The sequence below is a fragment of the Cryptotermes secundus genome, unplaced genomic scaffold (genome assembly GCF_002891405.2).
Source record: "Cryptotermes secundus unplaced genomic scaffold, Csec_1.0 scaffold5, whole genome shotgun sequence".
Lineage (NCBI taxonomy): Eukaryota > Metazoa > Arthropoda > Insecta > Blattodea > Kalotermitidae > Cryptotermes > Cryptotermes secundus.
The window spans coordinates 1,881,702-2,010,530 of NW_019724742.1; the positions used below are offsets into that span (position 1 = coordinate 1,881,702).

General features: G+C 40.7%; 3 protein-coding genes and 1 long non-coding RNA gene across 8 annotated transcripts; 2 read left to right on the forward strand and 2 right to left on the reverse strand.

Annotated features, from left to right (window-relative positions):
• Positions 1 to 6,907: 6,907 nt before the first annotated feature.
• Positions 6,908 to 68,976, reverse strand: LOC111862764 (bestrophin-2). Its single transcript, XM_023848422.2, has 9 exons — positions 67,935 to 68,976; positions 23,923 to 24,033; positions 22,647 to 22,818; positions 18,697 to 19,068; positions 16,372 to 16,506; positions 13,697 to 13,804; positions 12,377 to 12,601; positions 9,039 to 9,276; positions 6,908 to 7,869 (listed from the first exon to the last, which is right to left on the reverse strand). Exons 1-9 carry the CDS (start codon positions 68,003 to 68,005, stop codon positions 7,151 to 7,153), a joined length of 2,151 nt encoding a protein of 716 aa, XP_023704190.1. The 5' UTR covers positions 68,006 to 68,976; the 3' UTR covers positions 6,908 to 7,150.
• A 5,374-nt stretch (positions 68,977 to 74,350) lies between these two features.
• Positions 74,351 to 111,893, forward strand: LOC111862689 (cystinosin homolog). Of its 5 annotated transcripts, XM_033750755.1 has the most exons (12): positions 74,351 to 74,433; positions 74,664 to 74,831; positions 80,792 to 80,932; positions 84,021 to 84,111; positions 84,718 to 84,897; positions 86,745 to 86,888; positions 88,239 to 88,338; positions 90,467 to 90,586; positions 92,579 to 92,749; positions 93,953 to 94,070; positions 97,354 to 97,456; positions 109,215 to 111,893. In XM_033750755.1, the coding sequence occupies exons 3-12, from the start codon at positions 80,881 to 80,883 to the stop codon at positions 109,297 to 109,299; spliced, it is 1,164 nt and encodes a 387-aa protein (XP_033606646.1). In that variant the 5' UTR covers positions 74,351 to 74,433; positions 74,664 to 74,831; positions 80,792 to 80,880; the 3' UTR covers positions 109,300 to 111,893. The 5 variants fall into 5 exon arrangements, with proteins under 5 accessions (XP_033606646.1, XP_033606648.1, XP_033606647.1 ...); XM_033750757.1 differs by lacking the exon at positions 74,664 to 74,831 and having other exon boundaries at positions 74,357 to 74,433; XM_033750756.1 differs by lacking the exon at positions 74,351 to 74,433 and having other exon boundaries at positions 74,454 to 74,831.
• On the reverse strand, positions 100,635 to 109,172 carry LOC117282178. The gene is made up of 2 exons (XR_004512824.1): positions 108,576 to 109,172; positions 100,635 to 101,231 (listed from the first exon to the last, which is right to left on the reverse strand). It is a non-coding gene; the product is annotated as an uncharacterized LOC117282178 (long non-coding RNA).
• Positions 111,894 to 114,247: 2,354 nt separating the features above from the next.
• On the forward strand, positions 114,248 to 118,804 carry LOC111862691 (39S ribosomal protein L55, mitochondrial). Its single transcript, XM_023848280.2, has 3 exons — positions 114,248 to 114,365; positions 116,143 to 116,344; positions 118,590 to 118,804. The coding sequence occupies exons 1-3, from the start codon at positions 114,340 to 114,342 to the stop codon at positions 118,731 to 118,733; spliced, it is 372 nt and encodes a 123-aa protein (XP_023704048.1). The 5' UTR covers positions 114,248 to 114,339; the 3' UTR covers positions 118,734 to 118,804.
• Positions 118,805 to 128,829: the final 10,025 nt, after the last annotated feature.

The following is a 128,829-nucleotide window of genomic DNA, read 5'->3' on the forward strand; positions in this document are numbered from 1 at the left end:
ATGCATTTATCTTACACTTTAATTATGTTGTCCATTTTAACGGGGACAATTGCAGTGAACAAATGGTACACTCAATTGCGCGCTTCTCACGACCGAAGATATTAAAACGTACAGCATATTGTCTGAAGAATTTTGTATTTAAAAGAAGACGTGTTACAGAAGAAATGGCAAGAGGACCAACAGCAGAGGTAAGCATGTGTGTTCGTTCTGTTAGTGCAATATCCGTTTCCTGGTGTTCATACTGAAGCATTTTTTTTTTGTTTCTTTTGTTTCAGGTCCCGCTCATATCCTGTGCCTCACCGTGGCGAGCGGGTGAAACAAAGAACGGTGCATCCCCGAAACTGAAAACAGTGTTACAGTTATTCGCAATCTTCCTTGACAATTCCTACATGCTGTTAGTTTCTTCGTGTTTGTCTGTCGGTCTTTTTTATTTCTATTTTTGACAAATTTGGTAACTCAAATCGTTTTTAGGAACACAGCCACCAGTTTATATTCGCTCAGTTCAATTCAGTATGAACGTAAACACATACACGTGCACATAGGGCGTGTCCGTGAATAATGCACATGCGCTTCCCTTGTATGGGCACTAATGGCCGACATTTTGAACATCTCCAATAAGAACGGCCTGATGGCATTTCTGTACTATAATTTCCTCTTGCTATTGTCGTTTCCTGATATTCCTATGGACGAAATAGTCGCTTTGGGGCCGTAGCTTACCTTAAACGATTCTGCCAGATTGCATGCTGTTATTGAGCCTTTGGATTTCGCAAAATATTTTACAAAGCAGTGTCGACAACTGACTGGATAAAAATTTTTATCAGGCCGACCTCAAACATGTTATTTTACGTATGTGTGACGTCAGTCTGCTGTAAACCTACCCCCTCCAAAAGATTTTCCAAGATGAGGGGGCAGGCAAAAAATTTCTCTCAAGCACGTTGAAACCGTTTAAGAATGATTTTGTGAACATAAAAGGCGCCGGTATATTGGCAGTTGTCTTTCTTTCTTCAGTCTCGATTTTTTAAAAAAGTCGCCGGGGTGGAGGCTGCAAATACTTAGTTTTTATTCTCTGCTGCTGGCGTCAATGGCTGTAAATTTTACAGATTATCAAGTTCAGGGCGATAACAGGACTTTGGACAAGAATTTTGATGGTACTAAATTAAATACTGTTTATCGTTTTAATGCTAGTGATTTTCTCGAAATGGCCGTGTGTTTTACAAAAGTTATGCAATATATTGCGCGTATAGTTCCTTCGTCCTTGTGACCTTTATGCAGCAAATCGGTTTCTCATTCGAATATTTGATGTACACATTTCAAAATATTTTCAAGTCTTTCAGTAATGAGGGGCTTAAGATCAACTTAAGTGGACGGAACCGTACACAGTCAGACTCGTTTAATATAAGAACATGGATCAAATCTCGTCAAAATCTGTCAAAAAACGCAGTTGCGCGTAAATGCTAATTTATGCAGTAAGTAACACGGCCCTTAAAATGAAGAAACTGCACTGGAATAAAAAATCTTGATAAAATTTTGTATCAGTCTGTGAAACCCAGTTTCATTAATATAGGCAAGGCAGTGGGAGCTCTGATATGTGCAGACAGACAGACGGACGTGAAGAAACTAATAGGTACGTCTGAACGCACCAAAGCTGTGTGATCATCATTCAGTGCTTATTACACTACATTCTGTGGCAAATGTTAATTTTCATCGGTGTAGAGGCGGAAAATGTTGTGGAGAATGTAAAAAACGTGCCGAAACAAAGAAAACTGTAACAGTGCAGACCACTGACGTGAAATCAGATGCTTCGTTTGAAGCCAGGTTTTTTCAGGCCACATAGCTAATAATTTGAAACTAAGGGGAATGCATCGTCCTTTGGCCAAACAGGATAAATGCTAAATTTAATTGTTTCTTGGTAAATATATTAGTAGCGCTTCGTCATCGCTATTGAGTACTCAGTTGTTCAAGAAACTCTCTCTTTATAGAACCTGAAGAATCCTCATTCATCGCCAAATCCCTCCTCTACATTCTACAAAAAGTCCAGCAATATTAAATTAATTCTTGCATGAAACACGTCACATGTGCAGCGATGGTGACTGAATGACCTTCCATTACATGACAGGCCCACTTTCGTAATATCCCGCGCCATGGTGAAGCCAGATCGTTAAGGTAAACACGGAATTGGCTATAAAAATAAGGTCGCTGTGCCAAAGTAATTAAGCACTAAGCAATTAAGACGTATGGGGGAGTGGATGTGTAGATCCACGTTTCCTTGACCTCGGCACTAGTTGGAGGTGAGTGGTCAGCTCCACGCTCCGGCCGCTTTACCCCCAGGGAAAGAGCCCCCAATAGGATAGGAGGCTGGGTGGACCATAGATCCGGTCTGCACAACACAGAGAAGTTAAAATTCTTGCGCTCATCGGGGCCCAATCTCAAATTCCTTGGTTGTCCAGCCCGTAGCCAGTTGCTATACCGACTGAGCTATCCTGGCTCTATACACAGGATTGGATTCCATTTTCAAATTATAACCCTGCAATATCGCCTGGGAGTTTTAACCACTCCTTTGCATGTGAAATGCTTTTGACTCTGGATGCCTCAGTAGGAAGGTACATGCCATGAATTTGATAAAATTCTGGGAACTGAGCGGCTGAGCAACTGCTGGCTTGTACAGAATGAGCCAGCTCCACAGAGTTAGTTACTTGATCACTTCCATAGCTAAATATTCAAATCACATTGTATCATCATCATCATCATCATCATAATCATTGCCATCATTGTTGCCTATTATTATTAAGAGCCTCTATGCTGTTAAGTTTGCACATAAATAAACATGAATTGAATTATTATTGTTGTTGTTATAATTGTTATAATTAGAGAGCCAGGATGCCTCAGTCACTATAGTGACAGGTTACTGGCTGAACAGCCAGTGCTTAATTCACAGCAGGGGCAACATTATAAATTATGTATTTTTCTCTACTCCAGCGTCCAGGCTGACCCTGGGGTCCACCCAGCCTCCTATCCAGTGGGTACCAGGGACTCTTTCCCAGGAGTAAAGCAGTCAGGGCATGGAGATGACCACTCACTTCCATCAAATGCCAAAGTCAAGAATGGTAGAGCTATACCTCCACTACCCCATATGCCTTCATGGCACAGTGCTTACTCAGTTAAGCACAGGGACAAATTTACCTTTACCTTACACATGATTCTGCTGATTTGAGGACAATCTAAACATTTAATTTCCTTCAAACCACCTTTTGTCTCTTCTGCTGGCATTGATTCCACTGAGGGGTGGGTGTATGGATGAAAAGCCTTCAACTGTGTTTGCCTACCCACAATTTGTAACCTTGCACCTCTGTCCATACTGTTCCTCTGCTTGTAATACTATCAGCCACTTGGGTAAGCCACCTCAGTCTGCTCTCCCGAGACTGTAGTCTAGTTTCCATTAAGCAGCGAGCTGATGCATGAGAAACTTTCAAATATACATGCACTCCCACAGTTTTCCATTTTGAGTCCACAAGTTTCTCCTGCTTGTTTAATCATCCATCACTCATGTGGGTAAGTCATCTTGATTTGTGCTGTCCTTTGGATCTTTTGCCTCTTAACATATAATTCCAAATCCCTACCATGTCATCTGATTACATCCACTGTTTCAGTATGTACCAATCAATGCAACTTTTTCATCCATGAAATCCCAATTTTTATCCTTGTGTTTCCACAGAGCTTTCTCTGTCACTTTTTTGTTTAGAAATTGAATGTATGCCTCTCCCATACTCCTTCCCATGTATTCATGTGGTAGGGAAATTCTGTTGGGTGTTATCTCCAGCCCTACCGAACCAATTTAATTTTGCTGGAGCAATTGCATTTATAAGTCATTTGCCACAGACAAGGATAAAGTGAATCACCAGTCCATGTAAAGCCCATTGATAAGTAACTTTCATTATAAAGATAGATCTTTTATGTGTGTGTTGTTACACGAGTGCAGTGAAATTTGTCAGAGGCTTGTGATATTTTGTCACTGCCTATAACAGAATCGTCTGTATGCCTAGGACTAAAGTCACGTGATTCCTCCCAAAAAATCATGACACAGGACCATCAGACCCATCACAAGGGTTAATAAAATATAAAATAGAATGGCATGATAGATAACTAAATGAGAAAATCGCAAAAAAACGAAATATGAGAACTTCACAATGCTTCCAACCTACAAATTCAACCTTATACAGGGTTTATGACAAGCATGTGCAGTATTCCTCTGTGACAGTGTTGCTAAGCACCAAATTCCCGTCCCCCATTCAGGCCTGTCTTCATTTGCTGCACCCTCCTCTACAAGTTACCACAAAAGAATGAAAATGACCTTTGAGATCAGATGGCAGGTTATTAAAAATGTTGATTCCATCATAATATGCGCTTTTCTGAAAGCATGAGAGGTTAGCAATTGGTCTATGAAGACAGTGTTTGTGAACATGCTGGAACAAAACTTTATGCCCCATTTTGCACATAAAATGAAAAGGTTTATAGCCCAGCAGTTAGCAGTTCAGAACATAACTAAAGACAGTTCTTGTGATTCAGAACTTCTACCTTGCAGATTAAATCCTATTTCAAGTAAGTGCAACTTCACGTCATTGGTCAGATCACCACATAGACAATATGCTTCAGCCACATGGTGATTAAACTAGTGCAGCAAAATTGTAAAATACAATTTCCAATAAGTTTTGACTGTATGAAAACATGTGTCTGATTGCAACAAATTTCTATACCTATATTTGCGTATGTGGACTTTATTTAGGTGTGTTGTAGCCTGTACTGCTAAGAAATGTTAGGCTAATTGTAGTTATGTGTCTGATTGCACTGCATAAACTTGTATATGCTTGCTGTCTCTGAACATACAGAAAATTGCTATACAGTTACTCATAATGTGGCTGTGTGATTGAATCTGTTGTTTTTCCAAATGCTTTATACTCTAACATAGCCCGATATCTTTTTGTGTAGAGCTGGTGGGATACAGATGTGTCTACCTACCCATCTTGCTGGCAAGGATGATTATTAGAAACTTGGCTTTAACTCATTGTGTCTTGTCATGTCTTGTCTGTTCATTGTAAACCTGACCGGCTGTGCGAGGAGGTCTGATGTTTTTGAGGATCCAAACAAAATTCTTTCACAGCAGTCTGTGTTCACTAGCTTTAGCTTCAGAATTGATCACAGACAGCAGAATGTTATGGGAATACAGGAAAAGCATTAGAATTTAAGAGCAGAGGTTTCATGTTGTGGTAAAATAACAAGTATGGGGATATTTTTTAATAGTTATGTGGGGATAATCTGGCCAATATAAGATGTGAAACCAGCAGGCATTTCAGGAATAAAAATAGGGAATATCTGAAAGACAAAATTGATGAGCTTGCATCGAACAGTAACTCTCTCACTCACAGAGCTGAGCCCTTCTTGAGAAGCCACCAATTGTGCAGCTACTCAAGAACTTCCCAGCATTTTATGTCACCTGAAGGTTCAATACGGTGTTCACAAGAGCCCTTCACTGGTCCCTATCCTGAGCCACATCAATCCAATCCATACCATTCCATCCTATTTCTCTAAGATCCATTTTAATATTGTCCATCCACCTATGCCTTGGTCTTCCCAATGGTGTCTTTCCTTCTGGCTGTCTTGCCTTCCTCTTATGTCTTTCAGTGGTAGTGAAAACAATATGAAAGTAGAAATTTTACTTAAAACAAAGAAAATAGTTAAGAAAATATCAAATATTTGGACATCAAGCTGCTGAAACAACATAATACAATTCCATTAAAAGTGGCATCAGAATGCATCTTTGATAATAAATCCAAATGCCACCATTTATTAGCACCTTGGTTACAAGTTCTCTTAATCACACAAGTTACAATTTGCTGCTGCACACGCACTAGGATTCCCAGTCTTCACTAGTCATCGCCTGGCAACAGATCTCAACACAGAAACTGGCACTTTAAATCACTATGAAGTCTTGTTATTTCATCTTCAATCACTCTGTGTGAATTAATCCTGAACAGTCCTTTACAATACTCCCTTGTGCAACCTCAATGTTTATTCAGGAGCAGAGTTCAGAGTGCTAAATAATGACATCCCAACTTCACTGGTTTGCTTCTTTATCACAATGATGAGCAGCAGAGTTAATTGGTCAATATAATTGTCATTTATGCCACCACCAGCAAACAGTGCATTCAACTTGCCTTTTACAATTCTCTGCATGTACAGCAGTGTTGTTGTTATTTCTATTCCTACCCTCATACATGGTTCAGAACCAGGTATGTCCAAGTATGGTAAATCCACCTGATACTAGGTGTGTAATCACAATACATGCTTCTGAGTAGTTAAATTCAGAGACCACAATGTTACATAAATCATCATTGACAATGACAGACAAGATTGCCTGAGACAATGTTTCAAGTCTATGTTTCTTTTAAAAAATTTACTATTCTTATTGAGATAAGCATAAATATATGATAACTGAATTATATGTCTTCAGAAATTATAAATCTTACTCTTATGCACTACCACATGTGATGTGTCGAAGACAAGTGCCTTGTTTTCAAGACTGAGAATCACCTACTTCTGCTCAGCAGTGATTCAAATTAAGTGGACATATTGCCAACATTAGTTGTAAAAATACTGCATTAAGTTAACCCTTGTGAACTACAACAGGATATTTATACTGTTAGACCTAAATCATATACTGCTGTCAACCATAATGTAAATAATACTGATGCAATAACAAGAAAAAGTAAGGTGGGCAAAGTGGCACTGGGGCAGGTTTTCTCTGAACACTTTGGTTTCCCCTGCCAATTCACATTCCACTGACTGCTCCACAGTCATAATCATCTATCATCTGGGGCTGGTACAATAGGCCAAACAGTTGCCAAAGCACCAAGTGGACTCAGTCTCACCCCACAAGAAAAAAAAAAAAGAAGATAAATCTTCAGGAAGAAATAAATGTAATTTCCAAAACAGAAGATTAACTTGGTAAATGACATGTCTGAAATATATGAGCTGTATTGTGCATCTGTTAAATAATATCATTCGCAGAGAAACATGGAATTTACTTAAGTTGTGGACTTACTGTAACTTCTGGAATATTTAAGTATCACATGCCTAGGCTATACCGTTTTGGCTATCAAACTTTTGCATCATTGTAATTACTAGACTTTGGTGATTCAGGTAAAAGTCCAGCCCGTGAGCTTGCTGTCAAGTCCATTAGTAATTGCTCATTGTCTTGATAATCCATTCCTACTGCAGCTTGCTGGGCACTAATTGACCTTACTAACCTCTGTATGAATCTGTCTTTCCTTTCTCTTTGTCTCTCAGACTTCAACCTTGTGAATTCATCCTCTGATGTACTGTCTGTACTTGAACTACCTATACTGACATTATCACCATCAGCATGGGGTGCTACTGTTGTGCTACTTTGACTGTCCTGTGATCCTATTTGGCTTGCACTACCAAGTCCAGAGGCATCATCATTTCTAAAACCAGGCACACTTTTCAGAGAAAGTATTTCTGGATAAGTCACATTTGAATGGGCTGGAGATGTTGGCACTGGAATTGCAGCAGATGCAGGTGCTGATGAAGAGAGAGGTGGGAAGTTCAAATGTCCTGTGTGAAAAGAACCTTTTGGGACAGCTACTGGTGCAGAGGCAGGTGGAGGGCCAATTGGTACAGGGAAGATTGTTCTGACATTTGGTCGCTGATCTGGTGGCTTTACGGATTGCACAGTAGATTGTTCATCCACTTCTTCTATGACCTGATCAGCTATTCTCATGCTTCCACCACCCACAAATTTTGAATGTAGACTGGCTGAGCTGTTACTCGTTGGGAGTTTTGGCAGAAGACCTCCTGAAACAACATATTACACCATACACTGAGTAATGAGGCTTATAGCATAAATAAGCAAATTTACTTCAACAAATTATCACACCACTTTTAAGAAGCACTTGATTTACCAGAACAATAGAACAGATTTTAATGAACACATAATCGATGAAATAAAATAAAATTAATTCCCCTTGATGGGTTACAGAGAGATAAAGCATGAGACAAAATCTCTGATAGGAAGTAATGTGTTATGATTGCCAGGGACGTATTCAGTACTTAGAACTATATCTCACTTATGTGCATTAACAATACAACAAAATCATAAGAGAGCCTCAGAAAAACCAGTCAGAAAAATGAACTGGCAGTCAGCTGGTGTCTTAATGGCATAGAATGCTTGATATTTCAAGAACACACTCGCTCAACATTTTCCATGCAACAGAAAATTGTTACACTTATAGCCCTCCTTTAATAAATCTTCTGTATGGTGTTCTAGAGGCTGTTTGTGAAATACTGCTAAAATGAAAGAAAATAACTACACTTCACCTTAACTTCACTCTTGTTCAAGAAAAGTACATTGGGATTATGAAATTACTCTAATTTCAACAATTTGAATGACATTTTCAATCTTCATACAGTTATTTGATGATATTGTCACACAGTATGTGTGTGATTATAGACAGGGTTTGGATTGATGGCTCGATTTATTGACCACTTATACACCCGACCTGGAACTACAAGCAGTTACAGTACCACTGCTAATTTCCACAAGACCGACTAAGCATTTTTCCAGCCTGCTGTGTCTTCAGCAGCCATTCCCTGGTAATGGCTTCTAACAGTGGACATTCTTCAGCTTCACGTGCTCAGGTCCTCTCTTCGCAGCCTCCCATGTGGAACTGCCTATTCTCACTAAGCTCCAAACCTCTCAGTTACAACATTTCAGCATAGACCACATAGAAAACAACCCATTTCCATTGTTGTAGTCCAACTGTTGCATTATTAAGAATCTGCTGCCTAACAACAGGAACGCGTTAACCAAGCCATTGCCCAGAAATGGTTGCTGTTTACAGAATCACTGCTTAGCAGCCGCTCTATATGTGACAATATAAACAAAAAAACATTACACTTCAAAGCCATCTTAAATATTATAAATATAATATTTTACTCATTTTAACATGTTCTGAACCACCCACCTCCATCTACAGTAACAGACGTCTGAGTCGCAGTTGTGTTAGCTGTGGGCCCTTCTCTGGAGAATAACCGCCGAAGAACTGATGTTACTGAACCCACACGATGCAGTGAGCTGGCCAGACTACCTGTGTTAATACTGGATGAAGAATCGGCAGACGCTATGCGGTCACGTGTGCTCACACGACTTATACTTCTCTTTGGACCAGCTGAGAACTGTATTACACTCTGTGCATCATCAGACTGCAAGACAATAAATGTTGAACTTACCATCTGTCACAAACTTCCTTCATATTAAATAAATGTTCTCTGTGGTTTGTGATTAGTCTAGGTTGTGACAAAATTTCTTATATGGCCTTGTATTCTTTGTATATGTTCAATATTTAGTGCCAGGCATGAACCAAATGAGAAATGTATATGCAGTTTTGATTAGGAAACCTGAATGTAAGAGATCACATGGGAGACCTAGGCATTGACAGAAAATAATTCAAAATTAATCTTTAAAAAATTGGGTATGGAAACATAGATGACTGAACTTGCTCAGAATATGGTCCAATGGTAGACTTCGTGAACATTGTAATAAAATTTTTGGCCCCTTAACCGATTTCTTAAGTGGCTGGATGATTATCAATTTCTGAAGTAAGATCCTTCACTGTGGAAACTAACAAATTATGCAGCTGTGCTTAAATTTATAGGGGATGGTTTTACACATTACAGCTAAAAGTTAATAATATTCCCTTCTCTATTTTCATTGCAAAGAAAATGCCACTACTTATTATAATATTTATATGGACATACTAAGAGTATTGTAAATGTAATTACATGGTAAAAACCTCACTTCATAAGTTCATAAGAAGAAACAAATTCTGATGCTGTATATACTGTCCATTTTACTTGTGACAGAAAAAGCCTTGAATTCTTTTCATATATAAAAACCTGATAAATAATATTCAATGATACTGAAAGATGTCCTTGGCTACAGCATGAAATTTCTCTGAAAACGTGTTAAAACTGCTAACTAAAAATAACTTTCAATCAGTTATCAAATTCCAACACAGCTCCCTATTTTTCTGAAGCAGTGCTTAAGGTTCAGTCAGGAAAAGAATGAACACAGATTATCCATTGCCCATCAGACCAGTAGCTACATCCTTTCTACATGCCTTCCACCACTCATAAATTTCCATTTGTACTGTGGCCTGATGTTACGAATTTCCACTGGCAAATCATGTAAATTTCATTAAGTAAACATCAATAATGCAGTAAACCATTCCATTCTCCTAAGGTAAGAAGACATGCCTGAGCTGTTATAATGGAGAGGAAATGCTCAGTGTAGACAGGGTGCAGTGGGGGGGCAAGGAAACAGCTTGAACTCCCCTGTGTGTGTCCATTCCTTCCCTGAGCAGACTGCAGATACACTATACAGTAAAACTTCTCTAAAGACCACTCCCATCTGAAGACCATATCTGTGTGGTATAGCTTACATTTTAGACCATTTTAGAAAAACAAACACCCTATTTGGAGACCACCTCTGTCCTTGACCAGTGACCATGCCTGGTTTTTACCAAACACTTTCTAAAGAGACATGACAGACACATTAGACAGCATGAAGACTTTAATCAGTTTGTTAAGTAATGATTTAATATCTTAATTTAATGAGTTGTGGGATATAATTAAGAACCTAGATGTATCAACAAATTTTGTACTTTTTAAAGCCAACAGACCAGTAGCGTATTGTACGAGGATCTATCGGAAAGTTCCCAGACTAGGTCAAAGAAGAAATGCTGGATTAATTTACTCAATTTTGGCTGCCATCTCCTTCAAAACAGTCTCCTTGGGAACGTATACAGCGATCACATTGTTTTTCCATGCTTCAGAACCACTGTGGAAGTCATTTTATTTAATGCTGTCAAGTAGCATTTGTAATTCCCTTTGGATGTCAGACACTGTTTCAAAACATCGCCCCTTCAGTTTCATGTTCAATTTGGGAAACAAAGCGAAATCACAGGGGGCTAAATCTGGCGACTAGGGAGGAGGGGAAGTGAAAACCATGCTGTTGTTAGTCACAAACTCTGTGGTTTCCAGAGACATGGGGGCAGGCATGTTGTTATGATGAAGGAGCCAGTTGTGGTTGCACCAAAGTTCTGGTCTTTTTCATTGCACATTTTCTCTCAGGTGCCAAAAAACATCACAGTGAAAGTCAGAGTTCACCCTAGTGTTAGGAGGAATAAATTCACATTGAACAATCCCTTTCACGTCAAAAAGAACAATAAGCATGCTCTCTGTTGAACTCCAGACTTGCCATGCCCTTTTTGCCCTTGGTGACTGTGGGCTCTTCCACTGTGATGATTGTTGCTTTGTTTCTAGATCATAACCATAAATACAACTTTTGTCACCCGTTACGATCCTAGAGATACTCATAAAAGTTAGGTCCTCATTATCCTTCTCTCATAGCTCAAGACACAGGTTTATGTGTAACTGCTTTTGGTTATTTGTCAAGAGTCAGGGAACAAACTTCCTGGCAATGCGGCACATGTTCAAATTTTCTGTTAAGATTTCCTGGCAAACTATATAACTGATCCAACAGTGTCTGAAAACTCATTGATTTTTTGGCTACTGTCTTTGTCGATAAGTTATCAATTTTTTCAACATTTTCTGTTGTTTTGCTGGTGCTTGGTCGCCCTGAACGTTCATCATCTTCAACTGACACTCGACCACCCCTGAAAAATGAATGCCATTTGAAAACCACTGTCCAGCTTAAAGAATGTTCTCCAAAAGCCTCATGAAGCATTTCAAGGGTTTTGGTAGCAGATTTACTGAGCTTCAGGCAAAACTTGATGCAGACACGTTGCTCGATTTTGCCATCCATAACAGACAAAACAAAACACAAAATCGAAAAAGCACTCATATAAAAACAATTGGTGTTCACAATGCAGTGTCACAGGGCAGACTGATGCAAAAGGCTTGTGGTTGCATGACCTTGGCCTCCCCCCTCATCTTCTTTCACCGAGGCAGTTACAGCAATAAAAGTCCAGGAACTTTCTGATACACCTTGTATGTAGTACATGTATATGTATGTTTTTTTTTTTAATTCCTAACACTTGACTGAAGTTACTTATTGCACCTGCTATTCATGTAGGGTAATATTAAAGGCAATAAATTCATGCAGCACAGTTGTTACAGAATATGTATGTATGGTGTTTGCTGCATTATGCTACCCAAATTCTCATCCATCTGACCCTGCCATCCACCCCTATAAAAGACCACTTATGGGCGTTGCAGTCGATGGTCTTATCAATAAGTTTCACTGTGTATGGCTGACTGGCAGATTTTTTTGCAGACTTACAGCATGATCAGCCAAATCATCAGTTTTGACTGATGAAGGCATAACATATTCAGCCGCTGACTTGGACACGTCAATGTTGGCAGTTGATGGCTGAGGATGTTCTTCCCGGAACTGCTCAGTTTCAACTGTGTAAGGCAACTGAACTGGGAACACCTCATCCCAGTACTGGTCCTTGATCAGTTCTGGGTGTTCATGATGCATTTCATCCACAATCAGATAAGACACCTGAAACATGTAACATCAGCTACTTCATATGTTTCTTTATTAATATTATTTAATAATGTGAAGTTTAACAGCCATACGTCATAACGTGTAAACATAGATTTCTCTCTAAATTCAAATTTTGAGATGTCTTAAAAATGGAAATCTAAGGGTTCATTTTCCTATCATTTTATTCTGTTTTTAATTTTTGTTCCTGTCTTTCCAAGTGCTCAAATGTTGACACATCAAACATATTTCCAATATACTGTGACATGGAAATCCATTGCTATGCAGTGCCCACAACACACATGCAGCCAACAATACTGGAGTAGTGTTTTCTCCGTATCCATGCAGCTTGCACATGTGCAATGACATCATACCACAATTGTGCTTAGTGAGCATGTGATGTATTTGCTGTAGCTCTGTGCAGAGAGTTTATAGGGGACAGCAAAGGTCGTAGCTGAGAAGCCATGAATCATACCTAGAAGCAGAATGAAGAGAGGATTGGCAGTTGAGAGAATTGAAGCAAGTCCAGGATAGTTCACTTGAGAGTTCAGATGAGGAGAATTCAATCAAAGAGAATTCAGAAGGCGGCTGAATAGCTGAAGTGTTAACAGACGCTGAAGACGTGATTTCATGTGTAACAGTTACAGTGATCTTGTAAGCATAAGAACTGATTGTAGAGAGGACAGAAATCAAAAACCCATCTTAAGACATTGATACACGTGAAAATATTCTTATAGTTTGTTTCTCTGTATAGTGGTTTCATGTTGCAAACAGATATTTAGTTTCTTCTTTGTTTTATTTTATCCTGTTTTTGTTTTCAGCTAATAAATTAACATTATCAGTCATGTGTTCCATTCAATTCAAGTCTCTCCCATTTCTCTTGAACTTTCCAAACTGCATGTTCTGGGTAATGTAACACATCACACTAATACATAAGGTAGTGGCAGGATTATAAGTATCATGACTTGACACAAAGCATAAAATGTTACAAATTATGATCTTACCAGCATAACTGAGAGATCACTTTTTGAGTCTAGCATAGATACATGTAACATCTGGACTGCTAGTAACATGTAGCTAATCCCATTCTCCCTTTCTTACATCCTCACTTACCTGCAGGTTCCTGTCTACCAGCCAATTCACTTCAAAATCATCATCATCTTCTCCAAATGGATTGATTAAACTCTCTGCCACTTTGAGCCACCCCATGTAGAAGAAGAACTAAACAAAAAACAAAGCAGATTTGTATATATAACTTCACATATTGAAATTTAACAATAACAATGGTGACACTCACTCAAGGGGCTGAGTCCTTCTTGAGAAGCTGCCAATTGTTCAGCTACTCAAGAACTTCCCAGCATTTTATGGAACCTAAAGGCTCATTACCGTGTTCACAAGATCTCTCCATTTGTGTCTATCATCATCCAGACAAATCCTGTCCATACCACCCCACCCAAAAAGATCCATTTTCATATTGTCCACCCACCTACGCCTTGTTCTTCCCAGTGGTCTCTTTCCATCTGGCTTTCCCACCAATATTCTATATGCATTCCTCTTCTCCCCCCATTGGTGCTACATACCCTGCCCATCTCATCATCCTTGACTTATACTTGGAGAAGAGTTCAAGTTATGAAGCTCCTCATTACGCAGTTTTCTCCAACCTCCTTTCACTTCATCTCTCTTTGGTCCAAATATTCTCCTCAACACCCTGTTCTCAAACACCATCAGTCTATGTTACTCCCTTAATGTCAGAGACCAAGTTTTACACCCATACAGAACCATAGGCAAAATTACAGTTTTGTATATTCTAATTTTTATGTTTTTAGGCAACAGATGAGAAGACAACAGGCTCTGGACTGACTGATGGCAAGCATTACCTGAGTTCAATCTCCTCTTAATTTCCTCCTGAATCAGGTTTTAATTTGTTATCATTGTTCCCAAATATCTGAACTGTGCCACATTTTCAAAGCATCTGTTACCTATCTTCATGTCACGATTTTGCCCTGCATTTTGGTGATGAGGCAGCAACATATACTTAGTTTTCTCTGTGTTTACTTCTAGACCAACCTCCTTACTAGTGTTAATTAAAGTTTGTGTGTTTTTCTTTATGGTACCTACGGTATATTATTACTCAGTAGATTCACATCATCAGCATAGACCAACAACTGATGTGTCCCATTTAATTTCAATCCCACCTGGTTTTCCTGGACCTTCCTAATGGTAAATTCTAAAGCAAAGTTGAAAAGTAGTGGCAATAAAGCATATCCTTGTCTTACATCATTCTTGACAGGAAATTTATCAGACAAATGTTTACCCATACAGACTTCACCATAGTTTCCAAACGTATTTTTTGTGGTGTCACATCCTTCATTGATGTTGCAGACATAAGCCTATTTTTGACAAAGCTGATCAACAGTAGAGATGGTACACATTATAGCAATATAAATTGTTCTTTCATTGGTTTTTATTAATACACACCAGCAGTGGGGTATTTGTGTCAACCATATTAACCGAATCATGACACTCAATCATCACTGTAGGAGCTTTGTAAATGCAACTGGATATAAGTTTTTGAAGCCTTCACAAGAAACATAATGGATTATGCTGCTGGACTTGAATGTCATGTTCCAACTTAAGGCCTCCCATTCACTTTGCCCTAAGCCAAAAAGAGATGAAAATCACTGGAAGCCAAGTCTGCACACTGAAAAGGCTGTTACAGTACATCTCAGCCTATTTTCTAGAGATTCATCCATTACAGCATATAAGGTCTGGCATCACAAATATTTGCATCAGTGACAGCAATGTGCAAGGCATCAGTTCTGGATAATTTGTTCAAGCAACACAGAAGATAAAAACACTATTATTAATCACTCCATAGAGCTCTCAAAGAATTACGAAACTGGAAACTCCCTCATTAACAAAAAACTTCATGACACACTGTTGTTCTGCTTCACGCCTCCCTGCTCCATTACCACTTTGAATAGCAATATAAAACAATTGATAGGCTTCTGCCACTAGACATCATTTGAACATGTCTGTGCCAAGTCTTGTCATTTCATTCAGAGTCCAAGAGTACAAATGAAATTCATTCCAAGATGTTCACTGCATTTTACCGAGAATTCTCTCTATGAAATATAATTGAAAAACACCAAATGAGAGCACCGCAAATAGTAAATAACAGATGGAAAGATATAACCTATCCATTAGTCATTCCACTTTTACAGGTCACATGAACAAAATATGGAAAAAAAGTTAATTAAGACAGATTTTAAAGAAAGATATCTTGGAAGACAAACTAATAAAGAACAGAATAAGATAGCATGGGGGCATAGTAAGAATGAAGAAAGAATCCCACAGAAGGTTCTGAACTTGAAACTGAAGGAAAATGCCAAAGAGGAAGACCCAAGATCAGTATGAGAACAAGAAGTTAAGAAAGATGTCACACAGAAGGAAGGAAGAATATGGAAGGAAACTAAGGACCAGAAAAAATTTTAAGAAACAGACAGATGGAGAGGCTTGATTGCTAGATGACCCACATTAAGAAGAAACAAAGAAGGAAGAAGATAAAAATGAAACACAATATAAAAATATGTAAGTTTTGAGGTTTTCACGGCGATGACAATGAATAAAGTCGTCNAAAACTAGTTTACTCATGTTTGACTATCCACTAACTCTTACATAAGTTCTCCTTGACTTCAGGGTACAATATCCTCATCCACAAATACAGATATTGGGAGCTCCCTGCACCCCATTATGTAGTAGGCCTACAGAGTTAGAATAATTTTTACCTGTAATGTTGTAAAGATGGGGAAGTACAGATCAACTGCGTTTCTATATTTCTGCAAATTTTCATCTACGCCCTCTACCCACTGCCGTCCCATGATGCATGTTATGAAATATGAGTACACAGCCAGTGTGACCACCTGGAAAACAAACAATGCAATGCTAGTTCTGTGAATAATCGATGTGCAGGTTTTATGGACCTTCATTACAAATAGTGAACTATGACATTACATCAGAATGTTAATCTATTACACATTCTGTACACATAAAATTAAATCCAGTTTCTATGTGAAATCTGAGGTTCTCACAGCGATGACTATGAACAGTACTATCTTCTGGGTAGTGACAGCATGTAATCTGGTAGATTTACCAACATTTCAGAGGAATATACTGCCTCCATCTTCAGTCTGGTAATGGGCACAGGCAGCCGTGAAGATGGGCACAGTATCTTCCACTAAAACATCAGTAAACTTCCACTAGACTACAAAGGCTCATATCAGGGTACCCTTTCTTTGTATGTGTTATTCCAAAACCTACAAGATGGATTTTATCTAAATTTGATATTAGATAACTCAAGAGACGAAGAATCTTCTTTTTTGCACAGGGATCAATTCAGCAAAAATAAAAACGTTTATGGGTCTCATTTTAAACGATAACAAAAACACTTTTTATTACACTGTTTTATTGACTCCAATAGAAAAAATGTACATTGTTACAACTTGGAATATCCACTTTATTGAGAATGCTTTTTAGCCTTTAACATGTTAATATCTGGCCACATTTGAGAAGCTGCAATACAGAGGCAGCTTTCTTATCTTTCACTGTCAAGCCAGAATCTTGATGTGTTTCTTCAAACACTCACCTTTCAAAATAATTTCTCACAAAAATATGTACTTCAAAAAAAGTTTGTCACTCTCACACATGGTTTCTGAGCACAGGAAACTTATCACCAGGCAAACAAAACTTATAGAAGTCAAAAAGTGTAACGTTGAAGTCCTCATTGCACTGTAAATCTGTGGTTTGGAACAGTTTTGATATTAATATCAAATGAATCTGAAAGCAAACTGAAAGCGGCCTCATGCTCTTGAAAATGTTGAAACTGAGAGCTAAATTCCTGTGGCAGAATCGAATTTCTCCAGCATACACCATAATGTCCGTTGGTTTCTTCACTTTTACAGTTGGGAAATGTGCCTTATCATTTGACTGTGACTGCAGTTCTCACAGCTGAAACTTAGTCTCAAATGCCGTTATTTTGGCAAACATCTCACTGATGAATTGGTTCATTCTTTGCAGAATGCTATTCAGTTCATGTAGGTATTGTGTGATATTAATGCAGAATGACAATCATACATCTAGTCATGTTCGGTAAGCTGTGAGGAAGATTTTCTCTTATATCCAGAAATAGATTTATTGCCAACTTTAAATCGTACACAAGTTTACACATTGTCCTCAACTCAACCAGTATACTTTTGAACAGTGCAGAACCTACCCATTCTCAGAATCCACATCACTCAAAAACTGTTTACATTGGTGATGGTTCAGCCCTTTTGATCTAATATAGTTACTGAGTTCTGTAACAAGTGAACAACAGTAGTCATTTCTATGGATTCGGTGCACAGATTTTCTTGATGTATCAAGCAATGGTTCACAAATAAATTGCAGCCAGTTCTATTTTCACAGCTTTCATAATAAGCAAAGAGAGGCCACTGTTTATTCTCACTATAGACAATATCCCATCTCTTACAACTCCAACTAACTTCTGAATTGGAATATTCAAATTTTGCAGCACATTTCTTGAGTTCATCATACAAATCTTCACTTGTAATAGCCCCTTTCATAGCCATTAGACAAGCTAATTCCTTAGTTGCATAAAATGCATTATCTTTTCTTCAAACAAAAATAGTAAATTGTGCTGTCAATCATATGCATGTTTTTGTTCATCCCCCCCCCCCACAAATGAAAATTTGTGGCGTTCTCTTTTAACTGTGGCATGCAAAATTTCCAAACCAAAGGATTCATATTTGGAAATTTGTATTATATGTTGCCGTACACTCTTCCATGTATTTATAACTAGTTTAATCTATTAGAGCATGCAAGTTCATATATGAAGACACAAAAATCGACTTTAACAAAGAAATTAAGCAACAAATAATTCATGTTACTATAAGTTGTATAATGAAGAAGTAATGAAAAGGAACTCAGTAGTAATTAAGACATATCTCCCAGTTCCTTTCTCTTCAAGTGGATGTGCATAACCAATTTGGGGGTGCATGTTGCTGGAGTATGATCTTGTTATAATGAACTTTGCAAGGAACAGTGGTGAAATTTACCTGTGTATATACCAGAGGCACACTGATGGAATCATAGCTCAGCAAAAGTCCACACTGTCCACGAAACTTGTTCAGTTCATCTATGATGGTCTTGACTGCAAAATCATCTCGTATCCTGCCTTCCTTTCTGGCTCTTGTCACTATACTAGCAGCCCACACAATGGGCAGCCAGTGTTTAGAATGCCCCGGGAACTTGGTGTTTAAGTCATTCATTATAGACTTCTCATTATCTGTAAGGAGGCCCGCTTCAACAAAGTGGTCCAATGTTGGAAAACGTTTTTTAACTTTTGGACTGTTCATGGTGAATATCATGGTTAAGCACAGGCAACAGTAACGCATAATTGTCCGACGCATCACACGCCCACGTTCATCCTGAAATGTAAGCAGAGTTCATGAAATATACTCAGTAGATGCTGAAACACAGACTTCATAGAAATAATAAATATCACATTAAAAATAAATAGTGACGGTAATAATACTTGTACTAAGTATATGTTACTGTCTCGTCACCAAAATGCAGGGCAAAATCATGACATAAAGGTAGGAAACAGATGTTTTGAAAATGTGGCACAGTTCAGATATTTGGGAACAACGATAACAGATTGAAACCTGATTCAGGAGGAAATTAAGAGGCGATTGAACTCAGGTAATGCTTGCTACCATTCATTCCAGAACCTTTTGTCTTCTCGTCTGTTGTCCAAAAACATAAAAATTAGAATATACAAAACTATAATTTACCTGTGGTTCTGTATGTGTGTGAAACTTGATCTCTGACATTAAGGGAGGAACATAGACTGAGGGTGTTTGAGAACAGGATGTTGAGGAGAATATTTGGACCAAAGAGAGATGAAGTGACAGGAGGTTGGAGAAAACTGCATAATGAGGAGCTTCATAATTAGAATGATCAAGTCAAGGAGGATGAGGTGGGCAGGTCATGTAGCACGAATGGGGGAGACGAGGAATGCGTATAGGATATTGTTGGGAAAGCCAGAAGGAAAGAGACCACAGGGAAGACCAAGGCGTAGGTGGGTGGACAATATTAGAATGGATCTTAGAGAGATAGGATAAATCTGGCTCAGGATAGGGACCAGTGGAGGGCTCTTGTGAACACGGTGATGAACCTTCGGGTTCCATAAAATGCTGGGAAATTCCTGAGTAGCTGCAGAATTGGCGACTCCTCCAGAAGGGCTCAGCTCCATGAGTAAGTAAGTAAGTAAGTAATTAACAATACTTGTATTATAAATAAGTTTCTTAGACAAAGCTACCTTTTATTATACGATAGTAAGGTAAGATGAAGTTGCCTGTGTGCTTGAAGAGTTAAGCACTACATTGTATGTGGAAGATAAAGCAAAGTTGTCCCTGTGCTTAATTAGTTAAGCTCTATGCCATGAAGTCATGAGAACACTGTATCTGGAAGATTAGTGTAATGAGACGTTAATAAGAATATTATTACTGAGGAATGAATGATGTTTAGTACCGCAGGTCAGAACAGCTAAGAATTCTAGGATTCCGTTCCAAAGACAGGCAGGGATTTTTTTCTTCAATATGCTATAACTGGAACCCATCTAGTCTCTTGCTAAATGAATACAGATGGTTTTTTCTCCAGGGGCAAAACATATGGATCATCAATAACCTCCATCTGGTACTAAGATTTAGGATGCACGGAGCTTTAGTTCAGTATCCCTTACATACATCTTTATGGAGTCAGGAAACTTTAGCATAGACTCAAGAAATTTAGGCAATTCCATCATCCAACAAACCAATAACACACAGCAATGTATATGTGGCAGAAAGTAACATACGTAATAGCTACATGAATACATGTTTGGAAGGGGGGTGTCATAATTCCAAAGTGACATATTTTAAAAATAAGGATAAATCAGAATATAAGGATGTTGGCTATCATCGTTGCATTATCATGGAAACGGCAATAATAATAATAATAATCATAATCATAATAATAATAATAAACTCAACAAAGAAGATGGATACAGACTAACTATGGCCTAGCTGGCCCTCTTTCCCTTGGCACCTACCACTCAACCACCTTCAACCAACAACCACTAAACTTAACATATATGCAGACCTAGAAGGTGAACACTTAAAATAATCCATCAGCTTCTTTCCTTTCTGCTAGGGGGAAGAGAAGAGAAATAAACTCTTCTCCTACTTATGTGGTCACTCAAACCCTTTCCCTCACTCTTCTTTCCACCATGTGCCTACTAAAATCTATTCCATCACCTCATGGCCTAGATAATGGGTCGATGAACATTTTTCATCACCCCTTTTCAGGATCACCTGGTCAACAGAACATTTTTCATTGATCATTTCATTAATCACATGATTTCTGAAACATTTTGCATTACCCTCTTTCTAGGTTCATCTGATCACAAGAATATTTCTTATCACCTCTTCTCACCAAACAGGTTGGTGTAGCAATAACACTCTGAATCTGTATTTGGGATGTGTTCAGTCTGAATATAAGTCAGGACGTCAGTTATCAGGAGGCTTCCTGTGGTTTTCTTCAGTGTTTCTAAAGAGGTGTTAATATGATCACGCCCACATAGCTTGGTGCTTATCTCCTGTACTGCTAGCTGACCAGTTTGTAGCTATACACACTACACTGTATATTCTTTGAACTAACATAACATGCATTTATGTGTCATACTTCAGGCACTCAGACGCAACTTCTCTAGCAATGATTGTATAAAGGCTTGTGGCATTGATCAATTCATTGCTCTAAAATTATGTTGGAGTTTGTCCCTTGTCTCAGAAAGCATATTTAATACCAGGCTTCAAAAATTTGCCCCAAAATAGAAGCCAGAATAAACATAAAATCTCTTGTGAGAAATCTGTTAGTTTTTATTAACATAAGGACAATTAAAACATTGACATATAAATAACAGCTAGTCTCTTTCATGCTCAGGGAAAAGACAGTGTACCATTTCTGGGACATGGAGAAAACAAGGAATCTTCTGATGTTATTAGAACATGGAGAGAGGAATGGCGATGAGATGGACAAAGAAATGGGTTGGAAATGAAATTTGAGAGAAAGGTGGAACAGGATAAGGGTAGAGAGGATGAATAACTCTTCTAATGAGGAGGAGAACAGACTGAGGAGGGGAATGATGACAGGATGTACATATAAAAAGGACTGGAAGCAATAAGGGGGGAATGTGGGAAGAAGATAAAGATACGAAAGGGATACAGAAAAGAAGGAAAGAAATTAATTCGTTTGTCATCATGAGCCAATGATAATATAACTGAAGATAATTCTAAGTGCCATAATGAAAAATGTAGATGCAATGGTGATATGGAATCCTGAATGTGTGCAGGCCAGTTTAATACACACCACCTGCCTTCAGGCCATTTCTTGACATCATGATGACACAGGTTTTATTTCTGGCATTAGAGACAACAGTTTAAAGTGACTAATTTCTGTGATGCCTAAGGGAGTGATTTAATGCAGAACAGTCTCTTTTGTATACAGACACCTCATGTCCTGGCTACAATAATGTTTATGAACATGAAACTACTTTCTAAGATTTGAGGTCTTCACGGCAGTGACCATGAAGAAAGCAGGTGCCACATCCTAAAAGACTGCTTTCTTCATGAAACTACTTTATTTTACTTTGTTCTTACTTAACTTATTAAATGCTTTTTGTTTGCCATGTTGCCTAAGGTGTCAGCTTTCTACACAGACATATGCAACTGAATATCTATCTAAGAATGAATGAACTGGAGGCTATCAAATCCAGCACAGAACAAGAGTTAGTATAATGTGCTCTTCTGGCTGCAGCAAGGAAACATCCATGTGGCTGTGGATGTCTTAATGGAAGGATGCCAGATCATGTTGCAACCTTTTCTGAGGATGCAGTCAAGTTTGTGGAGACCAGGAGTATAACTGGTAGCTAATGAATATAAAAAATGTAAGAACACTATTCAAGTACCTGCCCATGTACATTGGAGCTGACAAACACAGCTATAGTGTCAGGCCATGGGATACTGACATATTGATCCCACCACCTTTGCATCACGATTGAAACATAGAAGCCAAGAACGAAGGATAATGGAATGAGATCACTGTAGCTTTCACAGTATTGCACCAAGCCCTCAAACACCCTGTAACACACAATAAAGAAGACACTCAGTTGAGATACTGAAATTAATTGGGACATTACCTGAAATAATCTACAATTATAAATAAATCAGTACCTGGATATGTGCTGTATATTCCTGTATACCTTCCAAAGGATTTCACTATTCTAACGACACTAGGCGACCTATATAAATCAATAAATGCCTTCTAATGTAACATTGTAAACTACTTGTTTCATCCTAGTCAGGTTCAGATATTTTCCTCAGCACATGATTTTAAAATTGCTGTAATTTATATTCTTTCCCCGAAGTAAGAGACCACATTTCACAACCAAACAAAACAACAAGTAACACACACTGCAGTTACGATATTTTATTAAGTTAATTTATTTTATAACAGTCTGGATTCATCTGGCTTGGGACAAAGACCAGTGTCAGGTGCCTGTGAATATGGTACTGCTGCTTTGGGTTCCATAAAACACATTTCTTATTCAGTTGAACAACTACTAGCTTTTCAAGAACTACTGCATGAAACCAGTTTATTTATGCTGTAGGTTTTGCAGAACGTTAAATGAAGAAGCTTCATGTGTAAAACCAAATTACTTTAAATACTGCGCTGGGGGCACAGTATCACAGGCTCATCTACAAATCTCTGACCCAGCACCTGGTTAGTTACACAATAATGAAGTTAATTTCCCAGCTGCAGACTGTTCTTCCACTGATTGTTACCGATGGAGTGGGCTTACTGACATGACTCCTACTGTGTCATTCCTACCTCCCCCCCCCCAAGGTGTTTTGTCAAAGGCACTAAGTCTAAATAGAGGCCGCGCCATAGCTCAAGTGGTCAGTTGCTGCCTTCCCATCGGCGGCCCTGGTTCGATCCCGGGTCTGGTCAAGTGGGATTTGTGGTGGACAAAGTGGCGCTGGGGCAGGTTTTCTCTGAGTACTTCGGTTTCCCCTGCCAATCTTTATTCCACCAATTGCTCCACAATCACCCTCACCTATCATCTGGGGCTGGTACAATAGGCCAGAAGTGGTCGCAGTACAAGGGACTTAGTCCCACCCCACTAGCAATAAAAAAAATAAAAAAGTCTAAATAGAGTATAGTTATCAGAACTGAGAACTCACTTCTTCTGATCCGGATCCAGGTGAAACCTGTAGATAAAGCTAAGGGTGTAGTACAGAAGTAGAAATATGACAAGATCAGGCCACACCAGCTTGTAGATACTGCCTCTCCATCTGAAACAAATTATACATTCAGTCTTCTGAAAGGACTGAGACACTTGTGTAGGATATTAGAATTTCTAAAGGGATTTCTGAAATTCGGGGGCCACGCAGTAGCGTAGTTGGATGAGGCGCTATGCTACATGCCGGAAGGTCGGTCGCGGGTTCAAATCCCGATGAGGTCACTGGATTTTTTTCAATTGACCTAATCATTCCAGCCACACTATGGCCCTGGGGTCGACTCAGGCTCTAACAGAAATGAGTACCAGGAATTAATTAAATAATGTTCCTGGGGAGTATCTTTGAGCCGACTGTCTAGATAATGTGGGACCCTCAACGTCTCACAACCCTATGGGCCTCCACGGCCTGGTACAGGGATAGCTTTACTTTTTACTTTTTATGCAGCACATTCAGGTTGCTGAAAGAACTTGGATGTTGTTGTTGCACACAGAAATTACAGAAGCCAAGGCCTTCAGAATATTTATTAGAATTTACTCCCTGTTCAAAAGTGAGCGTTTGAGTGGCAACATGAGACCATCCCTCCATAAAGCACTGAATAGATCAGTAATGACTTATGCTTGCCCCCCCCCGGCGAATTAACGGCAGACACCTGCCTCTTAAAATTGCAGCGCCTCTAAAACAAGGTTCTCCGCAACGGTGTAATTTTCCAAGGTGCACGTCGACCCGCGATTTGCACACAGCTTTCAACCTTCCGTATGTCATCATCATCAGTAATCTGTCAAGACGACAGGTCCACAGTCTCTTCCAAAACAGTTCCTCCATTTAATGCGATCTAGAGCTTTCTCCTTCAAATGACAGTATCCTCTTCTGTCCCCAAGGTCATCCAGCATCTTCGTACGTCCTCTTCCTCGTCTTCTTGTCACTTCTATCCGCCCCTCTATCTTTCCTTCGATAACTTCTTTTAGAAGGCNTGCTCCAAATGTAGCATTTCACTAGTTTCTTCCTCAAATTTAAGTCCAATTTGCTGGTAAAAAGATTCTTCTTCTTGCTAAATGCAGCTTTTGCCATGGCAATCCTGGATTTAATTTCACTAGTACACCTTCCATCATCTGTTAACAAGCTACCCAAATATTTAAAACATTTCACATTCTTCTGTATGTATACGGTGATATAACAGAAGTGTGCAGGCAACAAGCAGAAATCATACAGAATCATGAGAATGAACATATTCGCGGTATAGGTCAAGGCGAAGCCAGACATAAAAATATAAGAGGCTTAAACTTGGCGGTGGTCAAGCTTACGACCGTTCAAGTAACTAAGCTGCCGCTATAGCGTGAATTACTTATGATAGGGCATAGTCTGCTGTTCTCATCCTGGACTAACAGAGGTCTCGTACTGTATATATTTTACACACAAATGTATATATTGTTTTCTACCGCATAGTATACATGGGAAACTGTAAATAGTATTGTGACGTGGATGGCGGAACGGGAAGTGGGAGTCACCTGACTTTTACTACTGTGACTCTGACAAAGGACAGACCCATCATCTCGTCAGAAAGGGCGCCCTACCTCGACAAAACCGTAACTGTGTAACAGTAACTAAGATTTGGTCATGAGTCCCAGAAGGGGATCGACACTAAGACGGACAGACTGACTGACTTACTGTCGCGAAGTGACTTTGACTTTGATGCTCGGCTTACCTTTACCTTACAGTAACGGCCATAAATACGTACGCGCTATCAATCCTCTCTCTCCCTCTCTTATTCTTTCTCCGTTTCTTTGTATTTTCAAATAAGGCCATTTCATGTTCGCGAGCTGAGAAATTCCAACCACAGGCCACAAAGGTTAAACGTGAGTAAAGATAACGCAAAAAGTTGTCCCTGTGCTTAATTCCTTAAGCATCACACGTGACGACATAAGGCAGATTGGAGGTACATCTCCGCCATTCATGTCCTCGGCAGCAAATGGAGGTGTGCGGACAGCTTCGCGACGTAACCGCTTTAACCCCGGGGAAACACACCCGGTACCCACTGGAGAGGAGACGGGGTGGGCCCCACACCAGGTCTGGACACCGTGGAGAGGAGAAACATCTGTTGCTCCTGTAGGGAAGCTAACCCGTCGCTATACCGACTGATAATAAGACTGTTGTTGGCAAATGTTTTTGTTATTTATCTTAGAGAGATAGGATGGGATGGTAGGGATTTGATTGATCTGGCTCAGGATGGAGACCAGTGGAGGGCTCTTGTAAACACGGTAATGAACCTTCGGGTTCCATCAAATAGCGAGAATTTCTTGAGTAGCTGCAGAATTGGCGGCTCCTCAAGAAGGGCTCAGCTCCATGAATAAGTAAGGCTGTCGGTTTACTGATGCGTGACGGCGTAGCGCGTCAAGGCGGGACGATGATGTGACAAGGACAACGTCACACGGGTGAGCCCACATAATTGCCCCACAACTGTTAATAACCAACTCACCATCACTTTACTGAGCCAAGCATAAATCTGCGAGTGTCCAAAGCCTTTCATATCCACATCTGTAAATTACTTTCGGAAGGTATTTGGTTCGAATCCCAGTAGGCGACGGATATCCTGAGAGGTTTTCTAGATTTCTTCTACATCTCCACCAAACATCGCGTTTAAGCAGTCTGTACTCCTGTTCAGTATTCGGGAGTCCCAGTTTCGATTCTCGGCCCAAAGAACTTCGTTTGAAGATTTTTCGTGATTTCTAGTGCCCCCTTCAGATATACGCCGGCATTGTGTTTTAAAAATATACCACAATAGCTTCCTTTTCTTCATCAATAATTCAACACATTCGAAGATATACGAGTATATACAAACTCTGTAGCTGAATACGTGTCCCTAAGTACACTGAAAAGCACCTCAATATTTGTAGATAACGGCCCCGATAGCAGCCTACACTAAAATAGGCCACGACAGCTTCCTTCCACGGCTTTCAGAATTAATCACACTCGTACAACCCTTCCATTCAAAGAAGACGTCGTTAAGTAAATTCGTCTCTGTGCTATGAAGGCGTATGGGGGAGTGGATGTATAGATCCACATTTTTCTTGACCTCGGCAGTAGTTGGAGGTGAGCGGTCAGGTTCACGCCCCGGCCGCCTTACCCCCCGAAAAGAGCCCTAGGTACCCATTGTATAGGAGGTTGGGTGGACCCCAGAGCCGGCCTGGACGACATGGAGAGAAAATTCTTGACCCTACGGGACTCGAACTTTGACCCCTCGGTCGTCCAGCCCATAGCCAGTGGCTCAGTCATAAAGTAAAGAAAGAAATAAACCTGAGACTGGATAACACCTTGAACAGGACACGGGAACCTGCTCCCACGTTTCTCCCTAATCGTCATGCAGTTATCCTACAGAAATATCTTTATTTTGCAACAGATGGTACCAACCTCAGCAGTTCAAACAGGGCTACAAACGAACAGATTCTGCACACACTGCTGCATGGGTGCTCATTACATTTCAGTTTCGTAACTGTAGGCTGAGAAGCATTACGAACTTTAGTTTTATATCAATGTTATGTTGGCCACCGTCCAACCTGTGAGGTAAGTTCATATTTCACAAACTCTGTGTAAAACATCTATGTGGGTGCGCCCCTATTGTAGCGATGTGGATCGTTACGTAATCATTAAATCGTATTTGCTGTGCATGATGGGAATGAAAGTGGTCCTACCTGAGACTTCACCGAACACACAGGTTGCCTGCTTCATCTGCAGTTACTCTGGGAACAAGAGTGCCTTATCTTCATTTAGTGACGCAGAAAGTTACCAGAATGTATTTTAACATACTTTCAATATTCATACGCCGGTGGGAAATTCGCGTTTACATAAACAGGACTCTTCCTCCGTAAGGTTCTCTATACAACAGCCACGGGTCAGTTCTTTATGGAACCAAGTGACTTTCATGATGCCCCCATAAATAAAGCGCTACATTTCGTTCGAAGTGTGGGATTAATAACGGGTTAATCCAAAGGGGAAGCCCAATAGATCATTGTTGTTCGCGGTGCAGGGGCCGGTTTTATGGCCCACTACACTGTCCACACAAAGTGGGGCATATCCTGGTTCACGGTGTAGATGGATTCTATAATATACACTCAAAGATGCTTTAGAAAGAGAGTATAGTCCCTACGTAAAGTTTCGGTACTTCGTTCTACTCCCATCTTCAGGTGACTTCTTAAAATTGTACCTTCAGATTCTTTATTACCATTATGGTCTTCTGGGCTGAGACGCCGTGTAATTTGACAGATACATACTGACGTTTCGGAGGAACATGTTAACTCCAGCTTCATGTAGAAGAGAGGCCGTAATCTCAGTTCTCCGCGTCGGGAGAACCTCAAATCCCACGGGCTTGTTATCAGTTTTCATTTTGAAAATAGCGGTAATGTTGGGATCAGTCCGGGACCCTCTGAAAGCTAGGCTAAATCGTTAGCAGCTACAGTAGAGCCAGCATTCGAAAAGTTGTGCAGGCCACAGCAAATATGCCTCAGGCAACTGCCGGTAGGCCTAAAATGGTTGTTTGGAATAACACGTAACAACTCTATTTTTCTTTTTTGTACAAGGCGCATCTTGCGAAGGCATAACTGAACGGTCATGGGCGTCCGTCTACATGTCTCTCCGCTCATTTTTAAGTACTCTAATGACATCGAGAGAACTTGGTACTGGCAAGTCTGTACCAGAAGTTCAGGAGCGAATTCAGCGTCGGTCCGCATCGCGTCAGTGCCCGCTCTGCATAAAGCTAAGGTCGAAATGTATCGTCTCCAAAAGACACGACGTGCAAAATACTGTCACACAAGATCACACTGAAGTGTATAACATTAGTCGTCGTCGTAGGCGTCATCATTAACATCATCATCATGTTTAAGGCCATGTTTTGTCTGCTCCGTCCTCTTAAAGAGCACGCTGACCCAGCCATCGTAACTGGGGGCTCCTCATATTTCGTCATCTTATTGGGTTGTATGTTAAAATTTTCTTTGGAATCCTCTGTCTTCAGTTCGTAGAACGTAATATTTCTACCCCGATCTGGATTTAGATTAAAAATATTAAATTCTTCCTTTATTTTCACATTTCTTATTTGGCCTTTCCTTGTGCAGTCTGCTACACTCCTACAATTTTCATTTCTGCAGGTTCAATTTATGTTTCTTTTTTCTTTTTACATTCCAAATTTCGGATCCATATGTAAGTAGAGCTATATAATCTTTTCCTCCATGACCTTTAGTCCACAAGCGAACTATACTGACCGAGCGACAGCCGCTTGTCGCCGAAGATAGTGCCAAATTTTGTGGATAGGGTGTGTCGCGTGGTCAGCTCAACGGATTCCCAATGTCATTAATCTCGGTTTTCTAGACCGGAGCCGCTATCTTATAGCTTCATAAAATTATTTTTGTGTATCTTCTCTTGTTTCTTTATTCAGTGTTTAGTTTCAGACGTTTTTCGATGTAATGAATATGCATCGAAGAGTGACATTGTGGTTTAATGGCTGCAGGGTGACAACTTTGCAACAAATAATCTCTATCTGCACTAAATGACCATCAAGGTCAACAATTAAAACAGCACAGCAAGTGTTTGCAAAATGTGTAGTCCTCTGAAGTATTTTCCATTCTTTTCCTTAATGTAGGTTAACGTGGGCTGGTGCCTTAGCTCAGCTGATAAGATATCCTTGACAAAACAACACAATAGCACATGAAATGGAATGTTTTTGTCTTATCTGGAACTTCACAGGTTACGAGCTAAGGAATTTTATTTATTCCTAAATCGTATACAGTACTAAATGAACTATTTTGGGCACGCGGTAGCGAAGTTGGTTGAGGCACTATGCTACAAGCCGGAAGGTCGCGGGTTCGAGTCCTGATGAGGTGGATATTTTCGACTGACCTAATCCTTCCAGCCGCACTATGACCCTGGGGTCGACTCAGCCTCTTAACAGAAATGAGTACCAGGAATCTTCCTAGGGGGGAAAGAGCGACCGGCGCGTAAGGCTGACAACCTTACCGCCATCTGTAAGCCGACTTTCTACATAATGCGGACCCTCAACGTCTCATAACTCTATGGTCCTCCATGGTCCGTTACAGGGATAGCTTTACCTTCTTTTTTACCTTAATGTTTTGGGCACTGGACACCATCTTAAGTTCTTTTAGACACAACGTTTCGGTAAGTGATCTGTTTCCATTATCACGTGTAGGCCTGAAGGAGGCAAGATTCATGTTTACTCGGGCCTGTAAGAAAGAGATAGTCAACACTAGACGTCGAAAGACGTTACAAGCACAGAATATGATATGATGATATACAGTATCCAAAATAACAGTCATGTTTAACGTAACACCCACTGCGACGGCCCGGGTTCGATCCCGTGTCTGGTCAAGTGGGATTTGTGGTGGACAAAGTGGCGTTGGGGCAGGTTTTCTCCGAGTACTTCGGTTTCCCCTGCCAATCTTCATTCCACCAACTGCTCCACAATCACCCTCACCTATCATCTGGGGCTGGTACAATAGGCCAGAAGTGGCCGCAGTACAAGGGACTTAGTCCCACCCCACTAACAATAAAAAATGTAACACCCAAACGCCAGAAACTTTCAGACTTAGCGCATACAACAAGAGACGTGGATCTGATGGCACAGATGTTTGGGTACGTGCTTTCCACGGATCGTGTATCTAGCAGACTTGTAAAAAAGGGACTGACTATTCTTTCCGCGCGCCATAGTTTCGCTACGTCTTGTATGCAGGTATGACAGCATGACAGATGATGTATAGAGTAAGTTGGGAAGCCCTGGACATGAAATATGTTGACATTTGTAATTATACAGATCTACGTAAGCACTCTGTTTATCATGCGGTGATTTTCTTTACACAGAAGCAGCCTGAGTCACTTGGATGGTGCATGAAGCATTTGAACTAAACTGCTATTCTAAGACGTGCACCTTACTTTTCGTTCATTTTACGACTATGTCAATATATTTAAAACTATATAGGTTCGATGGATTCTCTTCTCCAAGTATAATTAGAATGATCAAGTTAAGGAGGATGAGGTGGGCAGGGCATGTAGCACGAATGGGGGAGACGAGGAATGCGTATAGGATATTGGTGGGAAAGCCAGAAGGAAAGAGACCACTGGGAAGACGAAGGCGTAGGTGGGTGGACAATATTAAAATGGATCTTAGAGAGATAGGATGGGATGGTATTGATTGGAATGATCTGGCTCAGGATAGGGGCCACTGGAGGGCTCTTGTGAACAGGTTATGAACCTTCGGGTTCCATAAAATGCTGGGAAATTCTTGAGTAGCTGCAGAATTGGCAGCTCCTCCAGAAGGGCTAGCTCCGTGAGTAAGTAAGTAAGTAAGTAAGGGTCGATGGATTTGTGGTGGACAAAGTGGCGCTGGGGCGGGTTTTCTTCGAGTAATTCGGCTTCCCCTGCCAATCTTCATTCCACCAAATTCTCCATCTTCATAATCAGCCGGAGTAGGTACAATAGGCCAATCAGTGGCCGCCGTGCCGAGTGGACCCAGCTGGACTCCACTCCCACTAGCGAATTAAAACAAAATTTAAAAATATAGGGTCGATTGGCAAGATGGCAACAAAAAAAAAAAAGGCACCGTTATCGATGTGCTTAATTACTTGTGCACAAAGCCACGAAGACGTAAGGGGAAATTGGGGTATAGCTCCACCATTCTTGACCTCGGTCCTAGTGAATAGACGGAGGTGAGTGGTCAGCTTCATGCCCCTACCGCTTACTAATGACACAAGAGCCCTTCAGTACCATTGTACAGGAGGCTTTGTGGGCCTCGGAACCGGTCTGAACATTACGGAGGAAAGGAAAAGAACTGCATCTACTGGGAATGGAACCACGACTCTCCGGTCGTCCAGGCCGTAGTCTAGTCACTATACCGACTGAGCCATCCGGTTCCGATATGTAGGATGACAGGAAAGGATAGGGGGGGGGGTGTCTCGGCCTAATCGCAGTCCTGGCCCTGTATTTGACAGGAGGGACAGAGGTTCTGACCGAGCACTTCCCACGTACAAATTTGTATCTTTACCGTCATACCAGACTCCTCACTCAGAGAGACTTCCTTCAGCGTTGTGCTTAATAGCGAAATGCAGCTAAAAATACAACAAGTTCTGAAATATGGAAATGTATTCAGAGAACTATGTGTATTTTCTAAGTCGGTGCTTTGCGTTTATGACGTTCTTTTATTTCAAGTGCAAGACGATTAAGGTATTACGGATTTAAGTCCAGTTTCTCATGGCCTCATCACACCAAGCGTCACTGCATAAGTCATACAATAAACTTTCTCTCTCTCCTTAAGTAAAGCATAATGCAAATAACAAAACGTTTCGAAGTGAGAGCTACAGAGCACTCCGTAGCGTAGGGGTCCATTCCCGATGAGGTCATTACATTTTTCAATTTACCTCATCCTTCCTGGAGTCGACTCAGCCTCTAACAGAAATGGGTACCAGGAATCTTCCTGGGGGATAATGGGCAGCTGCTCGGTCACGGTAGCCGAGCGGTCTAAGGCATGTACTGTCTTCGCTCGCTTGGAAACCGGGATCGTGGGTTCGAATCCCACTCAGGGCATGGATGTTTAGTTTGTGTGTGTGCGTTTTTCTGTGTTTGTGTACAGGTAGAGGCCTTGCGACGAGCTGATCACCAGCCCAAGGAGTCCTACCGAATGTGTAAGATGTAGAAAAACCATAGTGAACGGAGAAGTTCATGGTGGTAGGCCTAGCCCCACTGGGGCTGTAGTGCCAAGGAAAAAAAATAGATCTGTAGCCAGGAACTCTGACCACTAGACCACAGAGGCGGTCACAGTTAAGAAAACGTTCCTATATAAAGTAAGAAGACAGAATATTGATGTAAGGGCTCCTCATCCCCTCCATAAGCTCTCTTAAATAGGCCATATTCCTTTATTTCACGCTCTTCTCAGTTCACTATTCAGTCAGTCTTCCACTCCGCGCTATATGATGGTACGTAAGTGATAAAGCGCCATTAAGCATAACTGACTATTTTCAATACCGGTTCCCCCCCGTCAGCATACACCCTGACGGTACAAATTAACGATGTCGAAAGTCGGCAAGTCGACTCATGAAAGTGAAGATGAGAAATACGTGAATAATTTAGTCCCACATGTTTCGCCGAACATGGCTCTCCTACGTCAAGCTCTCGCAAGAAGCGGCTTGCTGAGTGCGCCTCAGGCGAGTGAGTAAGGTTAGGTACTACTGCCCACGCACATTGCCCGAGCCGCGGAAATACGGGCCCTCTGCTCTCTCATTACCTGGCAGCGTAACAATAGTGCAGAAAACATTCCTTCCCTGGAGCCGGGATATCGCCGTCGGTAAAGCTAAAGGCTAGGGACTGGGGCAAAAGGTTTTTCTCTACTCCTGCAGGCAGGTTCCGCACCCAGCCACCTATCGAATGGGTACCGGGGGTAAAGCTGGGGGCATGAAGCTGACGACTCACCTCCATCCAGTGCAGAGGTCAAGAATGACGGAGCCATACCTCCATGCCCCCATGTCTCCATGGCATAAGTTACTCCTGTAACAGACAATGGAGGTCCATGCGGTTGTGAGACTTCGAGGCTCCCACATTTTCTAGACAATGGGATCACATATGGCGGTGAGGTTTGCAGCCTTAAACGCCAGCTGCCCATTACGCCCCAGGAATATTCCTGGTACTCATTTCTGTTAGAGGCTGAGTCGACCCCTGGGCTATAATGCGGCTGGAATGATTAGATCAACTGAAAAATCCAGTGATCTCATCGGGAATCGAACCCACGACCTTCCGGCTTGTAGCATAGCTTCCTCACTCCACCCTCCATGGTATAGTGCGTAACTAATTAAGCACGGGGACAACTTTATCTTTACCCTTCCTATAGAGGGCTCCACAACAGTGTAAGCAAAACTTTCGCTGGGCTAAACCCTGAAGATGGAGGCGACATGTTACTCAGAAACGGCTGTTGAAGGATATGTTTACTATTCCACATTGAAGGTGGAAGTAACATGTTCCTCCGACACGTCAGTTAACTTTCACCAGACTACAGGGCATATATCCCACAAGACATAACCACTGCCTCAGCCCCTCAGGTTTTGTAGTTGCCTCCACTTCTCTGTTATCGGAAGGAAACGAATGTTTTCTTCATTTTTTGCTTATTTATTATTTATTATACTTATTTAACGACAATATCAGTAATTTTTTTAATGCTAGTGGGGTGGGACTGCGGCCACTTCTGGCCTATTGTACCAGCCCCAGATGACAGGTGAGGGTGATTGTGGAGCAATTGGTGGAATGAAGATTGGCAGGGGAAACCGAAGTACTCGGAGAAAACCTGCCCCAGCGCCACTTTGTCCACCACAAATCCCACTTGACCAGACCAGGGATCGAACCCGGGCCGCCGCGATGGGAAGCCGGCGACTAACCGCTTGAGCTGTGGCGCGACCTAGACACTATCAGTAACTCATAGCGTCCACGACTGAAAGATAATGAACCCGTAAGGATACGTAAAGAATCGACCGTGGTCTGATTTTACGGTGCGATCCAGGAATTCACCTGAAGGGACTGAGGAAGACCAGGAAGAACCTCCGTCAGGATAGTCTGTGACCCCGCAAGCATTCGAGCCGAGAGGCTCCCGTATATAATTAAGAAGCGTTAACAATTGAGCCAGCTTGATGTGTAAGAAAGATGGAAAAGAAACTAAGGAAAACAAAGAAAAAGTAAAACTTCGAAGGGCAGCAAAAACAGAGAAAAAGGAGGACGAGTGATCAGCCCGTCGCAAGGCCGCTACCTACACAAACACAGACATCCGTACCTTGAATGGGATTCGGAAACCCATGATCCCAGCGTTCGAGCGAGCGAAGACAGATCATTCCTTAGATCGCGCGGCCACTGTGATCGGCAAGTCATCAGGTTAATACTGAAAAACATCGACTCTGGTGCGTACTTAGTCACGGAGCTGAGCCCTTCTTGAGGAGCCGCAAATTCTACAGCAACTCAAGAATTTTTCAGCATTTTATGGAACCCGAAGGTTCATTACTGTTTTCAAAAGAGCCCTCCGCTGGTACCTATCCCGAGCCAGATCAATCCAATCAATACCATCCCATCCTATCTCTCTAAGATCCATTTTAATACTGTTCACCCATCTACGCCTTCGGCTTCCCAGTGGTCTCTTCCCTTCTGGCTTTCCCACCAATATCCTACACGCATTCCTCGTCTCCCCCATTCGTGCTACATGCCCTGCCCACCTCATCCTCCTTGACTTGGTCATTCTAATTATACTTGGAGAAGAGTACAAGTTATGAAGCTCCTCATTACACAGTTTTCTCCAACCTCCTGTCACTTCATCTTCCCTGAGCGAACCTGCCCTAGACATACTTCTAACACTCCAAGTACCGAATACTCCGGTTCGTATTCTCCTGGAAAAAGAAAGGAAAAGGAAAACAACATATGATACTGTATGTGTTTCCGCGTGACGCGACATTTCCCACGGATAAAACCGCCAAGCAACCCGACGTGTACTTGTAACTCTCTGCAGACGTATCGACCGAGACAACACCTCTGATTCTGCAACACCGCGATACCCTGTCTCGCGTTGTATTCCTCACCAGCGTGTAAAGAAGAAAAGGCTATTAGCGGCTTTCCGAAAGTTGACATAACAAAGGCGTATTAAAGCTGAACAAAAGGATACAGTTTTCCATACAATTCAGACCCTAACCGTGAAGTTCACTGCGGTCCGTCCGGTTACGGACGGATTCACTTCACTAGCTACATGTCATGCGAAGTGTTACTGCTGCTAGTGCTTGGTTCTGGATGGGCGTTGCATCCGGCTGCTGGAGGCGGCTCTGCAGCATAGGCGAATACAGCGGCCTCGAGCGCCGGCATGTTTCACAAAGTAAAACGAATCTTTTGCTTTAATCGTGACCATCAATTCGCAGTAAAACTCGTACAAACAAGTTATGCAACAATGCAACTAAAACTCTTTTAAGAATTTAACACGAATGACGGTTTTCGTTACAATACGCGGAAAATTCGTGTTATCAATTGAAGGGAAGTTCTGATAAAGATGCTACGGAATTTATCGTCGCCTGAGGCGGGATTTACTTTCGCGCCGGCCCTCAGATTTGCTTAGTGCACGTCAAACGATCGTCAATGATTTTAAGATTTGAGGTTTTCACGGTGATGAAACAAATTTGTATATTCTGGGTAATAACATCATGCAGGAAGGTGACAGGTCAGACTATACGGCGTTAACGATTCTGATTTAATGAGATAAGCATTAGCTGTGATAATGGTTTATTCTTACAGTTCCGAAAGGTTAGACCATATTTCAGCTTCATAACTTGAACATCCACCATCTATGTTCTTTTGTTTCCATCTTTATGCAAAGAGGGGGGAGGCTCATAATCGGATGGGTTCGTCAAAGTGCTCCATTCTCAGTCGCTGGCCTCGACAATGTCCATGGTAAAAAATCGCACCTTTTTGGACGGAAGGCTCTGGGTTAGGCCCACTGCCTACGTCCACACCTACACTGGACAACAGAGGAAAGAGAGGCACGTACCCATGCTCCGAGTGGAATCCGAAGCCAGCGGAGCCCGGCGTTCGGGCGGACGAAGACATTACGTACCTTAGACCGCGACGCGACTGTGATCAGCTCAGGGGCGAAATATCAGCAAGAACTACTTTCCAAACTCCGCATCATTTTTTTTTTATTATTTTTTGGGTGGGGTGAGACTGAGTCCACTTGGTATGCCGGCCACTAACTGGCCTATTGTACTAGTCACAGATGATAGATGATGAATGTGGAACAGTTGGTGGAATGAGATTTGGCAGGGGAAACCGAAGTACTCGGAAAAACACCTACCCAAGTGACACTTTGTCGACCACAAATCCCACATGATCAGACGCGGGCCGCCGCGGTGGGAAGCTGGCGTCTAACCACCTGAGCTATGGCGACCCAACGCCACAGTACGCTGTGACATGGAGCAGCATCCATTCACGTTAATACTAATCACGGACAGCGACGCAACTCGAGAGAAAGGAGGATACACGTGATACTGTCGCCGTTCTTAATTAAACAGCACGTCACGAATTGTATGAAGAAACTGAGGAATACCTCAACACACTCAAATTTAACCTCGAGCATTAGGCAGAGATTAGTGGTCTGCTTCACGCTCCGACCGCTTTATCTCGAGAGAAAGAGCATCGAGTACTTACTGGATGGGTGGCTGGGAGAACCGTAGAGTCGATCTGGATTGTATGGAGGAGAAAATCTCTGTCCTTGCAGAGAATTGAACACCGATCCTAATAGAAACTTTTAAAAATGATCAGGATCTAAGTTAACAGGCCTATATAAGTAAAAACCAACGTCTACCTCTGCCCCTCTGCATCATTCTTTTAGCTCTGGAGAACACGTGCAAATAACACAATATGGTGTCGCTGCTTCTTGCTGCTTGCTATTTGACCCTAAAGTGAAGTATGTTCCTCCGAAACGTCGAACTTCTGCCGAACTAAACGTTCTTACATCCCACAAGACAGCATCCTTCAATACAATACATATTTTATTTTTAACTTTACTATTTAACGAAGCGTGGAGCCGGGATAGCTCAGTCGGTATAGCGACTGACTACGAGCTGCGGAGGAGTCGGAATTCGACCCGGTAGGGTCAAGAATTTTCTCTTCTCTACGTCGTCCAGGCCGGCTTTAGGGCCCGCCAAGCCTCCTATACAATGGGTACCGAGGCTCTTTCCCGGGGGGTAAGGTGACCGGGACGTGAAGCTGACCACTCACCTCCAACTAGTGCAGAGGTCAAGGAAACGTGGATCTGTACATCCACTCCCATATGCGCCTTCATGGCGTAGTGCTTAATTAGTTAAGCACAGGGACAACTTTACCTTTTTATTTAACAAAACTGTAAGTGTCGAGACTTTGGGTCGGCGGCGAGTGATTAATGAATCAGGATCCGCTGGGAAAATGAAAATTGTTCGGTTTAGCAATTATTGCGTTTCAGAAAATTCGTGAAACGCGTCTAGAATTTCGTTGTTTGTTATGGTCTAGAGCAGAAGTTCCTCGCAGGTGTGCCGCGAGAATATGTAATTTGGTACAATATTCTAGAAGGTTGACTCGTAAGATACAGGGAGACTGCTTACGATAACTAAACATTGAGTAACATAAGGGGATTTGGCAACGCAACGCAACAATGGAGACAACCAGTGCTCTGCGCACTTTAATTAATGATCACACCCCACCTCCCGCCTCACTTGTGCAAGTATTCGTCCCGCACATGCGCTACAACTGGAACACTGAGTGATTTAAAGATGCATTGTTGCTGTTCTGTTCTACACCGCCTGGATACGAGTTGACAGACATTTGCAGAGAATTTATTTCAGTTGGTCACAATGTGAGTTGCAGTCCTACATGTAACATGCCCCTCCTTGTGCAATGGCGTTTTTTACAATATTCTTACGGCTTTTCTTATACCATATGCATAAACTCTGAGGCCAAGATCCGACGAACAGAATAAGGCAGTGCTGAGGGTGAAGTAAACGTGAAAGTAACTGCTTCCATGAAGCAGTGCATCGCCAAGTATTGACTTAAAACGAGGAAAAGCACCGTCAGTTACAAAGTTGCGTGGGACCTATTGCAACTCAGATTTCGTAACAATGGATGATTCTGATAATACTTGTTCGTAGGGTCTCGTATGTGGAGATATACTATCAAATTAATCCATGGTTCAAACCGAACTAAAATGACGTTTAGAAACGAAATACGAGTCTCATACAACCCACCAAGATACTTTTCTTCGCCTCAAGTCTCCCGATAGTGTAAAACGAAGAACACTGTATAAAAATCTTTGATTGCTTCCTACAGATTTATAGCAGAGAGAAAGCAAAATAGCGCAAATATATCGAAGAAATACTGACCTTACCAGTCTGTACATAAATTGTCAATGTGACACCCAGTATTGCGGTTAAGGAAGACATAACTGAGTATCTTTATCAGACACTACAGGCAGAAGAACCGCGGCAATGCCCGGAGGCACTGAACACAATGTTAACGAAAACATGCAAATAAGTAAGTAAAAGTAAAGGTATCCCTGTAACAGGCCGTGGAGGCTCATAGTGTTGTGAGACGTTGAGGTTCCCACATTATCTAGACAATCGGCTCAGAGATGGCGGTGAGGTTGTCAGCCTTACGCGCCGGCCACCCTTTACTCCCCAGGAAAATTATTTAATTAATTTCTGGTACTCATTTCTGTTAGAGGCTGAGTCGAACCTAGGGCCATAGTGAGGCTGGAAGGATTAGGTAACTTGAAAAATCCACCTCATCGGGATTCGATCCCGCGGCCTTCCGGCTTGTAGCATAGTGTCTCAACTAACTACGCTGCCGCGTGCACCCCAACGAAAACATGCACATTGCTGAAAAATGCAGTTTGTCGTTAATGAATGGAAAATCCCAGTCAATTTCCGTTGCAAGATCTGAGGTTGCGACTCAGGTCACCCAGCAACTCTTGTTTTTGCCGAAAATGGAAACGGTAGAAACTGAAAGTGATGTTTGACACTGTAACCTGACACTGAAATAAACGCACATCGATCTGCGCTGATGAGAGAGTGGCGATGATTGGGCAACTGGAATGAGTCCTTGCTTCGCAAAAGAAGACAGAAAGAGAGAGAGAGAGACGGAATTCCACTTTAATAACTATTGATCGCTTTATGCACCCAGAACAGATGACGGAAGTTATTTGGCAAATGATTTCACCGTAGTCATTAAGACGATAAACTCTATGAAAGATCGAGCAGTGAATAGCAAACCGTTCTCGCCGTTGTACAGTGATATGGGTGCAGAAAACAAAACGTTATTACTTCATACCGAAATGCTTAAGGTTGTCCCCAGGCAGAATTTTGAATTGTGCCCTGGAGCTGCAGGAAGAAACGCTATTGCTCTTTGGGAAGAAGATACTGAATCCCCAGAAGAGCTCTGTGACACCCTGCGGTATGCACAATTAACACACTTAGTACATATACTCCTGAAACTTAACACCCTGAATTCCAGTTTGCAAGACGAAAAGGAGGATTTGGTCTCCGCAGGTGAAGAAATGGTAGCGGTCCCGAGGTTCTGTACGGAAATCAACGTCAGAAAATGGGGGTCTGTCGAGTTTCCCCGTTTCAGAAGATGTTGCAGGCCCACTAAAACCGTCCTTCCCAGAAATTGATCGTAAAACACTTCTCGGCTATTCAAACAGCTTTGGCAAATTACTTTCCGTCCATCTTAATTAGCGGAGTAGAATGGGTAAGGTCACCGCATGGCGCCTCCGGTGAACGCGGCGTCTGCAATGTGGCGAGCTCTCTTCTGTGGAAGAGATGGACATACATGCTGACACAACTTCAGAATTCAAGAAAGCAGTCTTCTGGGTTCTGGTGCCGTGTAGATACTGTGTTAACCGACGTTTCGGAGGAATGTCACAGCCGTGAAAACCTCAAATCTTACATTCAGAATTCAAGTTTTACCGCCTCCCTCTGGATCCGTTTTGTATCTACGTAGGAAATGAACGCCGAGTGATTGCTTAATAAAGTTCTGTATACTTTACTTCTGCAACGTCATATCTATGTGAGAGTGCAGGAAAACGAAGAGCTGATGGAGACAGAGGGGACTACATATCTACGTATCAGTTATTCGTTCGTGAATTGAACAACTGTTTGGGGATCATCAAGTACAGATCTTCCATTGCCTTGGAAATAGTTGCATAATATTATTTGGGTCCATTGATAAAGGACATCACATGGTTTCGGTCAATTTCTGACTCTTCTCCCTACATTCTCATGTTTCGACGTACGCTCTTCCTCCCCCCACTTTTGGGGCTGTACATCATTTGTGCTTGCAAACTGTCGGAAAGGGGAGGGGGGAACACTGCTGTGTAGTATTACTCGTAATTTCGCATGTACTTGCCACAAGAACTTAACACAGATTCAAACGTTTCCGTACAGTGTACCTCAGAATAGATGCTTTCAGTTCTCTGGTACTGGAGCAGAAATAACTAAGTTGGTATAGAGCCTAGGGTGCGGGCTGGATTATCATGGAATCAGGGTTCCACTCCCAATAGCTGTAAGATATTTTTGTCTTCTCTACAGCGTCCTAATCGATTTTAGGGACTACTCATCCTTCTAGCTAATGGGTATTGGGGGCTCTTTCCCCGGGCGTACAACGGCCAGAGCGTGGAGCTGAACATTCAACCCAGTGCTGAGGTTAGAAATGCACAAAGCTACATTCCTCGCACATGTTGACGGTGTTGTGCTTAATTTTCCCCTCGCTTTTGCATCACAGACTAATCGGCAAGTAAAAAGGTAAAGCTATCCCTGTAACAGACCGTGAAGGCCCATAGGGTTGTGAGACGTCGAGGCTCCCACATTTTCTCTAGACAGTCGGTTCACCGATGGTAGTGAAATTGTCAGCCTTACCCATCGGCCGCCCTTTGCCCCCCCCCCCAGGGAGATTCCTGGTACTCTTTCTGTTAGATGCTGGGCCGACCCTAGGGCTATGGTGCGGCTAGAAGGATTAAGTCAATTGCAAAAATCGAATTACCTCATCGGGAGTCGAACCCGCGACCTTCCGGCTTGTAGCATAATGCCTCAACCAACTACGCCACCGCGTGCCCCAATCGGCAAGTAGGACAGGAAAGCAATATAGGATACATGATTTCTTCGCAAGGCCATTCTAGAAAGCCAGACGTGTGCCACGAGGTTCTCAGAACACGTGTGAGAACATTTTATTTTTGAAACTGTAAGGGAGCAAGGTGAAAGAGGGCAAATATTCCAGAGTTTACTTTCACCATACTCTCCCACCCGTCTAGTGATTCTAAATTTACACACGGAGAAAAACTGATGGAGCCGGTCACGGTAGCCGAGCGGTCTAAGGCATGTACTGTCTTCGCTCGCTTGGAAACCGGGATCGTGGGTTCGAATCCCACTCAGGGCATGAATGTTTAGTTTGTTTGTGTGTGTTTTTCTGTGTCTGTGTACAGGTAGAGGCCTTGCGACGAGCTAATCACCCGCCCAAGGAGTCCTACTGAATGTGTAAGATCTAGAAAAACCGAAGTGAACGGAGAAGTTCATGGAGGTAGGCCTAGGCCCACTGGGGCTGTATTGCCTAGTAAAAAAAAAAAAGACTAATGGATGAATATCTTCAAGTCTTGTAAGAAAATTAGGCTAAGGCTTTACGGTTTCGGAACCATATTCATCAAGCGTGGGCAGTTTCTGTTTCTTCAGTTCATTCACTTCCCTGCACTTGCTCGCGAGAACTGCTTACAGTTTAATGTCGTAACAAAACTTCGAATGATAGAAGCAATAAAACTGCGATGGAAAGTAAGTCCTTTTGTACGGTCCAAGGTTGTCTTTCCATACAAGGATTCCTGAACACTCCAGAAGAAAAGTAACAAGCTGACGAATCTTCACATACATCACGTGGTGACGGCAACGTACTGAATAGGTACCAGTTATTAGCATTCCGTAAGAGTGACCATAACAGGCCACAACAAAAGAGCCATTCAGAACAGTGGCATAAGCTGCAACATTTCAGGGCTTACTTACGGAAAGCCAAAGATGCATGCACATTTGAGAGACTAAGAATATTATTTTGTGACTGTGTACCAAACGTAGACGTTATTTTATGACGAATGAACAAAAAAAAAACTCCGTGGCCTGTAGTCTGCAAGCGAACTATACCGACCGAGCGACCGCCGCTTGTCGGCGAAGTTAGTGCCAACTTTTGCGGATAGAGGGTGTCACGTGGTCGGCGCAATGAATCCATTGATTTAGATTTTATAGACTGGAGCCGCTATTTGCTTGAAATAGCTCCTCAATTATCCTCACGAGGCTGAGTGGACCCCGTTCCAGACCCACTACTTCTCAGAAAATTTTGTAGCGCCGGGAATCGAACCCGGGACCGCTAGATCTGTCCAGGAACTCTAACCACTAGACCACAGAGGCGGCACTGAAAGGAAAGAATTTGGAGAGGTATCGGTTGCAAACTATGCCAAGATGATATCCGGATATCTGCTTGGAGACAGTGAGTCAAGATAATATTCACTCCTGTCGATACTTGAACCGGGCACCTTTCGAACTTAATGAGAAGCGTTATCGCTTAAGGTAACCTTCCTCACACTCCTATAGTTCCAAACCGAGGAAAGATCCTTGATACGAATCGACATGAACGTATGCTAGTTTCAAACACGTTCCGGACATGGCAGTAAAAAAAAAGTTTCACTCCCCCCACATGGCACTGTAATGATGGGAACAAATATTTTTGCAAACATTTGCCACTCAAAACTTATGCGCTATTTATATGGTGAATCTTATCTATCTATGACTCTACAGCCCTTTGTTGGACCTTGACCGCTTCTTCAGTTTCTCAATCCTATACACAGTCAGCAGGACTCCTTGGGCGGAGGATCAGCCAGTTGCAAGGCCGCTACCTACACATAGAATAAACGCGCACAGACATTCACGCATCGCGTGGGATTCGAACCCAAGATCCCAGTGTTCGAGCGAGCGAAGACAGTTCATGCCTTAGACAGCGCGGCCACTCTCATCGGCGAAACTTCTCTTCTTCTGAAAATATACGGTCGAAACTACTACAGAACTAGATGTAATAAACATAATTTGTTAGCATAGAAAAGAAAAAGGTTTTATCGCAAAACACGTCTGACACAATATTTCAGAAAAGGGAAAGTACCGAGCAACAATAGACAAAACATGAAAACCGTGGAGTGTACAGTTCATCATATCACGAACATCTGAACAGTGACCCTGATCCCAAATACACGGGTACGCCTATGTATTGCACAATATATTGTGATGTGACGGCTGAAAGACGGAATAGTGGAGCCAGAGCCAGACGTCCGTTGATGAGCAACGGCTGAATAAACACTAGTTCCCGTTACAACACATAGCATCCTATCCGAGCCTTTTCCACTCGAGACACCATTTTCCTTTGAGAGTAATCGGAGATCCAATCGCGGTTAACGTCATAATCAATATTTCCGAAGAAAACTTTGTTTGCTGTGTTTAAGTTTGTTTGTGTTCTATCTGTAACCATTCAGAAAATAGTACATCAATTTATTATCATCCAAATAATTTATAATAGCCCTGTATTTTCAGCTTACTTCCGGAATTTATACCCCGATGGTAAATGCAGACACACTTACACAGGACTCGGGGCCGCGCCATAGCTCAAGCGGTTAGTCGCAGGCTTCCCGCCGCGGCGGCCCGGGTTCGATCCCGGGTCTCGTCAAGTGGGATTTGTGGTGGACAAAGTGGCGCTGGGGCAGGTTTTCTCCGAGTACTTCGGTTTCCCCTGCCCATCTTCATTCCACCAATTGCTCCACAATCACCCTCACCTATCATCTGGGGCTGGTACAATAGGCCAGAAGTGGCCGCAGTACAAGGGACTTAGTCCCACCCCACTTACTTACTTACTAATGGAGCTGAGCCCTTCTGGAGGAGCCGCCAATTCTGCAGCTACTCAAGAATTTTCCAGCATTTTATGGAACCCGAAGGTTCATTACCGTGTTCACAAGAGCCCTCCACTGGTCCCTATCCTGAGCCATATCTATCCAATCCATACCATCCCATCCTATCTCTCTAAGATCCATTCTAATATTGTCCACCCACCTACGCCTTGGTCTTCCCTGTGATCTCTTTCCTTCTGGCTTTCCCACCAATATCCTATACGCATTCCTCGTCTCCCCCATTCGTGTTACATGACCTGCCCACCTCATCCTCCTTGACTTGATCATTCTAATTATACTTGGAGAAGAGTACAAGTTATGAAGCTCCTCATTATGCAGTTTTCTCCAACCTCCTGTCACTTCATCTCTCTTCGGTCCAAATATTCTCCTCAGCACCCTGTTCTCAAACACCCTCAGTCTATGTTCCTCCCTTAACGTCAGAGACCAAGTCCACTTTCAGACAGTGGCCCGAAGACTTACATATATATAACCTAAGGTGAACCGGCATTGCCGGCAGCACCTACACTGACTGTATCGACTACTAAATTTACTTAATACTCGTATTTTATAGAGCAGATTGTAAATAAACAGGCAATAAAAAAGTCCACTAGCAATAAAAAAAATACACAGGACTTTTCTTCCGTATGGTTGCCTGCACGTGGTATGACGCACTCTGGTTCGCACTCTGGTCTCCAAGCATGTCGCAGTGACATCACTGCTCCACATGGCTCGAAATGGGGCCATACGCAGCCTACTGAGCTCCCGACCTTTTTTATAAGAGTCAATTTTCTGCCTTCTAATCAAGGATTCATGTAAGAACGAATTCACCCGCCTGCACAGTACTGATTTATTTTAATTTTACGTTTCCCATTTCTCCGGGCTTTTCTACTGACATGGAAGGTCTATCTAGCTCTGCTCTGGAGCGCCTACCTATTTCTGAAAAGTCATTTCCACCGCTATTACTCAAAAGACAACAGAAACCAAGAAGGTGCAAATACGGGAAGGTCACTGGTACTGTTATACCTACCACTTTTTCAGTGGTGCCAACATCACCTTTGACGCAAATTACAATAGTGTGCAGTCTTTTTCGTTTCATCTTACATTAGTCATGCAGTTGGTATTCTCACGTGTATGAGTGAATATAGACGGAGTGTGGATTGGTAACCGCATTTACTGAACACTTACAGAATGTAACTACAGGCAACTATAGCGCTATCGCTAATTCACAGAGACAGCAGTTCACTACAGCACATACTAAGTCTTCTCAGTTGTGTTTTCACCAGTCGTTGCCTGGTGACGGATCTCAACAATGTCCTCTGCTTCCGTGCTCACATTCTTACCGGCTGGCGACTGTCCCATAACTAACTCGTTGCTCTTACTGTCCTGCTTATAACATCTGGACACGGACTGCACAGAAAATATCGTTTATCTGTTGCTGTTTCCAATTGTCGCCGCGCAAACATTCTTGTTTTGCGAAGCCGTTACTCAGTAACGGCTGTTATATATTTGCTTATCTCGCAGTCGTTGCCTAGCAACGGGTCTACATGCCATAGTGTTAAGGTCGGCCATAACCACGCGGTTCCTCTGATGTCACATTTTACATCTGAGATTGCTAATGAAATGAAAACGCGAGTCACGACCAGGAACACGTGTTCTTTACGTATTATCGCTTTGACGTGGCGGGCTCTTTTGTTTTAGCGTCACTGTACACACGCAATTGTTTATAGCGATTCTCAGAATGTACTGCGTTAAATTCTGAAAGTGACTTGAATCAGCTAGACGACTAATGTTTCCAGGTATTCATTCTACAAGTGCAACCCAAAAAGATTTTGAGTATACGGTGTTTCAGATACGTGAAACAAGCCAAGAAACAGGACAGGGCTAAGCACTACCACTACTACTACTTCTACTACTACTACTACTACTACTACTACTACTACTACTTCCACTATCGCAATTACTACGTATATCAAATGAAGGTTTCCTCTCTGGAAAACATTTCGAATGAACGGTGTAATCTGTCTTATTGTCTTTACACTTAGCGGTTCAGTGCTTAGAACCCCTGCCGGAATTCGAGAGATCCCAGATTCGATTCTCATCCGATATATTTTTGTGGTATCTCCAGCAACTTACAACAGGCCACGACCACTTTTTTCCACATCCTTCCAAGTTAATGTTTCATAGTCACATTATATGCTGTCTGCAGCTGGCAACAGCGTCGTTAAATAGACATTAAGGCAAGGGCTTACTTTCTGGGTTATGTAACTTAGTGCTAGTTCCGCTGGCTTTCAGCCTATCCTTGAGTTGCCTCTTACTCTCAGCCTGTAGGTCTATAATTCCGCAATATCCTCGGGAATCTCTTTCTATCCATTCTGTGTGCACGATTCCTCCATATCCTCCTACGGTTGACATCCATTTCCAGCATCTCCTTGATACTCCTCTTACTCTGTCTGTAGGTTCATAATTCCACGTGATTCCGGTCTGCTTGCCCTTTCTTGCATCGCGTTTTTGATTTTAACTTCCTCACACATTTCATTTGAACTCGTACGTCACGTCAGTTTTTGCATGACTTCATTCCCTCGTGAAAGAATTGATGTGACAAAAAATATATTCACATCACTGACTGCTCGTCTGTGGACTGTGAGTTACTTACAGTCTTTCTTCCCATGTAAGAACAGGCACACGCTGTTTGGGTCCCCTATCATTTCACCAAGCCCTGTCACAGTAGCTGCGTGGTCTAAGGATCATTGGTTCGAATCCCACTCAAGGCATAGATGTTTGTGTTTGTTTTGTCCTGTGTTTAGGTAGAGGCCTTGCCTTCATCTGAAAGTAGGCGTACCCTTGTTGAGGCCGGTTCCTTGAGATTTCGTTACACTCAGAGTCTGCTACACTCGAAATGAGTAGAAGAGACAGTCGAAGGAGATCACTTTATCTGATTAAACTGACAATTTTTCATGGATAATATACTGATATTTTTTCAGGATAAGCGTAGTCGGTATGGCGAATAGCTACAGGCTGGACGACTGAGGGGTCGGAGTTCGAGTCCCGGTAGGGTCAAGACTCTTTTCTTCTACAAATCTCCAGACCGAATCTGGGGTCCACCCAACCTCCTATCCAATGAGTACCGGGGGCTCTTTCTCCAGGGGTAAAGCTGACCACTCGCCTCCAGCTAGTGCCGAGATCTAGAAAATGTGGATCTATACATCCACTCCCCCATACGCCTTCATGGCATAGTGTTTAATTCGTTGAGCACATGGACAACGTTACCTTTATTTATTGTAATAATAATATATATGCAAATTACTGTTCAGTTCCTTTATCTTTACTTACTACTGAGTTCTCTGGTCAAGTCATCACTCGGCTCAGAGTTTCCAAGGCCTCTCAACATCTCGGTTTCCCCTTTCCTTAAGCAACATTAGTGTTTATGGTCTTCTAATGGCCTGTAAAATCACATTTGCATACATAATTTGCACATGCCTGTCAAAATCCGCGTTCTCTGTTAGCAGAAATTATTCAGTATACTTCCTCATGATTTATCGGGTAGCACAAACAGGGATGTTGAGACCGAGTCATGGGGCTTCAATCGTTCCATCTGTAACTGAAGAGTTGCCAGTAACACAACTCGACTTAATTTTAAAAACATATTCACTGCGGCTGAATTGACTCATCAAAAATTAAAGACACGTAAAACTATTTACTGTTTTTATTCTGCTCTTAAACTCACACCCAATGTCGACAGACCAAATTTCCTGTTTTAGCAGGATAGTAAGTTTGTGGTATCAAGTCCATTTGGGCGTAATCTATGCATATATTTCTGTACCGCTATGCCTTTTGAATGACCGCCTCTGTGGTCTAGTGATCAGAATTCCTGGATATAGATCCAGAAGTCCGGGTTCGATTCCCGGCGCTACCAATTTTTCTGAGAAGTAGAGGGTCTGGAACGGGGTCCACTAAGCTTCGTGATAATTGAATAGCTATTTCAAGGAAATAGCGACTCCGGTCTAGAAAACCGAAATTAACGGCCGTGGGGATCCGTTGCGCTGACCACGTGACACCCTCTATCCGCTAAAGTTGGCACTAACTTCGCCGACAAGCGGCGGTCGCTCGGTCAGTATAGTTCGCTTGCGGACTAAAACCACGGAGTTTTCTTATGACTTTTGAATCATATGTATATCACATGCATAAAACAAAGCGCGTAAACGAACTTAATCAAAAGCACCTCACCTTGGAAAAGTTCAAGAAAAAATTGCTACGTTTATACCACGCTCCTGGATTTCATGAATTAATAATTTTCTGTTCTTATCTAGATGAAATGTTTTTGCCAAAGCTTACTTATAAAAAGCAAACTTCACAAGTTTCGTCAAAAATGCCAACTTCTCTTTTTTTTCAACTTCCAACAGCGCATCACGATGAATAATATTTAGTTCACGACTAAACATCAAACTATAGCAGTCGGTGGAGAAGTGATCTGGCCTTTAGATACAAAGTAAACTCCGACAGTAACAGCTATGAAATCCGTTCTCTTCCCATCTATATTTTGCAATCTTCTGCTGGTCCCAAACGCAACAAATGGCCGGATCACTGAAATCGAAAAGTCCTACCTCAGGCTATGGTTTCCATGGATCCACGCTTATATCCATTAAATTACAATGGCTCTGAACAGAGGCCTCTATGCGTTACCAATAATGGAAATTTGCTTTCGGCAAAGGTCGAGACTGCAGCCCCGACAGACCTATACGAGTAGATACCGCCCAAGTTGTCGTCTGGAGGTCCATTCCGTAACTATTACTAACAATTGTTACTACTACATTATTGTTATTACTACATTGTTGTGGAGAGAATCTGGATATCCGAAAAAGCCTTCTAAGAAGACAGGTCTTTTACAGCATAGTGAATGGATCTAGAAATCTGAGAAGCTACGGCCCATATTTCGATTGAGGGAGGACTTTACTAGTTCTCAGCGTCTGATTGACATGGCCAGCCCAAGCAAGTGCGAATAACTACAGGCAGCCTTCCTTTATGGCACCATGAAGCATCTCTTATCAGTGCCCACACGCACGCGCTGTGCACCATGACATGTGCAACTGTCTCCATGCAGCAACAGAAAACTGAATTACCTGACAAGAGAATGACAGGAAACCGTTTTGCCTTATCGCCTCACTGATACACAGCTTCCTACAGCACTTCAGAAGCTGCTAACGCTGACAGATTTATGCACTCGACTTTATATACTCCCTTCAAACGGAAGGGGTGTTTAATAACCGACAACAGCTATATGCAGATTTACGCGTTTGATGCGTTCCTAGGGAACGCTGAGTGAAGACAAAACACTGAATCTAGGGACGCATTTTGACTAGACTGTTAACAGGGAGAACGAACAAATAATCCCTTTAAGGTTAAAAATAAGGTAACGCTATCCCTGTAACAGGCCGTGAAGGCCCATAGGATTTTCTAGATAATCGGCTCACAGACAGCGGTGAGGCAGTCAGCCGTACGCACCAGCCGCCCTTTACCCGGCAGGAAGATTCCTGGTACTCATTTCTGTTAGAGGCTGAGTCGACCCCAGGGCCATAGTGCGGCTGGAAGGATTAGGTAAACTGAAAAAAAAAACACCTCATCGGGACCCGAACCCGCGACCTTCCTGCGTGTAGCATAGTGTCTGAACCAACTACAAGCATAGCACTTGTGTGTGTCTACGTCCAGGCCTGAGGCACGCGGTAGCGCAGTTGGGTGGTTGCTACAAACCGGAAGATCGCGGGTTCGAATCCCGATGAGGCCATTAGATTTTTTTTTCAATTTTATTAACCCTTCAAGCAGCAGTACGGCCCTGGGGTCGGCTCTGCGTCTAATACAAATGTTTACCAGGAAACTTCCTGAAGGGGAGGGGGGGGGGTAAAGGGCGGCCGGCGTGTAAGGCTGACAACCTTACCGCCAACTGTGAGTCGATTCTATAGATAATGTGGCAGCCTCGACGTCTCACAACCCTGTGGGCCTTCACGGCCTGCTACAGGGATAGCTTTACTTTATTTTTTCCTACAGGCCTACGCAAACGGTGTAACCCCAACGAACACGAGAGATGTGTATCCAGACCTGTTCGCCACAAGTTTTACAAGGCTTTCCGAAACCGGTCGACACTGTACACGTCTTTACTTGAAACAGATCATGAAATGACTCACGAACTGATAAACTGTCCACATTCATTAGACTCTACGCGGGCCTAACCTCCGCAGTCGACACGGGATCAATCAGAATCAGTTTTCCCGCGTAATGCAGTTTGGAGAATTCCGGAGGATAAACCCTTCAACCTACGGATTGTTCAACACTGAACAGCCTAGGATCAGCCGATAGGCCGCACAATCCCAGCGTCGTTAACCAAGTTTCCGCGAATCAATGGTTGGAGTCTCCTCCCAGTCTCTGCAACTTAGAGTCACGATTTTAAACACTGTGAGGGAATCAATTGTGGGGGCGCGCCTACCACTGTGAACTCTGGTCTATGATACACGCAGTGACTGCAAACACGCTAACCAGCTCGTCCGGATGCGAAGTTCAACTGCTACTTGCATGACAGCATTTGCGCACTGCACTGCAAATCAATAAAGCAACCTACGTATTGCTTATAATTTGAAGAAATGAATATAAGATGCAACTGCCAACTGAGAGTACCGCACAAGTAGTAAAGAAATGCCGGCCGCGCGGTCTGAGGCATGAACTGTTTTGCTCGCTCAAACATTGGGATTGTGGGTTCGAATCCCACTTGTGGCATGGATGTCTGTATGCGTTTATTCTGTATTTGTGCTGTCCTGTGTGCAGGTAGCGGCCTTGCGACGGGCTGATCCCTCGTCCAAGGAGTCCTACCGACTGTGTATAGGATCAAGAAACTGAAAAAGCGGCCAAAGCCCAACAAAGGGCTGTAGATGGATGGAAGAACGGACGGACTGACAGACAGATAGTAACGAAATATCAGTTAAAATGGAAACGAAACGTAAATAGGACGCAAGAGTGGCAAAATTAACATAGGAACGTAGGAACGGGACCGTCCATGGGTGGGTTCGGAGACCGGGCCACATGACCACAGCTACACAGCGCAGTAAGTGTGGAACGCGTGAGTTTATTATTATTATTATTATTATTATTATTATTATTATTATTTTACTGCAATTGGGTGTTTGCCCGGTGGCAGTAGATCTTACACTGATACAGACAAGGAAAGACTATAACATAAAGGGAACAATACAAAACAAAGTACATACAATAAAGAAGGTACACACAGTGCAAATCCAAACATAAAGTCACACAAGGACACGTGATTGGGTTCGTTTCAGTGCACTCGAACAAGGACACTTCACGTTACTTCACTTGCCCCTTTACTTGTAACTGCTTCCGTAACACTCTTTCTACAGCGGTGGCGGTGGTGGTCAGATACAGGCAGCGATCTTGCGGGCACAGTTCCGGACAGTGCAGCGATCTACTCCGGGGCGGCGATCAGATGCAGTGTCGAGCGGTGTCGAGTCTGACCGCAGCCGCTGTGACTGTGTGTTAGCATGAGCAATGATTACAACAGAGCAACATAATATATTACTTGATTTGTGGCATCCTGATTACAAAAATATAAAAAATAAAGATGAAGTCGGAACAAATGGGCAGATCCACGTTTTCTTACACTTCTTTCTGGAAAATATATTTTTTAATATACAATTAATTGTGATGTTAATATCTGTAATAACTTCTCAAATTTCTCCAACTGTACACAGTAAAAGGATTAATTACCTTGCTTACTGCTGCTCCTCATCAACTACCGCTGCCAAAAGTAAGTGATAATCGATGCAACGTTTACGATGTGCTTACGTGAGTTTTCAAACTGATCGCTAAGACTAAGACTAAGTCTTCTCTTCACAGACTCCCTTACGACTGACCGTTCCCCAAAGTCAAAGTTGACCGACCGTAAGTCGGCCAGTCTGTCTTGGAATAAAGCACCCATCTGGGACTTAGATCAGACAATTTCGGGTTTGTTGATGTGTGACGCCCTCTCTGACGAGAGGACGGATCTGTCGTTTACAACTGTTGCTGGCCCTCGTCAGCACAGTCGCCCTCGAGTTCGAGTCCCATGTGACTCGTGATAATATTTTACTGAGGTAAACAACATAAATCCATAGTCAGAATAGTCGCCGTTTCGACTTAATTCAAGTCGGGCACTTTCCGAACACAAGTCAGAAGCTTTTCCGCACTGACAAACTTGCTCGGTGATTCCCTGTTTCATTAACGTAACTCAGGCCAATATACAAATATGACGAGAGCTGCATCCGGCCCACGGACCACAGTTTGAAACCTGTTGTTCAAGAAGAGACAGAAGGGGGGCATTAAATGAGAATGTATAGGAGTGTGCCGATCAAATCTCTGGGGAAAGCGAACATCTCACGCTGCCAACACAGAACGCTATATTGACTCGCTGGCCTATGCTACCGACATCAGTAAAGTGAACGCCCATACTGGACAGCACCACACTGCACAGCCCTTTAAGTTGCCATCGGCCGATGTTGCATACAACTTTCTGGTGGGAACACCTGAGAAAAAGAGACCAGCAGAAAGACCCAGAAGTAGATCAGACGATAATATTAAAAAGAATCTGAAAAGAGGACGTGAGGGTGTGGATTGGATTCATCTAGCCCGGGTTAGGGGTTACTGACGAGCTTTTGTGACAAAGGCAATTAAACTTCCGGTTCCATAAAATGCTGAGAATTTCTTGAATGGCTGAGCAACTATTGGCTTACTCTATGAACTGGCCTCTCGGCCCAGAATGCAACACGAGTGTTTACCACTCAACCACAAATCCTGTCCTTTTAAGCTTTATATCGGTCTTCCAAAATGGCTATTTTTTTTATGTTTAAATATCAGAGGTCAATAATCGTTTCTATTTCACCATGTTACAAACATATCTATTCGCCATAGCGACTAGGCAATGGCTAGATGATCGAGGAATCGTGGTTCGATTCCCGGCATAGGCAAAAGATTTTTCTCCACTCCGCAACATCCAGACCGGATCTGGTGCTCACCCAACCTGCTATACAATCGGCATTTAGGGTTGCTTTCCCGACGGTAAAGCGGAAGGAGCCTGAAACTGACCACTCACCTCTAGCTAGTGTCGAGATTAAGAATGGTGCAACTATACCTCCACTCCCTCCATACGTCTCCATTTCGTGATGCTTAATAAATTACGCCCAGGGATAACTTTGCCTCTTAAAATATACTTATATAAAAGCGATAGGAATACAACACACGTCTTAACCTGGACGGCAAAGGATTGTGCTGGAGCCCACTCGCACCGGTCGGTCTAGCCAGCGTCTAAAAACTGGAAACATGTAGGAAAAGGGAGCTAAAAGCAACCGCGGCCCTGCCAGACGTCACAAGGCATTTCGGGATGGACATCTTGGCTCCTTTTCCCTGCAGAGTAGCCCAATAAAATCTGACAACTGACAACTGAACTTGCAAAACGGTAGTTAAACTTCTGGGAGCACATGCCTGCCTTAAAGTGAATAGAAAAACACAAGACGACCATCCTCTGTAAAGCTGAGGTTCCCAGCTAACCGAAACCAAACAGCACTACGCCCCTGCATTTCGGCACAACCTATAACTAGTAATATAACTAGAGAACTAATATGAATGGAAAATTACGGTCTTGCCTGTAGATACAGCGTCTATTTCATCAGGTATTTCTCACTCACCCATTGCCAAAGCCCTTTCAGATGCAAATCATTCTATTCATAGACGTTAGGTGTTCACAGGGTACGAATAGAAATCTGCTGCGCTCTAAACTCTCAAGGTAATGCAGAAGATACGGAACAACCGACCGGACGCCATCTTAGCATCCACAGCCTGAATTCTGTTGGGGAGAAGAGCATCCTGCTGTTCTTGCTGCGAGATTGACGGACTGTCGGATATTGGTGGGAAAGCCAGAAGGAAATTTGTGTACTTTTAAGGATATTTGTTGTCATGTTGTTTCTCTTTCTCCTTAGCGCTTCCTACAAAGGCAGCCTGCAGCTTCACCCGAAATACCTGCTACCACAGTATGCAATAATACGTTGTAATTCTGTCCCGTCCTTTCCGTTCGCGGGAAGTGCTGACAATACATATACAAGACATTTTAAGCTGGCAGCAGGGTAGGAGGGCGGTCATTCAGACTGCGGTTCTTTTCATGTTTTATACAAAACAACTTGCCCAGTTACAAATATTTCTAGTCGGAATCTCTATAGAGAGAGAGAGAGAGAGAGAGTGTGTGTGTGTGTGTGTGTGTGTGTGTGTGCGCGTGTGTGCGCGCGTGTGCGCGCGCGCACGCGTGCGAGTGGCCACGTGCGCGCAGTAATGAATAACAAAATTAGGTATCAAATACAAAATATTCCATGGTACACTCATGCATAGATTCGATAAAGGGTTTCTTATATTATTGATAGGTCTAATTTTTTTCATAAACAAGAGAGATAAGGATCCAGAATCAATGCATGCCTTTATCTTTGATGTCACCTGACTGACTGACTGACTTATTGTCCAATCACTGACTATTTTCCTTTGTTTCTAAATCGAATAATGACCAATAACCTTATTCGTTTCGAGCCTCTGTGTGCAGATTTCAACCATTTTGCATAGCTTAATTATATGATTATATTGTTGCATCCTATTGCACTTTTCACGCAGTATCAGGTGCAACATTAATGTTATATAAAACTTATTAAAAGCTATTCACTTTAAAGTTTTACACTGCACCCTATATACCAGTAAACGTGAGTTATCGTTTTACGACCGTATTTAAACTAAGGCTGAGAAAATGTCCAGAATATGATATTTCTATAAGCCTAATATTTTAACATTTTAATAATATCAAAATTTCTGACATATTGCTAATATTTTAAGATTTCAATAAGTTTAAATTCCTGTTTAATACATCTTAAACACGTTCAGGTTCAGTATAGAACGACTTAATCTGTGCACATAATGGTGAGCAGCGCGCTGTATTATCGCCCCATTCGCAACACACTACATAAAACACAATATGTGCACTATATGGATCCATATATGAGGCACAGTTGAGCAGTGTAACGCTGTTTATGTATCGCCTGATGATTACAACCAATAAACTCAGATATGCACAGTAGAATGTGAGTGAGTTATTTGTTGTTGCTTCTGTTGTCTTTGACAAGTAAAACGAAAACTGACATATATAGAGTACTTAACATACAACAGGATGCATTTTACACGACATGTTTCAACCAATATGGTCATCATCAGGTGTTAAAAATTACGGACGAGGAAACTCCTCTCTTCTCTTATCGTTTTCAAATGAAAACAAGACACGGGACATAACAGGAATTAAAACAACCCACCACCTCGAACACGCATCCGCGTTGAGGGGACTATGGGTATATTAATACCTTAAGCAACGATACAGAACACATCAGTTTCCTCAAGTATAATTTTTAACACCTGACGATGACCACATTGGTCGAAACATGTGTAAAGCTTTTAAAGTGACCAGCTTTTAATAAGTTTTATAGAACATTAGTGTTGCGTGTGAGATTGTGGAACTAACCGATACTTAATCATATTAGACAGATCGTACTGCATACAGTCAGAAATGATGTTTCCAGCAGTTTCGCTTAATTTTCGCTGTCACAGACAAGAGTTCCTCACAGCGGTGGTTATTAAGAGAACTGTCTAGGACGCGTCATAGCTCAAGCGGTTAGTCGCTGGCTTGCCACCGCGACGGCCCGGGTTCGATCCCGGGTCTGGTCAAGTGGGATTTGTGGTGGACAAAGTGGCGCTGAGTCAGGTTTTCTTTGAGTACTTCGGTTTCCCCTGACAATCTTCATTCCACCAATTGCTCCACAATCACCCTCACCTATCATGTGGGGCTGGTACAATAGGCCAGAAGTGGCCGCAGTACACGGGACTCAGTCCCACCACACTAGCAATAAAAAAAGGAGAGCTGTCTCCTGGGATGTACTTGTAACGTCTCTGCTTGTCATTTCCTTTCACGCTGCTTTCTTGACTGGCTTATTCTTCGACCCTGAAGATGGAGGCGACGTGTTCCTCCAAAACGTCGGTTGACTTTCAAAGGAATACACGGTGCTATATCCCAGAATCTTCAGGCCTGTAGCCTGTTCTATGTCATATACCAACATTTTTGTCTTGTGAGAAGTTCTGGAGAAAACTGACAAATTTGTATTTGGGTTTCGTGTCTGGTTGCGACTATACTGAACTAGTGTGAACCAATAATTCCGTGTGTGGAACCCGCCTATATTACAGTTTCGAAAATGAAACATGCAAGCGAAAGGACAGACGGACGCTATTCAGCAGTATGCGTTATAGTAAGAAATATGTACACCTGAAAATATACATCCCAAATCATTGAATGACGAAGATATGCACATCCTGAAAAATACGTGGTAACATAGTTGATTGAAGCACTATGCTACAAGCCGGAAGGTCGCGGGTTCGATACCTGATATCATTGGATTTTTTTTTCAATTTACCTAATCCTTCCAGCAGCACTATCGCCTTGGGGCCGACTCAACCTTTTAACACAAATGAGTACCAGAAATCTTCCTGGGAGATAAAGGACGGCCGGGGCGTAAGACTGACAACCTCACCGTTATCTGTGAGGCGATTATCTAGAAAATGTGGGAGCCTCGACGTCTCACGGCCTGTTACAGGGTCAACTTTACTTTTTACCATCCGTTATGTATTTTACGCTGTCACTATCGGGGCTATGCGTCGAGTGACGGGGTGGACGATGAACTGGAAATAATTTGGAAGAAAGCAGTCACGGCTACCCAAATCTGCTAGGTTATAAAAACTCGGGATGGAATTCAAGCTGCGGTTTGTCTCACATTGTGCCTCACTCCCGGGGGGTTCTCAGACGACCCCGTGTGATGGTGGCGCCTCTAAGTGACCCAGGTCATGAACAGAATTGTGCAGCATCTTCTCTCGCTTTCTCATGGAAGGCGTCGCGGCGACGCTGGAACAGGTTTCGCTGTAAACATCACTGCACCTAGGAACGACGGCAGAGCAAGCGGCACAAGCATGGGCGAGGTTGCGAGTAGTAGACAGCACTAAAATGTCAAACGTCAGAAGTGCAGTTCAGAATGCAGTATAGAGGTACAGAGGTAAACTTGCCCCTGTGCTTAATTGGTTAAACACTACGACATAAGATGTATGGGGGAGTGGAAGTATAGCTGAAAAAAACAAATCTACGTTTTAATTCCGTTTCGTTAAGTTTTCTTATACGACCCTGCTTTTAAACCTTCACTCATTTTGCTTTGTTTTAAGAGGATGGAAGCAAAGTGTGTAATGTGAAATACATGTGGTGATGTATGCAACTTACTAGGAATTGTTTTAATGAAACCAATGTCAACTAATCATGTAATCATAATATAGTGAAACGTACAATGTATTAGTAAATAATATTATAGGTAATAACATTTTTGGTAGCATATAATGAAGACACTAATGCAGATTAACAAGCCACTGTAACTAATGTCATATTATAAGAATAAGAGTGTACCTTGGACCGAGGGTCGGAGGAAACCACATGTAAGCAGTATATCGGACCAGGACAGGAGACACTTTTGAGGAAGCTTTTAGCTAAGGGTTTAAGTAACCTAAATATTTCTGGTCCATTACCATGAATCTGTCAGGACCCTCCTTCCTGGTCTTCCAATAAGCAAACCATCTTACGTGTATTTATGTGTGACAGTTTGAATTGTATTTTGCACTTTAAAGGCATTATAGGAGGAATCTGGGGTTGAGACACAAACCAAAAGCTCTCCCATGCTCGAGCTAAGGCTCTGAAAGTTCTGTTTATTGTAACCTTAATGCACAGCTCACCCTAATATATTCTGGAGGGGAGATGCGAGTGCATTCCTATCAAACAACGCCCAGTTTGGTCCTATAAGAAGGGACGTTTGAAAACACACGGGATCAGATCTTCTGGTCACGTCATATGGGGCGAAGCTGTGCTTCTCTACAGTTTGAACTTGTTCTTTGTACTTCCACCGTACTGGTCTTTTAGATTCAGTAAAGTGAACTCTCCTGGTGCAACCAAGGAAACTTAGTTTTTCTTGCTTACCTACCAGTCTCCGTAACTATCTAGAACATCCTGTGGCATCGACATTGTGACGTATATCTGTCAACGAGAGATCACGCCTACTACATCACCCGGTGGCAGCGACGACATTACAAGTGCTTACGTGACTGGTATATCACATTCCGGAAGCTCCGTCCTGTGATATTTAGCCGACGTCATATTTCCGGTTGTAATTTTACAGTATTGCTTTGATATACATTTACTGCAAACAGAAGTCTACTGCTGCGAATATACCGCACTGCATGGATAATAAGAAATCATTTCTCCTTGTAGATACATTTCACTGGGGAGACGGGACAGCGGTACGGCACAGCGACTGGCAATGGGCTGGATTACCAAGGGATCAGAGTTCGAGTCCTGGTAGGGTCTAGAATTTTAAACCGATTAGAGGGGCCGCGCGGTCTGAGGTATGAACTGTCTTCGCTCGCTCGAAAGCTGGATCGTGGGTTCCGAACCCACGATCCAGAGAAGGATGCAGACAAACTTAAAATAAAGCAGCAGCTTTTATTGTAACCCCACCCCTTCTCGATGCCATATTTAATAGTCGTCAGTTGAATACATTCGGAGAAATATTGCCTTGACAATGTGAGAAGAAAATTGTAAAACTACCGTCCGGAAATGAATTTTAAGAAATGTGTCTTAGAGAAACTTCCTGACTCAGTCTTTCAGGAAAACATGGCTAAACTTCTAACCGAAATACGCCAACTCTTTATTGTCTGCTTAACAAACTCTAACTTCTGACGTTACGTAACATCGAACTAAAGAAGAAGATAATGTATTGTGTATTTATATCTGCAACCGCGGTGTTCACTTCGCGCAGAGAAGTAAACTCCACTTTCAGTTGGAGAGTGCCACGTATTTCAGTATAGCAACGGCCTATGTGCTGGACGACCACGGTTCGATTCTCGGCACAGCAAGAAATTTTTCTTTAATCCACAGCATCCAGACCGGCTCTGGGGCTCACCCTACTCCCTAGCCAATGAGTACCGGGAGGTAAAGCGGCTGTGACGTGAAGCTGACCATTCACCTGCATCTAGTGCCGAGGTCAAGAATGGTGGAGATATACCTCCACTCCCCGTAGGTTTTCACGGTGCTGTGGTTCATTAATTAGGCGCAGAGGAAACTTTAGCAAGGAGGGTTGTACAAGGAATTGGGCGCAACATATTTTAAGGCATTAACCCAATACCTTAGTGGAAGAACTGAGGACAGCCACGAAAATACTGTCAGGATAGTCAGTTCCGAGCCGGGATTCGAATCGAGAACCTCCTATGTAAAGGTAATCACTACACTACTCAATTTTTTTTTTCGGGTAAGGTAAATGTTCCGGTCCAGATTAAAATCATGTACCTCCCAAATGCATCCTCCTATCCAATGGGGACCGATGGTTCTCTCCCCGGGGGTAAAGTGGCAGGAGCGTGAAGCTGAACACTCATCTCCAGCTAGTGCCGAGGTGAAGAAAATGTTTACCTATACATCCACTCCCCATACGCCTTCATGGCGCAGTGCTTAATTAGTTAAGCACAGGGACAGCTTTACCTTTACCTCCCAAATACAGATTTAAGACGAATGATGGCTGTTCTGAAGCTTCCAGTCCAAACCAGCACTGTACCCCAAGAGCCTTGATAACCCATTTCTGTTGGAAAACCTAGAAACCAGCGATTCCCAGAATGTAACACTCCACGAACCCCTTTCTTGATAAATTAAAGTGCCTGAATTTCCTTATCGAAAGTCACAGTTACTTACTATAACTCCTGCTTAGTATTCCAGGCGCTCTAGGTTTCATCCAAGCCGTCCCGACAGGTTTTCCCGGCTTTCATGAATCCCTTCAAGTAAATGCTGAGACGGGACGAGGGCCCCTCCATCCGTATTTTTTTCCAATTCATTATACATACGTATCCTTCCACTGAGGCCATACCCAATACAACTGAAAAATAGACACGTTCAACGAATTCAGGGACTATGAAACAAATATAACCTGAAGAAAGCAGTATTCTGGGATTTGGCATCGTGTATATGTGGTGTTAACCGATGTTTCGGAGGAACGTATCGCCTCCATCTTCAGGGTAGAAGGAAAAATATAAGAAATCCGCAAGCGAAGAGACCGTGAGAACCGGTAAAAGCAGCCTTCATAGTCACCGCCGTGAAAGCCTCAAATCTTACAGATATAACCTGCTTGAGATCATTCTTGTGACAGATCCAGCAAGACGAAACGGAAAGAAAAGAAAAAGAAAGGAAGGAAGAAAGAGCAACTGAACAGTGGATTCCACCCCAAGGGCAAACACAGACTGTGGAGAACATCTGGACATACGAGAGAAACAGTAATAGAATAATGGAGAGAAATACGAAATGAGGAGCTTCTTGACTTGCATTTTTCACTAAATATTGTTAAGGCAATAAAATTAAGGGCTGAGCTGGGCTGAATATGTAGGGTTCATAAAATTTGAGTCTGTAAACCTGAATGGAAGCCGGTCACGGTAGCCGAGCGGTCTAAGGCATGTACTGTCTTCGCTCGCTTGGAAACCGGGATCGTGGGCTCGAATCCCACTCAGGGCATAGATGTTTAGTTTGTGTGTGTGCGTTTTTCTGTGTCTGTGTACAGGTAGAGAGGCCTTGCGATGAGCTGATCACCCGCCCAAGGGGTCCTACCGACTGTGTAAGATCTAGTAAAACCGAAGTGAACGGAGAAGTTCATGGAGGTAGGCCTAGGCCCACTGGGGCTGTAGTGCCAAGGAAAAAAAACCTGAAAGGAAGACATCATATGAGAAGAATCTTAGAAATGCAAGGTAAAGGGCTGGAGCGTGAGAGTGTGGGCAAGGTTTCAGCTGGCTCAACATATGATTCTGTACCCCAGAGACGCATTCTTATGGACATGAAAATAAACTTTCTGCTGTTCTAAAAGACGAGGCGTTTCTTTCCCATCTGAGTGACTACCAGTACATATTTCAAGACTGACTCTTCTTTATGGAGTTAGTTAGTCTGTGACTGAAGGAAACGAAGAAGTGAATACAGTGGAACACAGAGAAAAACACGAAACAGAATGGTGCAAATGAACCTCTCCCCTGCCTGTAATCATCCCATTTTTACTGCACCGTCGCTGGCACTGTACAGTCAGTCACGAGATCACCATCCTCCAAAACATTACGATGATAATTTTACTGAGACAACTGACATTAAAAACAAGCCATTTCAAACCTGAAGCCGGAGGCAGAATGCAATGTTCCGTGTAAAATGGAAAGGTTTTTGCGTCGAGAAAAATGCTTCTATTGTTTCATGCACAAGATATTTCGGCCCAGATAGGCCAGCATCAGGCAATATGTGAGAAATATACAATTGATGACGGTAATCTATAAGATTATACAACGCCAGTATATGCAGATATACCACGTGTATGCTAGAGTTCTCACGTATCACCTGATGCTGGCCTATATGGGCCGAAACATAGGATGTAACACTACCAGAAGCAATGTTTCACGCTGGATGTTATTTACGTAGCCGATTGTCTAGAAAATGTGGGAACCTCAACGTCTCACAACCCTATGGGCCTCCACGGCCTGTTACAGGGATACCTTTACCTTTACTCAAAACTCTTTTCTTTTCATTTTCAAGATGTAAACAACTCACACACTGCTACCACCTCTCTGAAGTCCATGATAAAAGTGAACTATTACGTTCTGGCAACAGTGCTCTCGTGCGCCGGCTACTGAAATCGTTAGTGCTCTTGTTGCAGACTAGAACCGCGTTTGTGCCAAGGCTTAGACTGAACGGCCACTGTGATCTGCTCGAAATTTTATTTTGCCTTGCAAGACAGTCACTAAGTACCTAAGTAGTGCGATAAGCAGTGCCAGTTTCGGAGAGGTAGGTTGATTCGAAAGGGTGGGGGGGGGGGGAGATGGGCTTCAGCTTCACAAAATGTTCACTGGGGGGAGGCGCAAGGGGGCCTCCCTTACTGACAATGGGGTACATGGGGTTTCAGAAGTTTCTGCCTAGTTTAAGGAGAAGTTGGAGGTAGAGGACTATACAGAATTACATACAGAAGAAGCAAGGACAGGGAGAGTATGATGAAACAGAACGTAGAAGAATGATCGGGGTTAGAAGAAACAGTAAACATAGGATCTGACCCATACGCAGCAAAAAGGAAGATTAGAGTCATATAATGAGGTGTCAAGGAATAAAGATTTGGAGGAACCACATTCTGGACAAGAGATTTAGGAATATCAATGCGCAAACAGGTGTTAGAGAACGGCAGGGTCAAGAAAGAAGAGCAGTCACAGAATACAGGAATACTTACTTATTTACTTATGGAGCTGAGCCCTTCTTGAGGAGAAGACAAATCTGCAGCTACTCAAGAATTTCCCAGCATTTTATGGATCCCGAAGGTTCATTACCATGTTCACAAGAGCCCTCCACTGGTCCCTATCCTGAACCAGATCATTACATACCATCCCATCTCACCCTATATACCCTATATCTCTAATATCCATTTTAATGTTGTCCACCCACCTACGCCTTGGTCTTCCCAGTAGTCTCTTATGCATAGATTAAATATGAAAATAAATGGAGGATAAGAAGAAAGCAGTCTTCTGGGATTTGGCACCGTGTATATATGGTGTTAACCGACGTTTCGGAGGAACGTATCGCCTCCATCTTCAGGGTAGATGAAAAATATAAGAAATCTGCAAGCGAAGAGACCGTGAGAACCGGTAAAAGCAGACAGTAAAAACGTAGCCAAGTGGTCATACCGCTCGGTCAGCACCACGTAGCAGCAAAGACTAATGTAGCAACTCTGACGGGCAGCCAGGTCCAGTTTACGGTGTCGTCAAGTCATAGCAAAAGCAAAACAACTGTCCCGTCGGCAGGGTAAATTGATGGTGGCCCTCGCCAGTATAGTCATTCTTGGTTCATAGTCCCGCGAGACTCACGGCCATATTTTATCCCTCTCACGACTGTAATGAAATATATGTGGTGTGTTCAAAAAGCCCTCGAAAGTTCTCTATAAATCGCCAGTACATCGGACACATGGCCTTGCAACCTGACCGTTAGTTACGCGTGCCATTTTGTTTCAAGTAGCTCGGACGTTCTGAATAATTTTCATAACCGGTTTTCTGATCGAGTGTTCTGTTGTCCTGTCGAGTTTGGTATGGAGCAGGTAAATGAAAAGGAAAGAATATGTAATAAATTCCAATTAAAAGTATGGAAAACAGTTGCAGCAACCCACATGTTGCGTGAAGCTTATGGTGATGATGCCTAATTCGTCTGTCCCCAAGAAAGCACAACAGTTGCGCTCGCGAATGAAAGCAATGCTGCTTGTGTTCTTTTTCAGTCACCGAGGCATTGTGCATTACGAATTCATCAGACAATTGATCAAGATATTCATCTGGAGGCTCTGACACGTCTGCGGGATGCGTGGTCTGTAGCCCGCAAGCGAACTAACCGACAGAGCGACCGCCGCTTGTCGGCGAAGTTAGTGCCAACTTTTGCGGATAGAGGGTGTCGCGTGGTCAGCACAACGGATCCCCACGGCCTTTAAATTCGGTTTTCTAGACCGGAGCCGCCATTTCCTTGAAATACCTACTCAGTTATTCTCACGAGGATGAATGGACCCCGTTCCAGATCCACTATTTCTCAGAAAATCTGGTAGCGCCGGGAATCGAACCCGAGACCTCTGGATCTGTAGCCAGGAACTCTGACCACTAGACCACATAGTTTATAACGCATCGATAAGTGGATTGGGCTCCACAACCGAGGCAGAATTTTTCTCTTCTTCTCAGACTTAACTCAACCTCACATCCACTGAGTGCCGGGTGGGGGGGTTGCTTTCCAGGGAGCACAGCATATAGCTGGCTCGTTAACCGAACCAAGTGCCAGTGCGGCATGACAAAGAACTCACAGAAGGATCAGATGTTTCGAATAATTCTACCATGCGCGAATCTTTATTATTAGTTATTTTACTGTTTTGGCAGGCAAGTTAAAATAACACGCCTGTGTGCTCCAGTCCATGTTCAAATAGACCTGCAAGCACTACAAGTTGTCAGTCGTCACTCTGTGAGTATGATTCCCTGTTATTAGCATACTGCATACCAATATTCGCTCTCTCGTATCGAACACCAACCGGCAAACCGGTTTTGTCACATCAAATGAAATATGTTTTTGCAGTATTAAATCAAGTGGAACTGTTAGACAAGCTTCCTTTGAAATCCTTTGAAAATTTCGTCAAGCAAGGTTGGGCGTACGGTCTACAAAATTATGATCGGACTCCGGGACACGGTGTTTAAAATGTAGTTCCAATAACGGAAAGAAAAACGTTGTTATGAATCTGTCGCGCAGTACTGCATATGTGTCTACCAGCCTATCTGCTAGGTGAAGTCCTATTAATCAGCGGAGGTCGCAGTTTTGGAAGCGCTGGAAACCTGATCGAGTTCATTCTAATAATCTTATATACCTCCCAGGGATAATGGGGACCGCCTATACCTACATACCTACCTACCACTCGGCGCTACAGCCCTGGGTGAGCCTTGGCCTCCCCTACGACCAGTCTCCGCTGCTCTCTATTCCTCATCTTCCCTATCCATGCTTTCACATTTATCTTCTTCAGGCCGTTCTCAACATCGTCTGGCCATCTCCTCCTAGGTCTTCCTTTTCTTCTTTTGGAGTAGCCTTCCTTTGCATCTTTCCGGGTAACAGCATTGTGCGTGCATTCCAACTTGCCATCACAATATCATTGTTCCCTGGCCTTTGCTACAAGACGGAAGGTCGCGGGTTCAAGTCCCGATGAGATCATTGGATTTTTTCTATTGGCCTAATCCTTCCAGCCGCACTATGACCCTGGGGTCGACTCAGCCTCTAACATAAATGAGTACCAGGAATATTCTTGGGGGTAAAGGGCGGCCTGCGCGTAGGGCTGACAACCTTACCGCCATCTACTCGTATTAGCCGATGAGGATAACCGAGGAGCTGTTTGAAGGAAATAGTGGCTCCGGTCTAGAAAACCGAAATTATCGGCAGTGGAGATTCGTTCCGCTGATCACGCGACACCCTCTATCCGCAAAAGTTGGCACTAACTTCGCCGACAAGCGGCGGTCCCTCGATCGGTACAACTCGCTTGCGAACTAGAACCACGGAGTTTGTTTGTTTGTTATTAGTGACTAATAACGCTGGTTCTTGATTGGATGACCGGATTTATTTGCTCCTTCTATACACCGCCAGTAATGACACGTAATAATAGGGCTGTCGCTGTTTCTGCACTTTATAATTCACTGTTACACACACACTAGTCGTCTCCTGGAAACGAAATTGGGCTACAATTTTCGAAGACTCTTCCTTTACAACTTCTTGCTTTTATTTGGTTTTTGAATATATGCTGCATTTGAGATCATAATTAGTATTACTTCTTATATTAGACATATTAAGCTGTCTGAACGCAACGAAGTACTAATGGTTCACGAGTCTTTAAAAAAAATGCATCGAAAGATGGCGCCTTTACGTTACAGCTGACACTTTTCAATTTATACTTTTAATATACAACTAATTAAATATATTAGATGGTCGCCTATAATTGCAACTATGAAATGTGATCTTATAAAGAACGAGAACTGAAAATATTTACACATTTATTTATGTATAGTTTGCTTAGCCAATTGGCATACATTGACGAGTTTCAGACATTCGCCTAATGGGTTATGTCAGGTAATTTATCGGTGGTTACGTCACAGAGTGCAATTTGAAACAATTCGTTTACAAAACACATGCAGGAAATCTCCACCAGTCGTTAACTTACGGGCATTTTCTTTGAACTTTCTCAATTAATATCATACAAGGATTTCGAGCACTGTAAACAGAATGTCAATGGGTTAGTGACACTGTCAGTAGCTCAGAATATATAATATCGACCGAAGCTACTGATCGGCAGTAATTTAAGTTCAATATAACGTAAATGCAAAGCTTCTAAATACTTGAAGAAAGTCGTCTTCTGGGATCTGGCGCCGCGTATTCTTGGTTTTAACCGACGTTTAGGGGGAATATATCGCCTACATCTTCAGGGTAGTTGAGTTGCGTGCGAATACAGATAGCTGTAGCTGCAGCTGTATTCGCACGCAACTCAACTACCCTGAAGACGGAGGCGATATGTTCCCCGAAACGTCGGTTAAAACCAAGAATACACGGCGCCAGATCCCAGAAGACGACTTTCTTCATAGTCATCGCCGTGAAAACCTCAAAACTTACTTCTAAAAACTTGGTTACAAACCGACCAGAATGGAAAAGCATTCTCCGCTTCCCTTCAACCTTCCTGATCCGTAAACCCAGCTCAGAGAAATTGACTGTAGCTACTTGACAGTATTTTCAGAGTGCATTTACAGCTTGTCATCTGCCGCCGAGCCCATAGCACAATTCAGGTTTTACCATTAGAGCCAACAAACATAACTTCACATCTGTGATGGTTTTCTTATTTCCTGGGAAAATGTAATTCTTTTCAACGTCAACAGTACAACGTCGTACATATGATTACAATAAATAGTTAATTTCTCCGCACGAACAAATAAAGCATAAATATCCCGGCAACGACTGAAAAGATATTACCTACTATTAAGGCTCCGTAATGGACTCGATCCTGAGCCAGTTCCACCTGCCTCCCAGTCCTCATTATCCATCTCCCCGCTATCCGGCTTGTCACTCTTTTATATGTTTTCAAAATGATCGTTTACGAAGAGATTTCTTCATACATACTCTGCATGCATTCCTTGTCTTCCCAACCTAGCTACATGCACAGCCCATCATAGCCTTCTAGAGTCCACTATTCTAATGATTTTGGATTACACCAATGTATAGCGGCAGAGGCTTCACGCATTCTTAACCTCGGCATTAGACGGAGGTTAGTGGTCAGCTTCATGCCCCAGCCGCTTTATCCCCTTAAACAAAGGCCCCGGTACCTACTGGAGAGGAGGCTAGATGGGCCCCAGAACCGGTCTGAAAGCTGTGGAGAAAATAAAAAACTCTTAACCCTTCCGGGAGTCGAACCCCGATTCCTTGGCCGTCCATCTCGTAGCCTGTCGCTGTACCGACTCCAGCTATTCTAGCTGACCTATATACTGTAAATCACGGAATTCGGTGCTAAGCGCATCGGCGGAAAACATATTGCAAATAGTACCCTCCCTGAAGAAGACATACCTTGGACTGTCACTCTCAATACGTTCCACCTGACCCCCGGTAATGTTTGTTGAGCAAACAGCAGCGCATGGAGTGACGACACCAACAACAGTAACTTATCAGCTTTCCCACGGTCCCGCAGACTCCCCGGATGACCTTGCTAGGACTGCAATACTTTTTCTTACTTACCGAAATAGTAGTTTCAGGAAACAGCCAAATCCTCTGCAAGTCGCAACTTCGCCGGTATATGTGACCGTCATCTTGATGTATATTGTTTTATCAACAACTAAAAAGACAGTACCTTGTTTCCTTTACAACAAAGTTACACGAGCTTCAAAATTTTTAAGCAGGAAAGGCGAAACTCAACCTCGTGTCGTAGTGTACTCTATTTCCTTGTAATGTCTTTGCAGTTCCTGCGTGATGTCACAATAGTTCCCGAATGTCAAGCATGCCCGCAAATATTGGCACGTGCAGAATGCGATGACACACGTGCGCGTAATATCTCTGTTCTTGGCTTCGTCATTTGCTTAAGAACTGAGTGGTATTTAATCTCTAAATGTCTTTCCATAAACAAAGGGCGTTAACAATTTAGTAATCTAATTTTAACAACGTAACACGTTGAATTGGGGAACAAACACCTGACATTAGTCATTTAACAACGCTGTCAGTAACGAGACTACATAGTGTCGGAACATTGCTACTGTAGTTCTAATTCAAAACACGCAAACATCTCGGAACAATTAAATATCATAACCTGTCAGGTACTGTTTCCTTGGACATGCCAATTCAATTTCTTGTGAAAGAGTAAGTTACTTTGAAACTAACATATCACACACATTAATTTAATGAAGCACCGTCACTTTTTCTCAGACACGGCTGGCCCGCTTTTATTCCGCACACCGATCGATGTCTCGCCGCCTACCGCGGAAGCTATGCGGTACTTAGAAAATAAACACTACCAAATCACCGAAAAGACTTTACTTTCATTTTGAAAGTTCTTTTGCATGGCATAAAATAACATAAACAATAACACACATCGACGTAGCCTGTCATTCAAATTGTATAGAAACGTACACCATCACTTTCAACCTCGTTGCCACGAATATTAACAAGAGAATTTAACATTTATTACGAATTTCGACGGTTAGGCCACGGGCAAACAAAGAACGTTCACTAACAGTTACCTCCTACCCGTGACAAGACGTGTACTGACACAACTGATACCACAAGAGCCGGCACAATGCCCATTCAAATTCACAGCCGTTCACAGCCGTGTTTGGGATAGTAGGTCCCCAACATAGAGCTGCCATCTCTGTATAGAAGTGGAAACTACAACGTTCCCCGGAAGCAGCGTGACGTAATGTACACACATAATCAACCTCAGACCGCGTCGCGTTGCATGAATTCATTGCGTTCATTGGCACTGAGCCTGTCGGTGTAATTGATGGTAGTATTTCTTGTGAGGTGTAGCATAGATGCCTGAATGTCCTGCATCCAGGGCATCCTCTGTGTCTTAAGTATTTTCTAATGTATTTTGCATTCTGATTCCTAGCGTTTGTAGCGGAAACGCTATTCGTTGCCTAGGAAATCAACCCTGATCTCAACCATTCCGGCTTTCTGGCGGCACGCCACAATATTTTGATTGAATGACGTGGTGATGACATCAGTACTCGATTGGAAGCACGACTGAGTAGGCTTTGCGTCTTCTGACTCTCCAGTATGGATCGGCGAAACGTCCAGATTACGTGTCCATGGTTTATGCTGACCGTCTTACAGTGTATACATTTTTTTCACCTTATTCTTCACTTCCACACTACATGTTTCAGCACTAATGTGCCATCTTCAGGTGTCTTTATGCACGTTAAACTATTGTACTGCATGCCATAATGTCTTCATTCTAAAATGACTAAAATCTGTATTCATCATATAGGACGATGAATTCTAAATAATAAAACATTTCAGGATTCTTCCTAAGTCGCACTCAAACACGCGAATTACGCCAATCCTCTTTTATGTGAGCATTCTTCCTACATATATTTGTGTATCGTGTTCTGTGTTGTGTTCTGCTCCTGTTACTGCGTGCGTTGTACTGCTGGATCTGTGTGTGTGCGTAACATTGTCCAGATTACATTGATACAAAGTTTGTCGAAGTTACGGTCTTATAAACCTCCAGGCTGCGAAGCCAGAATTCATTACCATAGGTGGTCCTAGGAGTAGGCATTCAGTGAACTTATTGGCCGATGTTATTCTGACGAGGTTGGTTACGTAAGCAGCCAAAATAACAGATACTGGAACAGAGTAAATCTTCGTGATTTCATGAAGTGCCATTACATGATTTATGGGTTTGGGTTTGGTGCGAAATTAGTGCGGAGTAAACAAATTTCGAACGTTGTGCAAGATTAATTCTGTCAACTTCCTTCGATCAATTGATGGATGAAGAAAAATCTTGCGGCATGTTATGTAAAATAATGCAACAGCACACACTGCGAACAATTTTATTGATGAATTATATAAAGTCTTAGGCGAACGAGTCATAAGTCGAGGATTGTGTCTTTCACTATCATTCTGTCATCCTTGCGACTGTATTTGTGAGACATGGCGAATGAGAAAGTTGAAATCCGCGACCTCTGGAGGAACTTAAGGAAGATACTAAACAACTCTGCGGCCTGTAGTCCACAAGCGAACTATACCAACCGAACGACCGCCACTTGTCGGCGAAGTTAGTGCCAACTTTAGCGGATAGAGGGTGTCGCGTGGTCAGCGCAACGGGTCCCCACGGCCATTAATCTCGTTTTTCTAGACCGGAGCAGCTATTTCCTTGAAATAGCTCCTCAGTTATCCTCACGAGGCTGTGTGGACCCCTTTCTAGACCCACTACTTCTCAGAAAATCTGGTAGCGCCGGGAATCGAACTCAGGAGCTCAGGATCTCCGACCACTAGAACACAGAGGCGGTTTCAGGAAGATACTATACATGAAATTTTCCCTATTCCCTCATGTGAGCCATGTTTAGAAGCAGGGACTGTCACTTCGGGACTCCTCTGTAAAATGAAAACAGTACAAATACAGCTGTAAAGAAGGCGGTGAACTATCTGCTACGGTGGCGGTTACATGCGAGAAGTGTCGTGTTATCTGCGTGACCCAGTACAAAGATAAACTGTACAAACTGCATAAATCTTGTTGGCGTTATTCCCAGACATTTGTTCATAAGGAAAATGAATGAAATGATATACGTAATGACTTACATGTCACAATATGACGCTCGTACAGAGCGCTATGTGTGCGCTGAATGATGATAATGATGTTTAGGAGCTGACAGCAGCAAATATTGGTTTCAAGTTTATCGTCGATATGTGGATTTGTGATTTAATACGTTTAATAAATAAGATAGAGAGATATGATTGCACAAACGGAACATCACAATAAATTATTATAGCTGTGCCATTGTTCTCATACAACTGACAATTGAGTAACACCATTGTGTTCGTAAACGTAACACCTGGCATCTAAATGATACCAGACATTTCGTGTGGTCAGGTGTTCCAGGACTACAGACTGGGTCCTCTCCCCTTTCTCGATCACAGGCCATTTACAACATACAGTTGAAGAATCTGAAGGGAAAACGCCGCTTGAGTGACCTAAGAATAGATGATAGGATAAAAAAATAAAAAGTAAAGCTATCCCTGTAACAGGCCATGGAGGCCCACAGGGTTGTGAGACGTTGACGCATCATGCCCTAGAAATTTGAGCGGTGTAAAATCTCTGTGCTGATATGAAATTTGCGAGTCATTCTAGCAGAAGAGGAAGTATTTCGATGTATTTAATAATTTACGCTCCTCTTCCTCTGGCACTGACATCGTGTCAAGGGTCAGCAAGATATACGAGTAGAGGTAGTTGCCCTTTCGTCCAAAAGATATCGCATGAGGTTGATCCCGTTCACGTACTATAAGAATCTGCGTGCATATCGCACAAGCAGACATGTTACGAAACGCGGATTTAACTGAGACGTTTCAAACGTGCTGTGTCATCGAATAGAGCACACGCAATTTAAGTTGTGTGGATGAGATCCATGATGAAATAGACTCTAGAAATGCTCGTCATCATTCATTTATACAAAACGTGACAGCCTACGGAGAAATAATAATTATACCACTTGTTCAGAAAATGTGTGTATAGCATTGTTCTACTTTGAGGAAAGATTATAAATATGGTTGTTTGCAAATATAGTGCTCAGTATGAGACTTGCATCCGAGAAGAACAATAAAAATAAGATCCGAGGAGTTAGTGTAGCAGTAATGTCCCAGACTCGTATTAAAAAGTTTCTTGGCTCCAATCTCTACCAGGGCACCAGTCACCCTAAAGGAGCTTCGTGCTTTTTCCTTAGTGGCGTGAGTCAACTTGGTACTGCTGCCAGTTCTGGCCTATTGTACCAGCACCGGATGATAGGTGAGGGTGACTGTGGAGCAATTGATGGGATAAAGATTGGCAGGGGAAACCCAAGTTCTTGGAGAAAACCTGCCCTAGTACCACTTTGTGCACCACAAATCCCACATGACCAGACCAGGGCTCGAACCCGGGCCGCCGCGTTGGGAAGCCAGCGACTAACCGCTTGAGCTATGGCGCGGTCTGAGTTTCGTCGTTTACTTCGGTCCTTAATGCAACTACCGGCAGAGTATCTTGATCAGGCAACGACCGCGCCCTTCCGAATTAATCGTTCTACTGTGAACTTACCGTTCGGCGTTGTATAGCCCATTTAGGAGTCCAAACAGCGGATAGTCTCAAGTGGTCTCAAGGGCCAAATGAGGACTCCACAGAGGTTTTCGATTTTCCCCGATGTTAATTGTGCTGTTGTGTTTGAAGAATGAATTACGTGTATCTTTTTATTGGATCTTTGTCTCGATGTGCATGTCGCAGTTTCTGTTGCATCTGAACATGACAGTAACTTATTTTGCAGGAAATCAACCAGCACGCACCCGTCGGCATGACAGACAACTGTCCCCATAATTTTGCCAGCCGAGACTATAAATCTGGCCTTCTTCTCTTAGATATGCATCGTGATGACACTCCATGTTCCGTCGTTGTGTTTCGGGGTCAAAACAGTGAAGATATCTGTCATCACAATTCACAATTTTAGTAAGAAGTCAGTGCTCTCGGGAACATTCCGTGGAAGCATTGGGAATGACAAATCCATGCGTGTCGTTTTGTGCTCTGCCGTCAGCAGTCGGAAAACCAACGGCGACAAATTTTCTGATATCCCAAAGCCTTTATTGTCTCCTGCACGACCTTGCATCCTATGCCAAGCTGCGCTGTGATTCCCCTTTACTGTGCTGAGCGCATCCGCTCCTCTGCCCATTGCGCTCGGTGGCGGCGGTTCTTGGTCGGCCGCTGCAAGGCAGATTGGCAACGTCACTTTTACCACCTTTGAAGAGCTTCACCGAAAGTCTCATACGGATGGCACCGATGCCACACACATACAAAAGTGCCAAAATCGATAAAAAATATTTGCAGCAGATTTGTTTTCCTCTATGAGAAATTAAATCACAGGACGCGTGCGAAAGGATACATCATTCACAGCGATTTATCGCAGTGGATTATGGGTAACTACTGATGAGCATGCGCTGAACCTGAATGTCAGATTTACAGAAGACAGTTACAACTACCGGCCGTAAAACCTTTGGTATCGTTATGTCGATAAAACGTTGATCATCATACATGTTTGGTATGTCACGCTACAATATATTGAGTATCATAGTTACTTTGTGAAAGGTGCCTACAAGAAGACGAATCAGCCACACACATCTTATGTGATTGTGAGGCCATAGCTTACTTAAGATGTCACCTGGGTCAGTTCTTCATGGAACCAAGTGACTTTCATGACGTCCCCATAAATAATGTTCTACATTTCATTCGAAGTGTAGGATTAATAAAGGGTTAATCCAAAGGGGAAGCACAATAGATCATTGAAGGTCGCAGTGCGGGGGCCGGATTTTATGGCTCACCCCTCATACTCATGATAATTACTTTCGGTGCGGCTCTCTGTTTAAGTCATTATGTAATGGCGGAGCCATGCCTCGGACTGAGATGTTGGGGAAGTGATGGTGAGGAGAAAAATCTGAACTTCGCCACGTGAAATGGAAATTCGGTTTTTCGACCACTAGGAACTCGCGGTACTTTCCTCAGTTGGTAGAGGGCAATGCGTAGCTTGATTTAAAACAAACGACGACCGCTTCATTCGAAATCTTTTCCAATTTACATGCCATTCAGAACTAGTATCACAATTGAAGAAAGCAGTCTTCTGGGATTTGGCACCGTGTATATGTGGTGTTAACNATCATAATTGCTACGCTATGTAACTAAAGCAATTGAGACTCGTCTGTACGAGGCCTAATGATCTACCAGCGAACCCCGGTCGCTGAGTCGGTACGAAATCATTTTTGTGATTGAGTATGACGCTTAGGCTGCATTATCCTCTCGATGTAGTAGGTTCATATCTCGGCCCGGAACATCACGGCATGAGAACCAGAACGAGTTGTGCCACTCTTACACCCACGCCCGTCATATCTCGAGGCGATATAAACTCCGACACAACGCAAACAAATTCAGTGTGGCAGTGGGCTGTGTTGCAGCCGAATTGTTAGCGAAGAGCGAATCGCGGTGATTTTACGCCAAAGGCGCATCATGTAATTTGCTGTAAGTATAGAGCTTCTGCGAACCGCTTCGCCGAAACCACATTCCCGGCATTCAGAAAATGATACTAACGTCATTTCCCGAGTTTGTCATTATATTTACTTGTTTGAAGTATTTCTTAACTGCGCTTCCTAGCTCGAAATATAGACCCACAGCTTCGGACGCCTCGACTGTGGTGATTAGTGAATCAGTCTTGGCCTGATTTGAGGTACTAACCCGACACTTGCCTGCAGGGATACAGGAAAACTAAAAACTTCACTCAGGATAATATACATCCTAGCTGAGATTGGAACCGGGCACCTCAGAGCTGTTGTCCCTTTAGCCAATTCGCTCGGTCGGACTTTCTGCCAGACATCACGGACACAGGTCATGGCGTAATGCCAGTGCATCAGTCCATGAAGGTACGAAATGTTACTGTATTAGTGTACAACATGGTAATTTTCTCTTTTTTTATTATTATTATTGCAATTCCTTTATTATTATCTCAACTATCTTAATTAATGACATTTTTATTGTTATTTTATTGGGAATTGAAATTGTACTTGAAGAAAGCAGTCTTCTGGGATGTGGCACCGTGTAGATGTGGTGTTAACAGACGTTTCGGAGGAACGTATCGCCCCCATCTTCAGGGTAGAAGGAAAAATAAGAAAATCCGCAAGCGAAGAGACCGTGAGAACCGGTACAAGCAGACTGGTGTTGGAAATAATTACTTGTATGGTAATGGTATTCATTATGTGCAGTATGTCTTGAGGAGCACGTTGCTATGGTGACCCACCTAGTACGCACCGTGGACTGACAGAGTCTGAGAATTAAACATATCGAGTTCCACTTTAGAGAAGCTGTACACGTGCATCTTTTAATTTATCATCCAGGAGATAACAGATATTCGTGATATGTAGGTGGGCGGAACGATCGCTGATATAAATGCAATCATGGATATAACAGTTGATTGATTGACTGATTATCGCTGCAGTTTCAATTGACACAATGTTAAGACCTAATCTTCTCGTCCTCTGATACTAGCTGACAAACAGTCTTCGCTAAGTAAGGCTCGAAGACTATATATTCTATGAGGAAGAGTCAGCAAATAGGTCATAAATTGACCTAAAACATAAAATATGTTATATTCGAACCTGGAATGCCTTTGCGAAAATACATATCTCCTGCACTTTGTTCTAGTTATTGTGCAGCGCCATGTTCCTGGAATTGAAGCCTCAGTTTTTCAGTTTGCATTTTGAACTGAGTACAGCTCACAGAGTTGACATTTAACCAAGACATACAGGAAAGTATTAATACATTCTTCCGATTTCATAAAATGCAATGAAGCACAACTGCTTTCTTTCCGACGTCCAATATCGTAACTTTTCATTCGTCTTCTTCGTTCTGACGCTTCTGAATTCCGATAATAAACTTCAGAGTCCCTTCTTATGGGGGAGGGTTCAATCTAAACTGTATGATTACGAATTCGACAAATTTCAATGGGACGGCTTTAATCGTTTCCCAAGAACCTGCTGTGCCACTGTCACACGAAATAAGAAACAGTGCTTAGGAATTATGGCAAGAAAGCTTCAAAATGATAAGGGTTGAAATAAAGACCGGGGTTATGGGGTGACTCTGTTGCTCCATGTTGGGGGTTGGACCCAAAACTGACGACCTTGCTCTAAAAGTTACTGTTGCGACATGCAAAGTAGAGAAAACTGGACGACAAGTCTGGCAAAATCTTCTAAAGAAGGCTGTGGCTCAAAATGGATGTTTTGCAAATGACTACGACGACCACGATGATGATAATGATGATGATGATGGTGGGGTGACTGGCGATAGTATGGGAGGACAATCGAAATGTGAACATGTTGACGAACATGCATCGCCCTCCTGCAGAGGGTAATTTCTGTAATGAACATGGAAACACACTGAAACCAATCACATCCCAAGTGTGCGACACGTGAGCTATGTGGACAAATCTGACTGCATCAGACGGCCCTGAAAATGGAACTAAAATTAATTTTCGACCTCCCGGATATTTGAGATCTGAACAGGTTTATCTTCCTCGTTTGTTGTTCAGAATTATCACACAGGCATTTTAGAATACGTTAGTAATGGACTTGAGAAGGCTGCGCCCTAGCTCAAGCGGTTAGTCGCTGGATTCCCACCGCGGCGGCCCGGGTCTGGTCAAATGGGATTTGTGGTGGACAAAGTGGCGCTGGGGCAGGTTTTCTCCGAGTACTTCGGTTTCCCCTGCCAATCTTCATTCCACCAATTGCTCCACAATCACCCTCACCTATCATCTGGGGCTGGTACAATAGGCCAGAAGTAGCCGCAGTACAAGGGACTTAGTCCCACCCCACTATCATTAAAAGAAAAGGGAATTGAGAACAAAGAGTGCCTCTACCACACACAACCCCGCGGGGAAGAAAACCACTTCCACCAACCATGACTAAGACAGAGCAAGCATTGACCTTTGGAAGGAAGGCGAATTCGTTGTCATGTGTGATCAGCGAAAAATAAAGAAACGGGGACAAAGTTCAAATGCGTGCAGCGTAGGTTGGTGTGCTGTGTCATACGAAATTAACCCTTCTGAAGGGTGTGCGACATTACACTGGGAGAAGCAGAACATACAGACGTGAGTAATTCCCATCATACCCTCGTAACATTTTTGCAATAAATGGGTGTAAATAAGCCGATGCATTTTCTGGAACGTCTTTAGATATCTGTCTCATTTTGACACTTAAAAAAAGAAAATATGATGGCTGCGAAGAGGGAATTATGAAAGTTTCGATACTTTTACAACACCCAGGGGTGAGGTAATGAAAATAATCCCGTACAAATGGATAATTCAAATAGAGATACAAAAATGGAGAATCTCTGGGGCTTACAGAAGCATTTTAGACACATAAGGCCAGTAAGAGTTGTAAAAGTAAAAATTAAAGGCATTCTTGTAACAGGCTGTGGAGGCCCATGGGATTGTGAGATGTTGTGGTTCCCATATTTTCTAGACAATCAGCTCATAGATGGAGGCAAGGTTGTCAGCCTTATGCGCCGGCCGCCCTTTACCCCCAAGAATATTCCTGGTACTCATTTCTGTTAGAGGTTGAGTCGACCCCAGGGCCATAGTGCGGCTGGAAGGATTAGGTAAATTGAAAAAAATCCAGTGACCTCATCGGGACTTGAACCCGCGACCTTCCGGCTTGTAGCATAGTGCCTCAGCCGAGTACGCTACCGCGTGCCCCTCAGTAAGAGTTGTATTCTTGGAAATTTAAAGAAGTTTTAATAACGCAGTAACCTAAACAGTGTTCTCTTTTGGCATGTTAATCCTTCGTCACCACGGCATGGCACGTCTTCTGCTTTTGGATGGAGGAGACTGCCTCCACAGATAAAGAGCGTAGTTGCAGTTGCGAATATACCTATTGAATAAGGAAAAGAGGACAGCCTACACAGGGTGGATCTCCAGCTTGGGGTTTGGTGTGAGGCTAACAAGTCCTCACCACAGAAAACAGCTTGTTACAAAGTGTCACAAAGGGCTCCTGACTCACTCGGATGGATTCTTTGGAACGAAATAAGCAAATGAAAATTGAAATGATATATGGCACACTGAATGTATGGAGTCTTTATAGGGCAGGCTCAGTGACAACTTTTCATAACTTGCACTCTTCGCCAACTAAAATTAGAATGATCAAGTCAAGGAAGATGAGATGAGCAAGGCATGTAGCACTCATGAAGAAGAGGAAAGCATACAGGGTTTTGATGGAAAGCCAGAAGGAATGAGATCACTAGGAAGACCTAGATATAGGCAGGAGGATAATATTAAAATATATCTTAGATAAATGGGATGGGGTGGTATGGACTGGATTCATCTGGCTCGGTATTAGGACTAGTAGGGAGCTCTTATGAACGCGAAATGAATCTTCGGGCTCCATAATTCTTGACTGAGCATTTGGTGGCTTCCCAGGAAGGGCCCAATTCCCTTTCGGACGCCGATTGATTACTGGATCTTATTTTGCCGCAAGGGTCAGAATTTCTTACAGTACGTTTCACATAACATGAAGCTAAATATATTGTAGAATATTACCTTCATGTGTTTGCCATTTGATTACACATTAAGAGCACAAATCTTCACGTAGTCTGTCTCATCACTTCTTTTACAACCGAAGCATCAAGCTTCGCCAACCGCCAAAATTCCAAATAAGTCGCCCATGGACTGGTCGATCAAAATCGACCAAAATTACCCTGCTGGTATGTATACCTAAGCCCACAGCAGACTAAGCATGTCTCCAGATGTCTCTGCCGTGTAAATCGCATGCTACGAAGTTTCCACCAGGAGCTGAACTAGGGCGCCACAAGGCCATGGCCGCTTGAGCTATAACTGACAGCCGATCTCGTGTGCTCGTGTGCGATTGTGTGTCAGCTGGTTGAGGCGCGGTAAACGTTGGGGTTATTGGAATTGTCGGAACATGTTAGTGGATCGGGCGTTCCATTATATCGGTCATATTGTCCACATAGTTTATTTTCATGTTCCTTAAACGGTCAGGCGTATACATCAGAAAGTACACTGCATGTAGCTTATATCCGAATTATGAGCACCGTATGGAGAATCGAAGATTTGTCTTTTTTCATAAAATAACCGAAGAAAGGTGCCCAAATACGGAAACATGTGGCTTATTTCGTTTAATAGGAGGATAGCAGATATGCATTTTATGCTCTATGAAGGTATGTGTACTATTGCGTTTTTACCAGTACGTTAAGCATGCCGATAGTGAGGAACGTCTAACATGATCTTTCCGAAGTCAGAAATTTGTGAAATCATGTTTGAAAATGTTTTAAATTTGGTAGTAGATTATATGAATTACAAAATCAGTACCGTGGTCGTAAAATTTACGAGTGTAATGTTACTTACTCTTGGAGCTGAGCCCTTCTGGAGGAGCCGCCAATTCTGCAGCTACTCAAGAATTTCCCAGCATTTTATGGAACCCAAAGGTTCATTACTGTGTTCACAAGAGCCCTCCATTGGTCCCTTTCTTGAGCAAGATCAATCCGATCCCATCCCATCCTATATCTCTAAGATCCATTTTAATATTGTCCACCCACCTATGCCTTTGTCTTCCCAGTGGTCTCTTTCCTTCCGGCTTTCCCACCAATATCCTGTATGCATTCCATGTCTCCCTCATTCATACTACATGCCCTGCCCACTTCATCCTCCTTGACTTGATCATTCTAATTATACTTCGAGAAGAGTACAAGTTATGAAGCTCCTCATTATGCAGTCCGTGTTAGGTGGGTCCCTTGTCACCATGGCATGGCGCGTCCTCAGGTTGCGGATGGAGGAGATGTGCTCCAGGTTTGGTGGAATCTGCGAATATATTGAATAAGCAGTTGCGGACAGGTGACAAGGGGAGGTCCTCCAGCTTGGGGGTTGGGCGTGGGGCTAACAACTCACCATAAAAAAATAATCATGTTACGAAAATGAACACAAAGCCTCTGACCTGGACAGTCCTCTGGATAAGCGACCTAGGCTAAAGAAGAGAAAGTGTTATGTTACTAATAGATGTAAACTGATTTTATGAAAACCAAGGCTAGAACTGAACATTTCTGTGCCCTCTTAGAACATTTTCTTTATGTCCGGATCATACCAACAGAAACTATGCACATTATTGTATGATTATTTTAGTTTAGTTATTTGCAAGAGAAATAGCATAACCAAAAAGGTCTGCAAAGTAAAGTTCACTTATGATTTCCTATTTAGAGTTTTTTATCATTGCAATGAACTTTATTACAAAGTTTCAGAGACTCAAGAAGGTATAAATCAATAAACATTGTACATAAGAGGTTCATAATGCCTTGTTTCTGTGATATTAGTGGAATGAGGTTTAACAGTTCATAAAAGGTGAGACATGCTGCTGAACTGAATACTATCCCGTGACGTCATGGTGTACACGAAAGATGTGGCAAGATAAGAGGGCTGGAAAGGTGAAGAAGTGAGCTCCAGTGTTGGTATCAAAAAGAAAAACATTGACAGCCTAGCTATTGATCTGTTGGGAACATTAATGTTAATTAGCTTGAGATTTATTGATGTGTTCCATGAAGGATGTTTCTATTGATCCATTTTACTTTTGGCTGGCCGCAATATATCTTACTTGGCTGTGTGTGATTTTACCTTGTGTCAGGTGGAGTCTAACAGTCCGTACTTTTGATGTTAATGGATAGAGTATGAAGTTACAGACTGAATTTGAGAAGCATCTGGAATGCTTTTCAGCTGCAGGGGTCCGAGTATTATTTCATGATTTCAAATTTTTGGTCCTCTTTTTTGCAGTTCTTGGAGGGATCTGGGCTGTACTTCCTTTTTACCAATACTGTTTTCATGTCACAGGTGCTGGATTTGTTTTCAAAGGAAAGTGAACTTCATTAATTTTAACTACAGGCTGTGAATTGCACAAAGGATTTACAGGAGAAGAAAATATGGCTCATATGCATCTTTGTGTAATATTCATATCTGGAATCTTCCTGTGTGGTAAGTGTATGCATTTTAGTTAGATATTAATATGTCCCATATCTGTACAAGGCCCGTCATATTTGTAGAGATCAGGTAGACATAAACCCTCTCATAAGCCTGTATTTGTTTTCTTAGCTTTCTGTAGGTTTTCCCCATGCCTCCTAATCAGGAAGAAAGCAGAGCACAGGTGTAAACTTCCGTAGTTGGCATATTAGTCTCTCATCATTACCTTGCATGTTATGACTCAGAGTGGTTTGTATTGATATGTTTCACATTATTATTATATGCAGTAGCGACGGCCTCTGTGGTCTAGCGGTCAGAGTTCCCATCTTCAGGATTGAAATCTCCTACATTAGAGGCAAAAAGTTTCTCAAAAGACGGTACCTACAACTGTGATCACAGTCTGAATAATCACCACTGTAAAAACTTCAAGACATGTAGTTCCTGTTGCCTTATATTCATTTGTTGTTTATTTGCTCTTATTTATTATCTGTTTTGTTAGTAAGAAGATACTTAAAGACAACGAAGTGTTGATTTGTATCATTTTGATGATATATTGTTGGCTGCCAAATATTACAGATAGGTAGGCTTCATGGCCAGGACTCAATCCCTGGCTGGGAAAAGGGCTTTCCTCTTTGTGATTGTGTTCGGATTGGCTCTAAAACATATCCAGTGGATATGAGGAGCATACAGACTAATTTGAGTGTGGGCTGTACAGTCAATATTTATCATCCATTTTAACTTTAGCATCTTACGGTTTTCCGTAATATGTTCAGGATTTTTAGCTAGTACCTTCAAATGGGCCATAACTACTTCCTTACAAATTCTTACCTACCAATTGTTGATGAGAGTTTCACCAGTCTCATTGAACGGTATGTATCTAAACTGTGGAGTTCAAATAAATCCATATAATCTGAGAGTTAATGAGTCAACTGCCACATGGCAAGATTTAGACTGAGATGTAAGTCCTGAAATTATGTTTACTAGGAAAATAGAACCAGACAGTACAGTTCCTTTTCTGGAAGTTCTGGCCTTCAGAAAGAGCCGCTAATGTTTATAGGAAACCCACCCACACTGGCTACTACCTCAGCTTTGAATTTAATCATCCTCCACGTGTTAAAAAGGGACTAATTGAGAATATACAATTGAGGTTGTTGTACTGTATGCCAAGGACAGCATGATCTTTAGCTCACTTGTTATCCCCAGTTTATTGACTCTGTTCTTAATTCCAAGGGTAGTAGTTGTCTGGAGAAAGAGAGAAGGCTACTTGGCTCTGTGTCTGTCCACTCTCTGGAGGACAGTTCTGAAAACCTCAAGTGTATAGATCATCATTACAACATTAGGATATCTCAAAACAGGCAGACTGTCAGCAGGTATAGGAAGTGCAGGAAGTCAGTGCATTTACAGTTTGTTTAACAAACCTGATCAGACAACCCAGTCTGGAAATTTTCCACATATAGAGTCCACTTATCACTGAGGTTGACAACTTACAGGGAGTGTTGCTAGTGGTTGATAGGTATTGTAAAAACATGAAAATATTAGTTTTTCATCTCTGCTGATGTTTTTGATTTTGTTGTTGGTTTGGTTTACTGCATTTATTTTCCACTTATTTTCTATCTTAGTTTCAGGTCCTTCCACAGTTTTTATTGTAAATTTTCCTTTTATCTCCCATTGATAAAACCTGATCTCAGGTGCTGCATATGTATTTATTTATTTCATCTCTAGATCATTGTTACATGATATAGGACAAGTCAGTTACTGTACATTGGCCGATTACAATAAGATAATAAAGTTACAATACTTAAAATTGTTTACAGTAGATTACAGTAGATTACAAGAGTTAAGATTTCATATAGTGTGAGGTGGAATCCGTATTAGGTCCCCTCGGCACGTTGGCTTCCATATGTCCTATTGTACCTTGTGCCGTCTACCGCTCTGCTACCACAGCACCGTCACTCTGGCACCTTTCGGCTCCGTCTACCCTTCCTCAATCGGAGGGGGAAATGGTGTTCCGTCATACGGCTCTCGTGTTGTGCCCACACGCTCCCTAAGTTAGAGTAAGGGATCCTAGCTAGCAGCGAGGTAAATCTAGTTACAAATGATGGCAATCAATGTAATAAGAAATAACAGAATTTAATAAACAAAACTAACACATAAACAAAGACAAGAATTCATCGTCATTACAGCGCACGAGCCCAAGAAATTAAACAGAACAACTCAACTAATCGCACATTTACATGCTCACACACAGCGGCATCTAACTCGAGCAGAATGGCCCATATTTACTGGCGCAACAATTTGCCTTGGTTGCATGAAAACATAACTACTACTTTCTAGCCGGGCCACAGGCTGAGTCTAAACCAAATACACAATATAAATTATAAACACAGGTTTAACTAAACTGGTACGAGTCGCCGCCGTACTACAAACCCAACGACGGGCGACCACGGGCGATCTTGCCGGCCGTGAACCAGCCCACTACTTGCCGAAACCAATTTTGGACTCCCAGCCGAACAGGAATTTGACAATCACTCTGGCTGGCTTGGTGCAGTGAGCAAGGCCCTATGGATCCATAACCAGTACTGTCCTCCAAACTCGAAAAAACTTCCAAGCAAGGCTCCCAGGGGTAGAAAGGAGGGGATAGGGCAACACCATGTGACCCAGTCCCGCATGGGGATGGGGTGGGGGATAAGTTTAAGAACCTCGATCAAGGGGCTGGAAGCCCATGACGTCATTCCGGAGCCACTGCATGGCTCAACCTGTACTGGTGATAATGCTTATGGAGAATTTGATGGAATGAGGATTGGCAGGGGAAACCGAAGTACTCAGGGAAAACCTGCCCGAGCGCCACTTTGTCCATCACAAATCCCACTTGACTAGACCGCAGCGGTAACACTGGCATAGATTGTCCAGTGTTTGATATTAGCTATTTCTGTTGGACCCAGGTACCTCCCACCCTTTCACCTAAGGATGGACACATATCCAGTTTCTGAAACATTCTCCTCTTTAGAATACCAGATGATGAACAAAGTCCAGTAACTCAGTAATTCTGTAGAAATGTTAATATTGTTCAGTGTAATTTTATAAAATGCTTTTTGTCATGTAGGACCCACTAGAGGTGATCCTTCGCTTCAAATGTCAGAACATGATCTGAGAATGGAGGTTGGTGGCAAATGGGAGTTGAACATACATATATGGTAGGTGAGATTCAAATTTTTCATTTGAAGTGTTTACTGGTTTTGGTGCTTTAGTATAATACATAATGAAATGTTTTGATTCAAATCTTTTCACTTTCATATATCTTCTTATATATAAAGACATCAAACATTTGATCTAATTTTGATCCAAATTAAGTAAATACTGAAGATTCTATAGAAAATAGAGGCATTCAAGTTGTATACAGAGTGATACAAAGCTGTAGTACAGTACCTTTAGAAGGCTATTAGGGAGACCAGCTGTATACAGAGTGATCCAAAGCTGTAATACAGTACCTTCAGAAGGTTATTAGCGAGACCAGCTGAAGCTGAAAATGTAAGGTTCCCCCCCATGATTTGCCACTGTTAAGCTAGTGCAGTGTTTATGTCTTTCTGTTATTGTTATTGTCAGTTTTCCAAAATGGAAACAATTCTTTTTAACATAACACATGTCAGTTGAGCTTATTGTGTACTTTTAAAGGAAAAGGGGAAGAAAATTCTCTCCTTTGTAGCTCTTTTTGCTCAGTGCTTCAGAGTACCTGTTTTAAGTACACCCTTATCATGTGATGGACACTTGTCAGTACACTGTATGTTCATATTTTATTGCAGGTCAGGGGCCGAGACTGAATGTGCTAATATTTCCATCACTTATAATGAAGACATAATTGCAACAGATAAGCAAGTTATCCCTGTAGTGCATTCTGTTTCGAACTACAGTGTTACAGTGCTAGCAAGATATCCTGGGCATGCCACTGTAAACTTCAGTCTTGTGGACGCTGTGGGTGATAGGTATTGTGTCAGCTGTTATTCTATGTAACTATTTCATAATTACTCTATTTTTTTTTTGCATACATTCTATTGACAGATTCTGTGAAGAATTTAAGCACTACTAAAAAATGTAGTTAACACTAGAATAATCTCCCTTTTATATTTCTTTTGATATATTTACCTGTTTGTGAAATAATGGTAGTGCATAACTTAATTCATACCGATCTGAAAATTCTAGTTGGCATTAAGACATTTAACTGCAATTAGAAAGTATACAGTTTTATAATTTTCTTTGTTCATTTATACATAGTGGCTAAGACACTACTGATTTTTTCACCTTTACATTGGGATCTGTTTCTGTATCCCTCAGAAACGGGAAGTGGGGCTGTGTTACAAATTGACATGCCTAACTGATTATTTCATATTCCCTCATGCTAACTTACTGATATAACACTGGCATCAGAATTCATAGGTTCAGTACCACTGAAAATCAGAGCAGTTCATTGGAAACGTTCCTGAGCCACTGTCAACCACCTTTGATCCCTTTCTCATCTTCTAAGTAGACATTTTTAAGAGATTTTCCCCACCAGAATTCAGTAAATATTTCTTGTCTCCCTCATCCTAGCCACAAACTCCACCCATTGAAGCTATCAAGATGCATGGGCTTTATTTTTTAATTTTGACCGTAATTGGTCATCGTGTCTTCTTGTTTTTAAAACCATGTAAGGTCATTGATTTTCTTAAACAGAAACACAAAGATAGTTCATGGTTAACCTGGACTTTATATTTTTCTTGAAGACGGCACCAGAAAAATAAAACTCGGTCATGGACAGCTGCTGTCAACACTGCACTTTAAGTGCTTTTTAAAAGACATTATTAAAGAAAAACTTTGCAGAAGTTCCTTTTTTCCCCAGATTGTGGGTGATTTTTTTAGCACCTTGAGTGTCAGAAATGACGTGACAGAAATTTAGAAAAAGAAGTGGACAGAGGTGTTTTGCTGTCGATCCAATATGGATACTGAATTTTATCACAATCTGAGATTGTGAAGTGTAAATTTTACTTTCATGCATGGTGGGTCTTCTGTGGAATGACCCATTATCCTTGAGTACATGCTGCTGTGGCTTTTTCAGAGCTGGATTATTTTCAGTGATTGTTTCCCATTTGATACCTGAGGAATTACAAATTTAGATTTATTATCACTGGCCCTAGAAGTGATATCCAGATCTGCTTCTTGAAGTGTTTTTTTTTTACCATCACTTAGAATATGTATTTCATGGGAACTATTTATGAAAACAGAGTAGATACAAGTACCTGATTTTATAGTATATGATCATAGGGCCAAAATATGAAGTATCACGGTTGAAACTATTACCAAGAAGTGGTAAAAGTCTGGACAAATGTAAAGTAAATACAGTTCGCACAGTGAGACCGCAGACTTTGAATCAGATCTGTTCCCCAGCATTAAGGAAACATTACTTGGGCGAAATCAACCTTTGATCATTTTAACTGAGACTTTAATTACTTTTTGGTTTTTTTATTTCCATGTTAAATATTCCCAGCAGTGACATTCAGTTTCTTTGAAGAAAGCAGTCTTCTGGGATTTGGCACCGTGTATATGTGGTGTTAACCGACATTTCGGAGGAACGTATCGCCCCATCTTCAGGGTAGAAGGAAAAATATAAGAAATCCGCAAGCGAAGAGACCGTGAGAACCTTCTACCCTGAAGATTGAGGCGATACGTTCCTCCAAAACATTGGTTAACACCACATATACACGGTGCCAAATCCCAGAAGACTGCTTTTTTCATAGTCACCGCCATGAAAACCTCAAATCTTACATTCAGTTCCTTTGTTTGCGTGTTGTTGCAGAGTACTGGATACGAAGTTTGTAAGAGTGACTGTAGAACACGATGAAGTCATATATTATGTAAGTGCTGTGATTGGTTGGATCTACTTTGTGGCCTGGTCTGTGTCATTCTATCCACAAATATATGAAAACTGGAGAAGGAAAAGGTAACAAGCAACCAGAGCCAAACTTTGGGATGATCTGAACCAAGAGAGAGTCTCTAAAGTACGTGCACATGCATGCAGTGAAATCCCTATTTAAGGTTTATTTGAGCACTAAACTGAGGGAAATATTAATAAGTAGTTACTATAGGATTCTGACGATGGTGTATAACACACAGAGATATTGGGTTTTTGGACTTTAGCTATCGTCCTGGTTTTTAAGATAACTAAGAAAAATACGACGTTTCGGAAACTGGATCTGTTTCCGTCCTCGTGTTTTTCTTAGTTATCTTAAAAACCAGGATGATAGCTAAAGTCCAAAAACCCAATATCTCTGTGGAAATATTAATGCCAGGTAGTTTAGTGTCGAGATTATTGACTTTGGGTCATAGAAATTGAATGTTAAATGCTTAAAGACCTTGAATTGAGGAACATTAAATAGGGATTCCACTGAATTTGATAAAGCAGTAGCAACAGATGTTTCAGCCACAAGTAGATGTAAATATGAGCTGGGATAGCGTGATCAGGAAAGTGACAGGCTACTGCCTTGACAGCTGAGATACAGTGTTTGGGGGTGGAGGGCGCAATGTTCAGAGTGACATCCTAGGGGTAGAACAGATGAGGATTGAATCTGATTATTCAGTTCTGTCTGATGTTGAATTCAAAAATGTGTTGAGCTTTACCTCTCTCCCATTTCATGGTATGGTGTTTATACACAAGGCAGTTTTAGATTTTCCTATTTTGACGTTGTGGAATTGCAGTGTGAATGAATCATTTGATTCATTTTAATGGCGAATTTCCTGCAGTCGTACTTCAGAATGTAATTTGTATCAAAATAGAGCATTTTTAGTGTTTGAAATAATAAAGATAAAGTGAAGTCACTGTGCTTAAGTAATCAAGCACTATGCCATGAAGACATATGGGGAAGTGGATGTATAGATCCACATTTTCTTGACCTGGGCACTAGTTGGAGGTGTGTGGTCAGCTTCATGCCTCGACTGCTTTACCTCTGGGACTCCCCTGTACCCATTGGATAGGAGGCTGGGTGTGCCCCAGATTCGGTCTGGAAGACATGGAGAAGTGAAAATTCTTGTCCCCGTCGGGACTGAAATTTCAACCCCTTGGTTGTCCAGCCCATAGCTAGTTGCTGTACTGGCTGTGATATCCCAGCTCTTTAAAATAATGAAAGGTTTGTAAAACATGTAACAAAATTCTAGTGCTGAACACAACTACACATAATAATGTTTATTGCTAGTCAGACAAGGAGGAGTGTGACTGCTCTCACCTTATAAAGGACAGAAGCAGCTAATGATCTGAATAAGGTCTGTGTATAATTGTTTTATTTCTTGCTTTCAGTGTTGTGGGACTTAATTTTGACTTCTTGTCATTAAATATTGTTGGCTTTATGTTATATTCCCTTTTCAACTGTGGTCTCTTTTGGATTACAGAAGTAGAGGTGAGTACTTGTGTTAGAAACCTGTTTCTTATAGAAAGAGCACTGTGTTTATATGTAACGTGAGTCTATGTGTTTTATCTGTTTGTTATATTTTACTTTTCATTTTATATCTTATTTTAGTATATAATAATGGACTGCTTCTATATCTCTGGTGACTGTCTTGCCTGTACGGATTGCTTGAGGTAATAATAAATCAAATCAGGATATCCTTTGGTCAATATGAATGTACTTTGTTCTTAGTAACTGCACTGGGAGGTAATGCATATTGTGGCCAAGGATACATGCCAGTCACTGACAGAAAATGTGCTCATTTTTTATTATCAAAGTAGTGCATCAGCAAAATTACCTGTTCTTTGCTTAGGTTTCTTTTCTACATAACTTTTACTGAAATATTTAAATTGCTTGCTTGTTAGGACACTCTCCAGAAAATGTTTTCCTGTTAACAAACTTTTATATTTGCTCCCATAGCTCCAGACAGTGATTAAAGAGTTGAGAGTGACAAAATGGTGGACAGATCAGTTTGCACTAGCAGTCAGAATAGATATGGAAGAAATGAGAGTTAGAAATAGATAGCACTGTTTAAAAAGATTCAGAGTGTGGCAGAGAAACCTGATGAATTTTAAGATGCATTATGTTGGCAAGCCATGATGATGAGATGGCAGGGACCATGTCATTTGGTAGCTTAACTGAAGCCACTGCAGTAGCCATAGAGCAGTGGAGTGCAACATGGTGTGTTTATTGTTGAAACATTTTGTAAAAGTGGTGACTTTGTTGTGAAAACACAACAAATATTTTGCAAGCATTTCATCGTTGCTTGTCATGAATACCATATAGTTATGGGTAGAAAACTTGAGAATGAATACTTCCTCATAAAACAAAACACAAGGCAGTGTGTGTACAGTGCGATTGTCACAGAACATTGAGGCTGTGAGGCAGTATTTCATAAGGAGTATTAAGCATTCAGCCAGGAAACATTGAGTTGCTCTAGGAATATCCGTTTGCAGCATGAGGAGAATTTTATACAAGGATCTAAGTTCCCATTTTACAAAATGGTGGTGGCACAAGAGTTAAGGAATCATGATATGGTAAACCATAGCACAGTAGCTGAGCATTTAATCAGAATTTTGTCTGACAGTGTCATTATTCTGACAGATGAAGCACACTTCCACTTATCTGGCTGTGTCAGCAAACAATATTTGCTATTAGGCAGTTCCATCTGCGGCCTCTTAACAGTGGCATGAGACAGTTTGATGTGGAGTGGCAACCTTCAGAGTCACAGGCTCTTATTTCTTTGAAGACGAATGAAGATGTAATGAAATGTATGTGAAATAAAATATTCATTCATTTTGTAACAATAAATTAAAATGTTATGTTTCTGGACATTATCCATGGTCCTGTCTTATCTAAAACACGGTACTGTTTATATTTCAAAACAACGTTTTGGGGACTGGATTCTGCCTCCATTTTCAGGCTAAACCTACCCAGTTGAGTCAATTCGATGCAGCTAGTCCCTATCACTGGAGATAGGGACTAGCTCTATCAATTGGGCCCATCTGAGTAGGTTTTACCTGAAGACAGAGACAGAATTCAGTCTTAATAATGTTAAGTTTTGAAATATGAGTACAATGTTTTGGATAAAAGCAGGATGATGGATAATGTCTGGAAACATTATATTTGTTCTAACGTACCATTGTCACAAACTTTTAGATCTTATTCTTTACTGTATTTGTATTCATCACCAAATACTAGGTTATCAAGTTTAGCAGAAAGAGATGCGTAGGATACACAATTTTGTATGTGCGTGTGTGACCTCAGACCAAGAACGGAAGAGGCCTGGGCATAGATGAAAGGGTAACATTAAGGTGACATTAAGGATCTAAAGTGTAAGTAGAAACCAGTGGTTGACCTTGTGAATAAGGCAGTAAAAGACTTCTGGTTCTATAAGTGGTGGAGAATTTCTTGATGCATTTAGCAGCTGTTAGCTTTACAAGAAGGACTCTGCTTGTGTAGTTAGGCAGTTGGTTGTGAGATATTTCGTAGAATGTACTGGACAGGAATTTCAAGGTTTAGGATCTTTGTAGAAGTGTATGTAATGAATTTAATCTTCTGTCTTTTATTTCTTTGTTAGGAGGAGTATATGCGCAGATATCCAACCGGGTTGAATCCGGTTCAAGTAAATGACATTGTGTTCTCCCTTCATGCCTCTGTTGCTACTCTGATCACCATTATTCAATGTTTCATTTATGAGGTAAGCCACACTACAGATGCCTCCTCCCCCCACCCACCTAGAAAGAAAGGCATCGGTATATAGATATGGTAAACTGAGCAAGTTTCAGTTCAATATTAATAAAAAAAGAACCTTTAGACAAGTTTTACTTCATTTTATAATTTTGTACAGTGAAACCTCTACAAAAGACCCTTCTGTATACCATCAGCCTGGCATGACCCCCATAAAAGCTTAGGAACAGAAATTTCCATTGCAGTTTGAAGGGAAATCCACTGGTAAAGCACCACCTCATCCAGCTGCCATCTGTATAAACATGATAATCAAGCACGATAACTGCACCATTCCATTTTGTTTCCATGAGCTATAAAGACAGCTTTCCAGATTACATTCAGTAAATGTGATGTTGGACTTTGTGTGGTTTCCTGCTTCAAGCAGTTCCACACCCAAAAACAGTTTTGAAAAAACAAACAAAAAGACAAGTGTACATAGTGTAAATATTTCTTCTTTCATTACTTTCAACATTGAAAACCCCCAGGGAAGTAGTTGTTGAAGGTGAATATTTTCTATTATAAAAATTTGGTCTAAACTGTTTGAATGTCTAATACTGTTCTAAATTAAACTACAGTGATTATTCCTAGCTTGTGTATGAATTACTTATCATCAGTCAGTAAAATAAAAAATAATTGTCGTATTGTGACAGAATGGCTGAAAGAGCAACCATTGTTAGGCAATGGCAGAGTAAACATGTGATAATACCTGATCCGTTGCAAGGCAGTGGTTTGATAAACACATTTTAGTGACAACAAACATGTGAAACTACAATGGAGGAGCTGCTGGAAACAGTGTTGTCTGTTGGGTCTCACCCAGGGCTTTACTGTAATGAGCCATCGGAGATAAAGTCAAGTCTTGTGCCTTGTGAGACTCAGAACCAAGAATTACTGTGCTGGCAGGGTCCATCAATTTGCAGGCCAGCCAGTCAGTTGTCACAGAATCAGCAGTTTAGTTAGTTTGTTGGTTGAGAGGCAATCACAAATTGGTAAGGATGTGAGCATGCAAGCACCAGTTACCAATTCAAACCCCACGTTTAGTCACTACCACATGACAGTATTGAAAATTTCAAGTCAATTTGTAATATGCTTAAAATGTACATAACATTAGAAATTTACTATGCAAGTACCACTTTACAGGGTGTTGTTTACTTGTTATTTGAAGGTAGATATTGGTAAGCCTCCGGAAGATTTAAAAATGGAATTAATCAGTTTGGTCACAGATACTAACCTGAACCAAAAATTTTCTCAAGCAAAATTGCAAGATTGTTATTCTTACATGCAAAACAAAAATTACCTTTATTCACATCTTTGGGTTAAGAATGATTGCAGTGTTTGGCAGCACATGTGTGAACAGTTTTTTTTCTTTGTAAACAATAACAGCACTAAAAGCACATGAGATTTGTAATGACCGTGGTTGCCACTAGTATCTCATGTAGGATAAAAATTCTCTCCCAGCCCAAATGATACCAATTTGCACAGTAGCTAATTTGAGATTTGACCAGTAAGTAGTATAAAGATATTTATAGCATAACACCCCATAGTTCTTCCTTAATTTTTTGGAGAGAATGTTATGCAGGATATGTGAGCAAGAAGAGAATGAAACCATACCAGCATATATCAGCAGAGAGGTACAGTACAGTACAATTTTAAACTGATGATGATAGACTAATATTAATATTGTGCTGGTTTTAAACAAAATACTTAACCTCATATTACTGAAAATGACATGTAGCCTGCCATAAATTTCAAAATTGTCCCTTTGGTCTCTGTATGATTTGAGCTTGAAACCACTGTTCTGCATCTTATTGTAGATTGAGGTTAATCTGTTTTGTGTATTAAGTTACTTAAAATGAGAAAATTCTCTATTTTGCATTTTATTAGAATTCTTGAATTTAGCAATGACTAAAAAAGAAAATTGAAACATAATGTTGTGTTATGTTATATAATGTTTCTCTGTTTTCAGCGTGGAAGCCAAAGGGTATCATGGACAGCACGTGGCTTACTTGCAGTTTTTGCTGCAGTTGTGCTCATTAGCTTAATACTGGCATGGACTGATGTGATTGAATGGCTTGACTTCTTGTCATACTGTTCCTATGTGAAGCTTGCCATCACACTTATCAAATATGTTCCACAGGTAAAACTCTGAAATTATGAAAACATGAACATTCTGTTGCAGACTTAGATAATTAAAATCTAAAAGTTCATGATGATGGTATATTAATACAGTGATTGACTTTTTGCGCATTGTCCGTCATCCTGTTTTTGTTCAAAACAATGCTGTGAAGTTTCTGAATAGTTTTTATATCAACCTTGCATTTGAATTGCTGGTGTACTTATCAGGGTGGGTCCTCACATTCTTGAAACACTACAGTTTCACAAACTTCACCACTGCTAGTGGTGGAAACTTCTCACACCCATCTGAATTTGAACATGGAAAGCATTTATACTCTCCTTACTGTTCTTTCCCCCATGGCAAAGTTCTCCTCCAAATGATAGTGTCTCCTAGGGAAGAGAGCTGAAAAAGATGCCAGTCTCAGGAGCATTGAATTCATCTTTTGGCCTGTATCCTTCCAGATGCCTAGCCCATAAATGGGTCTTCTAGTAATCATCTGCCACTCACACAAAGCATATTTTTTGTATGTTAACTTTGCGACTTTTTGAATCTGTCCAACCATCCATTGGATGCCTTTAAATTTTCAAGACCTAATTTTAGGTCTACTCATACAGCCTTCTCCCTTATAGCTGACACATTAATTAAGAGGTTCACAGGACAGATGCCTTCAGACCACTTGATCATAACTTTTTCCAATTCATCATGTGGAGAAGATTTAATGTTCATGCGCTTGCATGCTGCATCACCACAGTTCAGTTCAGCACTAAGAATGATGTCCTTGTTTTCTGTCATACACACAATAGGAAAGATGTTACATTTAAAATTTTCATTCTATTTCAGTTCCAAGAACATTATAATTTGCTTTCTCTTCTTGAATAATTCTGACCTTTTCTCTAATTGTAAGCTTCTTCCTCTTCATAGAGGCCATAATGAACAGTAAAGAAAAGAAATACTATTGACAGATTTCAGAATTCACTCATACTGTTGCTTGTCAGAGATTATAGCTGAGTGATAAGGGTGGCAAAGAGAAAATGTGAATGTTGGTTGTTGTTTCGACCACGATCACCCTAATCGATGAATGAAGATGGAACATCTTTTACACTAATTGTGAGATATTTACTAAATCGAAATTCACTAAATACAGGAAGGAATATATTGTATATATGGAACTTTGGATGCGGCTGGAAGAAGAAGGTTGACAAAAATGTTCTTTTTTAACTCTAGGCATACATGAATTACAGAAGGAAAAGCACTGAAGGCTGGAGTATTGGTAATATCTTCCTTGATTTCACTGGTGGACTTCTCAGTATGCTGCAGATGATCCTTAATGCTTACAATTACAGTAAGTGATACACATATGTGTTTCTTTTCTTGCTTATGTTACACCTGTCTCTGTCTGTCCACAAGAACATTTAACTTTATAAAGAGCTTTCCTGGACTCTGTTGGAGAAACATTTGTATGGAATGTTTTGGAAACTGGTCTTATTTTCATCTCACACTTCAGGCACATTTTTCGGCTCTTGTCATTGTTGCTCCTAATTATACTAAGTTCTTCTGAATTTTGGTACCAAGCAACATGGTATTTTTAGTGCAGTGTTACTCTTAACTATATCTTTCTTTAACACACCATTTTAAGGGAACATTTTTTTGAGTGAAGTAGGCTGTGGCTGCCTGATGTGTTATAATTTTTGCTGAACCATTACTGGAAGAAACTTTCTGCTTCTTGTCAGTTTTAATATACTACTTGGTGTGATCAAATAATTTACAGATACATTTTTTCTCCCTTATAACTCTATCTACTGTGTATTTCATGCTGTTCTCTCGGAATTAGTTCCCTTAGGATTGATGCATCAAGTCCAGTAATTGTGCCACTGATGGAAGCATTTTCAGAAGTCCTGTATTTTGAACTCAGTATGTGCAGCCTGTGTTTGTTATTGAACTGTGATATCATCAGATTTCCTACCTTTCAGTGCCAAGGGAGTATGGATGAAATGCCACAACTGTCATGCCAGTTTAGCTGTAATTGATGCACAGACAAACCAGAATGCACAAGGGCATTTTCATGATGGAAAAACTAGTCTCCAGCACACCGCTTGGGACTTTTTACACATATATTCTCATAGATACCTGGAACATCTGAATAGAAATTTTGTGTTCACAGTTTGGCTGCATGGGAATAATACATGATGCATAATTCCATGAATGTTGAGAAACATAGGAATGCTCCTCAAATTGGGCCACACTTGTATGGCCTTCTTGGACACACATATGATGGGCTTTTCCATTGAGTAGACTTTGCATGTTCATACCTGTAAGCCTGTGTGTCACTGCATATGGTGATGTTTAAAAGTACTGTGTTCAGTCTGAATTTTGTCCTGTAGGTCCTCTCCTACATAGATATGATTCTGTTTTTGCTTGCCAACAGACACATGAATTTTGCAGCAGTCCATCACATGTTTAAATCTTATGTCAGAATATTTTGTTGTGATCCATATTAAATTACCATCTCATTAAGAAACTCAAGGAGGGAGTGCACTCGTTTTAATGAATAAATTCCTTGATTCATGCTGCATTTTCATTCATTTTGCTCATAATAAATACCCAGCATCTTGAGCCAGGATATTGTTTCCTCTCCAAAAGAAAGCTTTGCAATCTTGTAGGTTTCTGTAGCAGTTTTACCTGGTTTGAAGCAAACTTGATATATAGTCTTTAAAATCTGCCATTTTAAAATACTATGTAAATTGCAGATGGCCTGGTATACATTCTCAGTTCACAAGGTGTTACTTCTGAGTGACATAAGCTACACCTATGAAATGACTGACTCCACTTCCATCAAGCAGAACAGATGTGTCCTGACTGCTATATTATCATTCTGGGATCAATCCAAAATCTAAATGATCACTCCATGTAGGTACTTATCAGAAGAAACTGATATTTTGAAGCCATGACAGTTGCTATTCTGCTTTTCAAATGTTCCCACAGAAAGAAGTATTGTGTTCCGTTATATCTCCTCCCTTTATTTATTGTCAGTCAGGCTTTTAGGATCATGTCGATGTATCTTACCCTCGAAAAAATTTAGGCACTTGGCAGATTTTCATAATCATAGATGTTCATGAAAATCATGCCATTAGAGGCTCTGTGATCATTTTGTATTTCTGTAATATACAACTCAGTCATACCAGCATGGTGACTGCAGGTGTGTGAGGTGGAAGTCGCACTATTACAAGCCAGTGTAAGATTCTGAAGTGTTGTTTCTGTCATATAAAACAGCATACTGATTGAGAAAATTTACATTTAGTTTTCAGTTTGATAGTGTTAAGTAATGAATTGTTAGAGCTAAGCATATGGAATTTTGAAAATCGCCATTGCACAGTGTTTACTGACATTTTGGAGGAGTGTTGTTCCTCTGTATTCAGAGTAGCTCGTAAATGTCTACAGGACTACTTGACATAATATCCCAAGGACAGTATTCTTTATAGTCACCATAGCAAGAACCTCAAATATCATATGAAATTTTGTATGGAGGTGGATCATAAGTATACCAAGGTCTGCTATATGAACGACCTTTTTGATAATTTTGAACCTGTCAGTGCTATTAAATTTTGAGGTTATACTGTATTTGACAAATTAACATAATTAGATTCTTTACTACTATACAGTTATTAAGTATAGTCCTTAGTAGCCTCGCCATATAGTTTGAAACATTTGAAGAAAGGTAAGCATCATAAATTCTTTCCAGAACTTCTTTTTTCATATTCATATTCACATTTTTCTGTGATAAGACTGAGACAGCCAGTGTTCATTTTCTTCTGCATTTCTATAGTGAACTCTTTACACAAAGAATGAATATTTAATAGTAATGACAGTACTGAGGTGATTTTCGGTTGCTCTCATTTTGCATCTCAGTAGTGCCCTGTGTGTTAATTCTTTGGACTCCTGTCACCAAATGAAACATATATGAACCTATAATCATTGTACCACTACCATCCTTCTCCCTGATTTTGTGCCAGACAGCTCATTATCTTCTTCATGACACCTCCTACTAACTGATATAAAATTCCTTGCATTATCCACAAATTATCACATTCTTTCTGGTAGGCCCTCATCAAGAGAAACATTTCTACTCCAGTTTCTTTGTTAGTTGCATCATTGCAGAGAGAAGTCATGACTGTTGGCCATTATGCATATGGATCGGTCAGAAATCATGTACTCTTATGTCGAAAAAAGTATTCTCACCTAGTTTGTTTATTAATGCTAGTGGGGTGGGACTAAGTCCCTTGTGCTGTGGCCACTTCTGGCCTATTGTACCAGCCCCAGGATAGGTGAGGGTGATTGTGGAGCAATTGGTGGAATGAAGATTGACAGGGGAAACCACAGTACTTGGAGAAAACCTGCCCCAGTGCCACTTTGTCCACCACAAATCCCACTTGACCAGACCTGGGATCGAACCTGGGCCACCGCGGTGAGAAGCCAGCGACTAACCGCTTGAGCTATGGCACAGCCTTCTCACCTAGTTACTGAGTATAATAGCTGATTATTTAAGACAACATTGTTTAGTTGAATATTTGTTTGGTTGTACAGTAAAGTTTGCAAGTTATAATATATGTTTATGATGCCATTTCTAGATGATTGGGAATCAATATTTGGCGATCCAACAAAATTTGGACTGGGCTTGTTCTCTGTTGTGTTTGATATATTTTTCATCATTCAGCACTACTTTCTCTACAGGTAAGTCCTTGATTTCTAGAATACTATACCGATTGAAAAAGCAGTGTTGTTTAGCAGAACTCCTACAGGCAGTGCATATGTAGTCAGCAGTATTCTTGTATATTTTCACTATTTTATCTCGTTTATAGTTTGTATTTAATAGCTGTGAATGTATTAGGTTATTATTATTATTATTATTATTATTATTATTATTATTATTATTAGAGGGGGTTGGTTTCCCCATGCACTTAGACCAGTTATTGGTCCATTGTGCATCCCCCTTTAATTTCTACTGTTGCCATACCCTACCGGTACTGGTGCGTGCTATCAGCCCTGTTCAGCGAACGAGGTCAGCCCTCACTACCTGATATTTCCCCCATCTACCAGAGGCATTGGAAATGTGTTGCCTAATTTTGCTCAGAGGTCTCCTAGAGACATGAGGATCTTTTACGTGCTGTAAATCTACGACACAGGACCCACGGCTTAAAGTCCCTCCCGGAGGACTCGTTCCCTGAATTTTTCCGCCCTTAAAAATTCCACGACCTCCGCTGGGTTTGAACCCATGTACCTTGAGTCATGAGGTGGGAATGTATTAGGTTACTTTCCATCCAAATTGATGACTTGCATTCTTGCCTTTGGACAATTCCATTTTTATACTTTTCTGTCCCAAAATTATTTCTAAAATTACATTCAGCTTCTTTCAATTGAGAGAAAGAAAAGGTTAAAGAAGGTTCATTAATTCTGAACCTATCACCATATAATGTTTTACCATAAGGAATTTTTATAATCTTTTTTCAAACATAGAAATAAGAGGACCTGGTTCAGTCCTAGGGTACTATATATGGGAAAAGATGCACCAGGCAGATTTCTTTCTTTCTTTCAGTTCTTTTAGTTCCCCTGTCCATCATTCTAGCAATTCTTCATACTCTTGTATTACCATATTCATTATGGGCTGGTCCAGTAGGCCCATTGAATCTACAAATATATCTTACTCTGTCAGTTCATACTCAGTTTGATGTCCTCACAGTTTTACATACCCTGCAATAATTTCCACATGGTGCACAATGCACAATGTCTTGGGAAATGTTTATCATACTGTAGGTACTGGGGCATTCGCCTGTGGTATTGGGGCAGACACATTTACTCATTTAACTTTATTTCAGTCTTCTGATGGAGTTAGTTGGTGTAATGATTTCAGTGATTGGTGTACAGCCTGTTTTATTTTAATTTTAACTTATTATGTATCATTGTTTCATGTTAGAATTCTACACACTGTTAGACCCCTCTCACTCTACAGTTTTACAAGTGTTTAATTTTATCTTATTTAATACCAGGTTTAATGAAGAATGTTTTAGTTGACTTTTATTTGGGCTCAAATTGCCATAGACACATGCCTATAATCCTGCTCACCCAATATGCCTATTTTGACATGTGGTACGAAGGGACTCATTGCACCAGTTTGATTCTCATAAGAGAGAAGGAAATAAACATTATGTTACAGTGTTGGTATTTTGGGTGAGACAGGAATTTGAATATTATGTTGATTTTAACAAAGTAGTCGCATTGTTTATTAGTTTCTGCCTACTAAAGTTGTTAAATTAGTTCTGTGCTTCCATTGTTTTTCAGACATTCAAAGGAAATTGATCTTATCCACTGAGCCTAGTGGTTTAGCCATTTAAAAGTGGCTTTTTGCAGCAGCATGGGCTATACATATGTGATTAGTAGCATATTAATCACTGGTTGCAAAGTTCATTGGCAGAAAATGATGGTGACCATATACTAGGCTATTATTTTACGTGAATAAGATATTGAGAGATCAATTTTCAAAGCCGTATTAAATGTTCTCATTTTAACTGATATATATTAGGAACATCGTGCCTTTAATTTGCACAGGAATTAAGATGACACCTGCTGCATGAAGCCTTGATTGTTTTCAGAAACAGCATACCTGATTTTGTAGCTAATAGGTAGATTTAAAATGAAGATCATTCTAGAACTTGGCTGTCCAACTGGTGTTGTGCAAACCACTGTTACTGCTTTTATTTAAGTTCAGTTTTGTGAAAAAAAAAAAAACCCATACAGAATGCCTACTGCAGAGCAGCTGTGGTGTCCACCCAGCCTCCTGTCTGATGTGTACCAGGGGTGTTTGCCCAGTTCCCCAGTGGTAAAGCAGCAGAGACTGCTCACCAAAATCTAGTGCCAAGACTAATAATGTTGAAACTGTACCTCAACCCATCTTCATGGCATGGTGTTCAGTTAAGCAATGGGACATTACCTATGCCTTACTTAATAAATAATATCCAATATATTATGTGTAGGGTGGTATGTGCGATGAAAATGACAGGTTCTAGTTCAGATGATTGAATTTGTTAGCACCTTTGTTACAAGTTCTCTTAATTACATTTAAATACAGGCAATGCAGCGCTATTGCTGCTTTACACAATTTCAGTTCACCATTGCACACCGCACTAGTCATCTCCTGGCAGCAGATCACAACACAGAAACTATAACAATGTCGCTGGATTACACACTCCAAGTATTACACATAAACAAAGTCATCAAATCGCATGTTAATTCTTCACAGGCCTCACAAGCTGACCTCTTATACTTTTCTGTACTTCTGGTTCCAATTTGCTGTTGCATGCTTCTGCCGCTACTATCTCTCTGTCAGCCTAGGAATACTGCTCACTTATATAGCAGAGGGATGGACATCGATCAACAGTAAACACATATCACATGACCCCTACCTACTGTTTCTGTGTGACATGACACACATGTGCAAGCTGACAGACACACAGGAAACACAAGTCACATGACTGCCACCTACTGTTGCTGTGTGACGTCACTGCTTATGCGCCAGCTGCCGGACACACAGAAAACATAGCTTGCTCTACTGTTGTGTGTGCACATCGTGTTTACCCGTCTGTTATGTAGCAATGCTCTAGCCATCCACGTTACAATAGCAGACCTAGAGGGGCTGATTTTTAAGCATCAAAAATTATTTTGAGCTTTATGGATCCAGCTGTTATTCATGTGCTTGTGGTTCATAGATCTCATCATTTTATGGCAAATATTTATATTGGTATATTGGGAATAAATACTTGTTTCATCACGTACAATGCAGCCACTTAGTGGCTTGAAGTTGGATATCCCTGATCTAGAGAGTGGGAATTATAATATTGGCTGTTTCCTTCAACCGTTCAAATACATATTAGTATTAAGAGGATGTTGTTATTTTCAGTATGACATTTTTATCTCTCATTTTTTTTGGCAACATTTCTGTTATCATTTATATAAGGTGTCTTGTGCCATAAATATTTTTTGATAACTGCTAATTGGTAACATTATGTTCATACATACTAATGATTCAGTAATAAGATAAACTGGTGCACAAACTTGCATTAAGGAAACCTTTTGGTTTTTTATTTATTATCACACGTTACATGGTTTGATCGTAAATGATTATCATCAAATGACATACACAAATTGGCCACAAATTTTACAAAGGCATGAGAGTAAAATAACAATACTTGTCCAAAATATAAGAACTCGCCAATGTATTGAGTTACACGTTTACTACTCATTTCATATTCTTTCATACAACTTGGCACTGCACATTCTTATTTTAGTCTTCATTTTCACATATAGCCTGGGTACTTGGTAAACTTTCTGGTGTTTTACTGTTGATGAGTGGCTGAAGTTGGCCAGTGGAATGGAGTGCTGTGTATGTCTTTGAAGAAGGCAAAGACAATAGTGTTGACATATGATGGGCAGTCCAAAAGTTCCCAGAATTCCCCTGCAGACAGAGAATGAGAGATAAGATAGTGCACACATTGTTGTGGTGGGGAGCTCAGCATGCCTGCTTGCAAGTGCAACAGGTCTGGGTATGTTCTGATATGCAGTGTAGTGCCATGTGATATAATAGAATTCAAAGTAAGCAGCAAATATGTGTAAGATTTGAGGCTTTCACGGCGGTGACTATGAAGAAAGCAGTCTTCTGGGCTTTGGCGCCGTGTATATGTGGTGTTAACCGACGTTTCGGAGGAACGTATCGCCCCCATCTTCAGGGTTGAAGAAAAAGTATAGGTAAATCGTTGTCGCTTGCAGATTTACCTATACTTTTTCTTCAACCCTGAAGATGGGGGCGATACGTTCCTCCGAAACGTCGGTTAACACCACATATACACGGCGCCAAAGCCCAGAAGACTGCTTTCTTCAGCAAATATGTGGTTTCATACACTGGAGAATTCTTATATGTTGGACAAGTACTGTTATTTTTTTGTTTTTGTTTTTGCAGAACTAAGTCAGGTCCAATCTAATTTCATTATTATTTTTGTACATTTGTATCCATTTCCAAATTTATGCAAATTTTTGTGTATATATATCTGTGTGTGTGTGTGTGTGTTATTTATTTCACATATACTACTTTCTTAAATGCAACTTATTCTGTAGTCACCCTTCTTCCTCACTACATGTTTTGGCCTTATACAGCCATCAGATGGCTTCTATCTTGCTAAAATTGTTTCACTGTATGTCAGAATTATGTATCGCATGTGAACACAATGTTTCCTAATTAAAATAAATCAACCTTAATTAATATTAACATCCCAGTGTGTTCCTTGCGGTGGTGGTCCAATCGCTTGAAGGCTATTTGCTTGACTATCTCTTGTTTTGTATTATTTGTGCAGTGTTCCCTTTAATTGGGAGACATTACATTCATATGCTATACATAATTTTGACATGCAGTGCAACAGTTTTAACAAGACAGAAGACTCCTTATGATAGTCATATAAGGCTTAAACAGTTAGTGAGGAAGAAGGGTGAGTAGAGAATAAGTTGCATTTAAAATGGAAATACATGATGTGAAATAAATGATGTATTAATGCAACAGGATGCTTAAATACAGTATACGAGTAATATATTGTAACGTGTTGACGTTACAGATCCCACTTCTGACACCAATGTAACGTGTTTACGTTACAGAAGACGCCGTAGAGATCGTTAACTGGTTTATTGAACAATCTACAACTATCGGCTACACTTAATTATCACAATATCACGGGTTTCCACACTTTACAAACCCTACAACAAATCTCTTAACACTGTCTTCACTTGTCTTCACGTACTAATAACGCGGGAGCTATACAAGTCTCCCTGAAATACACACTCTGAGTATAGCTGTACTACAGCAATCACTATGTCTGGAGAGCACACAATAAGTCTTCCGCTCGCTGACTTCTTAGTTGTCGCACACTCGCAGGCTGCTATGTTTCAACTTGTAGTCGGCTGACTGTTACTTTACAACTCGGCGGATGTCACAGTACAACTGTGTTAGGCGGCTGCTACAGTAGAACTCTCTGGTAGCCACATTAGAACTGACTGGTACCAGCTGTGCACCTCACTTATATAGCTGACGTGCTTGCCGGTTGCGTAATGAGTGCCACGTCATCCTATTACGTCACCGCTGTTGATTCGCCTTGCATAGTTACCCGGTTACGGGGCTCGGCTATCTTCGGCTCCGCTCGNNATATATATATATATATAATATGTGTACATCACATGATGATGACAGTTTATGATTGAAACATACGGTGTGTAGTATGAAATATAAATTAAAGTCTTCGAAATGTAATGCTGTGTAACTGTTTGTTTTATGACTTATAGGGAAACATAAAGAGGTTGCAGTTTTATTAAATGAGAGTACTGAATAATGTTTTTAAGGCAGGAACATTACTCATTTCCTCACTAATATTTATTGTGCATTTTAATTTTGAAAAATGCATTGTATTTTATAACAATGGAAAATCTGATCTGTATTACAAATAATAATTTGTCATGCCATCAGATTGTGAAACTATTTGTATAAAATATCTGCCATTTTTGCATCACATGAATATGCAAATGGTATATGGTACATACATATGGAAATAGCTGATTATGTTAATTAACAGTGCCACATATTCCCTGTCTTCTTATACTGTATGTAGTGTGTCTCTTCCCTCTGTATCCCTTCTCTTTTGGTCATTCCTTCTCGCCCAATGTCCTGTAAATTATCTAGTCTTGTTCTGTCTTGTCTGAAGCTTTTCTTGGGGTTCTGCTTTTCTCCTTACGTTTGCATTAATTTATGCACCTTTCATCTACAGATCCTTTTACTGCCTAATCCTCTCTTTTCCGGGTATTCCTGTCAGATCTCCCTGTGAAATAATTTAATCCACAGTGCCATGATAACGATTTATATAGATTGAGAAGTGTCACTTTTTATGTCGAAAAGTAGTGTTATGTCCATAGTGTGTATTGCTTATATCAGTTTTTGTGCTCTTTTGTTTCTCATAGTGTAATTTATCGATTATGATAGGATTGTGTAATTATACTTATGTGTATTGACTGGAAACTTGAAAATAGTTTGGTACATAAAAGGAAAATAACATAAACAGTAGGTCATCTCTGCTCTATAAAATGCTGTGATTCCACGTGACTTTGTTCTCTTTAGTCTACATGATTTTATTCACCTTATATTATTTCCCTATGGAATGGGTATTGACAGCAATATTAACATTATATAATAACGTATAAAACAGCCTGCATGAGTTTTTAATTAATTTTATTTGTCCATATTTTGTTTCGATGGATAATTATGTTACTCATCCTAGAGAGGATTCAGCAGAAATGTAATGCATTTAGCAAGTGTCAGAGTAACTGGATGTTAAATTATGTGTTAATGATCATGGTGCCCCTGGAGGAGAGGTCAATATTGTGGGAGGTCATAGTACTCGCATTGGTTATTATAAGCAGAAAGATGTATGTACATGTGTCCTATTCTGAACAGTTTTCAAGATAGAGCTATGGAAGTTATTCTTGCATAAAGGAACATTAAGATGCACTCAGACAAGTAACATGCCATGCCCTTGCACAAGTTGCATAGTGCACTGATGTTGATGGTGGAATTTTAAAAAATGTGTTACACTAGGTAAACTGTACTAACTTTGTCACCCTAACAATAAATACCGGTATTAGAAACAGTACGTAATGTCTCAGCAGTTCTGTATAACTGTACAGTGAAATAGCTCTGTCTTGGAAGTCACCGGCTTCCTACTGCAGCGGCCCGGGTTCGATCCCGGGTCCAGTCAAGTGGCGCTGGGGCAGGTTTTCTCCGAGTACTTTGGTTTCCCCTGCCAATCTTCATTCCACCAATTGCTCCATAATCTCTTTCTCGCCCAACATCTGAGGCTGGTACAATAGGCCAGAAATGGCTGCAATACGAAGTGGACTCAGTCCCACCCCACCTAGTAAAAAAAAGTAAGTGTGGAGTTGCATTAGAAATGAACTGCCATCACTGTCAAATCGTGCCATTGAGTAAATCATTCACACTTGTTTTTAATAATGGCTTGTAAGGTAAAGGTAAAATGCAAAACTATCCCTGTAACAGACCGTGAAGGCCCATAGGGATGTGAGATGTCAAGGCTTCCACATTTTGTAGACAGTCAGCTCACAGAGGTGGTGAGACTATCAACCTTATGTGCCAGCTGCCCTTTACCCCCCAGGAAGATTCCTGGTACTCATTTCTGTTAGAGTCTGGGTTGATCCCAGGGCCATAGTGTGGCTGGAAGAGTTAGGTAAATTGAGTAAAATCCAGTGACCTCATTGGGAATTGAACCCATGACCTTCTGGCTTGTAGCATAGTGCCTCAACCAACTATGCTACTGCATCCTGCCTAATAATGGCTTGTATTTGGATAAAATTAACTTGGGTATTTTACATTACAGTAAATCCTTTTACAGTGCAAATTTGCTTATACATGCTTCTGCAGTGTGAATAATTATTTACAAATGTGTAAAATTTAAATATACACTTTCTGACCCCAGCCACTCTAATTCAGTCATCCTGATATTGATGCAGTTTTTTAGTTTCTAACACTGCAGTGTTTCTGAAACTTACGGAGCAAGGCGTTATGAAGATATCTAAATATATTATAGTCAAAATTTCTAAAGTTGTATAATCTAAACTATAAACTAGGGCCATATATTTGTGTACATGTAAATATTCTGTGTAAGTATGTGGGTGCCAATGGGAGAGTTTATGTACACATGTTCATGTATCCCAGCTTAAACCATAAGGTATTAAGTTTTTCCAGCATAGATTTACCTAACTTGCCATTCTTGGGGAACCTAATTCCCTTTTTAGGGGAGAGTTCGCTGTTTATTACATATCACATATTAAATGTTCTGTTACATAGACCTGATCAAGTTGTTACTGTAATCAAATTAAACTGGAATAAATAAATTAACTTTCAATAAAATATAGGAATTAGTATGTATTCCACTTGATGATTGTTTGTGTTAATAGTATTATTTATTTTGTTGTTTGTTGGTTTTTATGTACAATCTGAATAAACTGAATAAACTCACAGTGTGTGCAAAGAAATGCTCATAGCAGATTTACTGTTTTTAATTTTCCTGCTGTGAAGAATTCATATAATATGCATGCAAAGGAAAGATTATATCATACTACTATGCATATTACACTGTTTTTCACAGTACAAATGTATGAATATTTTATTTATGCTTTTATAATTATTAACTTCCAACAATGTAAATTTTCTGTTTTACTGTGTTCTATACAAAGCACTTGCTGCACCATATGATGTATAAAATATTATGTTATTATGCTAAATAATAGAAAAAAAAGAAGAAAAGATAAATTGAATTTTTAATTTTTTAACCTTTAACATTCAACCAAGTTATAATGTTTTACATGTTAAGACTAATATCTCAAATATATTGAAATGGGTATTGTAATGAAATTCATATTAATGGTTACTAAATATGGATCCACATTAAATACACAGAAATACAATTCAACAACAAATAGTACACTTCATGAAAAACTGCCTGTTGATGATCCAGCTGAATTGAAACATGAGGCAAATGTACATAATAAAATGAATGTTAATACAATAACATGGGTTATTTATTATGAATCTGTTGTGTTGATGGTTGTATAATAATGCACAACAGGATACAAACAATAAAGATAAATCAAAACCTTATTCATGAGGAAGCTAAAGTTTTGGTAATGCTTACTACCATTCCATCAAGAACCTGTTATATTCTTGCCTGCTGTCTAAAAACATAAAGATTAGAATATACAAAACTATAATTTGCCTTTTGTTTTGTATGTGTGTGAAATTTTGTCTCTGACATTAAGGAAAGAACGCAGGCTGAGGGTGTATGGAAACAGATTGTTGAGGAGGCTGGAGAAAATTGCATAATGAGAACGAGAAAGGAGAGCTAGATGGGCAGGACATGCAGCATGTTTGAGAACAAAGGGGAATGCATACAGGGTCTTGGCTGGAAGGAGAGAAACCACTAGGAAGACTAGACATATATGGGAGGATAATAATGTCACGAGAAGGGTGACTCTCAATTGGCTATATTGTCCACTTTAACACATAACTTGTAATTATACTTAATTATAGTGTCATCACTGATTTCTGCACTTTACAGTTCGCTAGAGCACACTGTCTTTTCCAGCCTGCAGTGTCTTCAATAGTAGCTGCCTGGTAATGGCTCCATCAGTGGCTGTTCCCCTGCTTATGTTCTCAAGTCATCTTTGAATGGTAGCTCGCTTCCAACTGCCTGCCTTCCTTACAACTGACTTGCATACCTTTCACACCAATCTCCTAGTCTTCTCTTCACTGCCTGACTATTAACTGAGCACTCTTGCAACTAACTGGTTGCCCCAAACCATCCCAGTTAAGGTTGAGGTTGTGCATAAGCTTATGAGCAAATTATTGGTCCAGGTATTTTGCTTGGTCAAGGAAGAACCTGCAATCTTAGATGAAAATGATGCTGACAGTGTGCAAAGGTTAAAGGTGTTGAAATGTGTTTTAGCGGCCATGCAGTGTTACATGGAAGTTTTAAAAGAAAATGCCATTGCTTGCCTTCTTTGAGAAAAAGGAAAGCATTAAAATACCTGAACCTCACCCCTCTTCCTCAGGCATCTCTAAAGCCAAATACTTTCTCTTAAGTGTGGGAACATCTTTACTTGTTACTTCTCTACCATCATCACCTACTGGGGTCATGTAACAGAGATGACCCCCTTCCCCAGTATCCACCATCACCAGCAAGCCATCTCAGGCAACACTGAACCTAGTGCTAGCAAGTCGTTTCATTAAAAATTTGTTACAGTCCTCTGAAATATTGGTTCACACAAAATCTACATGACGCCACGTCTAAGAAGACGGCATTCTTCATAATCACCTCCGTGAAAACCTCAAATCTTACAAAGATTAGGTAGATTAAGTAGTTGTATTATGTGCCTTCCTTATCCTTTTCATTCCTGTATTCAGAGCTGTAAAAATGTTAATATTGTACCATACATGTTGTCAAATGATTGTACTGAATTACCTGTTATGGATCAAATCTTTCAATTTCTGTCTGCCTCTTTACAAAGTTACTGAACAGATATAAGCAAACTCTGTGGGTTTAGTCTGCAAGCGAACTATACTGACCGAGTGACCGCCGCTTATCGGTGAAGTTAGTGCCAACTTTAGTGGTTAGAGGGTATTGTGTGGTCAGTGCAACGAATCTCCACAGCCATTAATTTCGGTTTTCAAGACCTGAGCCGCTATTTCATTGAAATAGCTCCTTGATTATCCTCATGAGGCTGAGTGGACCCTGTTCCAGACCCATTACTTCTCAGAAAATCTGGTAGTGCCAGGAATCGGACCTGGACCTCTGGATCTGTACCCAGAGACACTGACCCTGCTACTGACAGCCATAGACACACATCAAAACTAGGGAACAGGCTGCCCTGCTTAAGATTTTCCATTACTTTCCTCAGTCCTACAAGCATATGTGTAGATAATGCAATGCAATACATAATGGCCACTTCCTCCTCATCTGTTCCTGTTCACAGTACACTGTCATCCTTCTGTCAGAATAAAATGTTCTGCTAATACAGTATTAGCCATATTAAATATCCTCTAGACCAACTTCAGACAAACGGTAGAAACATTAAAAATCCTATACTGCTTACCACTGGATTTGTCTGTTCTTCCAATTGCAAATGGCCGTCATTTTAAAGCTGCAAACATGTGGGATATATTTTCGACTAAACACAGAACGCCAACTTTACCTACCATCGGTGTAGGCTGCCTTGAAGCTCAGTTCCCAAACTCTTTGCCACCATCTGCCTGCAATATTCACTCAGAAAGGAAAGTCTTTGTCATTAGGTTAACTCCTGATCACATGACCCGCATACAATTACAGAAGTTATTAAGAGATGAGAACAACCTTGAACTGTGAAATTTTTACTCTTGATGAAACAAAGAGGAATTAATTAACATATATATATTGAATGAATCAGGGTACATGACATTGTGAATTACTGTTCTGCTTTCAAAGTAGAGATCAATATAAAAGTGAGTTTCCATGTTCAGTTCATCATCCATTGATGGTGTACCAGAGTTCACTGTTTTATAAAGCATCCTCCATTCTCCATCCTTCAGTAATCGCTCTTGTATTTGTATACACTGCTTCACTGCACTGTTTTATATGTTTCATGCTATTTCTCCCTGCTTGTATCTTGGTCTTTGCAAAGGTTTATTCAACATCTTTATTTTTGGTGCCCTCAAAACAAACCTTGCCATCAATATGTAACACATGTATGTACCATTGGTTTCAGCATTTTTTTTATGTTTAGTTATATGAAGAAACTGCTTAAAAATAAAACATCACTGTTCAGCAACATCATAGTGTTACTTTTTTATTGTTTTCAGGCATCATCAAGCGTACTTAGAGATCAATGGTGAGGATAATCCTGGATCTTTAGATGATCTCCTATCAGAACCTATTATTGCATAACTGTAGACTATGCAGAAATATGTGCAGTTTGTGTGTCATTCTAAAATGATGGATATCAATGTTTAATTCCTGATGGTGAAGTATATATGTGTGTGTTTGTGTGAAAACCTTTGAAAAGAGAAGACTTCAGAAGTACTGATGTGCAATAAGGAGGAGTTTCACGATGTAATGGGGAATCAAAACAAACTTTTGTGATGAGTGTATGTTTCTGATTTTAAGAAAAGTCATATTAATGATGGGAGTTCATAACAGACACATTTTTCATATGTTTTACTATAAAGATTGAATTAGGTACCTATAATAATACTATATATATAAGTTGACGTTTTTTCTGTCAAACACACAAACACCAAATAACTCCCTCACATTCGACTGCACATTTACAGAGGTTATTGGTCATACAGCGTCGCAACATGTTGCGGTTCATGCACATTGTGCAACCATTAAACTCAGTTATGGACAGTAGAATGTGAGTGAGTTATTTGATGTTTGTAGAGTTTGACAGAAAAAATGAAAACTCATATTTATAGTACTAAGGCACAACAGGATACATTCCTTAAAAATTATAAGTAATACTTTTGTATGAACAAGTTTAAGCATTATGCGGATATAGTGACTTTTCTGGCTTTGGCTTATATTCATCCTGTATTTGCTTTGAAGTCAAACTTGATGAACATTATTGTTCGGTTGCATGTTGCACAGTAATTCAGTTGTCAGTTGCAAAAGAACAATGGTGCATTATACTGTAGTTCTAGCCATTTTATACGTGTTTAACGTTATTTCCAAGCTTCAAGTTCTCATGTAAAAAAAAAAAAGAAAGATTGATCTAGTCAGTTGCTGTCAGGGAATAGGACTTTCAGAGTGATGGTATGAATGTCCAGATCATTTTGGCAAAAATATTTTCCATTAGACATGTAGAAAACTATATATTTGAAAGAATGATAAAGTTGTTGTAACAAACTGAACAAATAAGTGGTCCACTTGGCCTGCTTTTGGATTTAATCATTACCTCAGAGTCAGTCTCAAATCCGTCAATCTGATAGCACACACGAATTATCAAGCCTATGTTAAGAGTAGTGTTGCACAGTAACAATGGCAAAATCATATAAGTTTATGGGTAATATTGTCCTGCATTTTAAGCTTTCTTAGCACAAAATGCTTAAAATAAACATATAATTGCAACCTGTGTCTGTTCATCCAGCTTTGATCTCCATGGCTACTGAACACAGTTTATTAAATTTGATGCTGTATCTGGATTAAGTAGTAGGATTGTATTTTAGCGTCATATTGTGTATAGAATATTTTATTCATTTTCAGTCTCACATTGTAATTATTTGTTTTCTATACTAGTATTACATTACACAAACACACACAGTGAACACACGACATCAAGCTACCAACAAGACCAGCACGTAAAAAGTTAAAACACTTAGATGTGCAACATGAGAATACAGGTACTTTAAGAGAACGTGGATCTGCCATGCTCAGCAAGGAAACAGTCATTACACAGGAACCAAGACTACATATCTAAATGAAACAAAATAAAATAAAAATAATAACAGAATTGTAATAACAACAAAAATGGTTTAATTTTAACTAATTCAAATTATGCTATTTTAATCTGATTAAAACCAAGGTGTCTATATAAAACAATTTTAATGTATTCGTGAGACTGAAACTTAATAAAATATATCTATATAAAAATGTTTGTAGCAATTTCAGTTTTGGTTTGCTTCATTCAGAATTAAGCTGAACATTTCATGGAGCTCAAATTAAATTTTATCAATTTTTGCAGAAATGACTAATCATAGAGAAATTTGAATACCAAATAAATATGTACCTCATCAAGAACCAAAGCCTTTTTTTAAGATTATTATCCTAAGAATATTTAATGAAGTAAAATGACAAGTCATTTGTTAGTTAAATTAGTGTCAGTATTTTTTAATTAGAGCATATTTATTTGCGGTGTGATGGAACTGATTGTTAGCATTAATTATGTTTTTGAGGAGAGGACGTAGTTATTGGAATTTAGTTAAGTTCTATTGAAAAGCCAATTTGTTTTAGTATACAAGAAAAATTCAGTGTAGACTGAAATATTACACTATATGAATTCTGATAGGTACAGCAAGCAAAGGTAAATAACCATTCAGATAAATGCGTTTAACCTATTTCTGGGAGATATAAAATGTTCAACTCTGTGGCGACATATTTAATAATAATGTGACCTGATGCCCGAAAGCCAGAACAGTGAAATCAAAAGAGATGTTCATTGCTAGACAACTCTTCAGTGAGCAAACTCCCACGGCAACAAATATGCAAGCAGCAGTCGAATAACTTATGTTGCTATGCAGTGGCACTGTAAACACGATTTAGCAGCAGTAGAGGAAGTGGTGTTTTCTGTGCATCCGGCCTGTTGTTATATAACGAGGATCTCACGCAACTAGAATTAAATTAAGTTCCAAAGTTGGCTGTTGCAGCATAGTATTGGGTGGAATTGAAAGAGTCGAAGGTGACTGAGAGGAAATAGCAAGAAAGGAATTGGACTGTGCAAAGAAGACTTAATGTGTGATTTGAAGTGACAGTGAGACTGGTATAATTACTGTGTGGAAATCGGTTGCCAGGAAACGACTAGTGATGACTGAGAACCCTAGTGCGTGTGGATCAGTGATAGCGTTGTAATTACGTGTAATCCGGAGTTGAATGTATAAGGTCTCAATAAATTCAATCGTTCAATCCAAAACCAACCTATTAGTCACCATGTGACTTCTCGTGATTTTGTATGACCTCTGCTTGTCGTCTGCACAATTTTGTTATATAATCGTATACATACTGGCATATTTTCAGAGCCGTTCCCTAGCAACAGCTGTCTGCTGGCTTCACAGTTGTCTTGAGCAAATATGTCACAATATGTGTAGTCTACATCAGAATTCGCATTTCTGCTCATGTTAGTTTCAAGATATGTGTTCCTGCTTCCTGTACATTCCATGTAATTAGCAGTTTCCATTCATGATGTTATACTTCACTGTGTTGGATGCAGAACCGTACGAGATGCTACCGGAAAGTTCCACGACTAGGTCAGAAAAGAAAAGAAATGGTGGCTTAAATTACTCAATTTTGGCTGCCACCTCCTTCGAAATAGTCTCCTTGGGAACGTATGGTGCAATTACATCGTTCTTTCTGGGCTTTAAAAGCACCGTGGAAGTCATTTTCCTTAATGCTGTCGAGTACTGCTTGCGATTCCCTTTGAATATTGGATACTGTTTCTAAAGATCCCTTCAGTTTCATTTTCAATTTGGGAAACCAAGTCATCCAACTCCAGGGCTTCTCCAATGTAGAGGATCGTTTTGCCACAAGACTCTACCTTTGCAGACAGCCTGCATGTCCCTGTAATTTAGAGTTCATCAGTGGTAAAAGTGATGTTGACACATCTTTGGGTTGCCAGAGGGCCAATTTTGGAGTAATACCAAGGGAAGGGCATGACAGTGAACAGTGTCCGTTATAATGAAATCCTTCGGGTCCAGTTGAAACCAACTATTCAAACCAAAGGCTAAGGACTGTTGTCGAAATGTGCCGCAACATTGCACTGTAATGCTCGTCCACACTGCCGCTCACAGCTCTGACAGCCAACGACAACTGATCTTTGAGGTGTTAGGCATCTCCGTGAAGTCCTGAACTGGATCCTTCTGAGTACCACCTATTTGATCCACTTAAACACGCTTTGAGTCCCGCTTTTTCGTCAGTAACCAAAAAGTGAAAGAGCTGTTGCATGCATGGCTTGGCAATCAACGAAAAGCCTTTTTATTTTCCTGAGGGCATACAGAAGCTTGTGGGCCGCTAGACTATACATAAAATGACGCTATTAGGCGTACTCATTTTAATTTTATTAGTAAATAATGAATTTCGGATACCTTTCTGAATTACCCTCTTACTTTGTGTATTATAAGGAGGCATTTTGGAATTCAACAGTTTCTTCCTTGGAGTAGCTATTCGAATCGTGAGAACACAGTATAACCGACTGACGAAAGTAGTCATACGTGCATGAAACAGAGCACCCTAACTGGATCACAAAATTCCGAGAAATTAAATTTCTTGATGTAAAGCAAAACTAAAGAGCAACTCATGTAAACGTTAGCTTATAAATATCTGTGATGACACAGATGATGCAATTAACAGCGGTTCAGTACTTTCCAGGAAGTAGGTACTTGATTTTTTAAGGAACTCCAAAATTACTAAGATAGCAAGGGATAAATCCCGTCACATACACTGGCTTTTACTCTAAAGGAATAAATTCATCTACAGTATCAGGGTTTCAAAATTAATAATTGATATGAGCGATGTTCAGTGTTTGGGTCCCTGGAAGTCTAATAGTATTTATTATTATTATTATTATTATTATAGGGGGTGGGTTTCCCCATGCACTTAGACCAGTTATTGGTCCATTGTGCGTCCCCCTTTATTTTCTACTGTCGCCATACCCTACCGGTACTGGTGCGTTCTATCAGCCCCGTTCAGCCAACGAGGTCGGCCCTCGGTACCTGATATTTCCCCCATCTACCAGAGGCATTGGAAACTACTTGGGCGGGAAATGTATTGCCTAATTTTGCTCAGAGGTCTCCCAGAGACATGAGGATCTTTTACGTGCCGTAAATCTACGACACGGGACCCACGGCTTAAAGTCCCTGCCGGAGGATTTGTTCCCTGAATTTTTCCGCCCTTAAAAATTCCACGACCTCCGCCGGGTTTGAACCCGCGTTACCCCTAGACTACGGAGGCCGCTTAAGTATTATAGTAAGTCGCCTTACAAATTTGACTGATCTACCGCTGCAACCGCTGCAACCACCATCGTCGTGGAGATCGGTATATGGCGCCACTTGTAAGGTGTGGTTTCATATACGTATGTTGGTGATCTATGTTTGCATAAATCAAGGTTTATTCGTTTTCCGGAAGTTCCGGAATCGGTTTGTAAACAGGAGAACGTGTGTACATGTATTAAGCGTGGTGTGGGAAGAGTTTGCTTGGTGCAGTGATTATTATCACACAATGCTGCCTGCACGGTTATTAAAATGGTAGATAATGTCAGCGCAGAATAGAGTATAGATCCTCCATAGCAAGACATCTTTCGAACTCACAGTATTCCTTGCTTAAGTGTGATTATATTATTTTGATTTTGTTAGGTTATGTGGTGTCAGATTGACTTAGAAGAAACCAAACATATTCTGAACTTTTTTTTTCCACATGGTTATTGTTTGATGTCTTTCAACTAAGATAGACCGAATCTGCTGAAAATATATGAGTCATTCGAGTTTATTGTACTATTCCAGGATGAAATTGACACTTCCATTTGAACTTCACAAAAAAGAGAGGGGAATGAATGTCATGTGCAAGAACAGTTTCTGGTAGATCAGTGGAATGATAGAAATTCAAAATCTGAGAATTGACACAAGGAATATAGATCTCTGAAATACCATATATGAATAAAACCTATCCATTTATTCAGACACTAGTGAAAGTCACATCCATACATGCAGAGAGATAGCATTGGAAACACCATGTTTTAACATTCAGGTGTGCTGAGAACATGTAAATCTGTCACAATTTCAAGTTTGATTTTTTCACCATCACAATACTTCCTCATTTGTTCTAAGTATATGAGAAAATAAAAAGATCTCAGACTCACTATAATCACTATTACTTGGGATGGTAAATCTGTAAGATAGAAAGTGATCCTCTCACTCCGTATGAAATGTATTTCACAAATAAATAAGTAGTGTGTGCTTTCCACTGGCATTGATCCATGCAAGATCATCATCTTCTCTTCTTCATCCTCCTCCTCTGCTTCTTTTTCTTCTAATTGTCTGTCTGTTGTTTTTTGTTTGAGAGTAACTGCAAACTTTTCTGTCAAATGTAAAGGAAGGCCTTGTAGACTATATCTAGGAGCCTAAAGCCACACTTCTGTTGTAGAATCAACTGCTTTTCCTATTTGTGTTCTGCTTCTGTTCCCACTTCAAGTTTTGTTACAATTAATTTGTCTTTTTTTCAAACACCATTTTATATACATTTTATATTTTGGGAGCTTGCATCTTGCCACTGTCCTCATTTCTGACAGAAGTAATTGCACAAGATATATCATCTTCATCCCATTGCGGGCAATTACTATTCTTAAATTCCTTTTTTGATTTATCTGAATGAATGTAGGCCATGCAAAAATATCTGCATATATTATCACAGACACTTGCGAAAAGGAACCATGAGGTAACAATGTAGCTGTAGCTGCGGTACTTCAAAATTGTGGTGCAGCTAGTGATGGGACTAGTGACCAAGATCATTTCAGTTGTGTGGTAACAGCTCCATTTGAATCAATGGTTCATTAACATATACCATAAAAAGTGTCATCCCAGATGCTCAAGGAAATGGATCCTAACAGTTGTTTAGTAAAGCTGTTTTAGTTGTTGAAATTATACATCAGTGATTGTAATAGTTGAGCTGTTAATGCTCATTAATATTCAGAAGGTTCTGGGTTTCAAGTGCTGCCCAGAGAATGACTCTCCTGGCCAAGGTTTTTGGTGGTAGTCACGTATACATTTTGTATGAAACAGTCTTCTTTATGTAATGGTCCATGATAATGGTATGGATTTTGAGGTTATGTTTTCAGAGTAGAGTTTACCAGATCAGATACTACATGTAACAAATAAGAACAATTTGTTTCTGAATTACTTTTCTTCAATACAAATTTAAGAATTATGTTGGTAAATAGTGGAATTACTTCAGAGAATTCTGGAGCAGAAGAGTAATAAGTAAATGGTGATTGAATTTTAAAGATATACTGAATTTTTCCCTTATTAGTTGGCAGCTGCTGTTATGGGAACCAGTCCAGTTTGCTGCAGGCTCCTTAGTTCGTCAGCCCTTCAGATGTTTGAACAGCAAGACTGCTAGCATAACCAAAGTGCATCGTAAAATGTATACTCGGATGTACCCAACTGCAGTTATATTACCAGATGGTTCAAGCATCACCATTCGTTATCACGAACCAAGGAGCATCATTAAGGTATATTAATTTGACATTAACTCAGAATGTTTGTTGTGGTTTAATCTGCTTTCCAAAATACCAGAGCATTATTCTCTTAAAGTAGAAGATGCAAGTATTTGCACAGTGGTGAAAGGGGTGATACCTTCAAAAAAGGAAATAATACCAATGTGTGGGATATGGGTTCTAGTGTTTGGAGAGACAGACACATAAATTCCTGATGAATGCCAGTGAAGCTGTGGCTGCATTGGGCTGGCCTGTGTGAGTTACAGTAGTCCTTCCAATGTCAGTACCTGGGTGATTGCAAGTCGGCCATAGAGCAGTAAGCACTGGCAGAGGACTTGCAAAAATGGTCGAGGGGACTACTTTCAGAGTCAATTGGCTGCATTGCTGCTAGGAGGGTCGCTTTTGCTGTGTGCACTCCAGATGCTATCATGAAGCAAGAGTAGCTCTGACTAGCTCACTAGCATGATGTGGCATGCATCTTTATCTGCTTTTGCTAGCAGTGCCAGGCCCAATGGGCATTGGCACTACCATGGTTTGTACTGATTGGCTAGTGCTTGCTTCATGCTGCCAGTCAACTAGAAGTTGGCTGTTGGTCTGGAGATGTGTTGAGATAAGATGCCACAAATGTTTCAGAGATCAATGAAAATTACCCTCATTTCATCCATTGTTATTTCATGATTGTTCGACTAGTAATCTGTCAAGTTGCACAGAAGACTGTATTACGTCAAGTGGATAATTGTAATTAGCATTTTTTTCTAGTCTGCTTTTTGTAAAAAAAAAAAGGCTCTATTCCGCCCTAAAAAGATACATGAAACAGTTTTGTTTTGTGTAGTTTTGAAACATGCTGTCATATTCAGGATTTACCATCAAATACGAATATTTGAAAATGAAGGAGGAAGGAAAATATTTAGAGATAAGAAAGATGAACTAGGTGGACAGTAGAAGAAATGCTTAAGAAGTATGTAGTATTAGGAGGCGTTGCAGATATACAGAGAAGCATTAAACCTTAGTATTAGATAAAGGGTTGTAAATAGAATGCAGGTAAAGTCACTCTCACCAAGGCTTTGCCTAGCAATGGGTATACACATAAGAATATCAACTTTACCTCTCTTGGGGCATGAACATTCTGAACAATGATATGACACCAGTGACCTCTTAAAGTCTACGATTCTCTTATATGCAAAAAACCTTGTACCTAATTCATGATTTTAATTTCCCTTTCCATGGAAAAATGTATATTCGCCTGCTGGTTCAGTGCAACCTCCGTCCCATCTGACCTCCTGTACTCCCACTAAATCTACCTTATATTCTGCGATTTCTTTCACGACTGCCGTAAGCAAGCCTGACCTGTACAGACTTTCTACATTCTGTGTGCCAACTCTCATATCCATTTTCCAAAATTGTAATTTTTTCAAAAAGGGCTCTAGTGATTTTGATTATTCTTCCGTAATTATAGTGATCATCTCCCTAATTAAAGCTGCATAGGTGGTATTTAAGAAATTAACAATACCTGTACTAGGGGCCCAAATGTGAAATTCCAGTTTTGTTGAAACTGGTTTTGTCTGTCGGATGAGTTTCATCATTGGTCGGTATTAATAACAAACAGTGGTTTACTGAGCAGCCATCAATTTCTTTTATGTTGTAATGTAGTCGAGGTTAACTGTGTATGAGAAATCATCAGACTTTGGCTGAGTTTTTAACTTTCATTTCATGCAGTACTTTACACCAAATTCCACACAAATGCTCGCTCACTCACTCTTATCTCTTACTCTTCACTGTCCCTCCTCCTCCTTGATTTCTGCCCAGCCCTCTGTCCATAGGTTTTCATTAATTCATTTCTGTGGAAGTCAGAGGATAAGCTACATATAAAATACCTTATGTGCCAGATCTGACATCTGAAGGCAGAAGTAATGTACTACACTTGGTCTGTCACATACAAGCGTTTGATGCGTGAACTGTCCTTAGAACTGTTCATTTCCAGTTTGTTTATTTTCCTCTGCTTCTCTGTCTCTGGAACTGTAATGTGCTCTTTAACATATCTTTATAAGATAAATTATGTATGAGCTAAGTAGACTTTGTTCATAAGCTTATGTACTCAGCTAGTGCTGATTTCATTATTTTCTGCGGGAAAAGATGATATTTCAATTTAAATTGACTTATGAATGGGGCTTCAGAATGTAACCCAGTCATAACAAGGATCATGTGTGCTCACAGAAAATAAAAGCACTGACTGTTAGTGATATTCATTTCCTGTTTGCAGTTACCACTTGACCTCTCAACTGTAAGTGAAGCAGAACGAATGGCAAGATTACAACGAAGGAAACCAAAGAAGAAGGTGCAAATAGTAGAAGATATTGAAGATAGTTTTGATCCCAGACAATATGTGCGCTTGCTAAAGAAATGAAGAGGTGACTACGAATGTTTTTGAGCTGTTGATGTAATGTAGAATTAATAAATAAAATTAATGTTAATGAATGTTCATATGATTTGCATGGCCACATAAGTGACACTTCATACTGAACTTTGCAGTTGAGTGGTTAGCACTCCTATTCTTGGACCTGTCCTTGAATCAGGGTTTGCATTGTCAGTTACACTGTTACACCATCAATGGACAGTTACTAGATTCTGTTTTCAACATATTTCCTGTATTCATACACTGGTGGGAAACTCATACCTGCTGGGTTAATATTCTCCTTGCCAGAAATAAGACAGAGTCTGCAAGAACCAGGTACAGGTGAGTAGGGTGGCTGAAGAAGTACAGTTGTGTTCGTGTTGGTCAAAAAGTCATGAATCAGTAGCGATGCATGAGCTGGTGCATTGTCATGATGGAGGAACCAGGAATTGTTTCTCCACATCCGAGGTCTTTTTCTCCTGACATTTTCTCTTAGACATTTGAGCACTTCGAGATAATACTAGTGATTCACTGTTCGTCCCTGACGTAAGTAGTCATGATGCACAACACCCTCAATGTAGAAAGAATTGTCAACATGACTTCCATGTTAGACCTCACCTGCTGCACCTTTTCTGGTCTCAGTGAATTTCTTCCAACCCATTGTGAACTCTGCGTTTTTGTTTCCACATCGTATCCATAAACCCATGTTTCATCACTGGTTATAATTTTTTCACAAACTTTTCATCCTCGCTAGCATGATCCAAAAGTTCCTGACAGATGGCAATGTGACTCTCTCTCTCTGGTTCTGTGTCAGATGTTGTGGGACAAACTTTCAAACTATCCGATGCATTTCTAATGTTGTCATAAGAATGTCATGACATGATCCCATCCCCTTCTGCTATTTCCCCCACTGTCAAATGAGGATTAGAGTGCACAATTTTACGAACTTGGTGCAATATGAGCGTCATCACCATGACTTTGAGGACTGTCCCCAATGTGGATCATGTGTTGACTGGCGACCCTCCTGAAATCGCTTTAACCATTCATAACGTGTGTGGCTCATGCGCTGGTCACCACAAACGTTTTTCATCAGTTCACTAGTCCGTAGTTTGAAGCAAAATTTAATCTTAATACATTGCTCGTGAATATCAGCCATCTTGAATATCACAAGACACATTCTACCTGCACGTAAACAAATAGCTCTAGGGGGATGACTCATCACAGCAGGATGATGTGACAAAAAGGACGATAATTAGGAAGCACAGCAGTAGGTAACACAACTTGCATGATATTGATAAGACATCAAGTTTGCGCACTATTTCAAAAGTTCTGAAATTTTTTGAACAGACCACATATGTAGCGTGCCTGGTGTGGCAGAATGTGACGGCTGTTATTTTTAGTTGATTTTATGTAAAGTAATTCCTTCCATATGAAATCAAAGAGGAAATTGTAGGCTGTAAGTTCATATATGTGCTGTCACACTGTCATTTCCCACAGCATTTTTATTACATTATAAATCTTCGAAAAAGTTTCTTGCTTCACCAGTTGTTACATTACATTACTGGAAGAACCCGTTTTCACCCTGGGGAACACTTATGAGCTAAATGTAGTACATCAGTAAGACTCAAAATAGAGATAAACTTTGTGGTTTTCTTCACGTTGATTGAAACCAAAGGTTTTGTTTGGGATTTGGAAGCATTGTTTCGTGATTCAGACAGTGCTGCTTTCACTCAGATGTTTGTAACCATGAGAAATGGTGTATAGATTTTACAACATCAGCGTGACAAACAATTTTGAGTAACAAGGAATGTGATAGAACTGCCATATAGGAAAGTACAGTTCTATGCAGTGGCTCCTTGGTTTACAATGGTTTGAAATATCATCATCATCATCATCATCATCATCACTGGCACGGCAGCCCTTTGTGAGCCCTGGCCTTCCTCAGGATTGTTCGCCATGGTTTGAAATATGCCAATTTGAATATTCACAGGGTTGAAAATTTATAGTAATTCCCTTGTTCTCCTCCAAAATTCCAGATGATTCTATACCATGCATCCACTACTAAGAAAGGTTCCTGTGCGGCACTACTGGGCATGTATTCATGGCAACATAATTTTTGGGTATACATTGTATATGTTCATTCTCAACTGGATAACTGTCAAAGGATATTTGATGTCTTACAATATTCTGATGGTCTCCAACAATATCAATGCTGCCTGGGGAAAGGTTACATTGACTTCTATGACTAAAGTGAGGCCTGAGTGTGTACATGATTTCAAAGGATTTGAGGAAGTGCCAAAGGTTGCAAATTAAGTTGCCACAATTGCTCAAGAGGTGGGCTTGACAACATTGCATCTGATTATGCGACTGAATTGTTGTAAAGCCATTCGCAGCCTCTTACAATTGAGAAACTGGAAGGTTTGGCTGCACAACTGACTCAGAAACAGCAGTAGCAAGAACATAAAGAGCTTCTTTTATGGCCTATAGAAACCCATGACCTGCAGGAAATTCTTGCTGGGATTGATAGATAACTTCAGAAGTTAGGTGACGTTGATCGTGACTGGGGAGGGAGCTGTTCTATTGGAAGAGGAGTGGGTGCAGTGCTGCAGCCTTACTACCATGTTCTGCAGGAGAGAAGGCATGAAGCAAGGCCAACAACCCCCTTTCTTAGTTTAAAAAGAAATCCGAAGAGCCTCTATTTGATCCAAAGATGGCAGAAGGTAATCCACTCGACCCTGACAATCCACAGCCAGGGCATTCCTCTCGTCAGTAAAGGCTACATATTTGTATTTTATTACAGAATAAATATGATATAAATCCATCCATATAATGTGAATGTTTCAAATACCGGTATATAAATATTTTGTAATATTTTATGAAAGAGAGCCTCAGTTTTTGTTTATCTGGAATGTATCCAATTGAAATATAATTAATCTTTTATTTATGCTGATTTGATATATGCTGGCAGCTCATCACTTGAAGATGACATTATTCAAGACTATGTTTGGGAACTTGAAGAATATGCATTAGGGACGGTGGGAGAATAGTAAGTCTTCACTTGTTCAAGGGATCATGTTTCAAGTCTTGAAAGATTTCATTCGCATGCCCAATATCTGAGATTGTGTTACTTTACCTGAACAGTACTTCAACAGTGATATGAGGATCTGTAACTTGTATCTGGCCCTGTATAGTCAGCTCAAGTCTTTGTTCCCAATATCATATTGAGCACATTAGCTGCTAGGTGTGTGAAGTAAGTATTATAAGTAATTTAGCCTAATTTTAAATCCCACTTGTAAATAAACTAATTATAATCATTTATAAACATTTGAATAAATTCAGGCACATTGCTGTACCACATAGTTGTTAGAGGCCAAGATTCTATATTCATGACATTGTAATGGTTTTGTGTGTGTGTTGATAATGACCAATCACATTGTAATAGTAGTTTCTGCATGTATTGATATGTCCTTCTGAAGATGGTCGCTCCAACTGAAACATGTCAAGGATGAAGATTAAAAAGGAGAGAAAACATTTATCAGTCACACTTAATGGAGTTGATAATCCTTTATACAACACCTCATTCATAAATGAAATGAAGTAGAAAGAGATATCTAAAGCAGTTTTTGGTCAAGGTATGGAGCATGGCAGCAGTTCATCATATGCCACAATAAAACATGATGTGACCATCTCATCTGAAGTTTAGATCATAATATGGCATCACAATTGTTACTGTTCCATTTAATTCCTGTTTTCATTGAAGTATCAGTGGCATCATGATCACAGCCCCTTGAAAAGTATGTGATTTCCTTTAACAAATCATGTTAGCATTTTTATAAAATCGGGTATGTAAACTAAAAGTGGGTCACTTGAGCACGCAATGATAAAAAGTGACATGCTATTGCTGGAGACTGGAAGAGGCAGAAAAATATTTCTACAGTAGAGACCACCTGTACTGGAACCTGTTTTGTAGACATGATTTTCTCTGTGACCAGACTAACATCAAAAGTGATGTTTAATTTATATTTAATAGATAAAATGCAGACATAACATACCTGAAAATCAAATACAAAATTGAATATACCTGCTATGGAATATGTATTTGTTTGAGAGTGATAAAATGAAGAAAAAAGAAAATGTATTTTGTTATTACTAATAAATCTATAGATGTCTGTCTGTAAACAGTATAACTCAAAACATTACTCCAGCAAGAGAAGCATAATTAAAGGTAGCTGTATAACAAAGCTGGACCAGAGAAGCATATATACAATGCCATAAATACAGAGTGATCTATTTGAGTATGGACAAAGCAGAAGCATTTTTGTAACAGCAACTGTTCTCTTCCATGACTCAATATTTGGCATGTTTAGCCTACAAAGATGCAAAATATGATTAGGCTCATATGGGTTCGGTGTGCCCCCTATCCCTCCCCCCTCTCCGGCATACACGGCACAGTCGAGAAAAAATGTTCATATCCTTGGTGATGTTTTCTAGTAGTTTAAAACTGTCTCTGTATTGAGATCATCAGTGACCATGTTCACCAATTGTAATGGTCTTAATGAGCCCCTACACAAAATAACTGGAGAGCATTACTTCTTGCCTTTGGAGGCCAGGCAGTCCATTGTTCCTATGTTGGCTGTGAAATGTTTTGTCCTCCTAATCAGAGATCTCTAATGACCAGTATGACAGTGTTTTATTGTGTCAGTAAAGGTCATGTTCATGTTTTCCTTTTCCATTCCTCACGTAAGAAACATATCCAGGTATGGGCTAAAGCGTCGTTTGACGTCAGCTACGTACTGCGTGTGTGCTTCATCCCTCAGCTACATAATGTTCCAAGTTTCATGGACAAGACAACTTCATTTTCAGGATGTTTTATTTTTATGCATACCCAAATGGATTGTTGTGTGGTGTATACATCGTACAGCAGCAAAATATTTCCCAAACACATCTGATGGGAAATGCTATACTGCTTGTAGAAAAGGGATCGTTGAACTTCATGGGAAATTGAAAATATTAATACAGAAATTGTTTAGGTTACACTCTTCTCCAAGTATAATTAGAATGATCAAGTCAAGGATGATGAGGTGGGCAGGGCATGTAGTACAAATGGGGAGAAAAGGAATGCATATAGGATATTGATGGGAAAGCCAGAAGGAAAGAGACCACTGGGAAAACCAGGCATAGGTGGGTGGACAATATTAAAATGGATCTTAGAGAGGATAGGATGGTATGGATTGGATTGATCTGGGTCAGGATAGGGACCAGTGGAGGGCTCTTGTGAACACGGTAATGAACCTTCGGGTTCCATGAAATTCTGGAAGATTCTTGAGTAGCTGCAGAATTGGCTTCTCAAGGGCTCAGCTCCATAAATAAGTACCGAATTCCACAAAAATTCGTTCTTTTCTGAAATTGAAATAAGGATGTAACTTAGGATGGAGATATTTGAACGAAAAATTAGAGTTTAGAGGTTAGCGATCGAAGTCATCAACGCTTAGGCAATATTGGTGTTGGTACTCTGGAACAATATCAGTTCAGCCTGCATGTCATTGTTGTATCCTACCTCGTCCTTTTGATAGATTTCAAACCGGTCCTGGTGTAATAAAGTTTACTTCCCACTGACGTATGTGAAACCGATTGCTGGAATGTGAAATCGCCCCTATGTCACACTATGAAAATACGTGTATACGAGAATCGTAGAAGTAACTCTTCAAGCATTTTAGCCCTCGGCTCTAGATCCTCTAGATAGAGATAAGCTTCACGTTCTGGCAGCCATTCTGCTAGTGAAGGAGCTCCCATTACTCATATGATACAGTCTAAGTGTGGACGACATTTGACTTGTATAGCGCCGCCAATTCACCTGTCTCTCATATATACATAAACATAGTTTTTTGTTTTGATGTTAAGTATAGCACTCGTTCAAAGGAATCGTCGGAGGCCTTCGTATTCACTTATTTTCAAATTCGATCTATCGATTTCCTGACTGATGAAGCTAGCTCTGCCATTTTCTTATTCATTCATGTCACTCAAACTTTGATTTACTCAATAGATAACATATACCTAGACTTATATTCGGGCCAAACGTTTATGTATTCAGTCCGATCGACAGACTGTGAATACATAGACGTTTGGTTAAAAATTTGCAACATGATGCTGAAATACGGAATTATATTCGGCAGGTGCTCGGGTCGAATCTTGGTCGGACACCAACCGCCCTGCTGAGTTTTCGTGGTTTCCCTTAGTTCCTCAACGCAAATTCTGGGGTATTACAACTGCAGTGCTTCCTTACAAATTCGTTCCAGTTCATGTCTTGTCTATCATTCAGCTATCCACCGCTATCTTCGACACTGAAAGCGTCTATCAATGCCTGCGGAAGAAAGGACAAAGGACGTTAAGAACGTCGGTCGAGTTTATGCAGACTTCATATTGATATTAAATGAGACAGAAATGTGTTTACTTTCACTCTCCTATTGTTTCTCACCCCGACTTCCACGAGAACATGAGGCTGCACAATGGGAAGTCACAGCAACACGAAAAGTCGATTGTCAGTTTCACTAGGTTATGGGAATATTTGCTTCAAGTTCAGTGTCTAAGTTTCCACGAAATGTGCTTGGGAACTTTTCTTGGTAGAAAGTAGAAAGAAGCAATATGTAGAGCAACAAGATGAAGAGTAATTTAGGCTTCGTAAATCCTTTCTCCTCCATTATCATAGGTATATTTCCCATGTATATTCAGGTGAGGAGTTCCTGTCGCATAGGTAATGCATAATTTCTCCTACCACTAACTTTCTACACACAAAGTAAATAGCTTAATTTTCATAGTTGCACAGAACAGGATTGCTAAGTTTTGGGGATGGTTTTGGAAAGCAATTCAAAATTTAAACACCATTGATGATACCTATTAAACAATTCGCGAAAATTGAATCCATGAAAGTAACAAACTGTTGGCTGTTTTAGTGCCCCAAAATTTCTGGTGGCCAATTTTATGGAAGTTCACTGAACAATGCATTTACTTGTATTTGCACATTTTGTTTATTTGATGGGAATGCTACTGATTTTATTTTTCCGTGTAATTTTACTCTTTTTCTAAATGCAGGTTCCGTATATAAACAGATAATAAATAAATAAATAAATAAATAAATAAGAATATATTTCCAAATTCATTCTTTAATGTTTTTCATACATTATCCGTCTTCATGTTCACTTATGGCAGATACGGCGTGAGTGGGTTTAGAGGCGGGTCGTCATGATGGTTTTATGCCCTTGTTCTTATCTATTGTTTCAAAGCTAATCGCGTCGCGCTGCAGAAATCGCAGTACACAAAATAAGAAATAACGTTCCCATTGCTGTATATCTTTAAGAAAAGATTTCGAGCACAATTTTAGATTTTTATCTTCATATAAATTGTCACAGAATCTTCATTGGAGTAAAGGGCGGCCAGCGCGTAAGGCTGACAACCTCACCGCCATCTGTGAGCCGATTTTCTAGAAAGTGTGGGAGCCTCGATGTCTCACAACCCTATGGGCATCCACTGCCTGTTACAGTGATATCTTTGTTTTTTACTACAATTTCAGTTAACGTGTTATTTTTAAGCCCGCGCGTGTTAAACTTAGCCTGTCACATTAGAGGAAAACATAGATTAAACGTTAAGATAAGTATAAATTTTCCATAAAATGCATTACATTTTTAATATTTAAATAGTTTTGCAGCCTAGCAAGGACCTATCATGGTCGAACACTGATTCCAGAATGTTATTATTCTTAAATTCTGCAAGACCTAAAATATTTTAAAAATATTCTAAATAAATTATGGAAAGTTTCCTTAATGATCATTGCCACCGTAGATGTTCAACCAAAACCGAAAAATGTTGGGCTGGAAAACTGTTTAATCATTGAACAGTGGAGGACTCTTGTAAACACTTTATCGAACCTTCGATTTCCATCAAAAGTGATAAGTTTATTGACTACCAGAACGATTGTTAACTTCACAATAAGGATTCTTCTCCATATAGTTAATTGGTTAGTTAATGAATTATAATCTAAAAGGGTTTAATTTGCATCTGGGACGCTACAAACAATAATTTTTAGTAAAATCTCTCACTCGGAAAGACGTGTAAAGAGTGATAGCCCTAAATCTAAAGCCATAAGCTTATGTCCAGGAAGTGCTCTGCGTGAATCTAGTCAGTTTAACTTGTATCCTGAATTAGAATGTTCGTAGTTCTGCCCACTCTCTACAGATGTCTTGAAGTAAGCCGTGATCACCATCTTCCAAATCCTCACCTTCTCACTATTTACGTAGGTATATCTTTCCATTTCATCGGACACTACATAAACTCTACTGTTAGATAAAAGGCCGCCAAATAATAAAAGAACCAATACTTTGCCTACGGTTTGGCATAATCTATATTTTTTTTTTTGGTCGGTACAATGACTTCACTAAAAACTCGTTGGAGCCTTTTACGTTTGTGAAATTTCACACGGGACGAATATTGCTCGTATAAATAAGAATGGAAAATGTTCTCTGATTATGAGTACAGTTAATTTCAACGTTTTCAAAAAGAATTTGCGTACCTCGGTGGTAAAAGTAAAAAGGTAAAGTTGTCCCTGTGCTCAAATAATTAAGCACTACACCATGAAGACATAAGGGGGGAATGTATGTATAGATCCACATTTTCTTGACCTCGGCACTAGTTGGAGGTTAGTGGTCAGCTTCACGCCCCGGCCGCTTTGGCCCCGGGGAAAGAGTCCCCGGTACCCATTGGATAGCAAGTTGGGTGGACCCCAGAGCCGGTCTGGACGACATGGAGAAGTGAAAAGTCTTGACTCCACCGGGACCCGAACTCCGACCCTACGGTCGTCCAGCCAATAACCAGTCGCTATACCGACTGCGCTATCCCATTGATTACATTTATAAGAGTCTTAAAGCTAAACAACAGTAGGCCTGCAGATATGTCATTGCGAATAATAAATTCTTTTGTTTACAGAACGATTGGACAGTAGGCATACAGTTTTTAACGTGTAGTATTTTCACACATGGCTTATAGTTTGGTATTTCAATTTCGTGCAAATTTAGGACACTTGCGCCGAAACAAACCAAAATTAAAACTTTCCGCTTATTTTCTTTCCTCTCCCCGTGACAAAATGTCGTCACAATGCACTGATTAGTTTTGTAATTTCTGCGTTAATAAAGTACGAGTAAAAGTAATTATGTTCAGAATTGTAAGATTTGAGGCTTTCACGGCGGTGAAGACTGCTTTCTTCATGTTCAGAATTGTATCTGAATTTCCTTAAAAACTTACTTTTTGCATCTAGTTCTAGATAGAATTGTAACATGAATCGATGTTTGGGTAAGTATTTCTGTATACAATAAATTGATCCATGTTTCATGTCAGCAATACTGAGACTCTCAAATTGATTTATTTTGCCTATTTTCATTCTGTAATGAAGTACGGAATAATTTTTTGGGGTAACTCATCTTACAGCCAGAAGATATTCATCTTACAAAAGAAAATTGTTAGAATAATGGCTGGTGTTAAACCAAGAGAATCATGTAAAAATATCTTCAAGAGGCTAGAGATCTTAACTCTCCCATGTGAATACATATTCTCCTTAATGATCTTCATTGTAAAAAACCAAGAATTTTTTCCAACCAATTCTACAATACACAATGTCAACACAAGGAATAAAAATCAGCTTCACAGACCAGTTGCCAGCCTCTCTTGTTTCCAGAAGAGTGCATATTATACTGGCATTAAAATCTTCAACAATCTACCACCAAATATCACAACTCTTATAGATAAACAGGGACAATTTAAAGTAGCACTAAAGAGATACTTAATTACACACTCCTTTTACTCTGTTGAGGAATTTATGCTTCCAAACAACATAAAGTGTATGTAATGTTTTCTCTTGTTTGGAACACAGGGAAAAAAAAAATCTAGTATATGTTAATGTATGGATTTATGATGGATATTTTACTACTTTTGTGAAATCCTTACTATTTATGTGAAATTGAATTGTGCATGTATATATGTATTGTATGATTTTTGACAAATTCCACATCCGGTAGGTCATCTGACTAACTCATGGATCTATGGAATGCTATGTATGTATGTA

Excerpts from the sequence above, each read along its gene's own strand:
- LOC111862764 (XM_023848422.2), bottom strand. The coding sequence starts at position 68,005 with ATGACGGTCACATATACCGGCGAAGTTGCGACTTGCAGAGGATTTGGC. Across the intron at positions 16,507-18,696 it reads TGCCTCTGGTATATACACAG|GTGGTCACACTGGCTGTGTA; the intron begins GTAAATTTCACC and ends TTTGTTTTCCAG. Across the intron at positions 7,870-9,038 it reads GTCTGTTACTGTAGATGGAG|GAGGTCTTCTGCCAAAACTC; the intron begins GTGGGTGGTTCA and ends ATGTTGTTTCAG.
- LOC111862689 (XM_033750755.1), top strand. The coding sequence starts at position 80,881 with ATGGCTCATATGCATCTTTGTGTAATATTCATATCTGGAATCTTCCTG. Across the intron at positions 84,898-86,744 it reads GTGGACGCTGTGGGTGATAG|AGTACTGGATACGAAGTTTG; the intron begins GTATTGTGTCAG and ends GTGTTGTTGCAG. Across the intron at positions 92,750-93,952 it reads TTATCAAATATGTTCCACAG|GCATACATGAATTACAGAAG; the intron begins GTAAAACTCTGA and ends TTTTAACTCTAG.
- LOC111862691 (XM_023848280.2), top strand. The coding sequence starts at position 114,340 with ATGCTGCCTGCACGGTTATTAAAATG. Across the intron at positions 114,366-116,142 it reads CCTGCACGGTTATTAAAATG|TTGGCAGCTGCTGTTATGGG; the intron begins GTAGATAATGTC and ends TTCCCTTATTAG. Across the intron at positions 116,345-118,589 it reads AACCAAGGAGCATCATTAAG|TTACCACTTGACCTCTCAAC; the intron begins GTATATTAATTT and ends TCCTGTTTGCAG.